Source organism: Uloborus diversus, chromosome 8, assembly GCF_026930045.1.
Source record: "Uloborus diversus isolate 005 chromosome 8, Udiv.v.3.1, whole genome shotgun sequence".
NCBI lineage: Eukaryota > Metazoa > Arthropoda > Arachnida > Araneae > Uloboridae > Uloborus > Uloborus diversus.
The window spans coordinates 146,298,751-146,435,219 of record NC_072738.1 but is presented as its reverse complement, the minus strand read 5'-3'; the positions used below and the strand labels follow the sequence as shown (position 1 = coordinate 146,435,219).

Here is a 136,469-nt window from a genome sequence, read left to right as displayed (position 1 = left end):
CATAAACCAAACCATGTGACTGGTGGATATCCTAGCAACAGCGGGCGTTAATCGTAGCAGACGATCAACGCCAGCGCGAAATAAAATAAATAGAATTGATGGAACACGGAAGAATGATCTTTTATGGAGTCCGATTTGTAAATTTGTTATTCTAAGTTGTAAATATTTTGTTAATATAGTGAGTTTTTCGTTTAGATAGCATTGTGCATTTTCTTTAGTCAATTTCAATAACTCTCCAAGCAATAAAAGATGCAAGCGACCAAGAAGAATCAGCAAACGGTAAGATTTTTACCTACAGTTTCAATTTAAGATACCGATTAGTACATTTTTGCGTTAACGCAAAACGTTTACGCCATTTCGTTCACGCCAACGCTGACAGCTCCAAATGAAATAAAAGTTACCGAAAACTGATCAAAAACTATTACTAATGTCAAAATAATGCATAACTAAAAGAAAAACAGTTCAATCTCTGCACCTGGAAGTTTTTTTTAATGAAAATACATTGTCTTAAAATACATCTCGAGTTCCAAACTATAGATAATGCTGCCATCTAGCAACCATGCTGCCAAAGTCTTCGCCAAGCCCTTCCACTAGTCACATGATACATCTATGAACCAATTTTCTTTATCAGCAAGAATGAGAAAGCTCGGTCTACTCTTATTATTAGTCTATGGTTGGATGTTTTTCGGAATTATCGAGTTTGAGAAAGAGATTTACGTTTGATGATTAAGTGATGTAACGTTTTTGATGTTTACGTTGTTATTGAATAAAAGCTCTTAAGTTTTACATATATATATATATATATATATATATATATATATATATATATATATATATATATATATATATTCACATTGACTCCCATGCCATCTCCACCACAATAGCATTAATGATGACAAACTTTAATTTATTACTGATCAATTCCAGTTATGAGTTAAGACCACTGCTATATTTATTTGGTTATTCAACAGATGGCGCTACTAGAGTTTTGCCGTAGAATGGTTTTAGCTCTCTCTAATGCCGCCAGCGGAATCAACACGGCTAGTTATATATTTTTCGTTGGTGAAATCTGTTTAGATTGAAGTAACAGATTTATATAATGGAAAAGAATAAATAACAAAATAGAGGCAAATGCAATATGTACGAAAAATAATACTGAAGCCCTATTTATTTTATTTTTTTTACTACCAGTTTATGTTTCGATTTTCATTTAATATAAATGTAAACTCAAAATTACCCAGCACTTGACAGTAAGAATGCTTGTTCTTTAAAGAAAAATCCCTCTTGAACTGTACGAGAGGGATGAGAAAAAAAAAAAAAAAATTGAATTTTTACACTGGGGAGATTCAAAATGTGTTTTTCGCAGTCACGAGTGCTTCCGTGTAGGTAGGCGTGTGTGTTTGCGTGCAGGCATGAGTGCGTGGTTATGTGGTAGATGTGTGTGCCTGTAGGTGTGTGAATGTTGTGTGTGTGGGTTTGTGTGTGTATGTATGTGTGTGTATGTGTGTAGGAGTGTATGTATGCGTGTGTGTATAGGATATGAACTCAACCTGGAGACGTTTTTTCTCTAAAGGAGCAGCATCGTGAGGCCGGTCGACGCACAGTGGAGTATTTGACTGAAAATCCTGGCCAAAAGTCCAAAATTAAAAATTTACCCGATTTTTATGAAAATTTATTCCATGATAGTTGACTAACTGGCGCATCGATCGGCACCTGTTTTGGAAACTTGAGTCACATACAATTGCTCATAGCCTCAGTGAAAGATGAGATTTCTATAAGAATTTTCGCTTTTTTGTTACGTTTCAGCTTAATTATTACGTTTCAATGTAGATTTTTTTGTGGCTTTCTAAATGAATGGAATTGAACCAAACCAATTTTACGGTATAAAGAAATGTCAGGGCTTAGTGCTAATTATAAATCAAAGTAAATATTTTTATTTTCTTTTAGTGAAAAAAATAAAGAAAACTTGGTACGTGAGATTTTTAAAGGCTTTTCGCCTTAATTTATAACTAGAGAAAACTTTTTAAACGGGTGTCGGGCTTGGTCGGGCTGTTTTGAAAGTTGCATCGTATTTGGCAAAGTCTCTAGTGCTAATTTCAGCAAAAATATCTTCCGCCTACAACTGCCCTTTTTTTAAATGATTTTTTTAAAAAAGTGCATAATCCGATCTTTTTGTGACAAGTCATGATTTTAAACTGAATTTAATTACAAAGATTTAATAAATTTGCAAAAAAGTTATCATAAGTACTACTGAATGAAAAGATCGACATATTTGAGCGCACAAACAACAATAAAATTTCAGACACGAGTTTCATGGTTATGAGAAACCGCTTCATCAATGTGTAAAGATATAAGTTATGGAATGAGAATCATCCAATTAATTTCGAAAACGCTTACCTTTATGCATCGCTAAAGAAATTCACTGCACCCCTAAAACATGTGTTTGCGTTCAGTTATGTTAATTTTCTCATGTACGTTAATGAGTTAATAAATTAAATTATTTTGTGATCTCGCTAAGAAAATTTGCTCTTCCTTAAAATTGAGATAGATTTTAGATAAAATAAATAAATATTTATATTTTTTCAGATCATTGCTGCAAATAATGTGCCGGGGGAGGGGGTCTTTCCCCTTTATACGTAGCAAAAGGGGGGAAATACCCCCCCCCACACACACACACTTGCTAGCGTTAGGAGACAATTGTAATTGTCTCCTAACGTTCCTACGCTAGCGAGCTATCCATATTTAAGACATTTTACCTACTCATTGTGAAATTAAAGTTATATAAAATTTTAGTTCCAAATTTGTTTGTACAATTTTTAGCAGGACACATCACACGATGTAAAACTAAGGATCGACCCAAGGTACGAGTACAATATATACAATTCAAAAACAAAGAGCTTTTGAATATCCATTTTCGAGTGTTTTACAGTTATAATATCCTAGTTCATTTATTTATTTATTTATTTTTTCAATAGAAAAAAGGTTCTTTGTAACCCCGAAACCCTTGTCTTTAATTCTTTTTGTGCATGATTAACTCAGTGTTTTAACAATTGAAACCAAACGAAAAGAATAAAATTGATTATTTTTTTTTGGTTTCAAATTAATGTTTTGTACAGAATACTAGGATTTTTTTAACCGCTTTTTGCTCTTTCCCCCCCTCGAACAGTGCACTTAATTACATATCTTCAAAGGAAAACAGCAATTCGCATCGAACATGTTTACTTATCACTTGTCTAAGCTTTATTGGCAAAGAGCCAACCGTGGCATTCATTTCGGATCGAGTGAAAATTATTGAAAATTTTTATTTCAACTCATTGAAAAAAAATTCACTATAAATCAGTGAAAGAACATAACTTCACCGTTTTCGCTGTAAATGAAGGTAAGGTGTTTATATTATTTCCTTAAAAAGTTTCAGAGCCATAACATTATTAGAATATTGGATGCAAGAATTTTAGTTTACATGGATTGAATAATTGAAAAAAGTCGAAAAAGTGACCTCCCTTTGTAAATTCTTAGAAATTCGGTTAATTACGTTAGATCTTCAAACAAACCATAATCTTGAAGAAAATTATTTTTCCTGTCTAGTGATGCATTGGGTTTTTTCTACGTTTACTAGGATCGTTTTTACGGTCGTAAACATGCAAAAGTCTAAACCGTGGATAAAATATTAAATATTTCATTTTCTAATTCAAATTTTAAAAATCGAGTTTCAAATTGTAACATTAGGCATTTCAGACAACTTGTATACCAAGTTTCATGTCTATAAGTGGGATAGCTTCGCCGTACAGCGCACAAACGCACACAAGGATGTCGCCTTCAGAAGGGTGAAAATTTCTAACTAGTTTTGGCCAGGATTTTCAGTCAAATACTCCACTGTGCGACGGTGGTGCTGCAGAGGGAGGCGCGGGGGGGGGGGGGGGGGAATAAAATCATAGGAATTCAAAACAGTCAAATGAAAACAATAAGCAATGTGATTGCTCAAAAATAAATAAATAAATTGTTTTCTGATGATTTTTAGCAATGGTAGGATTGCCGTGAGGCAGTGTTGGGCATTAATCAACTATTGTTTCAATTGCCTTGTTTATTGATTAAAAAAGTAATTTCAATTAGGTTAATCACAATGAAACTAAAAATTGCACTTTACAATTAATTTATTTGGAGTAATGTACGCAAATGGTTTCTCACAATTAAAGTAATTGCGATTAATTTTTTTAATTGTTTCATTAAACAATTAAAACTAACAATTAACTTTAGGTATCAATAGGTGCAGCGCAGGGTACCGAGTCCAAAGTATTATTCGATTCGCTCACCGAGTGAACTAGTCTCGTCTTGGCAAACTTTTTCCGCACGTAAATGTTTGTTTTTTAATTAAGTGTTTTAAGTTTGTGTAAATCATTGTTTTAGTTTAACCCATAACAGGGGAGGTGAGAAAGAAGGAAATAACAGGGGACGTGAGGTCTCAGTGATCGCTCTATTTTAAAAAAATTGAAAAATCGTGTATTTAAGATACATTTCTGTAATTTATCTCACAAGGAGAGGTTACGGTCTCGGAAATTCAGATCGGGATGAGATTTGGCATATTAGTAGTATCCCTTAAGGGTACTCTCAGGGTAAAGTAATAAAGCGCACTAGCCATAAAATTCCGAGAAAACAGCCTTTAAAAGATTTACGCGCAACTTATTAACTAGTAGAGATTGTTCGTAAACAAGCGCCTGGTGGTCATGTGGGCAGCGCGCTGGGGTTCCATACGGTCAATCCGGGTTCAAATCCACTGCGAGTTTTTTCATTTTTGTTCATTTATAAAGTGACTATTACCGCTTTTTGCAGTTTGCAAAACTCTATTTACTATTCTCACAAACAAGTGATTACACATTTTTAGATATTATAAACTTTGACGAAGTAAATGATTTTTGCAATAAAAACATAATCAGTTTCTTTGTGGATGAGTAAGAATGTTGTTTTATTGCATATAAGCAGGTAGTCAAATTTAAAAAAAAACCTAACCGTACTTATCGAGCAATGGTTTTGCTCCTTGATTCTGTTATTTGTAAATTTATCGTCTGCTGTATTTTTCATTGAATATTCAACTCTTTATTTTCCATCTATTATTGTTTGCAATGTTCATATTTGTTTTCATCATTAAATTTATTTATCGTCTGTGCTGTATATTAGACTGGAACATTCTATACCGTGAAAAAGGATTTCAGTTTTTAAAATATTGTGAATCGAAATGGTCGGTTATTGAAGTAATCCTGAAACAAATAAAATCTGTTGGCAAAATGGATCAAAATTCATTGCACAAGGAATTGTTGAAGCAGAGATTAAAAGATGCGGTCGTTTATTACGAGAGCTTGCTTACTGAAAACCATTTGATTGCAGCAGAATCATCAAGTTCAATTTCTCATGAAGCAGTGTTAATGGGCGAAGAAATTTATGAACGTACTATGGATATGTTGGTTGAAAAAATATTTGTAACTGATGACGAACTTGCTCATGAAAATGAAAACTGTGAGGAGGAACCTTTTGAGCAAGTCGAAATTCAAAGCTCATCAGCTGAATACGAACCAAAAGAGAAAAAAAGAAAAGAGGTAGAGCATCTTCCTTTGGATTACAAAATTAAAGTTGTGAACATAGCAACGGCTCACCCCTCATGGAATCTACAAACTTTGCAAAAAAAAGGTTAAAAAAAATGAATATTTATCGCAATGGGAGAAAGAAATAAAAAATGGAGGAAATCTATTAGATCAATACGATGTAATCAATTCTTGGACATATGATCGTTTTCTAGAAGCTCGAGAGAATTATCAACAAGTTACTACTCGGAACTTGCAACAGTGGGCTTTAGCAGCAGCACGACAGTTTACAGATTTTGAATTTAAAACAACTGACAGTTGGGTAAAAAAATTTCAAAAGGAAGCATGCCATTCGTCAGCGAAAAGTCACAAAATTTGTTTCAAAAAGAGAAACTGCGACGATCGAAGAAACTTTGGCTTCTGCAGACACTTTTGTAATCCAGACGTTAAAGTTGATACCGAATTTCAAAAACGATTATGTTATCAATGCTGACCAAACTGGTAAGTAATTAAAAACTTATTTTACGATCTTCAGACCAAGGGCGGATCCAGCTTCTGGTTTAGGAGGAGGTCATTTTCGGAAAGGGAGGGGTAAAAGGGTAATTTTTGTGCGAAATGGGCATTTTTTTTTTTCAAAATATGTCCCAAAAATGCAATTTTATTCTATATTTGGTCATTTAAAAGATGGGTCATGACCCCGCCCCCCCCCACAACCCTCTCTCTGGATCCGCGCCTGCTTTTGACAAAATATTTTAATTCCCATTTCCTTTTTCCAGGATGTCAGTATCAGTCGGCGTACAACAGGACTTTGGCTCGAAAGGGAAGTAAAACTATTTTCGTCAAAAGGCACGACATGAATAGAGTAATGCATTCATATACCGCTCAATATTCTTTTACCCTGTCTGGAAAAGTTCTGCCCTTTGTATTTGTTTTTTTACAAAAAGCAACTGGTATTTTTGGCCCCCGAATTCAAAAAACAATTGATAAATACTAACAAAAATATAAAAATGTCATAATAACATCTTCGAAATCAGGAAAGGTAACGACAAGACTATACATCGAATTTTTAAACCGTTTGCTTGAAGTTTTATGTGGGAAAGGAAGAATTTCTATTGATTATCGACTCTTCGGGAGGACAAACAAAACCTGAACTATACGACCAAATTTTCCAGGATGATGAAAAATCTCCAACTTTTCAGTTAAAGGGATTCCACCAAAATGTACTCCACTTGTTCAACCTTGCGACGTCTATTTTTATAGACAGGTAAAGAATTTAATAAAAAATATACATAATTGCGCGTTTCTCGTTGAAAATAAAGAAATAAATGCCCGTGAAGACTGCATAAAAATACAATCAATTGTCCATCAACTGTCATCGCCAATTTTTGATAAAATGATTCGATATACCTGGTATACTTCTAAACATTCTGACAAAAGAGAAATTTTCCTGAATGTAAATGAAGTATGTTTTCCAACGACTCTTTCACAAAAAAGTTGATCCTGTAAGCAATCTTCCTTTATAAATTGTGCGAGATATCAAAACAGTTTTTGTTTTCCATGTTTTTATGATAAATATCATTCTGGTGTATGTATATAAATAACAACTATATTGTTAAAAATCATCTATAAATTAAGCTCCACAGTAATTTTGTAGCCGTTGTAATTCAAATTTTAACTTGTATCGATTTAATTTATCTCCATTTTCTCTATTAAAGTGCTTTACGTGTTTAAAAATTTCGCATTATCTTCAATTCAAATTGTACAAAGCTGTAACAGTTACTTTATAAATGAACAAAAAAAAAAAAAACACTCGCAGTGGATTTGAACCCGGATCGACAGCATGGAAGCCCAGCGCGCTGCCCACATGACCGCCGGGCGCTTGTTTACGCACAATCTCTAGTAGTTAATAAGTTGCGCGTAAATCTTTAAAGGCTGTTTTCTCGGAATTTTATGGCTAGTGCGCTTTATTACTTTACCCTGAGAGTACCCTTAAGGGATACTACTAATCTGCCAAATCTCATCCCGATCTGAATTTCCGAGACCGTAACCTCTCCTTGTCAGATGTTTTTTGAGCTTTTATTAAAAGGGGAAAGAAATATTTTTGAATTTTTAACTGAAATAAAGCTTTACTGAGGAAATTCTCCAGGATCCATAACATTTTTTGAGAAAAGGCGTACGTTGCAGTAAATAATTTATTACTCGTAATAAAGCCGAACTTATTGCATATTAATTATTTTATTTCAGGTATTTAATGTATACAGAACATTTTAATCTAACAAAATTGATTATATCACTTTACGGGAAAATTTTCACAGCACCTTAACTAGTAGTTTCAATAAGTTTCATTAAAGTTGCTGGTGATTTATTTACATCGATCTTTTATTTGTTGTTAACATACGTATTTAAATAATTAGATAGTAATATGGTACCCGTCAAGCGTCCACGTACCAGGTAGACCTGTCGCCTGTACAGTATGTTTAACAGGGTGTTCCAAAAATTACTGATACATTCGAAATATCAATAAAAACTAAACTATCTGCGATAGAATATACCGTTTGTTGCATTATGCTTGGGACAGACGGACAAACTTTCAAAAGTAGTTGCAATGTTCCTTAACAGATGGCGCTGCAGGTATTTAGAGGAGGCTGCAGGTGTGTTTGTCTGAAAATTTACTGTTTTTCCAAGAATATTGCAAATAAACAGTAAATTCTCACCTCTGTCCATTCAGTGTTTATTGATTTTTCATATACACCGGTCATTTTGGCGATCTTACAGACTGCGTTTTCTTTGATACCTTTTAAATTACTTGCAGCGCCATCTGTCGAGGAACATTGTAACTAATTTTGAAAGTTTGTTTGTATGACAATTTACTGTTATCCCGAGCATATTGCAACAAACGGTGTATTTCTATCGCTGCACGTTTGGTTTTATAGATTTTTTGAATGTATCAGTCATTTTTAGAACACTTTGTAAAAAACCAGTATTTTTTAAGAGTTAGTTTTAATTAAAATTTACAAAATAATTGACAATTATTATTTGTAGAACATTGCAATAACCAATTAATTTTTGTTAACTGTAGCAAACTACAATTAACATTTAATTAATTTTAACTGTTACTACTACAGTTAACAATTGAGAAATTGTACATTTCAACTTTACACAGCTACAATTGATTTACTGCTAGTTGTTATGATTACGTTAACCAGTTAATCAATTATTAATATTTAATTGTCCATGCAATTAAAAGTTGCCCATCACTGCCGTCGGGTGAGTAGGCCATGGTTCTAAGTGATGTAGTTCAGCATGAAATTCAGTTCACCTACTTCGTTATTTTATTCGTGCAAAACTAGCACAAATGGACCGCAATATTTTTTAACTTCAATTTTAATTTATAAAGGCAATCATAAAAAAAAAAACCTTGCAGTAAGAAAGGTCCGGCATTGTAATCTTAGAAAGAGTTACCGATAGCGGCAAATTTTAAAAATTCTAATCCGCTTCGCGTCTTGGAACAGCTGATCCATAACAGTAATTTAGGAGTAAGTGTTAATAACAATAATTAAAAAAAAAAAAAATAAATAATTTGAATTTTGACATCTTGAATTCAAATTATGTTTTTCGCAATCACAAGTGTGTGTATGTAGGCGTGTGTGTTTGTGTGTGGGGGTATGTGTGTTTGTGTGTAGGGGTATGTGTATGTGTGTGTATTCATGCGTTTGTGTGCTGGCATAAGTGTGTGGGTAGTTGTGTATATGAATGTGTGTATGTGTGTGTGGGGGGGGGTATGTGTGTGTAGGCATATGTGTTTGTGTCAGTGTGCAGGCATGAATGTGTGTGCATCTGCGTATGTATGCGCGTGTGTGTAGGACATGGATGCAACCTGGACGGGGCTTTCGCTATAGGAGCATCATCGTGAGGAGCCGGTCGACGGTGACAGGGTGCGGAGGGTGGCGGTGGGAAAATAAAAAGATAGGTCATCAAAACAGTCAAATGAGAACAATAAGCAATCGTGATTGCTCAATAATATTGATAATAATGCTTTTTACTATAGTAATGATAATAATTTTTATAATAATATTATTATTACTAGAAAGTATTCCGCCAAAGTTTGACGTGTGAAAATTGCTTCTACTCATCTACATTTGAATGAAGCAATTGCCTGTTGATATTCATGCCGAGGCGCGAGTTTCATTGTTGAAACACGCGGGTTACTCGATCATGGGCTATTATTTATGTAAGGATTATTGAAGTTTTCTCACTCAAAAAGTGATCCCCATCCCCCCCCCCCCAAAAAAAAAACTCAGACAGATTTTATATGAGGCAGGGGGAAGCAACGGGATGTAAGTGGACATTTTCAAGTTTTGAGCAAAACGCGTATTAAGATTTCGTCTTAGCTAGGCTTTCATTGATTTTTTTTCTAAATCATGCTGTACAGCAGCACCTACCAGGGCTACTAGTAACCATCTCATGCCCTAAGACAGAGGAGAGATTCACCTACCAAGTATACTGGTTATCTCCAAGTTTTTAATTTTGCCACTTGCATCTCTTTGCTTCTCACTACCTCATATGGTGTAATTTATTGAGCAATCACATAGCTTATTGTTCTCATTTGACTGTTTTGAATTCCTATGATTTTATTTTTCCCCCGCCTCCCTCTGCAGCACTACCGTCGACCGGCCTCACGATGCTGCCCCTCTAGCGAGCAAAGTGTCCAGGTTGCGTCCATACACACACACATACACATATCTACACACATACGCATACATACACACACCTGCACACACCTACGCTCACACATAAACACACACATACCCACACACTCATGCCTACACGCCCACACAAACACAAACGCCTACATACACACGCACACACACACACACACACACACACACTCGCGATTGCGAAAAACATAATTTGAATTCCAGATGTAAAAATTCAAATTAATTTTTTATACTTCCTTTGACTTTAGCCATCATGTTTTCTGCAAGAAATATACATTCCAAAACCGCATCATACATCGCTCGTTTAAAAGAGTGCCAAAACACGAAATTTTTAATTTTTTTTTTTCGCTTAAAAGGCTTCAAGTGACGTTATTTTCTTTGGAAAATAATGACAGATATTTTGTTCTAATATTAACTACTGCAGAGCTCAGCAAACTTACTTTTCCTAATGCAACTTGCCCGAACAGTTAAATTTTAAACGCTTCTCTTGTAAATTTTCATTTCTTTCTATTGTGACATTCTTATTCGAAATGAGCGACATTAGGGCGGCCTTATAAATACTGTCTTTTAAAAACTCAATTTGACAAATCAAAGGGTTTTGGCATAGTGTTATTACATAAGAATTTTTTACTTTCGAAAAAAAAAGAAAGAAATTTAGGAAGCTTACTGCATGAAAAAATGCTCCAGCTGTTTAATATTTGCTGGAAAAATTGCGAGATTCCCACGGACTGGAAAACTAGTAAAATTATATCTATCTTCAAAAAAGGAGATAGAAATTGCTGTGGGAACTACAGAGGTATTAGCGTACTTAATAGCACCTATAAATTATTCAGTAAGATAATTAACAATAGGCTACGGACGATTATGGATCCATTACTTCTAGAGGAACAATCTGGATTCAGGAAAGGCGGATCATGTATGAATGATGTGTTTGTAGTAAAACAAATAATTGAGACGCGTCGAGAATTCAATCTAGAAACACATATGATTTTTATTGACTATGAAAAGGCTTTTGATCGTGTAGACAGAGAGAAACTGTGGTCTAGAATGGAAAAAAGAGGCATTCCTAGACATCTAATCCAGTCCTGTCAGTCTCTTTATCAAAATACAGACATACTGATTGATACAGAGAAAATCAAAACCAATCAAGGAGTACGTCAAGGTTGTGGTTTATCCCCAACCCTTTTCAATATTTATATTGATGATATCTTGCGTACTTGGAAAGCATTAGTTAATGCTGGTATTAACCTAAATATGTCAACCTACGTTAATACATTACTCTTTGTTGACGACCAGATTATTATCCAATTAAATGAAGACGATCTTCAAAGATCCACCTACATACTCCACAAGATATGCCAAGAATATAATATGAAGATCTCAATCCCGAAAACTAAATGGCATTTAGGGCTAAAGAGCCAATTAGAAGTAAAATAGTTATTGATAATAGAATTATTGAACAGGTGAAGCACTTCAACTACTTAGGATGTGTCATCATATTTGACCACGACAATGATGTCCAAAACAAACTACATAGGTTTCAACACTTATGCGGAACCCTTACAAGAATCCTAAAGGGAAAAACGAGAAAGGACACACAACTGAAGTTCTATAAGGTTATGGCGGTGCCAACCTTACTATACGGCTCTGAAACATGGACTTTGAACAGTCAAGAAACTAGTAGAATTCAAGCAGCAGAGATGAAGTACTTGCGATCACTGAAGAACTGCACTATCCTAGACAAAATAAGGAACGAATCCATTCGAAGGGAATTGAGATATTCAGCTTAAATGAAAAAATCACGGAATATCGCAACGATTCAAAAAACCATGTTCGACGTATGGCACGAGGGAGACTTCCAAGAGCTGCCTTTTATTACAGACTAAGGGGCAAACGAGACCGTGGTAGGCCCAGGAAACGGTGGGGCGACCAAGAAGCCGGAACAGGCTATATGCCTTATCCTTGAAGAAGAAGAAGAAAACTACGAGTGTGAATAAGCATCTTTGTACAGGGTGTCCCAAAAGTGACCGGTTACTTTTAAAATCAAGTAAATCAAAGGGATAGAGATAGAAAGACGCGGTTTGTTGCAATATGCTTAGGACAACAGTAAATTTATATACATACAAAACATGAACATTTAGTTACAATGTTCGACAGTAGATGGCGCTGCAGGTATTTAGTGGAGACTTCAGGTGTGTCTGTCTAAAAATCTACTGTTTTTTCAAGCATATTGCAAATAAACGGTGTATTTCTGTCGCTGCCCGTTTAATCTTTATTGGTTTTTCAAACATACCAGTTATTTTGGGAATCTTACAGACTGCGTTTTCTTTTATACTTTTTAAACTACCTGTAGCGCCATCTGTTGAGGTACATTGTAACTAACTTTTTGTGTTTGTCTGTATGAAAATTTACTGTTGTCCTAAGCCTATTGAAAAAAAAAACCGCGTGCTTCTATCTCTACCCGTTTAGTTTTTATTGATTTTTAGAAGTGACCGGTCACTTTTGGGACACCCTGTATTAATTATATTTTCTCATTGCAACGTGCTTAAGAATGAAGTTTAAATTTACATATTTTATCCAGGGGGAGTCGGGTGAGTTTGTTAACATTTCAGTACTTGAGAGCCAGAGAAGTAAGAAGTAATTGAATTATATATCGTAACCACTTTTATATGAAAAGATAATTTATTTTTGAGGAAAAGCCGTAACGGAATTCCCCTGGCCATAGTGTAGTACGTTCGAGTACATCCGTAAAAATCATGAAAAGCAACGCAAAACATTGCACGAATAAAAGTGAGAATTGAAATGCAAACTAAGTTTTTATTTTACGATTTTTACTTATCGTATAAATGCACACATTTTAATTGTATATGAAGGGCTACGGGGAAGAACGATCAAAGTCCATTTTTCTAAAAAATCTCTGGTTAACCTGTGGGAACACGTAGATTATTACAGACAGTATTCAAGAGAAATAGTATTCAGGCAACAATCATCATAGTGAGTGAGTTTTAACAGAGAAGAATGAGACTAATTTGGAAACGATTCGAGATTTCAAGTTCAAAAACGTAATGAGAGAAATTTGAGCATGGTGGACTATGATTATTCTTCCCCGTGGCCCTTCATATATTTCTCTAATTTTATGACGTGTTTTTACATTATTTCCCATAACAACGATTTCAAATTTAATGGACTGGTCATTAACATTTGTTACTATTCTCTAAACGTTAGTTTCTTTTTCTTTTCTTTCTTTAAACCTAGAAATGTGTTCCAAAGAAATACCTTGCGAAAATGGCGGAATATGCGAAAATGCTGTCTGCCAGTGTAGAGAAGGCACCAGTAGTGATTTATGCTCAACCATAGATGGCTGCAAAGATTTGGACAAGTTTTGCAAGGCTGGACAAGGTGTTTGTATCTATGATTCGAATAAGCCCGGGAAAGCTGCCTGTGGTTGCAAAGATGATGGCTTCGTGTTCAGCGAAAGAGACAAAAACTGTCGTTGTAAGTATACTGTACTGATGACAACGGTGCTCATTCCTCCAAGTGCATAGGTGCACCATGCACCATGGACGGATACAAGGGAGGTGACGATCGCCCCTCCCGTGAGGGACCTTACAAGCAATTTTTCGACATTAAAGTTCCGAAAATATTTTTTAGTCAATCTGCAAAGAATTGGAAGCAACTCTCAGCCGGAAAATTTTCGGAATACAGTTGGCTCTCTGTGTTTAACGACTTTCAAGGGACCACAAAAAATCGTCCTTAAATAGAATGCTTTTAACACTACAGTGTACCATCTGGGACCGTGAAAAGCCGTTGTTAAATAGAGAAAATCGTTAAATAAAACGTCGTTAAACAGAGAGACAACTGTATTTCAAACGGGAGACCTTAAAATTTCGATTTTAAACCAACTTTGGTAACGTTAGAGGAGGGAATAACGTTCAAGCTCTTTCCTCTATTAACTTTTCATAACTACAGTTCCAAAAATACAATGTTAAACGATATTGGATCATGTTAGGGGAAAAGTTTCGAAAACCTTGTAATTTTTCTGAAATTGAAGTTCTAAAAACAGTTTAGCCCCTCCCTTGAAGGATTCCCGGATCCGTCCTTGAGGTGCACCCCTCACGAAAACCCCACTCGAAAGACAAGCCCCCAATAAAAATTCTTCTTAAAACGCCCCCCAAAAAATTTAATGAGAAAAAGGATGAAGGCCAAGATCACTGGACACTCCGTTTCTTCCCATAATATCAGCTCTTTATTGTGTGGTTTTCCTAGAAAATGTAGATCGCATTTTTGAAATCAGGTTCGAGGTCAACAACGAACTACTAAAAGCTGTAGTGGGAGAATTTTTCCGGTTGGAACTTGAGACGGTGAGAAATATTCCACCAGAGCTTTAGCTACTTCAGCTCCCCCGCTTCCTTCGCCTATGAATTTCAACGACGCAGTCTGCGCCATGATCCCTCCTAGCTGGGAACCCCTACTTGCAAGATGTGGAAGATACTGACCAGGTTTACAGCATTAATTTAGATAAAATGATATTTATTCATTAAGATTGATATTACTGAAAAAAAATAAAAATAATATATTTTTTAATCTATTTTTTTCGTATTATTTGATAAATGAAATAGAATTTTATGTAACGTCTCGTTTAGATCATGAACTCTCAACCTCCTCTATACTAACCGAGCACTCTATATCGTTAGTTATGCGCCCTCCAACAAATCCATTAAGTTTTATTAAGGTTTACTACTTTGGGTAAAGTTTAACCTTCAAGTTTCAAAATTTACTATTAAGTTGTTATTCACTATTAAGTTATTTAGTATTTACTATTAAATTAACTATTAAGTTATTTGCGTTAAAAGCAAGATTTTTATTTTTGTGAGCATTGTATTAAGTGTTTATCAATCAGACATAAAAGGGGAAAAAAAGGAAGTTATTACAGGAATCAGTGGGTTTGGTCTCCCTATATATAAAAAATAGCATCAAATAAATTGTGAAAGGATGTCTGTGGCGGACCTGCGTCAAGGAGACGTTAGTCCCTACAGCCTTGAAATTTGGCGCAAAATTACTTCGGCCCTGGGGGGGGGGTGCACCTGGGGTTTTTTTGTTTTAAATTTCGAATTAGAGGGGTTTTTTTTTGGAATTTCTTCTAAAATTTCACGTTATTTACCTACTAATAGAATGAAAAAGTTCCCATACCACTTAATATTATGTGTCGTTTGAAAAATATTTTTTTCCTTCACAAAAAAAAAAGATTATTCCAATTTACTCAATTAATTAGAGCAGTAGATACATAAAAGGGCGTTTGTTTTATCGAATGGTCTTAGGCTCAACTCGATTCAAGGCAGGAGCTAAAGAGCAAAATAAATATACTACTTGTGATCAAGAATTTAAACGCGACTTTTCAAGCGTACATAACTTCCGTTTTGCAATGCTCTGGACCCCTAGAACCTATAGTTGTGAATGTTAGTTTGGAACGCTGGAAAGAGATGCTCTTCAAAGTGCTTCGCTTTTATTTAAGGTGAGTCAGTAATCTTAATACTTTCAAAATTTCAATTTTTTGATTTTTTATAATTTGAAACTCTATTTCAATACCTTTTTAATGATACAAACGTCTTGATCGTGCTCATATCAGAAGTAAGTTAAAATAAACTTTAAAAAATGTAAACCTATTTTGATGAGATATGATTTTCCCCTTTAAATTGCAATCTCACGAAATGGTATTTTTGAAACTAAATGTTCCTTTTTCTCAGAAACTAAATTATGTTAGGCTTTGATATTTTTACCACCTATTCCATACATTTAATTGCATATACTGAAGTAAAATATTTCTCATATTCGATTTTTTTTTTTTTATAGAGCTGATTTCGTGTTGCAAAATGGCATTTCTTGAAAAAAGAAAAACAGTGATTTACACATTAGGATTTAAAAAAAAAAAAGCTTTCTTTCTGTAAAATTTTACTTCAGTATAGAGAAAAGAGTCTACTTAAGGTACAGAAAAAATTTCAGATTTGTATCTTTAATAGATTTTCAGAAAAAGGTACATGAACCTGTGCAAATAACATTGACAGTGTAGGGGGTACTGACTCCACGTAATGTTTCGGTTATACACCTTTCTATCAAGTTTTTTTTTGTCTTCGAGTGGGAGCAGTATTGTGTTCTAATTATAAGCTCTTAACTTAAACTATATTTCTACGGGAGGGAGAGGGAAATTTTCATTTTGTTCGGAATGAAACCCGTAATGCGTTTTTTAATATGCTTCTTTCTAAGACGATTTAAATCTTTGCAAATCAAACAAGATTGCGAGGCAATCTTTGGGGGTTGGTTAACAGCTTCGAGCAGGGAGTGGAACCCCTAGTTGTTTAAAAAAACGTATATACGTTTGGTTTGTGAAATACAGCAGTGATCCGTGAAATACAAATCCTTAACATTTGTTTCATTTTCTAACTGTGTTGGATCCAAAGATAACTAAATTCTAGCATTCTAAACCCAATTTTGCATGTTTTGGCAGTTAATCATGTGCACCTTAGCATATTTTCGTGTACTTAAAGGGGGACGCGTGGCGTGCCTCTAGCTTAAAACCGTTGTTGTTAAGCATTTCTTCAAATTCTACGAAATTTACACTTTTCCCTCTGCACACGTGAAATCACTGCGGAAGTCAGTACGTTTCTCACAACGATTTCAAGTCGATTTAAAACGTCAATCAAACAGTGTTGCATATCCTCTCCGTTTGTCCAATTTTCAATCATATCCACTTTAAATTTTTCAATCGGTTCTATTTATCTCTGTAGGAACTTCTATAAAAATTACTTTTTTGGCTCTTTTTTCCACTACTCAACAATCGTTTGGCGCAGTAGAGCCTACTAATGCTCTTACGCCAAAAAATTCAATCAAACCAACCAATCAACTCATAATTTGTGTGGTAAGTCCGGTACACATGTAGATCAAACAGATGGATATTTGCAAGCTAAGATATGAGAAGAATTGATATTAATTATAAGTTTATTAAATATATTATAGTTGGTAAAATAATTTTTGTTTTGATGTTTGCATATATTTTTAGCCATTTGGTGTTTAGAGAACACATGCGCAGCATCTGCGAGGTGTGAGTTTGACGGGTCGTTGAAAGTTGCCCACTGTAGCTGCAATGATAAAACTGCATATTACAATCATACAGGGAAATCATGCCATGGTAAGACAGTCATGTTTTACGAAAGAGTACTTCCCCATTTCTTGTATACTTTTTTTTGTCGATTCCAAGGAGCGTCAGTTTCCTTATTTAGCAGAGCAACAACTGAAAGATAATCAATTTTACTTGTAAACAGCTAGTATCTTTACTACTGGCGTCATAAAAATGGCTAAAGTTGGTTCTTAAATATTATGGGAGAGTGAATCAACACTAAAAAAATCCGAAATGTTACTGGTTATTTCCGTGGAACGCTGCTGGATTTCACGATTTTTCTGAAAAATATTTTTAACTACCAGTTCAAAGATTAATTGAGTGTATCTATTAAGTGTATCGCCTCCAATTTAATTATGGCCCGTCCAGGTTAACTTAGCTCTCAGTGAGAGTGAGTGAAAAAGTTTGGATAGCTGCAGGTTTGAAGGACAAGAATTGCAGGTAAGGGAGATGCATGGTTCTTACTTGCAATTCTGCCACGGATGCGTTGAAGCTTCTGGGGTTCGCTTAGTATCTCTGGAAGGTTTTAATCAATTCTATTAAATCTGCCGAATTTCCCTTGAATGCTCTAGACTGACTTGAACCGGTCCTCCATATTCTTTAGAAAGATTTAAGAATAATTTCAGTAAGGTTACTGGTATCTGGCTTTTGCAAGGTATGTTAATTGCAGAAATTAGGCACATCAGCTGCCCATTATTTTCCAGGAACGTTTCTGAATTGTTTCGACAGTGAAATAAGCTGAGTTTATACATTTTTGTTAGAACACGTCGATTCTTTAGTAACCTAAAATTGTGAACTAAACGTTTTTTATGCACATTGGAAACCCAACGCCTGTCAGAAAACTAAAACCAACTATAGGCATACATTTTAATGTTTCTATTTTATTTGTCATTAATTTTCAAAACTTAAAGACGAGTTTTTGATGAGCAATCGAGAATATTGCATATTGCTTTCACTCTAATTTCATACGTCGTATAAGGGTAAACTATTTTCATTTTAGTAGAATAAGAAATAACAACGTCAAAAAGCACAAATTGCACATTACTGCAAACACGTGTTTCCGCGTTACAAGGAATACCCTTTAATTGCAAATAATAATAATAAATAAATAAATAAACTTAAGGAGGAAAAGACATCCATATTTGTCGGATATCTTTCCATCCAAAAGCTCATTTCTTTTGCTTTGTGACGCCGAAACACTCTCTGCAGAATACTGCAATTTGCTTTTTGACGTTGCTATTTCGTATTCTACTTTTTAGCACAACATAAAGGTATTTATTTATCTTATTTTTGTTTTGTTCGGCACTGCGAATCGCATGACCCTATTCCCGGATATCTAGTAGGAAAACAATCATACAAACTCTTTTTCTCTATTTTTTTCGACTAAAAAATTAAAATTCAGTCAAGAGCGTCTATGCTTTTTTAAAAATTAACCATTTGACTCTAACACAAGAAATATTTCTTCATCTGCGGCGCCAAAAAAGCAATGATGTTGATTTTTCGTCAAATACTTTTTCACCATAAAAGCATTCAGGGATATATGATAATTCAAAACATTTTTTTAAATGTCAATCTATAGATACATTCAAGAGTTTAATGAAAATATCTCAAATTGTTATATCTAGGGACATAGGAATTTGAGTAGGGGAATTTGGATAATTCAATTGAGCCGTTTTTTCAAGCTGTCAATAATACATTTCATCTCGCACTTTGGTTGAAAGAATTTGCCGACTAGTTCAAAAGATAGATCCTTTAAAATCGTTTTCAATGCTGTTTGGCGGAAAGTTTACTAAGTGAGTTAGTGGCTAGCCGAGCAAAAAGCTACCCATTGACCAGGATTGAAAACACACAATTTAAAGGATTTATCCTCTCCACTGATCTTCACTGCTGAAGAGCTGGTAATGGGGGGGGGGGGGAGGTTCTAGCGAAAGGTAGCTGTGATGAAAAAGGATGGTATAGTTTGGTAGATACTTGGCGGGGAAGACTAGATAGCATAACTTTTTAAGACTGAGAGTTTTGCGGTTAGGATGAAGGCCTTCTTTTTTGCGAGGAAGAGTATTTATTTATTTTATTTATTTATTTATTTTTTTTGGCGATGACATTTTTACAACAGGGCTGTTTTTCATAAGATTAATATTGTCTGTTTTTAACGTTGCTAAAATAAGAGAAATATTGTATGTTTTTTTTAAAGATTTTTGATTAATAAAATTGAAGTTAAAGATAAGTAATTGTTGCCAAAAAGCTATTTTTTCCACACATGAAAAGAACTATTTAAAATTGTAATTAATGCTTATAAAAGGTTTGTAACAGCAGCTGCCTGGAATGACTAATATATCTATTTTCAGCTGTTGATTCTTGCATATTTTCTCCTGAATGCAAGAAGTTCGAAGTGTGTCAGAATGGAAAATGCGAATGCCCGGAATATCATAAACAAACAAAGGATGGATGCAAGCGTAAGTAATATTTCACTGTAAATTGTTTTCAAAACATTTTACTTTTATGCCATATTTTTTAACACTTTTAACGATGTGGATAAAATAACACGTATTTTATACTGCTCAAAAATATTTTGACTGTGCTTAAGTTCACACCTTTTATGTATGTACTAGCTGCGTCGCCCGGCTTTGCACGGTCCACCTCGAAAATAAAAGTTATGTCAAGTGACGCGTGTTCAACAATCAGGCTTCAACAAAAACAAAAAAAAACGGAAAATTTTGTGACAGATTGCGGAAAAATAACCAAAAAGGAAACATTTAAAATACCTCCGATTACAGGAAAAGCCTCAAATTAAATCCCAGAATTTTATTTGTTCATATTTGAGAAAAAAAAATTCGTTACACATCTTTCGTCTCAGTAACTTTCTTCTCCGCTACAAATTTTAAATAAAAGCGTTGTTGCGGAAAGTTGAGATGAAGCACTGAATAATAATTTGAATGAAGGAAAGCCTTCGAAAAATAGGGATTTTATGTCGAAATCTAAGTATCATAATAAATCTTATATCTTTAAACGAGCAATTCTTGTGGGTATATATTCGGAACTCCAGCGCTCGAATACGCTACCTTGCGGTGATTTATAAAACTGCGAATGCACCTAAAACTTTGCCACGTTGCGTTCCATGTGTGTCTGTTGACGTAAACACAGGCAGTTTGTTCTGAGTATTTATTAACGCAATCGATGTGTCTTAGTTTGCTTTCAGCTACAGAAATTAATTCGTCCCTTAGTAGTATTCTCGAGCTCCTCAAAATAATGTTAGTTTTCATTATTTCCTTAATAATAGGTGAAAGCGAAAATTCTGGATTAACAAACTTGGATAACGTTATACAAGGTAAAAAATTTTATTGTTTTGTATGAATTTGTAAGAATATGGGAGTTTTTTTAATCTTAAATTAATTAAACTTACCATATTTTACAGCAGCATTTAGTTGGAATGGACAGTATGCAAAATATTTTCTTGAATATATTATCGTAGAACAAAATGAATAACCGAGAAAGAATTTACTTTATTCCTTTTATTCTCAGCTGAAAGGTATCGCCAAATTTGTTTAGGGTTATATAGTTTTGGTATTGTGCGAGCAAAGTAGCCTTGGCGAGATTTCGCGTTTTTAGTTAAACCATTTTTAATTTTTATCATGAGTGGAATAAAATGGTAGTAAGATTACAGAATTCGATAAGTGAAAGGAAATAATTGTCAATCAACTGAAAAGAAAACTACCACCATATATCCGTGAGAATTTTGTTGATGATTTGCATAACATGACACAATTAAATCGTAACTCAGAAATTAGAAAAATCGAAACAGAAAATTTTTAAATTAACCGATTCGGGAATTCAAGAGAAATAACTCAGCTACAAATGGAAAACAAGTGCTAGCCAAAGCAAAGCAAAGAAGTATCATCTTCTTTTGGTAATAATTAACCGACTTTAAAAAGGAGGCGGTTATCAGTTCATACCGTATGTATGTTTTTTTTTTTTTGTTTGTCCACTCACAGCGTCTCACCTAGTGGACCGATTTTGATGATTCTTCTTTTAATGGATAGGGGATGGCTCAACTTAGGTCCCATTACTTTGTTTGACCATATTTGTTCGTTAGAAAAAAAGTTATGGTCAAAAAACAGTAAATTTCATGCAATTTCCCTATTAAATGATTAAACATAAAACCCATTGTTTCAACAATTTGGTGCCCTACAACAATAATATTAATAGTAATTGTGGTGATAATTTTGAATGGAGGCTTCTCTGAAGCAAGCATCAAGTTTCTTCAGTGTCATTGCTCTATAGTGGGGGTAAACCTAACGTGGAAGCGAGGTTTATGCAGTGATTTGGATCTGCTTAGCCTTCACAATGCTACTAGGTTAGGTTTACTTCAACTATAGTTGTATTTTTATCGTTATCAAGTATGCCAATAACAGATGATTCGGGCTGAGTAAGGAGATACAGGATTGCACAAAAAGCAACTATGCTGTGAAATGTAAATTAGTTAGGGAAAACGTAATATTTAAATGGTTATAATTAAATTAACACACAAATGAATTCCAGCGAGGAACAAAGATACATTTTTATTGTCAATCGCTTAAAGTTTAAGGCGTGTTTTTATTTTTTTAATATGGAACATTTTTATGAAAAAAATAAGGTAAAGTTTCGTTATAGTAACTTTTTAATATTTCTGAAATACATTTACACTAAAAAGAATAAAATAAAAAAATTTTGAAAAAAAAATAGAACCGACTTCAAAATTGCTCTAAAAAGTGAAAAATAATTTTATTCTTTAAACACCATCGATAATACTTTTAAACATAATTTTTGAAGTTGGCGCAAAAACGATCGATAAAATCATTCACAGCCATAACTCAGTTACAACTATAAATTAAATCAGGCCCAGTTTCTTCATTACCACATGCATTACGCATTGATGACTGCATATTTGAGTAACGATATAAATGTTTAGTTCCTAACTTGGGATGATTTTTCGATAACAATATGAACGAAGCATGGTTACAATGGATTTTACTTTTTGTTTTTGCGCCATCTTCAAAAATTATGTTTAAAAGTATTATCGATGGTGTTTAAAGAATAAAATTATTTTTCACTTTTTAGAGCAATTTTGAAGTCGGTTCTATTTTTTTTTCAAAATTTTTTTATTTGTAATGTCATATTGAATTTTCTAGCATTAATTGTTGTTCTTGTCAGGCCACAATTATTATTTAGTTTTATCAAGAATTGATAAATATCGAATTCAACATCGTGAAAATGGCTGCTTAGAACTACGAACTACGTACTTTGCATTAATGTTTGACGTTTAGTAATGCTTCTTGAATGCTCATTTCTTTCTACGTGGGTCAGAATATCAACAAGACTTTGAAAATTAATTTAAAAAGAATAAAGCGAAACAATCATACGTACGAACAAAAATCACAACACTTTTAGCATTTTCTTCGTTACCATGTGCGTTTGTTTTAGTTTTCAATTCCGCCATTAGACAGTGACTTCAGTGCCCCCTATAGTTCGTTGGAGTTGCGAATATATTTCTTATCTCGGAAACGGCTCTAACGATTTGGATGAAATTTTGGATTTAATTGTAGTTTTGCATTCTAAGTTCATCTCCATCAGTGTTTTTTCTGTAAAAACGCGATTTTTTTTTACAAAAAACAGTTTTTTAATATAAAGTCAAATTGAGTTAAGCCTTGAAGTAAACTGTGAGTTCACGCATCAGGCAGACGATTTGCAACCATAACAATGAAAATTTGTCTCTTCTTGCTTTAAAATTTTATACTTGTTTAGGGTTGCCAGGCTTGGCTGATATTGGCCGCTTTTATTTATTTTCTTTTTACACTTCAAATAGTTTAACATGTTTTTAAAATCACGCATCTAAATTTTATTTCGAAGAAGTGTATGTCTTGAGATTCTTTATGTTTTGTTAAGACAGTTATTATCATTTGTTGGAATGGTTTGTGGATCATCAGTTTTGATGGATATCATGCTGTATGTAGCATTTTCTGGCGTAAAAACTAAAAGTACTTATTTAAAAAGAAAATCTCGATTGGGATAAAATCGAGAAACGCATCATAGTATGAAAGGAAGTATTCGGTTAAAAACCTATTTCACCATAGCAAAACTAAGGTCAAAATATTTTAATTACTGACAAGAAAATTGTATAGTGGAAACAAACGTAACAGATAGTTTAAAGCAAAATGTTGATTTAATTACATTCAGAATCTTCTTTGTTTGGTACTTTAGTGTTATAAGAAGGTCGAGTGCTTAATATTTCGTCAACGTGAAGCCTTTCAAATATATTTGGAAAAGTATTGAACCTTAAAAAAACACAATTTGACGAAAAATAATTTTTTTAAAGCCGAGCAAGGCTCGGTCGTCCAGGTATCTAGTTTTTAATTGATATCTCCGCTAATTATTATCGGAGGATTAAATAGCCAAACATGAAGACGGGAAAAATACGCATCTGTCGAAAATTGGTTCGATGGTCTGTTCACTGGCGTTTGGGAGAAGTAACTCTGACATACATACATAGGTACATACGCTCAGTTTTTAATTATATAAGATTTATTTGTATTCATTTATTTCTCTTTATATTATTTGTAGACTCGTGCACCATTGTCTTTCATTTATATATACACAACATTGAATCTCTGTGTATTTCTTCTTATTGAAGTCATGACCGACAGACAAGAAATGCATCTTGCAATTTAAATCAGTTACTTTAGCAATTGATATTTTTTTGACCTAATTGTAGCACATATTACAGCGAAACTTATGGGTTTATTCTGATTCCCCTGTACGATTTTGCCCCACTTTCCTTTACTTTGATGTTTCTAATGCTCCACTATTAATTTTTCGTTCAAGCATTTCTCATTGAGCAAAGAAAGGCAAAACCTAATTATATTATATAAACTGCCAAAAATTTAAGAAAATGTTATCTGCGTGAACTTAATGTCACTTGTTCTCCAATTACTGACTATTGTAAGGTACTTTCTTTTTGAAAATTACCAGATTATCTTTTGACTCTACAGCCTTCTACCTTTTTTGTTCAAAATACATAGTGTCCATTATTAAACAACCCTACTTTAAAGCAGTCTAGTAACAAAACTATTGCTCAGAAAATAACGACATAATGTGTACAACATAACTCAGGGATAGGAATTTGTTGGAGCGAATAATAGTAATAAAAAACAGTTCACAATTTTGCCACCAGGGTGCGCTCTTTTATGGGTTGCACATTTACTATACATTTAAGGTGGCTTTAAAAACAACAACATGTTGAGTATTACTGCCATCATTTTTGGCACTTTCTTGTATAGCGAGATTAGCATGTTCTAATACAATTGACCACAGTTCGCTCTGAGAAGTGCTATGGTCATGTAATAATAACCTGTATGTAACATGATGTAAAATTCTAGGATTATCAGGATTTACAAGTTGTTTCAAATACCTCCAAAGCCGCCAGTTAGACAGATCGAGATTTGTTGATCGGGAAATGCTGCTTATGGTGTAAGGTTACACAACATTTTGTTTGCTGTGTAGGGATACCCTGTACATGTCATAAATTTGCTGGTTTGACCGCATAGATATTTCTTTTGCTATATTTTTAACCTGTTAACCGCGAGACACACTTTTGTTCAGCTATTTTCACAATTGGGTCAACTACTGCTTTTGTAATCATAGTTTGCCTAAATATTTTCTACACAAAAAAATTTTTTAGACATATTCTGAAAAAAATAACATACTCAAGGCAGCAACTACTGTTTTTTACTACTGCGTAAAATACTGAAATGCAGACTAATATAAAACCACGTTTTGATGACTTATTACAAATTTATGAGCACAAGAGTGCTTGCAGTGGCGAATGTTCATGAATAGCGGCCAAGTCACAATGGTAGAAATAAATAGGTAAGGACTAAATAAAACATAATACTTTCAAAGGTACTTTTCCGTTAGCAGGGCGCAATCGAAAACCGACAAATGATTACGCCCAACGCTACGCGATTATTTGCCAAATTGATGTAGAAATCCGCCAATTTTCTTACAACCCTTATTGGGCGTATTTGCTGGCGAATCATCGTGTGGCGATGGACGTAATCATTTGGCAATCTTCACTTTCGGTGGTCCATTCTTGAAGAATTCAGAACATCACAGTGTTATGTAGTAAAGTGGAATAGAAACAATACAAAAATGGGTTCTAATAAGGAATGTGTCCCCTCCCTAACTTAAATGCATTGGCGGCATCGATTTTCCATGCTGTTTATTAAGTTTTCGGACACTGGAAAAGGAAGCGCAGATCAGACACAGAGAAAGCCTTGTTCCAGCTCATGTAACGATCTTGGAGGAGGATTTAAAGCAGCAACATATCTGTCAAGATAGCCCCAAAAATGTTTTATCGGATTCAGGTCCGGAGATCGATCTGGCTATTCCATTCGTTCCAAACCGTAGTCCTCAAAATACTCCACAACAATCTGAGCTCGGTGAAGTCGTGCATTACCATCCATGAAAATGAAATAATTACCAATTGCACCAGCATATGGGCGGACACATCGATCAAGGATCTCATCCCAATATCTCAGACCAGTCAGAGTTCCTCCATGGAACACATGCAGGTCATTGTGACCAACGAGCGAGATCTCTGCCCAAACCATGATTCTACCACCTCTGTAACAGTGTCTTTCAACAGTGTTGGATTGATGGTATCTAGTGCGCTGTTCCCTCCAGATCAGTAGATGCCCTGAATCACCCTCCAATGTAAATCTGGACTCGCCTTGTGAACAGCACAGAAGCCCGTTGCTGTTCTCTTGCCCAGCATAAGCGGATCGTTCGCTGCGGTGCGTTGAGGGGAACACACACAACTGGTCGTCTAGCATAGAGACCAGGATTCCCAGACTTCCCGGATTTCAAGAGACAGTCCCGTATTTTGAAAAATTGTCCCGCGTCCAGGGGAACTTCCATACGGGACGGCTGAATTCCCGTATTCTGGCTGATAACAATATTTTACAGTACGAGACATTATTTTAAGGGGAAAAAACTAAGTAAAACAAAAAATGTGAAATAAAGTGCAGTATGAAAATCATGTGGCAGCAAACGCAAAAAATATTTTCCTTTTGATTTGGTTGGTATGTTTTTGTTTCGGCGGCAGACTATGAGGTGGTTGCTTCTTAGCTCATTGACTCATGTTGGGAATATATCTGCGCATGCGTCGTCTATCGCAATGAAAACGGTTTTTATATTTTGATAGGCGGCATTTTGTGAGGTTTAACGCTTCGTTGCGATTGAATTTTTCGTTCTTCTTGATTGAATTCTATCGTTCCTTTACAAATGGTTTTAAAGTTCGTTATTATCATTCATGCAAACTATGCATTTTATTGTTACTGTCATTTTTCTATGGTGAGATTCGAAAACTATGTTGTACCTTAACTTTTTGAGGCCAGTGTATAATGGCAAATTTAAATACAGAAATAAATGTAGTTATACCTACCAGTTAATAGACACTACCAGTTAATAGGACTATTATACAGTTAATAGTCCTTGTATGACGAAATATTTCATCGTACTCAGTTAATAGGCTAAAGTTCTTTGCTATAACAGTTCATCATCCTTTCAAAATTCTATAGTGTGCTATATTGCAGTATGGTTCAATGTTACTCAAAATGTATGCATTAATTAAGCAAAAGATATAAGCTTTATCGTAGATGGTATTTCAAAAATACATTGCTGTTATTTGTACTTGATTTTAGCTTTGTCTTTTCAGCGGATCTGTGCAGTCTTCACAAATGCGCTTTCTTCAAAGACGCTAATTGTAAAGAAACTGATCTTCTAGACACAGTAGACTGCGTTTGCGGAAAAGGGTTGTTTTACGACGGATCTCAATGCTCGAGTGAGTTTTTTTTCCTCATTGTTATTGTAGTTGAGCTGAAGGTTCTAAACACTACATAATAGACACAATAGGTATAGGGCGATTCTCGGAAAAATATCCCGTGCGTAACGCTATTTTTTTATTTTATTCAAGTAACTATTAATTATATATGGGATTAACTGTTATGCTTTGTTCGTATATTAAAGCATGTATTATACATACAGCATTATTTTTTGAAGGCATTGGTTTGCTGGAAAAAATAGAAAACTTAGCGTTACAAACGGAACATTTTTTCGAGAATCGCCATGTAACACAACTGGTTGAATTGGGCCGCAAGCAAGGCTAGTAATGATTATCGTGTGAGTTAACGAAGACTTGATGCAACACTTAGAGTGTTAAAGCCGCAGAGAAACAGAATCAATCTGCAGTTTTTCAAAGGCATCAAAGTTGATGCATTCTTTTATTTTGGAAAATGTTCCAAATCATTGTACATAACATGTAAACTATTGTTGGAAATTTAAAATCTTTTTACAATACGTGATGATTAACCGTAAGAAAGGGCGTGCAGTCTCACAAACCGATCAAATGTATACCCCGCTACCCGTAAGACATCTTTAGTTCGATGGAATTGTTTTTCCCAATAGCGTCTTGTTTTAAGACCTGGAAAAACACCCTCCCATCCACATCTTTTGGCATGTGCATCTGGTTGAAATCTCATCGCACTCTTCAATAGCGGTCTATGAGATCTTACCTCTCATTTGGGATTAAACATTTTGGCAGTAGTACACATGCTGTTGTGATAAGCACACAAAAGTTGTATCTACACTTTTTTTTTAAACTCAAAATTGAGCTACGGTCACCGGGTGGTACTTTGTCACATGTTTAACCTTAACACAATGTTTTACGGCCATATGTCAATGGAAAGTATTTTTTAAAAAAGTCTGAAAAAGTTATATCTGAATCGAATACATGGAGACGCGAAACTTTAAGCGGCAATATTTCATTTTTAACTCGGCTGCAGATACGACTTAGTAGCTTAGCACGGCAGCATGGCTCTAAGTTAGGTACGTGTGAAAATTGGTTTCTTTATCTCTTCCGCGTGTTTGAAATGATTGCGAAAAATAATTTAGGAGCAATGAGTGCTGAATTATTCCTGGAAGTACTAAGCGATATACTAATAATTCAGATGCTGTCAAAAAATGTTTCCTAATGAGCTGTATTCAATTTTCTGTTCTTTCAAACTATCAAAATTATGCAACAAACTATCAAAATTTTCTGAGCATAATAAATACATAAAATGAAATCATTATTAAATAATACATTCTTTCCTATTATTAGTCGCGACATATTTACTACAACAGATCATTTTTCTCGAAAAATATTATAAGGCTCTAGAAAAATTTTCTCGGAATAAGTTTATTTCACTTAAAAAAAAAAAAAAAAAAAAAAAAAAAAATCCGCTAAATAAAAGTTCAAATAACATTTAATGTAACTAACAGGATTGTATCTACTAGATTGTATCTATTTTTCGTAAAATATTAACTCGTGTGGTCTCTGACAACTCACGTCAACTGATATGTACTTTTTCACATCTCATGTTTTGTATGAAAAACATCACCTCTGGAAATCAAATGCTAAAGAGCTTGCAGCAGAATCTACATTCTACAATTGCACAGTATTTTATTTCAGTATTTATTTCTCCCTTAATGAACGTGCGAGGAAATTTTTACGGGAAAGTGAGTTTACTTATCACCCTTACGTGTTTGAAGTTTCATAACAATTTATTGGTCAGGTATTTATTTACTTTGAAGAAAAAATCAAGAAGTTGGAAAAACATAAATATTTGCAGGTTCACCCTTAGTTTCGCCAACATTTAAATTTTCCTCCTCTTTTAAATACATCAAAAGATATGATTGAAACTGAAGAACAGGGGGGTGGAAATTTCTTGTCAGCAAAACTGTGGGGACACCTAATTGAAAATGTATGTTGATGATTCTTTTTGAGGGAGAACTCTTCTGAAATAGTTCATGCAAATTAGTACAAAATCCATTTAAACTGAGTCATTCATTTGTAATGCGTATCCATCACCAACATCCAATATATCCAATCAATTAGAGACTGCTTTTCTTTTTCGAAATCTATAAATGGATGCGATGAAACAAGTATTTATTTACCTTAAGTGGAAAATTTGCTTTTCAGATGGCAACTGCTTCATTCCAGGCCGATGGTCCGACTGTAGCAATGGCTGTCCATACGGAATGGATCAAACAGACACAGGATGTCGTAAGGAAACGCCTTTTCTCATCTAAAATCCAAAGCTAATTTCAGAAAAAAGTTAATGTTAGATATCGAACTATTGAATTTAACGTATAAAAATTACTAAAACAAAATTACCTTATTAATTCATTTGTCGAGGGCATTAGAAATCCTAAAAACATCCAGACCAATTATGCCATTTAAAAAGTATGTGATGTCATCATTTAAAAAAAAATTTCATGTTTCTGTTGTAAATTCTTTGTACACTAACATAAGTTTTAAACAGGATGTCTTGAAATAGACTGACTGTTATCAAAAACTTATAACAAGAAAATGGTTAATGATTAAAAAAAAAAAAACGAATTCTTGAAGAAAATTCATGCGATGGACCGTAAATCCCCCCCCTCCAAATATGTTTAAAATTTTAGTTCGAAATTTTTTCAACAGATGGCGCTTCAGATAGTAAGTCCGTAAATCAAAAAGGAAGAATTGCCTTTCGTCGATTTTTCTTTTCTCCGTTTGTGACATGTGAATGTACCCAACGTTAGAAAGTTCATTAAAAACATTTTTTGAAAAAAAAAATGACGTATTTTTTTACCTTTCTTTGATTTACAATCTGACTATCTGCAGCGCCATCTATTGGAAAATTTTTGAGCTAAAATTTTTTTCTCTGGAAAGAAAAAAATTATAATGAATTTTCCGCAGGTTTTTTTTTAAATCATTAACCGTTTTCTTGTTATACTTTTTTGTGAAAACAGTCAATTTCAGGACACCCTGCATATGAACTAAAATTATTTCCATTAAATAACCCAGGACCCTTTCCACGCAAAAGTAAAAATTTTCTCCCGCACAAAACAGCAGTATATTTCATTTCAAAATGTGTAATAAAGAAAAAATGATTTGCTTAAGAAATTACAAATTTATATATTGAGGTATTACGCAAAAATGTTTTGTTTATAACACTTTTTAAAGATTGCTTTGGAAATAAAATATAGATAGCTCTTACGACAGAAAAAATGTCGGATTTTCGGTGCAACAGCCAGCTATTTGTTTCTGTTTGAAACGAACTATAAATATAATGAGTAGTAAAGCAAAGTATGAATTTAGTTTTTAACAAATTGCAGCAGCAGATTCAGAGAACATTTTTTCTGGAATTGAGAAGTATGAAAATATGTAAACTTTGTTTAAAAAATAGCAATTAAAAGAGAAATTGAAAGCAAACTTGGTTAGAAAGTCAAACGCATAAAACATTGGTCAACAATTTTTTTTCACTTTAAGCTCTTAATTATTTCTATATCATAAAAATGTAAGGAAACCTTTATTCCACTCGTCACAGTGAAATCACCCAAGGCAGAGGTTGGTTAACCGAACAAATGAAAACAGATGGAATTAATTTTTTTTCATCGAGAGTTAACAGGATTTCATAAAGTCGCGTTAGAAAGTTAATATTTATTCAAAACAAAAACATTCAGTGATAACCGATTTACTATGACAATAGGGCATCAGTTGTCTAAGAGCAAAATAGATTTTAGCTGGAGTGCTATAAGTAAAAGCATTGTGTTCACAGATTCCCTTATTTACGGTCCTATTATATATTTTCCTTTTCAGTAAGAATATGTCCAGATCTGCTTCTATAATACACTGAAAGCTAAGAAACTAGTATGTAAGAAACTACATATATTTCAGTTGACCAGTTGGATGGGAATTTAAAGACAGGCCTAATTTTTTGATTCAGACCAGAGACTGAACAATGTTTGGTTCAACACCCCCAGAGGTATTGTTGCACTTGGAGGACTTTGTGACCACAAACATATTTAACGACTAGCTAGGTTCCAACCCGGGACCCTCAACTCACAAGTCCGATACCTTACCGATCAGACCACCACGGCCTGTTTGCAATTGCGGTAACCCTTGCTGCTTGATAAAACTGCAATTTTGTACTTAGTAATATGCTTAGTTTGGTTCAGTTTTCGTGCAACGGCGATGCTCCCGATGTAAAACTAAGTAAGGCACATGTTATTTAGTAATCAAAAGCCTGTCCAGTCAATGGCTTTTTGGCCATTCGACATCTAGCCTCCCAATAGAGCCGAGTCAAGTTTTTGTCAGTCAGTAAGTTACCGCCCCTAAGTTACCTGCGATTCAACTCGTGAATTGAAGGCAAAGCTTGGGTATTTTTAGCTGTAAGTTACCTCCCCTAAGCGAGGGCTAAGGCACAACTACATGCAATATACCAGATAACCCAGTTATCACAGCTAGAGACTTTGCCTTCAATTCACGAGTCAAATCGGCACCATGCTACGGACGCTCACTAATGAGATGGATTCACTCTATCTACCAGTTTGTTGGCACTCTCAGCTTACATAAGATGACATCTGCCTCAGGCTAGGTTATTCACTATGCAAATCTACAGAGTTCTAATAAGAACGAAACTGCAGTCTTTAGCTGTGATAACCTTGCTGTCTGGTATACTGCAGTCAAGTTGTTTGACAGCGGATGAAGATATTCACTGTCCATCTTGGACGTCCGGCAAAGAGGGCAGTCGTGATTAGCAGCAAGCTTGATGAGGTGGAGGTGTGCTTGCAGGTAGGTTCGGTTTTCATACGAAACATGGCGACTGACTGCAAAGGATCTCTAGAGATGTCTTCTCGGCGATTGCTGTAGCAGATTTAGCGTTACCCGGGGTGCACCACGTGGAGGCTTGCTACTCTACACCCGCACCAGTTGTGGATATCAGTTGGACTTTTTTTTCATTAAAAAATGAACCATGCATTTTTTAGATGCATACCATTCCAACAAAATATAACAATTTGTGACAAAACACAAAGAAAAAATAGCCCCTAATTGTGGTAGGAAAATTTCATACTACAGCATGTCAAACTTCTGAGAGTTTGACTGCAGTATAATTAAGAGTAAATATGAATAAAAACTAGGCAAACGTGCTATTTTTTTTCAGATAAAAAATTAACTATGTGCATTTATGTTTTAGAGGCGACTGACAAAAACAAGATATGTTCTAAAAACTGTGGAAAATATGGCTTTTGCATAAAAGAAGGAGGAACAGAGCAGTGCAGGTGTTTACCGAAGTTTTCGGAGATGGTGAATGGTATGCTTATGGTTTACTTTGCTTCTTTGAAATTAAACAAAAGTCGAAGTATAACAGATTAAGTAAAGGGAAATTCTTACGAAATCCGTGATCTGCAATCGATGCTATCACAGAAATCTCAATTTGCTTAAAGAAAATAAATGTACTAAAAAATTTTTAAATTAAAAATTAATTTCTTATTTTTTGTTTAAAAAATAATAAAATAAAACGGCAATTTTATGCTAGAAAATTTTGTGGGAAAAAAAACGATTTTGACATATTTTTTTTTTTTCAGCATTTTTTTGTCTATTCTGGAATTAATTTCATACACCAGTACAACGGCATGATTCAGTATGCTTGAATGTGAATGGTGAATGGGGTCGTTTCCAAAAGTTTAAAAGGTTTTTTTTTTTTTTTTTGAAAGAGCATGCTTAAAAACATAGGATCTAACCATTTTTTAAATAATTTGCTCAAGTTTAATATTAAAAAAAAAAACTTAAATCGTTGCGCTTCCCTTGTGTACGCTTCTGTCCGATAACATCACGAATGATGAAATGCCACTCAGTGTTGCCATTCACAGAGAAAAATATTTTATTCACGTCTTTACTCAAGTGTAATGACAACGATATGGTTGATTGCAAGCGTAGAGCGCAATTTTAATTCGCTTCTTGATTATCATAACGTGGAAATGTGGTAGAAAGACGCGCCAAAGAGCATCATTTGTGAGGTCATCAAGACCACGCCTTGTTTGAAAAATCGGACATTTAAGAAAATTAATTAAAAAATAGCTGTTGGGAAAATGAAAGTATTTTCGGGATCCATGTTACTTTTTTTTTTTTTTGCTTATTCTATCAATTTCAGTGACAAAAAGAACTATTGACTGAAGGAAACAACTCCATTGCGAATTTACTTGAGATAAAAGCAGATGTTCCAGAGCAGCGGTTCGTAGTTTATCTCATTTGTGGAACCCTTACTAATGTTCACTCTTTTTCATGGTTCCCTGGTTATTTTCAATACCATAGTTAGAATGGAGTTGCTTCCATGAGTCAATAGTACTACTTTTAGTCAATGAAATTGACAGAATGAGTCACAAAAAAAATATAATAGAATAAATAAAGAAATAAATAATAATTATAATAACATGGAGCAAGAAAACTTTTTTTATTTTCAAAACTTTTAATTTTTAATTAATTTTTTTAGATGTCCAATTTTTCAAACAAGGCGTTGACTTTATGACGTCACAAGTGATGAACTTTGGCACGTACTCCACTGGTGCACTGAATGCTTACGCTTGCTGTCTACCGCGCTTCCAGCTTATGATAATTCAGAAGCGAATTAAATATTGCGCTTTACGCTTGCTATCAACCTATGCCATGTCATTGCCAGTATATGTGAATAAAGATGCGAATTAAATATTGCGCTCTGCACTAATGGCATCAGTAAATGGCATTGCATCACTTTTGATATCATGTGCAAAAGCGTAAAAAATGAAATTGAAGCAGCGCACCGATTAAAATAATTTAAAATATACTAAACTTCGTCAAACTATTTAAAAAGGGGTCAAATCCTATGTTTCCAAGCACGCTCTTTGAGGAAAAAAAAAAAAAAACTTTTTAAAATTTCGGAAACGACCCCAGTCAACATTTCAAAATGGATTGCAAGTAATGAAGCGAAAAGGATTTCCTTTGATATGTTTAACCTTTGCTGTTCATTTGAAAGATGCCGATTGAAAGCTTCACTCAAACTTTATTTAGACCTTAAAACTAACTAAATTGAATTAAAAGAAAGAGCGTAAGTTTTATTAAACTGTTCAGTAATTTCCATGAAATCTTGGGGTTCCGCAGAGCACAATTTAAGAAACGCTGCCGTAGAAAAACGAAAACTAGTTTTTCTCGATTCAGGCCTAAGAAAATCCATAGATGGATATTGGATATTTTGGATCTAAAATATTTCACGAAGAGAGGGATGAAGAAAAGGGGAAAGTAGTAAACACAAACACAGACAAAAAAAAAAAAAAAAAAAAAAAAAAAATGCAGAAGCCATGAGCTTTCATACTTGCAAAAAATGTTCATCAATGTGGTCGTTTCCAAAATTTTAAAAATATTTTTTTCTGAAAAAGCATGCTTAAAAACATAGAATCTGACCATTTTTTAAATAATTTCTTTAAGTTTAATATTTAAAAAAAATTACTTAAATCGGTGCTCTTTCATCGTTTAACGCTTCTGCCGAAGACATCACAAATGATGAAATGCCATTCAGTGTTGCCATTCACGATCCAAAATATTTAATTTGTATCTTTACTCACGTGTATTGGCAACGATAGGGTTGATAGCAAGCGTAGAGGTAATTTTTAATGCGCTGCTTGATTATGATAACGTGGAAACGCAATTAAAAATGCTCCAAAGGACATCATTTGTGACGACATAAAGACCACGCCTTGTTTGAAAAATTGAACACTTTAAAAAATTAATTAAAAAAACAACTGTTGGGAGAATGAAAGTAATTTCTGGGTCCATGCTATTTCTTGTTCTTATTCTATCAATTTCTGTGACAAAAAGTAGTACTTTTGACGGAAGGAAACAACCCCATTAAACCACACAGGGTGTTTCAGAAAGAACCAACCTACTTTGAAGCGTCATTGCAGACAGTAAAATAATCAAAGATAGTGGAAATATGAAAAAGTAGTACTGTGTGACAGACAGATCTAAATTTTTTCATGCACCTGTTTCTAAAAATAGTTGCAAGTTTGGTCATATAAGGGCGCTGTGTCACATATGCTGCATGTTGTCATCATAATGCTGCTGTTGAAAGGTGTAACGAACCCCTTGCTATGAGGTTTGACCTTTGTTCACTAAAAACACTTTTATACACTGTTTAAAAGGCATTTGCGAGCAGAGCGCCATCTTCTGTCCGATTTTGGAACTATTTCTCAAAACTTGAGTGTAAAAGAATTCAACCCTATCTGTTCAACATGCTCCTTTGTTACACCTTATCTCTGTAATATTCTTTTCTCTCTAATATCATCTGTTTTGCTGTAATATTATTTCAAAGTAGGGAAGTCATTTATCTAAAGCACCCTGTATAAACATTTTTTGCAATTCTATGCTTACACTGCCGAAGTTCATCTACAGACATTTACGAACAGGGGTGCCCATCTGGGGGGCGGAGGGGATCATGGCGCAGACTGCGCCATTGAAATTTTTAGAGGGAGGGTGTTTTAAGGGGTATTTTTCGCTTTTTTGGGGGGAGTGTCTTCGCGATATTTACGGGGGAGGGCTGCGTATTTGCTCTTAGGGGGTGGACACCCCTGTTTACGAGGTCATTCTGTGGAACTGTAGGCTATTGGTCTTATCAACAGAACTGATAATAGAACAAGACGAATAACAAAACTTTTTGTTGAACCCTAGGATCCTGTATATTGAATGCAACAGCTGTGTGCGCATCAAAACGTCTAGCCAGCGACTCTTCGAAGTGCGATTGCTCTGGAATCTTGAAGTATGCTGATGATGGAATAACTTGCAAAAGTAAGTAATCTTTTACCATGTAACTAGAGGCGTAGCTAGACTCGACTTTCGGGGGGGGGGGGTTACTTCTTTTATATATATATACAAAAACTTTTTTTAGTATTAAAAAAAAGGGAGGTGAATCTTACATACTTTGGAATGACTTTGAAACGGAGTGCCTCAAGTCCGACACTTGTGTCAAACAAAACAAAAGCAAAGAAATTTTTTAATATTTTTTTTATGTTATGGAAAATTCAACTTTTTTTTTTATTTTCCCTCCATTTAATTTAAAGTGAAATTTTCTAGCAACGGTCTTGTCAAAGCCAGTCAATCCAAACCAATGATCGTGTTCCGTTCATTTCAGTGTGACTGCTTAATTTAGAGGCTAACGCACATCTACAAAAGCTGGCACCCCTGAAAGTTAATAGATGCATCCATTTCCGCCTGTAAACTGGATGTTTGACTTTCAATCTCATCGGTGGTCAGACTATAAAGACTATTTTTATTAACTTGGTTTGCACTAAAAGTATGAAATAAAATAAAAAAAAAGACTCCTTGAAATATAACCCATAAAAAATGAAATTACTTTTCCTATCGTTATATTTGTATGTTGCTTTTTATGTATTTACATTTATGCTGATTTTAAAGCAGTTAATAAAATTTGAATTAAAAAAAAGGGAAGAAATGTAGGCGGTAGAAAGTTATTCGCTCAAAGCTGCATATGTGTTCTCCTCTCAAGTTTTTATTTTTAATTTTATTAGCTGCTTTAGAATTACATAAATATCTATTTGAGAGAGCAGCAGCAATTTTTGAGTGTTATAAACAGAAGTCTTTTTTATTTTCTACATTTTAATACGAACCAGCTAACAGAAATAGTCTAGATTTATTTCGTTTTTTAACATTTTATTCATGTAATGCTATGCAGTTTTTCTGTTGAATTAAAATAAAATTACCTTCAGAAGGGTCCGATGGGACTAATGCTGCTTTGCAGACTGTGCTTCGTTTTCTTCAGCCGACGTTAACTTTCTCTTTTTAGAGCAATCCTTTTCGTCATTTTCATTTTTTTTTTCTTTGGGTTTAAAAAAGCTTGTTATCGGTTTTGCTCGCTTCATTATGCAACAACTTTCACTTAGAATGTACTATTTTAAACAGACTGTACGTTTCCAAAAGAATACGCAGTAAATACTGGCTGAAAAATCAATGTGATTGCAATGGATACTCTATGGTTAGCAAAGGTCGTTTTGATTATGACCTATGATGACACACACGAGACCAGCCCAACAAAAACCTCTATCGATCAATCTCATTTCTAAAGCGAAGTGTCAAATTTCAGTCAATTATCAAAAAATTGTCGCAGCAGAGGATCTTTACGCTTGAGGGTCACTCATGGAGCAGATTTTCAATGGCATTGGGGGGGGGGGGAGCAAAGTGCATTTTTGACCTTTGTTACTCAGAAAAAAGTCATTTAATTTTTTTCTTTTTCTTTTTTTTCTTTCTCTTCTCTTTTCTTTTTCTCTTTTTTTTGAGACAAACGTTTCAGGGGGGGGGGTGTCCCCGACCCCCCCTTAGCTACGCCCCTGCATGTAACACTTCAAGTAAACCACCAACGCACGTTGTAAAGCGGCATGAAAACATTGCTATCGTAAGAAATACAAGGGTGCTCTAAAAAAGTTTTTTTTCTCCATGAAAACAGTAAAAAATTGAGTGAGAAGAGGGGGGAGAGGTGACCCAACCTGTAAATAGGGGTAGGTGATAGGTGAAAACGGTGGTCAAATTTGCATTCAAGTGTTCATTTAACGTAAGACTCGATAAGAATGGTGACAGACCCATTTTGAGAGTTTTTTTTTTTTTTTTTTTGTCGCGCCGTGTAATCGAGGCTTTCATTACAATATAAAAAAAAATCCGAGACGTTACTGGTTATTTCCGTGGAACGTGTTGTGAGTTCACAGGCTTTCATCTATTTTCTCGTAAATGTTTCCTGAATTTCTACTAGTGGGCAAACTTTTCACTGTTGTGAAAATTAATTTAAGCTACCAGTTTAATGATTGATTGAGCGTATTTATTTAGTATGTATCGTCTTTTATGTGATTACGTCTCGTCCAGATTGCCTAAGCTCCCAACGAGAGTGAATAAGTAACTGCATAGCTGCAGCTTTGCTAGGCAAGCGATATGCCTGGTTCGTACTTGCAATTCTATCATAATTTATCCATGGTTGTTTGGTAAATCAGGATTGTTCTAATCAATTATATTAAACTTATCTAGTTTTTCTTGAAGGTCCCGTGACGTAACTGGCTTTAACAGGGGAGATTTTCCGATTTTTCAGAAAGTTTCAAGGATAATTTCAGAAAGGTTACTGACTTTTAGTGGAAAACGGTCCTGGTTTTTGGAAGAAATGTTACCGGCAGAAATTGGGCACATCAGCTGCCTATTATTTTCCAGGAATGTTTCTGAATTGTTTTTATGGTGTAACCCTAAAAGAGTGGATACTTGCACGTTATAAATAAAACATCTTAAATGCATAATTTTTATGACGAGTTCCCACGCCAGTCCTAATTATGAACATGGAGATTTGTACTTTTAAATGCACAGAAAGGTGATGTTTTTGTTAGCATCTGAGATCTGATATTGCTTAAAGAAAAACTATATGGAACGAGTGTAAGGAACCAAAATACAAAATAATAGTGTCTTAGAGTTAGTAAAAAAGATTTTAAGTAAGTACACCTTTAGTTTATAGTTCTTTTATATACTTTTTATACTGTCCGCGTTTAATCACCAGGTCCTCTATCTTCACAACCCTGAGTCTTTGATACGTATACTTCCGTATTTGATAAAAATAAGATGCAGAGTCAAGGTGTTAAAAATTTATATTGGAAATTAAAATAAATGAAAAAGATATGAAGCCTGAATCTTTATATGATCCCCAATTCCTTGAAAGATTTTGGACATTAAAACGGGATTTTAACTAGATTTACAAGAATTAAAAAAAAAAACTATTTAAAAACACAAAATATTGACATTAGTTTGCTTTATTTGGGAATATATTTACTCAGTTATGAAACGCAACGTTTAGTGACTTATGCCACTTTATGTTGGAGTAAATACATCAATGCCACTCGCACTTTTATTCCCCCTTATGAGTATGGATAATCCTCCAATGTGAGGCAACGTCACCTATAGACGACATACTGCATCTGCGCAGACGATGGGACAACTTCTTTGTAGCAATATACACTTTAAAAACGATTCAGAAACGTTCCTGGAAAATAATGGGCAGCTGACGTGCTCAATTTCCGCCAGTAACATATCATGCAAAAAACCAGGAACGTTTTCTGCTAAAATTCAGTAACGTTCCTGAAATTATACCGGAAGCCTCCTGAAAAATTCAAAAATCTTCCCGTTTAAAGTCAGTCGTGTTTCTGGAACTTCGGAGAAAACTTAGGTAGGTATATTATATTAGCTTTGCACCTTCCTGATTTATCAAGGAAGTTTCATAAGCAGTATTGCAAGCATGGCAAAAGTCAAGTCAGAACTGCAAGCAAGTATCGAGAATTGTAACCGCAAGCAATTCTAGCAAAGCAACGTCGTTCATACCTATTTGCTCCCTTTGGGCGCTTTATCATCATGGACGGGCCTGAAGCCGATGATACACTTTATAAATACTTGCAGTTAATCTTTGAACTGGGAACTAAAAATATTTTTCACAACTGTGAGAAATCTGCATTCATCTGCAACGTGTAGCAATTCAGGAAACGTTTTGCCAACGATGCTTGATATTTCCAAGAAGTGGATAAAAACCATTTAAATCCTAAAACGTTACACGGAAATACTCAGTAATGTTTCGAATTTTTTTACAGTATATGGAAATTTAGTCTGAGTTGTTTGTATTGTGATTTCGTCATTTGTGAATAAAAGTTTCTATAAAACACTTAATTATGCTTGCACTGAGCATTAATACTCTGGAAACCACAATGGACAATATAGCTAACACTTTACACCCTTGATCATTTGTATATTTTTGGGGGCTATATAGCGGCATAGTAAAACTCTTTTTTTTTTTTGACGCCCCCCAGTTTTATGACACTATAATAAAAAGTAACGTGTGCAAAATTTGAACTCGATCGGTCAATAATAACACGTGCCCCTAGACCTTTGAACTTTAACACTTTTGATAATTTTCCCACAAATCTTCGAGTTTTTACTTCAGACCCAGTACATCGTTTCTCCTAGGTTTAAAAAATATTTTTACATTGAGGTAGCATTAAAATTAATCTTTTTAATTACTTTATATCATCTAAAGATTTTCCGTTGGATAAAAATGAAATAATGCTTTAGAAACTTTCCTTAATCGTTCGCTTTTCTAAATGTATCTCGATAGTGTGTATTTATTTCCGATAGTCTTGAACGGTCTGTAAAATCAGTTGCTTTGTGACTCATATTTGGTAAATTAGTTGTGAAATTCTTCGATTAATATTGTGCTCCTCTTTCAGTTGTATCATTCACTATTTTCAGTATTTTAACAATCTCTCTCCCCTTTAAATAGCTTCCTTCATTTTGCCATGAATCAGGATCAAATAGGAAAAAATCTTTTAGTATTTGTAACTTATCAAACAGTTTTATTGACTCGTAATTGATTCTATAAAGAGGAAGATCTTTACTAAGAAAGTATTCCAAATCATCTACTGTTGTCTGAAATTTGTTAAACAGTCATCAGACACGTCTTCCTTATCACAAGCATTTTTGGACTAGTCTTTTCCTATCTTCAAAGTTAATTCCTTCATTTAATACGGACAAAGCTACTAGTTTGTCCTTGAAATACCACAAGTGATTTATAAATTTTCCAATCACTGCTTCTGCTGCATGTTTGTCGTCATTTTCTACGCTGCTAGTTTTTCAGACTTATTATATTATTCAAAGGAGCCTCGATTGGGTTGCTGCGAAAAACCATATCTTCATACAGCATTTAATTGTAAAACAGCATTGAAGGGCTTTCTTTCCATGTAAGGTCAGTTTAAATTGTTTCCTAAATATAAAAATTTTCAACCAAAAATTCCTTTTGCCACCCATGCGGCTCAGGGCTAAGCTCCAAGTTGCCGAAAACATATCCCTGTAGGAGGAAATTCACCGGAAATATTATACAAGTTATGAGAATTCTCTGTAATCTTTTTCTATTCCGCTTTTTAAGAACAATAATATGTCATCAACTTCGTTTTTTAGAATTTAAGTAGTGTGTGTTCTTGATTGAAATGTTAAGTTCTGAATGATGGAGATCTTTCCACAAAATTTTGAAGCGCTTAAATAATTGAATATTTGATCTAGAACTAAGAAAGGCAAGAACTTCTTTAAGGATACACTATGCAGTACGATTTTAAGTGCGTGATGATGGCAAACCAAATGTAATATATCACCGTTCAGTTTTTCCTCTAAAAAATTGCATGCACAATTTATACGGTTGGTATTGCAAGTCGTTGTATCAAACACTACATCTAGATCAAATAGCAATCAAGAGCTATTATCTAAAATATCATATACAACTGTAGAGATATCTAAGGAATTTCGAGTAGATGTTCAACAATAGGATCTGAAGCCATCACGATAATCCTGTCGGCGTTCTTTTTCCAGTTACATCTGGATGTAGCTTTGTATCCCAGTGAATAACTACAAAATCTAAATTAAAATTCATGAAATTTAATTTTACCTCTCGAAGATTTTCTTTTGCTCTCTTAAGGAATGTACGATTGATCACTAGGTCTTTTGGATTTAAATTTACTGCATCTACATAGGCTGTAAATAAATGAACAACATCTTTATCCCTAATATGGCATTTGTCTAACAGTGATGAAAGGCGAGCAGGTATCAATAGTTGGCAAGCTTTTTTGCATTGTGGTAGACCAGCTGTAAAAAACAAAAGTTCAGCAGGTTAGGATAGATACCCATTTCGGTTTCTAAATCTTATGAATCGCAAGAATTTGATGATAATAAAGGACTATGTACTGAAATAGACTACCTTTCTACATAAGTTTCGATCTGGATATATTTTTTTAAATTTATATTTTAGCTATGTAAAATACAATACATTTTTATGTTAGGAGTAAACGAGGATTTTTCGAAATTTATACTTTAAAAATTAAAAATTGCATAAGCATTTAAATATGTTTATAACTAAAGAACAGCGAATTAAAATATAATTGCAATTACTTATATTTATAGCACTGAAACCTTGCGACTCTATTTGATACACCTATTACATACACAGGGAATTTTGTAAATCAATACCCCCAAAGCCTGGAGGAGGCAATTTGTTGTTTTCAAAGATCGTTCATTAATGGCCTAGGCCATTCATTAATGGCCTATAGAATCCCTTGTGTCCATCTTGATGGGAAGAAACGTTCCCCTGCCACTTGGTTGGAACAAGCGTAGAAGAGCGGTACGCTTGACCCAAGGCCATTAGTGTACTTTTTAATCTCTGTAACATGTTAAATTTTACAGAATTAAAGTAAAAGAATGGTCGGTCTGGAAGTAGTAGCACCTATTGAGGTTCAAAATTACTTTAACACTAGAAAGACGGCGTTTTGCGTATACCTAGAAAGACTAGCAGCGGTCACTTTGACCGCCATACTAAAAAGATTGGAAATTTCCTCCTTTCGGGATTTTTAACCATAGAAAAAATTTGTTTTAACCTGTCAGAATTTGATTTAACAATTTAATCGTAATATAGTCTGCAAATAAGTCTCAAATAGGTTCTTTTTTAATTTTATGTTCGATCAAGTCAAATACATGCTTTACACAATTGGCATTGAGATTGAGAAAGAGCAAATCTGCACAAAAAAGAGGACATTTTCTTAGCATGTAATAACTAACAAGTACTATAATCAACCATGCATGTGTTTGCTTTAAAAAATATCTAAATATCGCAAGATACCGTACATTACTATCTTTTACAGTATTTCGAAATACTTATGTCATCACGTCACCTGTATATTAACCATTAACCTTTTTTTTTTTTGGCAATCAGAACAAATGCTCATAGATTTATTTCCGCATACTTTATCACTATTTTAATCTTTTTCCTGAGGTAGATACTTATTTACATGCAGCAAAATTGATCAGAGGAGGTGACTTGGAGGAAATTAGAGAAATATTTAGTTTTTATGTTTTTGAAATTTTCCCCTTTTTTTTGGCGTCGGGCCCATTTCCCTTTTCTTTCACTGCTTTTTATACATTGATCATCAGTTTTTATTAGTTAGGTTTCTTCTGATTCTAACTCAGAAGAACAATCCGTTTCTGCAAATCTATGCTCTGAAAAATATTTGCAATAATCTCATGAAAGCTAACTATTCTCATCGCTAGGAATATATTTCTCTTCAGATAAGTAAGACTGTTCATTCGAACTATAATCTATTTTAGATAAATCTGCAACAGTTTCAGGAATTAATGTTCCTATAAGTTTTGCTTGTCAACGGTTTTTCTCGACATCATAAAGATAATTATGTGACTGAGCACTTGATTATCATCTAAGAAAACAAACGTCAATGCTTCAAGCAAAGCACATGGTTTGGTGCACAAAAGTTTTCCACCAAACATTTTTGGTATTTACCTGTTTATATTTACTTTTTTTTTTAGACCCAAAGTAATTTCACATGTCCAGTCACATGCTTTTCAAATTTACCTTTCTCAACTTTTCCCCCTGTGCAGATAGCAGAAAACTGAAACCATGCAACCAGCAAGTGTTTTGCATTTTCCCAACAATTCAAAGAACTAAACCTGACCAGCAGATACTACTCAAACTCAAAAGAACATTACTTACCCTGATAACTAACAATAGTCCATAGTACACACAACCGATAAGAGAAAAAAGAAAACGGATGCATAAAGAAAGGTACACTTAGCGGTCAAAATGACCGTAGTCAGTCTTTCTAGGTATAAACATTTATAGCGACTATAATAATAACCCTAAAGAAAAAAAAAATACTGTTGTAAGATCTTAATAAATAGTTAGGAAAGGTCGATGAAGGAAAAAGAGTTTGAAAATTAAACGCAGCAAATATGAGCATTTGAAAATCGTTTGCGATCAAAATGACCGCTTCCGTCTTTCTAGTGCTAAATATAAAACGTTAGAATATTTTTACATAAAAATGAGGAAATCCGCAATTTTTTCTTCGAAACTCAAAGAAGGGGGGCCTATTGGCACGTGTTAATATTCATGGATTGACTTAAAATTTTGCAAGGATCATTTATTTGTACAATGGAACAAATTGAGGGGGCGTCGCGTAAAATATCTGCAACTTCAAAAAAAAAGGACCACCCTAATATATATATATATATATATATATATATATATATATATATATATATATATATATATATATATATATATATATATATATACTCATTTTTTGCTTCAAAAGTTGTCTTTATCGGTTCTATTCTAATAGTGTGACTTGTCCATTTTCAGTACCGTTCTTTATAATTTTGAACTAGAATATCTGCTCGAATTTTGGTAATTAATGTTCTGAATCTCGGCTTACTCGTTTTTTTTTTTTTTTTTGAATGGGAGAACCTTGAGACCATACTAAAAATTAATTTAATTTTATTATTATTATTATTTTTTTTTGCGTTTCAAACTTTTATCGCCTGAACTCTGCATAACATTTTGGACACTTTTTCAATTGAACGTATGTATGTAGGACTAATAAATGCAAAAATAGTGGTTATGTATAGGTTAAAGCATTCAGAAGAGATAAAATGGAGGGAGTGCATGCTTTCATTGATGAAAGTAAGACTCCAAGTCCCGTGATAGATTTTAAAGGAAAGCATTGTGTTCAAGAAATCAGGTTTCTTTCACTAGTTTCACGTAAAACGGGTCGACCATTCGTTGTTGTTGAGTCACGTTACTTGAGGTCATTCCTCACGCCTTTGCGTAACCGATAAAGGACTAGCTCTTTCCATGTATGAAAATGGTATTTGTATACAAAACCTCTTTTTTTCAAAAACTAGTAAACAAGTGGCTAAAAACCATTTAATAGATACCACATCTTCTTGAGAATTATATTATGCCTTTGTTTTGTTTGTTAAGCAGATGATACTTATACCAGTGGCGTCACTACCGGGGGTGGAGGGGGAGGTCTGCTTGGAGTGTCACTTAAATTCAGAATACTTAATACCTAAATTCAGAAATTTCCTCCCTTTTTTAAATTATATTTACTCTATCAAATTTAGTTGCGTAACTACGGGGAGAGAGAAGCGCTTGTGTTGAAATACACCCTTTGGAGGGTGCTAAAACCAAACTGGATTTGAAAACTTCATTTTTTCATGTACAAATTTTTTTTTTTTGCTCTTGTAAGGAGGGGATTGATGACACCAGGGTTGTGCCAGACGTTTCGCATTTCGAGGGACAGTCCCGTATTTTGAAAAACTGTCCCTCGTCCCGGGGAACTGCCATACGGGACGGCTAAATTCCCGTATTCTAGCTGATAACGATGTTTTACAAGAACGAGACATCATTTTAAGGGGAAAAAAATAAAGTTAAACAAAAAATGAAATAATGAGCAATGAGAAAATCATGTGGCAACAAACGCAAAAACTGTTTTTGTTTTGATTTGGTTTGTATGTTCTTGTTTTGGCGGCAGACCACGAGGAACCGATGGTTGCTTCTTCTTTGCCTATTGACTAATGTCTGAAATATATCTCTGCGCATGCGTCGTCAATCGTAATGAAAACAATTTTTATACTTTGATAGACGACATTTTGTGAGGTTTAATGCTTTCTTCCGATTGAATTTTTAAGATTTATCATGAATAGACGTCTCAAGAATCCCCCCTCCCCTTTTCACTCCTCACTCCCCCCTCACTGCCTGTCCCGTACTTACTGTTCTTAAATCTGACAACCCTGGATGACACCACAAGTTACCACTCCGGGTGTCACCCATGCTATTTACGCCACTCCTTATATAAATAAACTACATTTATCCATGAAAGATGAAATGTGAACTAATAAATATCCTTCACTAAATTTGCTTTTCAAGAGAGAACATGCATTGACTTAGACGTTCAAGAGGAATGCAAGAAGGTTGGGGCTATGCGGTGCGAAAACAAATGGGACAAGCCAGGAATGGACTCAGGCGCTGGTTACGAATGTGTGTGTAGGCCAGGGTATTCTAAAAATGAAGATGATATATGTACAGGTACGTTTCGATTTTTTCCAGTAAATTTTATAACTTTTGAGCTGAGAAACCATTTGTTTGCCTTTTCCTGTGTAGTCCCTAATACAACTAGGTAATTTCAAATTTCGAGAAATAGAATGTTTCACTTTTACTGAACATGCTCGGTCAAAAAGAGACAAAAACTGTTACAAATCCTGTAAATAGTAATTATTTTTGTGATTAATTTGTTGTCTAATCTAAATCTAGCTAAATTTGGCGTTTATTCCACTATCTTTCATCTAAAATTATCTTAGTAACGTAACCTGTAAATAGTTTCTTATAATGTACATACAATCCCCTAACATTCGACTGAAGTATATGGTTCCTGGATAACATTTGTGAATGGAATAAAAAGAAAATACGAGAAGCATTTCGAATTTTGTGGAAACTTCTCTAGGACTTATAAATAGCCTCCGCGCGTGATAAAGTTTTAGTTATGCTTTTAGCTGTCTGAGATTCGTCTGAGCGTCGCTCTGTTTATTGTGAGGCATTTCGCTATGCTTTTTTCTGCGTATTTGGATGTAAATACGTGCGCCATCGTTGAATATACGGTGTTAATTGATGTTTGCCTAATTGCTATGGTGAATTTAGCAGTTGTTAACGATATTTCTTGTATATTGTTGTAAATAAATCTCCAGTGTTTTTCTCAAGAACTGTGTCGTCATTCAAAGAAAGTGCGAAGTTGCATCACGAACTCTTAACAATACAGTCGAACTTGTTTATAACGAACCCTGATTTAAAGAGAACCCAGGTTTTTAGCGAGTAAATCTGAAATACATTGAAACCTGCGCAAGTTGATCACTCTCGGTGCACTACTTTAGTGGTCAACTTCAGAGGTTGATTTATATGATAAGGGCTGATTCCGTACCTGAAAAAGGCGATCAACTTAGACGGGTGGTCAACTTACAAGAGTGGTCAACTTCACTGGTTTTACTGTACTTGGTTGGTCTAATGTTAAGTCTATAGGACAGGAGCATAACTCGCTTTTAACCAGCAAACCCCGTTTAAAGCGAGCAATATGTTTGTGATTCGTAACATTTCTATTAACTTCCAGCTCAGCGTATTCTTTTTTGGTAAATTTTCTTTAACATTCCAAAGTCAACAAAAGTTAGTAAAAAAACATAAATCCTGTGAGCAAGCGATGACAGCACTTTTTTTTCATTAGTAGAGTAAAGAAACATTTAAAAATTATATCGTCACCTTAGAGCAACAGTAAGATATCTTAGTGTTATTTCTCGGATTACATATCTTACTGTTGCTTTGAGGCGACGATATGTGTGAGTATATGTGTATTCCTCAGAAACAATGATATAAGATAGACATTTAAACAGTTCAAAGCAAAGTAATCAACTTGTTTGGAAATGTACAGTGATCGAAATTAAGAAGAAAAAAAATACAACTATGAGGAATTTTTTATTTTTTTTATGCACTCGCTTAGTACGAGCACTCGGTTATAACGAGCAAGTATTGTCGTCCCTTGAAGTTCGTTATAAGGGAGTTCGACTGTACTTGCAAAAAAATAAATGTTTGTTTTTGACATTTTTAGAGAAGTGCAAATTGAAAAATTATATCAGTAAATGTGCAGCTCGAGGTCAGATCTGTGTTATGGATCATTTGTACAACGCCATCTGCAAATGTCCACCGACGACTGCATGGAATGAAACAACACAAAGATGTGATATTTTAAGTAAGTAAGAAGAATTAATTTCGGTTTGATATTTTCTTATTTGTGTTTGTTTTCTTTTGAGAAATGGAAGGATTTACGAACACAAAATGAAGTTTTCTAAAAGATGTCCCCTTTACGTTCTATGGTATAATTTATAGATTCGGCTTCTCTTAACTACGTCCAACTTTTCCCCCTTGTTTATTATGTGTGCAGGAAAACGAATCTTAATACAAAAGTAACTAAAATTGGACCATTATGCGAAAGTTGCGTGAAGTCACAAAAGGTTCCAAATGGCATGACAATAACGTAGCGTCATCGTAAAGTCGTAAAAAGGTTTTCGCAACAGTACAAATGACAAACCGCGGCTAGATTACAATGTGACGTAACAGTGACGTCTTCATAATGCTACAAATTATCTGCATTCATTATGCCAATGCATGAGCCTGGTCGATGCATCGGTTGAGCCCTAATACTTTATTTTAAACTAGTGGTACCCGCACGGCTTTGCCCGTAATAGAAAAATGAAAAGGTCTTTTGGTTCGCCTGTATATTTACAAATAATGTATGGTGAATTTTCTCGCCAATCGCCTTGTACCCATTTTACGGTTCCACGTTATGATAATTTCGTATCTCGCCAATTGGCTTGTGCCCATGTTACGGTTCCGCGTTATGATAATTTCGTAATTTACTTGTCCATCTTACGATAGTTTTGTTCCTAAAATTGGAATAGAAAAAGAACCACATCGAATTTTAGAAAAATCGCTTCGAGGTGCCCACCCTCATGCTACAAACTAGCTTTGTGCGAAATTTCATGAAAATAGGCCCTATGCGCGTCACAGAGATACAGACGTCCAGACATCCTCCGGACATCCAGGCAGAGAGACTTGCAGCTGCTTTATTATTAGTAAAGATAAAGACTCTCCAAAAAAAAAAACTTTTCAGCTCTAAATGCAGAGATTAATATCATACAAATCAGAGGTTCCGAAATTGGGTGCCGCGACACTCTCGGGTGCCGTAGGAGGAGGCGAGGTATCAATATATAAATATGTAACAGTAGCATGCCGTAAGAAAATTCTAATTTATCATCATTTTACCTACTTTACATCATTAATTCGAACACACTTGAAACAAACTACTGCTAAGACTAACTACATTTGCATCCTGGTCCTATTCTATTTACACATAATGCCATTTGAGGCAGCGAGAAGCAAAGGGATGTAAGTAGATATTTTCAAGTTTCGAGTAAAACGCGTTTAAAGTTCAGGTCCTAAGTAGGCTGTCATTGAATTTCTTTTTCTAAATCATGATGTATAGCAGCACCAACCAGAGCTACTAGTACCATCTCTTGCCCCAAGAGAGAGGAGAGGTTCCCCTACCACCCTTACTGTTCATCTCCAAATTTTTAATTTTGTCACTTACATCCTTTTCTTTCACACTGCTCCACATGGTGCCTCAAATCGGAAAAGTTTAAAAATCCCTGCTATAAACTAAAGTTTCAGTTTTGAGTATTTCTGCACTTGTGCTGATTTTAATCATAAATCAAATCTATAGTAATAATATAAAGCTGAAGAGTTTGTTTGTTTGAACGCGCTAGTCTCAGGTACTACTGGTTAGAATTTAAAAATACTTTTTGTGTTGAATAGTCCATTTATTGAGGAAGGCTATAGGCTATATAATATCACGCCATATGACTAACAGGAGTGTAGCAGCAGTAAATCTCTCCAAAGGATAAAATGAAGTCCCCAAAAAGCGTCTGTGTGTTTGAACTCGCAAAACTCGAGAACTACCCTACCGCTTTTGATGAAATTTTCACAGTTTGCTCCTTTAAGTCCTGAAAAGGTTTGCAGACCAGTTCGAATAAAATTCGATGAATAGTTCTTTTTTTATTCCAATTTACGTCCAATTTTCACATAAATTCTCAAATATGGGGGTGAAAAATGACTTGCACATATTAATATTACATGTTGTTAGAAAGGGTAGAATTTTCCGCGTTCTACGCAATTCGTTTCAATGCTCTAATTTTATTACGGCGGGAGTTATTTGCGTTTTTAGCTCGAATTTTTTTAGGCTTAGCTGAAAATTTAGGCACTACTTTCTTCATTAAATAAATCAATAAAAAATGAAGGAATTGTCCCACAGCTTTCTTTTTGACGCCATTGAAAGAAACGACCTTTTTTACTGCAGATCTAACTCGACCTATGGTCGAAGAAATAAGCTTTTATCTCGAAAGGAAAAAAAGTTACAAGCCTTTTTAAATAAAGTTTAAGAAATCTCGATTTCATTCAAATTGTGAACCATTTTCTTTCGCATTTTAATTCCTTAAATTTATTTTATTTTGCGTTTCCATGGTGACGCATTTTAAATCCATCTTTCTGGATTTAATTTTTTAAAAGTATTTTAATATCTGTCGTCATTATTTGGAAGGAAATCATGATGTTTTTTTCTATTTATTTTTTACGCCGGATTGTTGAATATACGTCACTTGACACAATTTTTCTTTTCAAGGTAAACCGGGCAATGCCGGGCAACGCAGCTAGTTGAAATTAAATCAATGATAATCATGATGCATTTTTCATTGCATCGATAGCTAAATACGTTTTTGCCAGTACAGCTTTGTCGGTAAAATGCTTTACCAGCAAACGGTAGGGTCTCGGGTTCAAAACCGGTTGCGGGTGGGAAGATTTGCCAAATTTTATGAACTCATTTAAAAAGTAATTAATTTAAAACTGAAGGGTTTTCAATTATTTTTGTTATTGATTTTTTTTTTTTTAGATTTCCTAGTTTAACGGAAAACATTTATGTGGAAAAGAGTGTACTTTTTACAACGTATATATCATGTATATACCATGTACTTAAAATGGTTTTTTTAATATATTGTTGTTTTATTAACGCGGGGCAGAGCTAAAAATAAATAAGGGAAAGTATAAATTGTTTCTAAATATTATTACTGACCCAGGCAACGCTGGGTATGTTTGCTAGTCCATAATACGAATTTTAATTTGATGCTCTCATTCACGTCCCAGTAAACATTTTCGAAAGCATTCTTTATAGATAACTTCAGAACACTGTAGGAATTATTTTTTGTTGCAATCCATTTCAGACGAAAACATACTCATGATGCAGAATTTACCAGTTATTAAGAAAAAATACATTCAAGAAGATGGTTCCTTGGATAAAGTGATGCTGAATGTTGACATCGTAAATGCGGTATGCATTCTTTAATTATTACTTCCAGAGTTTATGCGCACTGCAAAATATAATTAATTACTAATGAAACTTCATCATAATTTTACAATTTAGGAGAATTTCCACCTTCAGCTCAGTCACTCCTATGCCAGGCTGATGAGTGCTAATAAGAACGAAACTGCAGTCCTCGGCTGGAATTGACTGGGCTGGCGGTGTATTTCATGTATTTCCGCTTTAGCCCTGGCTATAGAGGGCAACTTACTGAATATACCTGCCATTCCTTCAATTCTCGAGTTGAACCGAACCATTGTTTCGGTCACTCGTCTGGTCAGTGCTAATTCTGTATTAGCTACCAGTTTATTTGGCATTCTAAGCTTCGTTAAGTGGTTTTCCACCTCCAGCTCAGTCACTAATATGCCCGGCTGATGAATGCTAATAAGCACGAAACTGCAGTCCTCGGCTGGAAATGACTGAGCTGGCGGTGTATTTCATGAATTTTGCTCTAGCCCTGGCTATAGGGCGGTAACTTACTGAATATGATTTGCCTTCAATTCTCGAGTTGAACCGAACCATTGTTTCGGTCACTCGTCTGGTCAGTGCTAATTCTGTATTAGCTACCAGTTTGTTTAGCACTCTAGGCTTCCTAAGAGGTTTTCCACCTCCAGCTCAGTCACTCCTATGCCGGGCTGATTACTGCTAATAAGCACGAAATTGCAGTCATCGGCTGGAAATGACTGAGCTGGCGGTGTATTTCATGTATTAGAAGAATTTGTTTTTAAATTTGTGTTAACGCTAATTAATCAGGCTACGAATGTTTTAATAGTTAACTTAGGATAACATTTATTTTGCAACGTTTTAAAAACCTGTCGCCTTTGCACTTCTGGGATTAATTCCGTCTATTTTTCGCGAAAGAAGTAAACCTGCTGTTGATGTAAGAAGACGAAAAATGCCCAACATGTGAAACATTTACCGAAGGAAAACTATGAGCTCTTTACGAGCACATTTATAAAGTAAATGTAATAAACCGACTCAAAGGTGGGAGTTCGGGATATTTTTTTAGATTCTTGTCAGTTTTAACAAACCAAGAAAAAGATTTTCCTGAATGGAGATTTTTTCTTACCAAGCCTATAGTGATTTGGTTTTTACTTCCTTTTACAAAAAAGGAAGTATTGTATTCGCGAAAAAATTTTCGGCCTTAATTTCCATTTTCCTCACCCTTGAATGAGTGTTGAGTCTTTTTTCGAAACGACCACACGTGGATATATGCCTAGGAACTTATACACACCCGAAATATCCATTTTAACGACCTCCGAGTTAATTGCAACAAATTTTCTCGTGACGTCCGTATGTACGTATGGATGTGCGTTTTGTGTGTAGGTATATCGCGTAACTCAAAAACGGTTTGTCCTAGAAAGTTGAAATTTGGTACGTAGACTCCTAGTGGGACCTAGTTGTGCACCTTTAATTTTGGTTGCATTTGAATGTTCCTAAGGGTTTTTTTTGCCCCTTTTTAGGGGGAAATCATTGTTAATTTCGATGTAAACTCAAGTGGTGTTATAATTTGTCGGACACTTGGCAATATATCGCCAGTCTTTTGGTCGCCAAGTTTTGTCGCCAACTTGGCGACACATTTGGCTATTTTTTTTTTTTTTCAATTTCAAATTTGATTTCAATTTTGCCACTGTTGGTGATGTTTAGAGAGTAAACAGTTGAATCACATTAAAATTGGCAATAATGGGGAAATGACATTAAATTGGAGTAAAAGAAAGTCATGTGATGCACACATCAGCTTGTTTGGTCGGCGCATAAACGTCGTCTTTGTTTTTATTTGAAAGATTGCTTCCGGGCCAGCTTAAAAACTCGTTCGAAACGTACATTTTTCTTAGGATGACTTTGGGTAAATGTTGTGAGAGAATTTTTAAATTCTCGTAAGCAGGCACTTTACAAAAGTCTTTAACTGTCGTGCTGAACCTACACCAAAGACGGTTACAAACTACCAGTGGCGCACACAGAAATTTTGCAAGGGGAGGGTCCAAGATCGAAAGCCTCATTCTCATATCATAACCCCAATACGCCGTCAAACATATTGACTCGATTTTTTTTTATTCTCAAGAACTAAATACAGTAAAAAATAACTTTTGAACAAATAATTAGCATTATTGAATGAAATATACTTAAATAAATTACCAGAAGGCAAAATAATATACGCATTAACTTTTCTCATAATTAAAAAATGGATTCAAGAAATCAAATTCATCTTTGCGGAAGCACCATATGATTATAGAAGTTCATAGAATCTCATTTGATGTAATCTGTAGTTACAAAATTAAAAACATGTTTTTTTGGGGTCTTCAATTTATAATCACCATTCTGCTTGTTATAGGCAATTCGTTATAGGAAAAGTGCGCAATATTTTAAAAAATCTTTTATCATGAGGATTTTTTTTCACTTATTAGAACTGAGACTTTGACTATGACCTTTGGGAGGGGTCCGGACCCCCTGGACCCCTCCCTTGTGTGCGCCACTGCAAACTACCATTTTATGGGGAAGTCATGGTGAAAATTGACCACTCCCCAATGAAAGAATCTGCGGTTTTGGTTACGAAAACTTCTAAAACTGCTTGAATGTCAACTAAAAACACCAAATCGGTGAGGAATAAGATACATAATAAAGCATAAACGTTGTTAAATGATTTCAAAAGCAGGAAGTAGTATTTCAAATATTTCATTTTTAAAAAATAATCAATTAATTGAAAAGATTACGATATCTAAGAAGAAAGAAATGGTTGACATTTTGTTCACAAAGTGTTAAGACAAAATGGGAATGGATAATATTGTCGACCGTTTAGTAGCGGTCATGACCTCCATGACCCTTCCCCTGTATCCGCCCCTGCCCTACATTTGATTTTTAATTTTTATAATCGGTATTTTTGATTTAAAAATGTATTTGTCCTTCGAACGTAAGCGTTTTAACAGGATCTGTGTTCCCGAGTTCATGCGAGAACTATAAGTATTAGGTTTAATAGAATTTTATTTTCTGAAAAACATTTCTTTTGATTTTAGATGAACACAGTGTATCCAAAGAAAATCCTGGATTACGCTTACTTGTTGAACTACACGTAAGTAAACACTGTTTCTCATTTCAGTTTGATTTTTGTATTTTAAGGAAACAGAACACAATAATCACAAAATACAAAAATAATTATTCTCAAGTATTTGAGTTTTAAGGAAACTTTTATAGAATATTTTTAAAGTTATCCGACTTAGCCCTACAAAAAAAGCATTCGTCAATTAATCAAACTACGATACATCTGAAACACACTTCCAGCTCAGTCAACTCCAGCCGAGGACTGCAGTTTTGTGCTTATTAGCACTCATCAGCCCGGCATAGGAGTGACTGGGCTGGAGGTGGAAAACCTCTTAAGGAAGCCAGCCCAGAGTGCCAAACTGGTAGTTAATACAGAATGTTGCACCATTGTATTAGCTACCAGTTTGTTTGGCACTCTAGGCTTCTTTGAGATGTTTTCCACCTCCAGCTCAGTCACTCCTATGCTGGGCTGATGAGTGCTAATAAACACGAAACTGCAGTCCTCGGCTGGAATTGACTGAGCTGGAAGTGTGTTTCATGTATTTCTGCTTTAGCCCTGGCTGTACGGTGGTAACTTACTGAATACGATACACTTGTTCCAGATTAGTTTCCATAATTAAACCTTTATTTTAAAAAATAACTTTCTGTTTAAAATATTTTAAATTTTGGTCAAAAGGTGGTAAAAAAAAGGGAGTCATGGAGAGGATCTACCAGCAGGGCTCTAAATCCGTAATATTTTAGAATTCGTGTTTTGATCAGACCAACCGATGCCAAGGCATGCCCTTGGAATGTCAGTCTTTCAACTGAGATATCCCTTGTTCATTTGAAAAATTTTTGATTGCATTTCTTTCTTGAAGGAACAAAAGATTGTTTATATATTGCTCTCTTCGTAAAAACTTGACATTTATATTTCGTGTCCTCTCGGTTTCTATTGTCTTTGTGATTGGTCGACCTGTTGCATTTACCCATTTTAATATCGTTGAATAACAGATTAAAACAAAATCACACAACTTTGATTTTCATGTTTAAACTCATCCGAAGCTAACCCCTAAGGTTTTACACAAAGAACTTAATGTTCTGTCAAGAAATTCAAGGATTTTAGAAACTTAAACATTTTTAAGCTTTGATACAAGAAGATAAGCTGATCTACAACGCCATAGAAGCAAAAAGGTAAATTTACCATGTACATACTTCGTTTCAGAAACGTTTAAAAAGGGTTATGAACAACATTTTAAAACGTTTGTGGAACGTCACGTGTGCTACCTCAGTTGCACTTGCAATATCGTTTTACCTTAACACCGTCCAAAAATGTGCAATAATTCAAAATCTTTTGCTCTTTCGACTCATCCATGTTTTTAAAAAATCTGTCGTCTGTTCTGCAGTTATTTGAAGAACTTTAATTTTTCAATTGTGCAATATCTACTGGTGTTGATAATAACACATTTTTTAGCGCGTTGAATGAAAAATATTTTCACATTTAAAACTTGCTTCACTACTTGAACTCGCGATATTGTTATTGCTGCATTCTGCTTCATTTCTTGCACTATGGCTATCGGTTCTGTAGAAGTTTCACTGTAATGTACTTTTCATAACTCCACACTGTAAGGATGTGCATTCTTTTCAAACTTTATGTAGCCTAAAACCTTAAGTTTAAATTTCAACATCACATTGATACAATCGATTGCTTAAAAAAAGCATAAACTTTGTTTATGCTTCCTTTTTGCTTCTTTTTACAAAAAAGGAAGCATTGTATTCGCGAAATACTTTTCACTCAAAAATCGACCTTAATTTCCATTTTACTCACCCCCGAATGAATATTGAATTCGGGGTTCAAGTTTTCTTTCGACTCGACCACACGTGGATAAGTAAGCGCCTAGGAACGTATAGACACGCGAAATATCCATAATGATGATTCCCGAGTTAATTACAACGAATTTTTTCGTGACGTCTGTATGTACGTATGTATGTATGTCGCATAACTCAAGAACGGTAAGTTCTAGAAAGTTGAAATTTGGTACGTAGACTCCTAGTGGGATCTAGTTTTGCAACTCCCCTTTTTGTTGCATTCGGTGTTTCTGAAGGGGTTTTGCACCTTTTTTGGGGGAAATCATTGTTAATTTCAATGTAAACTCTAGTAGTGTTATAATTTGTTGGACACTTGACGATATATCGCCAGTCTTTTAGTCGCCAAGTTTTCTCGCCAACTTGGTGACAAATTTGGCGATTTTTAAAATTTGTTTTAATTTAGCCACTGTTGGTGATATTTAGAAAGTAAATTATTGACTCACTATAAAATATGCAAGTAATGAGGAAATGACATTAGCTCGTTCTTTTTTAGGGAATCCTCGCATGTTGTAAAGTGCAATGTGATTGCTCAATTTAGCGGCCCGACGAAGTATGATGCTAAACGTTACACTTTCTATGCAGATCTTCAACTAAATTGCAGTGACTGCTCAATGTATCTGCTACCCCCAATACTTCTGGATAAGCAGTCTTTCAAGGACAGTAAGTATTTCTTTTTCTGCGTCAATCCAGCCAGATTCAAGTGACGACTATACTCGACACTTTTCATTTGTTTTGATACTCCTATCTAAGGCTCCTGTATATACGATAGGGTATGTCATATTTTTTTTTTTTTAATATTTACTTGCGCAACTAGGATGCACCGTGTTTTCCCCCTAGAAATTCATTTCTAATATTATTTTTGAAAAATATTAAGGTTTAGCTACCGTGAAACGAGCAACAAAGTTTGAAAGAAAGGTAAAAAATGGCCAATTTGCAAAATTTTTATGAAAATAAAATGTTTGAAATTTTTGTTCTAATACCATTCAAATGCTTTCTTTTAACACTCTTTACACATGTTTTTATGATTAACTAAATTTCTTTAAAGTTTTTAGTTCGCGAATAAGCTGTAAATTTTCGTGAAATCAACCAAAATTCGATTTTTTCATCTTATCTTGAACATTGCAGCATTTCGTCTGAAAAAGTGCAACAATATTAACCCTAGAGAAGTCGCGCTTCGGTCGATTCCCCGTCCGTTGTCAGATATTTCACTCTATCCCACCACCCCTTATTCTAATAATGGGGCCCATCTGTGTAGCTGAAGGTCAGACTCTCTCCAGCCCACACACTTAGTTCTGAGAATTTTCTTCGGTATTTCAAGGTTGCATAGCTTTTGGAAATGTATGTTGGTCAACTAGACCAATAGCGCGCCATCCTAGTCAGGTGTCAATTTCTCCCTTTCTTCTGCTTTCGTCTCACGGATCGCTACGGCGGGGAAAAGACCGAAGCGCGAGCACTAGCGTAACAAAAGGAAACGCGACTTCTCTAGGGTTAATTTCCCAATAAATGTGCACTACGTGTTAGTTAGATCCACGTATACATAACCTTTTTTTTTTGTTATAATTTCTATCAATCGTTTAATAATTTCAATATTACGAGCGAAACAGCGCGGAACTTTACACACATTCGAATCAAACGCGCCAATAGCAGCTCATAGACAGGTGGCGATCTTCTCTTATTTCGCGAAGCAGGTAGGTTCATGGAGGTAGTATTACTACTTCCATGGGTAGGGTATTTATCTAGTAAGTGTGACGTTTTATCTTTTAACTCGGCTTTCCTTCCGCGCTTCGTGACGTCACTGTCAGCTTAAGTTGCAAGCAAGTATAGAAGAATATTTCGATTTCGATTCCGAGTCACAACTGACTACAACTGTATTTATGTCGAGGACTGCATACTAAGTGCCTTGCCTCCGTTATTTTTTATACCGAGAGATGGCAGCACCATCACCGGATTGAACAGTTAATGAGAATTTAGAACTAGACCAGGAGCTAATACCTACCTGGTGCTAGCACCCCCAGAGGTATCGTTTCACTTGGAGAACATTGAGACCACGAGCATATTTAACGTCGCCCAGTCCCCTTTAATGACGACGGTGGATCTTTGACTATCGAGGTTCGAACTCGGGACCCTCCGGCCCCGAATCCGACACTCTACCGATCGGGCTGCCACGGCTCTATAGAAGAATATAAAAACCGAAACTCGTTCCGATAACGTTCTATCTCTCTTATTAGGGTTGAAACAAAAGTTATTTCATCTTAGATATTAATTATCTCATAATATTTGATAAAAGCTACAAAAAATGAATTTGTTGTTAACTCAAGGACTGAATTGTTTTTTTTTTTTTAAATTACTTTCAGTTACTTTTCAAAACCTGGATTTTTGCTCTGAGCCTCTGAAAAACTACCTGTGTGGTCCAGGAAGTGGATGTAAAGACAGGACATGCTCTTGTAACAAAGGATACAGGATAACGGAAAGCAGTGTACAAGTAGCCGAAGATTTTTCACTTTTCAGATGTGAAGGTAGGCATAAAAATAAACATAAGTATTTTATAACTAAAATTTTTAACTCAACATCAGAAAAGAAAAAAAAATGCGTGGCATTGTGTAATATAGATGTGAAAAATCTTCTGTCATGACTTTTTAACCCCCGGAACAAAAAGGAAGGGAATGGGGAAGTAGAAGTTTGACGTGTCTGTCCGGAACTGCAGCTTTTAAACAGATGAATCGATTTTGATAATCAGGGTCAACGAAGGGCTATGTCAGCCTCGTCGGAATCTAACGGCTGGCCCTTGGAAGGGCCCGTTCGGAATCCAGGTAGAATTAAATTTTACATGTTTTTTAAGGACAGAGACAAAAACTTACCCGGCAACCAAACTATGGGCCCGCCTTTGCTCTCGGCGGCCCTGTTGATAATTCCTGTTTTATTTAAAAGGTGGATTGATTGAGAGTGTAGAGCATTAAAGAACACTCTCGATCACATCAACACTCTACACTGTTAAAAATTTTTCGTAAAATTTACGGTAGTTGTTACTGGCATCCATGTTGCCAGTAACTATTACCGTAAAAATCAAATGTTACTGTAAAATTTTACGGTTTCCTCGGTAGGCCACAGCAACCAATTGGAGCTGGGATCGCTTATTTTTTCGGTATAAATAACCGTAAAAATCAGCGATGCGTTAAGTCCGCCATTTTACAGTAACAACTGCCAGAAAATATTCCTGAATTTTTAACAGTATGTCTCACCTTTGTAAAACTTTAATTACCGAAGGTACAATTAAAAACAGAGTCTGAAGTGGCTTAATTGGCTAATGCGTCTGTTTCTGCAAAAATGGCTTAAATAGGTGTAGGGTAACGATAGGCCCGTGAGACCAATTTTAAGTTTTATGGTCAAAAGCAAAATTTTTCTGCGTTTTCAGGGCGGTTATTCCAAGCTGGTCAGCTTGCGAGATCGAGATTCTCACTCACGTGATCGGTTGTGACGTAGAAATGTATCAAAGTAGCATTTTAATCTACTCGAACTTAGCTTGCGGCTATTCTCAACTACTTTGCGACATTTCTACGTCACAGCCGATCAAGTGAGCGAGAATCTCGATCTCTCAAGCTGACCAGCTTGGAATGACCGCCCAGGAAGAATAAATCGCAAAATTTACTCCCCCCCCCCATTACGTCACTGGTGATGTTCACACTTTAAATCGTAATATCTTATTTCAAAAGCGTCTTATAGTTCTACCTAAAAACATAGGAAAACGGCACCAGCCCCAGAACATTCTTAAGACAGCTCTTAGGTTAACTCAATTTTCTGAGCCTTCCAATGAATTTAGACTTTCTAAATTATTATTTTTCTCTAATGCAACAACGTATCATCTAAAGTTTGGCTGCTTCTGGATCCTCTGAATTAGTCAATTCTATTGTTATTTGCTCAATTTCGAAAAAAGGTCAGACACCCCAGTAACAGACATCGAAAAACCAGATGGGGATCATACACGGATCTGATAATATGCAACAACAGATAGGATGAAGAAAGGATGAGTAATGGACAGAATTCCCCTTTTCTCTTCAAAATGTGCAAAAGTTCTTTATTTTTAGATCTAAAACCTTATTCCATTCAAATGAGCATGAAACACCGACAAAACTCGCGGTGTCTGTTCATAACCTTCCACCACTGCCTTGTAAATTCCAACTGGCTCATAAAATTCACTCTGATAAACATTAGATGGTTGTACCGCATTCATGGGCCACAGCAACGTCAGTTTTACCCTCCTGAAAGGGTTACTATTTAAATCCAAACTTATAACTGACTGTTACTGGACCCTTGTCTGTTACTGCTGACCTTACCCTAGAGCTATTTAATAATGTGAGTGGTATTAATACCAGCAATTATAGTTTATGAATTACTTTTGCTTTTAGGTAATACTTTATAATATATAATTTATGACTCATAAATTCCTTTATCCTATACAATTTCTATATATTTTTATTAGACATTGACGAATGTCTAGAAAAAACTGATGAATGCACTAAAAACACTACCTGCGTCAACATTCCTGGGGGTTATTTTTGCAACTGCAAGCAAGGTTACAAGAAATTATCCGACACCTTACCTTATAAGAACACTCCCGATAAAGAAGGTTGTGTTGGTGAGTAAATGTATTATAACATTTATATTAGTCATAGTCTCATATATGGACGTGACCCAATGTTGCTCTGAAAGCCTCATATATTTCATCTGCAATATTTTTCTCAAAAGAAAACTTGATTACACTTTCAGATTTTTGTTACCCAAGCCCGTGCAAGAAAGGAGCCTGCCACTTGAAAGAGAAGGGATTCGATTGTAGGTGAGAAGCCAATGTTGTCAATTCATTCCTTTAAAAAGTACTCCTACTTCTATAGCTCCTACTTCTATTTCTTATTGCTTTGTATTCTAACAAGGGCGCCCATATAGGGGGGCAAGGGAGGGCTCGAGCCCCCCCCCCTTTGAAATTAAAACTTCTTTGCTTTTAGTACTTTTTTCTTTGCAAGAATGTAAAAACATTTCTTCTCCAGTCATTAATGAATAAGTTATTAAAAATGTCAAATTTTAATGACTCTAATCTGTCCTGAAATTAGTTTCCACGGGTAAAATATTTGAGCCCCCCCCCCCCCTTGCAACTTTGCATATGGGCGCCCATGTATTCTACCGATGTTTTTTACTCTTCAGACTTTGAGGTAACTGTGTGTGACAAACTATCAACCATACCTAACATAATGTTGTTGAAAAAAAAAGCGACGGTATTTAAGACTACCCTGTATATTTCACTCGCACCAAGAGCAATTCTAAGGAAATAATCTAAAATTATGTTTTTGTTTTCATGTAACTTTTTAGTATCTTCACATTATACAGTGAAACCTCCGAATAGCGGACAGTCAAGGGACTAGAAGTTTTGTCCGTTATTGGGAGGTGTCCGCTATTAGGAGGAACTACTTAATTTACCTTTTTCAAAATGGGCTGTTAGAATTCAAATGGCCTTTGTAGAACACAATCGAAACAATTGCGAAAGGTTTACTACATTTTACGTCAAGTGTAATTAATCTGTTTTTTCTTAATAAAGATATACTGACAGCACACACTTGTCTTAAAAAGCATTTAATCAATTAAAGTATTCAGTTAAAACAGTTTGACATCTCTTTTTTGCATTACCAACGGCGGCGATTCGGCGGAGCAACCCCCCTCCCCCCACACACTTTTTATGGTTAATTTATTTTATCTCGAGTATCACTATTGCATGATTGACAGTTGGCAATATGACCTTGAATATGGGCAAATCTTTTTCATATCTAAAAATTAAACAACCCAACGAAACCACGGCGCCATAAAGCCGACTACTACCGGCGCAGGTCTGCTCAATTGCATCTCCCGAGACCCCCACTTAGAAAAAGCGCTCAGTTTCTTCTTTTTTATCTTAACTTTTGAATAGTTATTGTGTACAAAATTCATTAAAATCTTAAAAACGTACGTTAATTGTTAGGCTGACATCAGTTTTCACTTATCTGCTTCAATACTCTCAAAACTAGCCGTTACAAAATTGTGACTTTTTTTTCTTTTTCATTTTTTGCTACCCACAAAAAGTTCCATGCCTTTTAGTTCTTTTTTTTCTGCCCCCAATTTTTAAGCCCCAATCGCTGCCTCTGCCCCTTACCACCTTTTTAATTCCAAGAAACAGTGATAAGGAAATGACGGGGGTGGGGGTGGAATATCAGTTGTGGAGGATGAAAAGCTTTGTAAGGCAAGCAGTTACCAAAATATTCCGTGAAAAGAAAAAAAAACCGGAAGCGCTACGATCGCAAGGAAATTTTTTGTGAAATAACTGTCCGTTATTCGGAGTGTCCGTTATTCAGAGTGAATTACATGGAATGGCCTATATTGAGGGACTGGGACTTGAAAAAATGTCCGTTAATTAGAGGTGTCCGTTATTCGGGAGTGTCCGTTAAGGGAGGTTTCACTGTAGTACAGTTTGCCTAACCCGCCATAGATGGGCCCGCATGTAACTCGATCATGAAATGAGGCTTCTCTGCTCTTTTTTTTTTTGGAGATTCTAAACATGTGGTCAGCATTCTTATGAGAAGAGACTCCAGATTTAGAAATACCATTATTTTTTTAGTATTAGTTTGTCGCTTTATCACATCGCTATACGAACATTATTTTTTAACTTTCATCTCATGACAGTTGGAGTTCAAAAATTTGAAATAAGAACAATTAGTATGCAGAATGTTTTGGATGCAACAGCTTTGTGTGTGTGTGTTTACAATGCAAAAAGTAAAGCTAAGGTGCTAAGTAATTTTGTTTCTTTTTTCTTTTCAACTTTCTATTTATCTTACGTATACAACCAATCTTAAATGTTTTTATTTTCCCATTTGTAGCTGTGATGTAGGATACAGTGGATCTTTATGTGACGCAACTGACGAAAACCTCCATAGTAAGTTTATTAATTTGTATATATTATAAGGTCAATTTCATTTGCTGAAAATGTTTTACATTTAACAAAGTAAGAATTACTTAGCATGGGTATTTTCGGAAGCTTACCTCCAAGACTTAAAATTTTAAATTTGACTGAATTTAAACTTAGACAGATTTTCAAAAATTTATAAATTTCATTTCTATGTTTTACTAAAGCCCAGTAAACCTGTCCACAAAAAGCCCAGCTAACCTGGAAATAAGGAAAAACTATTACTTTAGTAGGGTTGTGGGCACTTTGAACAGCTTACCGGAGGAGGTGATAATGAGCAAGGGGGTGGATAGCTTTAAGAGGGCCATTGATCTTCATTGGGGACTAATAAATTGACTAGGACCAGCCTAGTTGGGCCAAGAGCTTTTTGCTGGTCATCACATTTGTATTTGTAATCTGAACGATAAAATCGGCTGTAAAAGAGCAGAGAAAAGCAGCTCATGCACTGTATTCCAAATGATGGTGAGGTGACGGTCTTTCGGTGTCACGAAATGGATAGTTTTTCTCCACTACGAAAATGCTCAACGCGCCTAAAGACGTTTTCGCTTCAAAAATTTCAGTTACTGTCCTTTACCTGCACTCGACAAAATAATATATACATGACTAAAAAGTTGAGTGAGAGAGAGAATCGTTAAAATTACCACCACTTCAATCCTTCTTAAAACTCTCAAACCGCTGATTGAAACCTCAAGACTTTAAGGAGCGAAATAGAATTTGGTGTTGGTATTTTGCTTGCAAGGAAGCTCACGTAGAACTTTATAATGTTCAAAACTGTTTTGTATGAAACTGTTATGCTTTCTTTCTAAGAAAAATGTGACGTACCTATTTTTTTTTATTTTTTTTTCCAAGCATGAAATAGGCTAAATACTTTTAGCCCTCACTGTGTACCAAACAGTTATCTTTCTTGTTCCTTAACTATATCTTGGAAATTCGAAACTTAATCATTAACTTAATCAAAAATGTATTTTACAGAGGCCAACACTAACTCAAAAGTCATTGGAGGAGTTTTAGGAACTCTTCTTGCAGTTATAGTTATTGCCTGCCTCGTCTTTTATTACCTCCAATTTTACAGGTAAGTAAACCTGAATATAACTTCATTTCAGAAAATGACAAAATTAAACGATGAGTGATGTATACCTACATTATGTCAGTAATTTTTGGGTACATCAGAGCTTTTCAGACCATCGTTTTAATTTTTTGGTGTTTTTAAGCTTATGAATTTTAATCCTTTGAGGAAACTTGAATGTCTGTATTGGTTTTCATTTTGCTTGCATTTTTACTCTTTTGGAAAAAAGTCATTTGTAACGAGGGCATATACAACATGAATTTAAAAATAAAAGGCAGTCGCGGTCCTGACAGACAGAAACTTAGCTTTTATTGACTAATGTATATACTACTGCCCAAAATCACAAGAAATTTGAGAAATATAACCTTTTTTACAATGATACTTCTTTTTTATCTTTTCAACTGTTATTTAATTGTATAACTTAAAGAGAAGATGTTACTAATTTATTGAAAAAAAAAAAAAAAATAGTGACGAAACTCCTCCACAGAAGAGATAATAAATGAATGAAACTAAGCCAAAAAGCATTTTATGTGCCTCTAGCTTTTACAATCAAGGTCACTTTTAGACAAGCTATACGCAGGTTTACTCAATATTTATTCTGATACTTCATGTTGTGAATCTTATTGCGTTTTTAAACTTCACTACCACAATATAATATATTTTTTCTTTGTATGTGTGTGTTCCAATTCTCAAACTTGCAATATTTTGGAGTGAAGTGCTTTTTAATATTAAGAGCTGCACTGATGACGTAACGCCGTTTACGGTGCTGCCTTCTTTGCAAAAATGTTTTGATTTTAACACTAATCCTTATTTTTTACCTTACTTTTTCGTATTACTTCTCCGACAATGTATAGCAAACGCTAAGTGAAATTAGCATGTTTGTTAACGCATCAAAGTTAATGTATTTTTAATCAAAAATCATTTTTATCAAAATAAATGCATATTATTGTCAAAAATAATAATGGGAGAATCAAAAAAATTATACTCCACAAAGGAATACAAGGAGTTAATAGCGCGCATACGGATTATTAAGACAGTAATAGTCCTCTAGGATGTGTAGTGTAGTATGCATACTGATCACCTATTTTGAACGATGCAGGGAATGTGGAGCTATGGGGGAGGGTGGCCCAAAGCTGGTAGGCCTTCCTATGGTACCGCCGCTAACACACTATGGGGGAGGGTCCCCCCTCCCCATAGTGTGTTAGCGGCGGTAGACATATGTCGTGTTTACCCGAACACCCCGAGTTATTATCAGTCCCAGCAAAGCAGCAGTGGAGCGGCATGGCGCAACCAGGCTTAAAATATAAAAAAAATGGTACATTAAAAAAATGACATTTTGTAACTCGTGATTAGTCGAAGACCAGCTTATTTTTTTGATTGTCAATAATATTAACTAATTCCGACACTATCCACCTAAAAACTACAATGGTCATTCCGTTTTTTTTTAAATTTTTAATTTAAGGTTAAAAATATTGAAATAAAAAATGTACCTTTAGGCAAAGCGGATATAGGATTTAATCATATATTTATTTAAAATTTCTTGACTCGTGCGCTGACTTAGATTTTCTCTTTCAATAGGATAAGTGTAACTTTAAAAATTTATTTTTTAGGATGGCACAATTAGTTAGTCTATTAATTAACTCAGTTATTTTTTTATGTTTTATAAACAAATGAATTGACTATAAATTAAATAAATAAAACTGTTTTATATTTTTTTTTGCATAAAGGCAGGTAGCCAGTCAACTATTTTTATCATTTATAACTTCATATTTGATTGGCAAATGTACCAAACCGCAATTAGTTAAGCTTACCCGCTTTGGGCTACCTGGTATGGCAAAGCGGGTTGTTAACATGTTTGGTAAATTTGATAATAAATAATTATTAGGTTTGAAATAATAGAAAAATCACTTTTTATTTTGAATTTCGAAGAACCCTGCTCGGAAATAAAACCGAAATTGTTGCAATTAAAATACAAAAACTACAATTTTCGAGCGTTCTTCGTAAACCTACCCACTTTGGGTCACCCTCCCGTATGCCTTTAGCGTAATTCGCTTAACATTTTTAAAAATCAAAACTTTTTTTTCTGCAATGTATTGATACTTATTTGGAACTTTTCTTTTATTCTTCTTGAATATGAAATTTTTTCGTGCGTTGATAAATACATACATAAATAAATTTGTTCAGTTACTTGACTTTACTCAAATTAAAATTGACAAAAGTATGCTCGAGTTCACATGATGTATATATGTAATAAAGGTTATCGTGGTGTTATCATTATAGCGATACATCATTATACATATACCTAAAGGTACCACGGTATCGAAAGGGACAATATGGCTAAATTTTCCTTACATTTATGTAATAAAATTATTAAGGGCTGAGAGTTTAACGTTTGTTTACCTAGTGAATGTTATTGGCTCGTGTGATTTTCTTTTTTTTTTAAATGAAGTTTACCTGTCACATGTGAGGTGCATTTTTGGACATCAGCTGTAGAGTTCCAGAAATATATCTTTCAATTCCGCTGTTGCAAATTATTTATACACATTCTCTTCTTTTCCTACTCATTTTTATTTGTTGTTAGTTTCAGAAAGAAAAAAAAAAGCGTGCAATTCCACGAAAATCAGCCATTTTTGTCTGACCTGTATTAGTTCTATATATCGCGTCAAAAGTAATCTTAAAAAAAAATGTAATAAACAAAGGTTTTATTCTGAAAAACAACATATTCACGTGCGATGTTTTGGGCATTTTTTTTAATTAAACAGTTTGCAAGTTAATATAGATCTGACAAATGCAGGACAAAGTTTCTGCTTTCTCGTAAAATGGCCTATGAATATAAGTGTTTAGGATTGGAAGTTTTACAGAAAATTAAAAGAGGAAATACAGAAAATTAAAAAAAAATATTCATCATTAAAATCTATTCAAAACCTTTTCCCTTTCTTTTAATAGAAAGCGTAACAGGAATGACTCAGACAGAAGTTTAATTCCTACTCGTATGCAAGCTGATGACACAGAATTGGTAAAAAAAAAAACTATCATTTTAATTTGATTTAAAAAAATAACTTTCAAAGCAGTGCCTTAATTGTCGACTCTTTACTTCTTTTCAGGCCGAAAGATCAACTGGAATATCAAATCCTATATGTGAATAGAAAAAAGGTATCCTTTATGAAAGACAGAGGAATAGTTATAACACTATATATTGTACATTCCGGATGATTCAACGCGTCTACAACTTCAAAGTTTGGAATTGCCTTACATTTGACTTTGACTGCAATGAATGAATATTAAGACAGTCTATTGAACATGATGGACATCACATGTGTTTCTTTTCTTCAACTTCATCATTTTTTATTTCTCACTAACAATTAAACATACTTCTTTTTTCAACTGATACTTTTTACCTGATAGTGTTTCCTTCAGTAATATTATTGGGGCCTGTGTAACCTTTGGTTAAAGCTTCATTTCCCGGAGGAAATAGGCTTGATTTCCATCGATTTCCTGGGTAATAATTCCTTCTCTTAATGTTACCAATCTTTTCTGTGCTTACTCGGAGGTAAATGCGTTGTTTGGGGTCAGCCATATAGGTGAAGCTAATTAGCTTCCGGTTTAAAAAAAAAACTGATATTTATTATAACATTTTCTATTAATTTGATAAAATCATATTAGGCATAAAAACAAGCAATAGTTAGAAGTTTTAAAATCTCTTTGTATAAAAGTTTCAAGAAATTTTTTTTTCTCGACAGATTATTCTTTGTCGAATGTTTTTACGCCTACCGCTCACACCTTTTTGCATTAAAAAGGATACTTTTAACATCTAAACACATGTCTGCAGCTTTATACAAGTTCTCCGTCTTATCGTTGTTTTTTTTTTTTCCAATTCACATTAAAGACATTATTTACAGTTTTTGTACAAAATAATATCTTTAATAGGAACCAGTATTTGCAGTCAAACTGCTTACAAAATACAGAATATATATACAAGTATGAACAACTGCTTGGAAAATGAAGACTTCGATAGAAAATAACATACGATTCAACTTCTAATAAAGTGGAGAATCCATTGGAAATTCTTATACATTCCAATCAATTGTTAACTGGATAACTCAACAAAATCTACCCAACTGCTCAAAAATGCATAAATTTTAGTAGATCTTCCAAAACGTGCTTGGGAGCGCGTTTTGGACTCTTGAAAATTAAGTTAAATGTTTTACAAAAATAATAGTTAAGTCTAGAAAAATTTAGCTGCAGTCATCTTGTTGACCATTAGTTTCCTCAATGTAATTGTGCTTTTTAAAAACCTCAGGTTGTACAAGCACCATTACATTGGTGATACGTATTCCCAATAGGATATTTGCAGATAAATTTTGCTAGATTTTAACCAACTTCTTGGTAAAACATTGAACTTTATTCTTAACAGTATAATACAGTTATTGATGTACAGTTCAAATGAGCTGCTATGGGTTGAGATAAAAGTCGCCACCAAATCTGTCTTGCCTTCGTTCTTCATCTTTAACAATGTATTACAGTTATTGATGTGTCATTCAAATGAGCTGCTATGGGTCGAGATGCAAGTCTCTATGAATCTATCTCGTCTTCGTTCTTTATATTTAACAATGTATTACAGTTATTGATGTGTCATTCAAATGAGCTGCTATGGGCTGACATACAAGACGTTACCAACTCTTTCTTGTCTTCGTTCTTCATCTTTAACAATGTATTACAGTCAGTGATGCATAGTTTAAATGAGCTGCTATGGGTTAAGATACAAAACGTCGCCAACTTTTTCTTGTCTTCGTTCTTCAGGAAACCTTTGGATCATAGACATTGATGGATCAGGAGCTGAAATTGAAAATTGTACATTACTGAAAAGTTCAGTGCAAATGCGTAACTTGAAATCTTACAAAGATTTATTATAGTGGTTAAACGACTAACAAAATGACCAGGTAACCTTTATATTAAAAATTAAGATAGTGTTCAGATACTGGTTTTAAATAACCATGCAGTGAAATCCTGTTACAACGAACTTCAAGGGACCGCTAAGTTTGTTCGTTGTAACCGGAATTTCGTTGAAATGGAATTCAATCAATCCAATGAAAATTAAATCGGGATTGCAAATGTTTTTCGTTGAAACGGATATTCCGTTGCATTGGTATTCGTTGTAACAGGATTTCACTTTGCAATAAAAATATTGATTTATGGATACAATGTAAAATCTAAATTTTTTGCCGGTTTTTTTCTTTTTATATTCGTTTATTTAAGTAGCTAATAAGCAATACTGGAGTAAAGTAAAACCGAAATTGGTTTGCCAATGATAGTAACACGATCAAAGTTACATGAAAACTATTTATTCTGAGATATTAAACATTATCTAATCCATTAAAGTTATTTTTAAATAGAACAGGGCATTTTAGATAAAAAGCTTCATCAAATGCCGTTCTGGCTTTGAAAAATTATTGTATTTACAAAGTGAGCGAAGCTTTTTTATTTTTTGGTATAATTCGCACTAAGTATAAACCCTGGGATCCTCCGCACCTACAGTATGCGTGCTGAATGGGGTATTAAGGATTAGAGTGTGCCGAAAGGTAGAAATTTTCGATTGAAAACATCTTATAAAAAACGTTAGCATCAAAAAAAAAAGTTATATATTGTCATACTTAATGAGGGAAAAATAACTTAAAAAAATAATATTTATGATTTCAGATCGCGCATTGGCTACAAAGTTTGAAAAAAAGGCAAAAAATCATTAATTTAAAAATATTTTTAAGAAAATCTAAATGTTCAAAACTTTTGCTAAAATACAATTTTAATATTTTTTTAACACTCTTTGAAAATATTTACATTCATATGCAGTTTTTAGTTTGAGTATAAGCTGTTAAATTTCGTGAAATTAATTAAAAAACGACGGTTTTAGGTTTTGTGGATTAGAGTATTTCTTCTTCTGAATTCTAGTTAATTTTTTACCACAAGTGTGCACTATACAGCTCCTTGTTGAAAATGCAATTATATTTTACAGCATTAATAGCCCGGAATATATCACAAAGAAGGTGACTGCACTTCGTGTTCCCCCTTCCTCTTCCACCCAACTAAGGAGTATAGTTCTTTACAGGACTTTTATATTTGTAAAATAACTTTCATTTACAGTTACTATATGAAGTTTCCACGTTTTTATCACGGTAAAAAGTTTGACCTGTGACTCAATTTTTGCACTGATGATCGCGAGCAAATAATTTTTTACATAAATCCATATTTTGTGCCTTCTATAAATACCCACCTACCGACTCACTACCAGTTTTGTAACCCTTTCAACGACAGGAGTTTTAAAGAGGAACGTTTACCGAATTATGAAGAAAGCTTTAACTATTTTTGTAAAGTTAAATGTTATTCACTGAAAAAGAGCTAAATCAAAAAAAAAATCGAAGTTTCAAAAATTGTCTTGAAAAGCGAGCAAAAATATTTGATGAACATTGTCAATTTAAAACCGAAAGGAAATTGAAGGGTTTGCAGCAACAAAGAGTTAACTTTATTTTGATTGTTGGGAAATCTCCTGGAGTCAACTCCATGTTTCCTCAAGCGAATGAAGCAGCTAACTCATTCCAGCGAATCGACTTGAACTTGAGAACTATCAACCGGAGATAACTCCTTGTTGGACCAAACGACCAAAAAATGGAGTTAACTATTTGTTGCTACAGGGTGTCCAGCAAAGGACTCTCTGTTTTAAAAATTAAATATCTCGAAAACAAAGGAAGATAGTGAAATAAAATAAACGGTACGTTTATTGGTGAAACCCATGAAATCATATACAGGAACTTTTAAATTAGTTTTAAAAATTTCCAACAGGTGGCGCTTAGCACTGTAATTGCAATAAAAATCTCTATAAATAGTGCTGCAAAAAGATTAGTTGTTTCAGCAGCAGTTTAGCCTCTCAGATATGCTTACATCAGGGAGGTAGAAGGGAGGAGATAAATCTTTCCTATTTAGAAGTGGCAACGATAGTTCACTTTTTTAGAGGGCGCTGTCGGCGAACCGCTCCCGACAATCGCAGCAGATCAATGTAAATGATGCTAAGTTTCTCATTTTTTTAAAGGCAGCTATTAAAGCAAAAAAAGAAAAAACTACTGGAAATTGGTTGTAATAAGGGGCTAATATAGTGGACGATGTACGGCTTTCGTCCACAGGAAGTTTGCACAGTATTTTGATGGAAAAATTAATTTTATTTTTCATCACCAACTTGCCGAATTCGTCTGCTATTAATATTGCGCTGAGCGATGTTTTATTTTTTACGAGTTAGAATGTTTCTATTCCTGTAAATAATTGACGAAATGAGAATAATAGTAGAATTAATTACGTAAATACTTTTTTAATTAGTTGTAAATTTCGTGACATGTTTAGAGAACTAATTAAAGCGAAATAATTTTTGCTTTCACGACCTTTAACAGATAAAAATAAATGTTAATGTTCTATTTATTTAACTTCAAGCTGATATTGATTATAATATTTTTATTCATGTATTTACTCACAGCTTAAACAGAATTGTTAACATTATTTTTTTATTGCATTTTTTTCGACAACCAAATGGAAAAAAAATCGAAAAACCTTATTCATTCAAAATATTATACCTTCGAACGCTTTTTTTGAGATAGTTCTGGGGTTTTCTTTTGAAATTAATCAAGTTTTCGAAACTTACAATTTACTCTTATTGTACATGTATTTTTAAATGAAAAAGGTTTCCCAATATTTTTCGATTTGGTTGTAAAAAAAAAATGCAATAATAATAATAAAAAAAAACAATAACACTTATGTCTAGGCAGTGAGTAAATACATGAATAAAATTATTATAATCAATATCAGCTTGAAGTTAAGTAAATATAGAACGTTAACATTTATTTTTATCTGTTAAAGGTCGCGAAAGCAAAAATTATTTCACTTTAATCAGTCCTCGAAACATGTCACGAAATTTACAACTAATAAAAAAAAAAAGTATTTACGTAAATAATTCTACTACATTCTCAATTATTTACAGGAATAGAAACATTCCAACTCGTATAAAATAAAACATCGCACAGCGCAATATTAATAGCAGACGAATTCGGCAAGTTGGTGATGAAAAATAAAACAAATTTTTCCATCAAAATACTGCGCTAACTTCCTGTGGAAGAAAGCCGTACATCGTCCACTATATTGGCCCCTTATTACAACCGATTTCCAGTACTTTTTTTCTTTTTTTGCTTTAATAGCTGCCTCTAAAAAAATGAGAAACTTAGCATCATTTACATTGATCTGCTGCGATTGTCGGGAGCGGCTTGCCGACAGCGCTCTCTGGAAAAAGTGAACAATCGTTGCCACTTTTACACTAGCAAACCCGTAGGACATTTCTCCCCTTCTTCCTACTCCGTGGCTTACATATACACTAGAAATTATCGTCCAACCTCTTCGCAGCACTATTTATGGAGACCTATATTGCAATAATAGAGATCCTATATACGGAGAGATTGGACAACGGCGCGCCGCTTCCCGCCATGTTTAGTCCAAGTGTTGTCAGCTCGAAATGCTGCGCTGTGTGATTTTTTAGCTTTCCCGCGGAATATAGGACATTAAATCTTTTAAGTAGAGACATTTTTTTTTCTCCTCGTAAAATTTTTATTTAACTAAGTGAGTTCAAAGTCTGGAAATCCGTCGCCAATCGTTTCGTATCGTCATAGCGCTTAAAAAGAAAACAATTTTTCTAAAAAATTTGTTTATAAAGATAGAAAACAAAGATATATTTGTAATCTGCACATTTCATAATATCAAAACTAGCCTCTAATTTTTTCGATACAATGTACAGTGATATTTGGGGCAGAAGATGCATTACGGTCTACGGACAGTGAGCATCTCTGGACATAAGATGGCCGCCCTTCTGAAGTTGTCCAATCTCTCCGTATTTAGGATCTCTACGCAATAACAGCGTGCAGCGCCACCTGTTGGCAATTTTTTAACTAATTTCCAAGTTCCTGTATATGATTTTTATGGGTTTCACAAAAATCATACCGTTTATTTTATTCCACTATCGTCCTTTGTTTTCGAGATATTTAATTTTTAAACCAGGGAGTCCTTTGCTGGACACCCTGTACAAACCCTTCAGTTGTGACATTGATCTCGCTTTCACAAACCGAGACCTTTCAGTCAAGTGTTCGTTAACACGTGCTAACGGAGTGCTGGGGAAAAATGTATTTTTCAAACTAAACTACTAGTGACATGAAGACACTCGTAAATTATATCTTCAAAAATTATGGAGCGATAAAATGAAAATTTGAAAACAATAGAGCAAACTTCCGTGAAACAAGGACTTGCACACTTATTTAAAGTTACAAAATCTACAAGTCAATTTTCTGATGATTTTCTTAACATAGTGGATTCGGCGATTCAAAAAATACTTAGTTTGACATTTTTGAGAACTTATTAATTTTAATAACAGTAGACTTGACTTGATTCTCTTAACGCCTAGTGGCGCAAGAGGCAGCTAGCGGGGCATTCCATCCCAACCGGTTTAATGCCGCCTCCCTGGGCACTCCCAGCTTGGCCAACCAAAGGCATTTCTTTCTTGTATGGCCATCTGATGCCAGGTTAGTTTAGGATGCCCGCGCTTCCTCTTGCCATCCGGGGTCCACGTGAGAGCAGTTCATGTAGGGTCTATTGCCTGCATTCTGAGAACATGTCCTATCCATGACCATCTGTGCGTTTGTATCCGTGTGGTTATCGGCTTGCAATTTGTACGTTTGTACAGGTCTGAATTCGATATTTTATTTGGCCAGTATATGTTTAATATTTTTCTCAGGCTTTTAGTTTGAAAGGTATCTAGCTCTTTTTCTTGCTGTCTAGTTAGCTTCCATGTATTGCTGCCATAGAGTAGGACTGCTCTAACTGTTGAATTGAAAATTTGTAATGGCAGTAGACTACAGGCAAAATATAAAGGGATTTTGTTATTGTAGGGTATACAAAGTAAAATATTACTTATCAAGAAGCATTTTTTAGCTATAAGAGAATATCTTCCACCAATATTAAAATTTGAAATTTCGAACTATGACACTTAATTGACTTGTCAACGTGTTTACTTTCCTCCACTTCAGTCACGATGTGAAAAACAGGGATATTTTACATTTTCTAGAAAGTATACATTCGCTTAAGTATGCCCTTAAAAAAATTTTATTTCATATTTGGACTGCTGAAAATATAGTAAAACTTGTCTGTGAGATGAATTTAAATGAAAAAAATTCTATTCGCAAACATCAGTGCAAAAATAGTCATAATTCCAACTTTAAACCTTGATCTAAACGTAGAAACTTATTTAAAGTCTTATAGTTACCGTAAACGCGGGCTACTTTGGCCTAGGGTCCTTCTGTGGCCCAAGTTGGAAAAAAAAAGATACAACTTTCTCTGTAAACCATCAGGAAGCAATTTTGAAACTTATTTTGACAGAATCGTTAGAGAGCAGCCTCAAAGACTTAGTAATATATACCAAGCAGTTCGATAGTTCTCCACATAGAGCAACACCACTAGTTTTGCGTTCGTTGTGCTAACATGTGTCTTTATAACCTCTCAGACTTTTATCTGTAGAAACAGTTCTATATCAGCTAAGAGTTTGTGAAGTACCTATCACTGAACACTATTCGATACTTTATGTAGTAGCATAGTTGCACTTCTCATTTTTGTTCAGGTTTTTATTTAAAAATTTACGATAACAACACATCTCCTAGCCTAAAAATTACGACCAATTTTGGTCTAGTATAAAATCTTGAAAAAATCCATCGGAGATTTGAAAACAAGAAGAACAGCTAAAAGTAAAACTTCAAACAGGAAAATGACAAGAAAAACCAGGAATTTTCAGCAAGACTTTTAACAGAATCAAATCCTTAGGGCTCAGTTTCATGGCTTTTATTATGGAAGACGAAGATGAACTAAAAGTTGCTGGGGGGTTTAGAAAACGTTGACCCACATGCATCTACTTCTTACAAATTTTGTTAAATGTTAAATTTATTGGAATGTTTAGGGGAATTTCGTTATTTTGGAATGAAATGAGCTCGGGTTTCCAGGAACAACTGTTCATGCAAAAGACGAAAGAACATGAAACGCACCAAAAAGTCTTGAAAAGTGACTGAAAATTTAGGATCTTTTGTTTTGTGAATGGTGGTATCTTAGCATAATTATTCAACCTCCAAAACTGTTGATAAGATACTCCGTCGGTGATGTCTGAGACAGTAACTAAGTACATTAAAAAATAATAATGATTTTTCTTAAAACAAAAATGTGTGACTCAAACTTGTCAACTAAAAAAAAAAAATCTTTAAAATAAACAGTTTTGCCTGTAAACACACGTCTTTCTTTGGCTCTAGTTAGTTCTACAGTGATTTTACTTAGGAAACACCACTTTGGGCCAAAGTAACTCAAACGTAAGGTTAACATTGGCCCAAATTAAAAACAATAACGGTAACAATATTTTGAAACAAAGTGATCAGATTTAAAATTCAAATCAAGATAACTCTAGCTGGGGGAAACTGGTTTCCACAGCTTGGAAATATGAATGTTTACAAACTTATAGAGATCAAGATGAACAAAAGTTACAAAATGTGGGACAAAATAGCCCGCGTTTACGGTACTCTAAGTTATTTTACAAATACATGAGTGTAAATAACTCTTCTTCTTGGTAATTGCAGGGCGGAACTCGGAATGCAACCATATACTTGTGGTGGGTTCTGGGATTTAAATATAATAAAATATATTTGAATTTTCAAAAAGAAGCTGTATTGTGCACATTTATTGAAAAAAATATGCATATAACTGTGGAAGTTCTCTAAAAGAAAAAATACCGCAATGGGCAAAATAAACTAAAAACGTCAATTTTTGGTTAATTTTTCGAAGCTTTACGACTTAGGTGCGTACCAAAAATTGTAAAGAAATGAAATATTTTCAAAGAAACAAGAAAAGAATTAAAGAAGGAGATTTGGGTTTTTATAAAAATAGTTGAAAATTGACCATTATTTACCTTTCTTTCAATTTTCCATATTTATGATGGATATACACAACTTTTTTTTGCCATTAGAAGTTGCTTGTCGAAATGTCCTTTTTTTGGCCTACCTTATTGAGCCCTTTGACCGCTGCTCTCTCTCTCCCCCCCCCTCAGAAAAAAAATTCGAATTGACATATCTGCCCTCCCCTGCATTGACAGATGAATGACAGCAATACTTTTGTTATAAAAAAAAAAGCATAAAAAATCTATTTTGCGTTGCCGGTAAGAAAAAACAAATTTATCCCTACACCACTGCTTAAAAGATGGCGCTACTTAAACTATTTACAAAAAAAAAAAAAAAAAAAAAACAATATATAGTTGCGTCATCTATTGGTTAGCTTCAGAACTAGAGGGCTAAGTTTATAACTGGTAATGAAAAAGCAGTGGCCTTGCTTTTATGATTTGCAACGGTTAACATTCAAAGTTTAAGAATATAATATTAAATTTATAATTTACTATTAATTCATTCAAACAGGATTGGTTATGGCTGCTCGAATTCTTACAAATCAAGGATTCAAACCACCAGTAGGATTTTTAGTTTGCGTTTCATAAATATAAAAAACCAGTAGATGAGAAATTGGAGTTAGAAATTGTCTTATTATGTGCTAATCCAGTACGTTCACTTCCAAAAATGAGAGTGGGCGATACAGTTCTGAAAATATTCAGCACTTCTATTGTTTCTTTTAGTTGCGTTCATTACCGATTCGTGAATCGAAAAAATAAATCACGAACTGAAATTCAAGTAGTTTTTCAATATAGGTAGTGGTTAAAATAAATAAGTCATGCATTACAAATCAGGAATAGGCGAAGTTTAAAACTCATTTGATAATACAAAACGATTCCAGATTTTAAAATGTGCACAGCGCCATTAATGGAACCTGTGAGGAAAAAATGCCGTCTTTATATAGGGTGTTCCGAAAACGACTGACTGTTTTCAAAAATTTCTAACAAGAAAACGATTAATGATTGAAAAAAAATCCTACAAAAAATTCATGTTGCGGGCTGTAAACTTTTCTTAACAAAGTCACAAATTTTAGTTCAAAAATTTTACAATAGATGTTACTGCAGATTGTAAGCCCGTAAATCAAAGAAAGTTACTACAATGAAACTTCTGTAAGCCGAACTTCGATAAGCCGAAGTGAATATTTATTCCCGTCTACCTGAATGGAGAACTAATGTTATTTATTTTCAATAAGACGAATTTCGTTGGATCGAAACATTCGAAGAGTCGAATTTTATTTCATGACTATCGTCAAAGCTTCCTTGTTAACGTAACCCTATTATAAGTCGTAATCTTTTTTTTTCTTCTCCCCAAAAAGAGTGAACAAAAAGAAAGAAATCGGCGCCATTGCTTTGCATCAAAATACGTCTAGACAAAGTGGATCAAACAAATCTCTGAAGCCGATTTTTTAGCACATAAATTGTCAAGGTTCTTTATTCCTTTTCGTTTTCAATTATTGTTTACTTCATTTCCTCTCATAGAAAAGAAAAACCTGCTCATAAGGGAAACAGGACTTTGATTAAGGATAGCCCGAAAATGGGACTAAAAAAATGATCAAGAGGTGCGCATATTTGGAATTGTGGAATAATTCCAGTTTTAGTGGAAACGGGGGAGGGAGGGTTATGAACTGATTTTGGAGATTTTGCGGTATTCTACGAAGCTGCTGGGTTTTCCAAAACTGGCTTTTTTTCTACCGTTGTTCAAGTTAATGTTTGTTGCGCCGTTTCATTGATTCCTGAACGTTTAGAATTGACCTTTCAAAAAGACTAAGAGAACATTTAAAATTTTAAGCTACCAAGAAAAAGTTGAATTTATTCGACTGTAGCGTAGCAAAGAAGAGCAAAATTTCATTGAAGTTTCATATGCATCTAAATTTTTAACAATTTTAAAAAATCGAAAAAAAAAAAAAAACCCTTTCGATTAGCGGTGCTCCATCTTAGATGCTTTTCTTCCCTATCTGATGATTTAAAAGTACCAAGGACTATTTAACGAAAGCCCAGATTTCTGCTTAAAGCAATGTTAGATAGCCGTTTTTGTTTTTAAATACGTTTTTTACCTGGTAAGTAAAAACTGTTATATCCAATATAAAGTTATAAATTTGTTTTCGAACCTATTCAAACTCTCGAATTCATATTCTTCATTATATATGTCAAGTTGTAGCCGCAGAACAACAGCATGACATCTAATCCGTGGAATAACAGTAAGATAGCCTATACGGTTGCTTTGAGGTAATGATTTTTTATCTTTGATGCATTATTCTATAACTATTTTGCTCATGCTTTAAAGTTAATGAGTGTCAGTGATGGTATTTTATATTATTCTATAGATTTGTTTTCGCATTCGATAAAACGAAATTTCGATAACTCGAATTTTTTTTTTTTGCATTCCCTGCAACTTCGACTTATTGAAGTTTCACTATAACTGTATCATACTTTTTCGAAAAATGTTTTAAATAAACAAAATTACATAAAAATATTTTAAAAATTTTTATGGACGACTGCAATTATATGTCGCAATCGGAGAAAAGATCAGTGAATTTCAATTCTTCCTTTTTGACTTATGAGCTTACTATCTGAAGCGCCATCTGTCGAAAAAATTTTGAACTAAAATTTGGAACTCATGGGCGGGGGGGGGGGGAGGATTTACGACCCATCGCATGAATTTTCTGCAAGAATTGGTTTTTTATCATTTATCGTTTTTCCGTTATAAATTTTCGAAAACAGTCACTCTGTTTCAGGACATCCTGTAACTTTTAATATCATAGAGATGCAGGTAAATATAGTACTACTCGGAAAACAGTACTTTTTTTCTGAATGAAAGGTACACAAATTTTCATGATGCTCAATGTTCAATTTGCCTTCACGTATTATCTTACCGTATGGATTAGAATCAAAAAAGATCAGGAATCCTGGTGCAGTGTTAGTGTTATCAGTCACAAGTTTTATCAAAACTTGATTTCCTTCAGAATTGTGTATCCCCGGATAGTCCTGTGAATAAGTAGAAAGAAGCAAATTAGATCTACTTGATATGGATTTTATTTAGTAAATTAGTTAGTAATTTAGTAGTATAGTAAGTGCGCCCTCTTTAAGAGGCTAAAATTTGAGTGTTTTCGGTGTTTTTTTTTCTTTTTTTCAATGAGTTCAATTTTGTTAACGGGCTCTAGATCTTGAACCTTTTTCTTTAGATTTGGCGATGCCACAAATTTTCGATGGTATTGAGATCGATAGAGTTGCTTGGACAGTTTAACACCAAAACCCCTCTTTCTGCATAAAACCTACGAGTCAATTTAGAGAGTGACACGAAGCGAAATCTTGCTTAAAGATAAATGTGTCCCTGCTATGCCTCAGAAAAGAGTATTATGCAATAATCCAGTATATCTTGATAAACAGCGAAAATTCACATTGTTTTAAGATACATACAATTACCCTGTTTCAGCAACTCTCATGCATCCCCACACCATAAATGATGTCTGAATTAGAGAGAACTTCTTACACAAGATTTCTCATGCTCTTCGCTTTTCTAATACCAAACCCGAACGCATTTAAATAACGCTTACCCTGTCAGGGGACCGTGTAAAAGTTTTGAGGCTCCAGATTGGCTAAAGCGAAATGACTAGCGCGAAAATACGGCGGCCATGTTTTTTCTTTCATCCAACGCGTTTGTAATATATAATTCATATTTGAAATGTAACTAAAATAAAAGTTGCTTTGATGCCATTCTTTCATTTATTTGTTCATTTCAAAAGACAAAAAAAAAAAAAAAAAAAAAAAAAAACTTTTCTTAAACTGATTAAAAAACTTTAACAACGAAACGTAATCATTTGAAATAATACATTTAAAGATAAATTTTTTAAACTGAGCAAGAATTTTTTTTTTCTGAAAAAACTTTTGCAATTTAATTTACGCCGTATGCTGCTTTCAAGACAAAAATTTTCACTAAATTTGAAAATTGATGTTATTTCTTATTTTTATATCTCGTGCGTTTATTTTCCTTATAAGAAAAAAGGCAATGGTTAAAACTCCTAAAATGCATTGGAATATTTGTTTTAATATGAATTTCTTAATTGATTAAAAAAACAATTTAAACAATGTAAAAACATGAAACTAAATTTAGAGCTACTCTTTTTAAAATTTTAGCTTGAGAAACACATACATATTATACAGTGTTTTTTCTAAATTTGTTAAAATCACTAAACATTATTACCAAACAATGTAGAAACTAGTTCAAAATTATTTTGTGGAAGAAAAACTTTAATAGAAGAAACAGATTAAAATTTAAAACAGCCTAAAGATTAAAATTTTCCAAGTGTTTTAAATTTATACCAATATGAGTTTATGCGCGTATAAACTTCTACAATGTACATATAGAAAGCAGCACATGAAATTCCTTCTCTTTTTTTTTTTTCAAATCAAAAAATCAGCAAAGTGCAATTGCTAGAAACTTTTTTTATGAATAGTATTCAAGGTATGCAGAAAATTATGCAGATTTGAAAGAATAATCAGGTAACTATTGTTCGAAATGGAAAACAAAATAATAGCATTCAAGCGTGAATTGAATTAGAACGAAATTTGTTCATATGCGTTGGACAAAAAAAAAACATGGCCGCCGTATGTGCGCGCTAGCCATTCACTTTGGCCAATCAGGAGCCTCAAAGCTTTTACATGGTCCTTGACTGAGTAAGGGTTGTTTAAATGCAACCCGCATACCTCTTTCTTCTCAACAGATATTTATAATTAGGATTCATCACTGAAAAAAAATACTTCCTGCTTCTTGTTGCACCCAGATGAGCTTTTCTTTGCCCAGAGAGAGTTGCGCACGTATCTGCTTCATGTTCATCTTTTGGTTTTGCTTCAAAGAACCGCAATTGCAACTGCAGGTTATGCAATTGTCCAAGTGTAGTCTGCACGGACACGATAACTACAGATTCTTTCCACCACTTATGTATGTTAGAGGCATTTTTCAAACGACTAGTTTAGACGATTCATTTTAATTTGCGTTCATCTTTACCAGTCGTTGCAAGCTTTCTACCTCATTTACTTCGGTTATTTTTTAGTTGGTCCGTCCTTCTATATTATTTTAGAATTTCCGGGAACGTGGATAAAAAAAGTTGTTCTTTTAATCCAAGATTAACTGTTTCTTTCTAACTTTAAACAATGATACAATAAGCAACCCATTTTCAGCAAAAGAATAACGCAAAATTGTCCGGGAGCTAATTTTTATGCTTGTCGCAACTTACGCAGTTAACAGGTATGCAATTTTTTTCGCTACTTTTCAAACTAAAAATAAATGAATTGATTATTCTAATTTTTTGACCCATGTAAAAAATTAACGTAATTTTCAATGTGTTAACGACTCTTCAATTGTTAAAATAATACCTTTAAGGTTGTTGAAATTGTTTTACACATTTATTAATAACATGTTTTGATTTATTTAATTAGCATGCATTCGTTTTACCCGACACATTGAAAAGTTTCGTTTAGACAGTTCTGATATTCTATTTCTCTGATTTTGGGTTGTATATCTCTCAGGTATGCACGCTCGATGGAAGGCTAAATAACTCAACCTTGCTACATATTTTTTAAAAACGACATAAATAAATTTCAAAACATTGAGAAATAACCCTTATCGTGGAGAGCACTGACTTTGCAATTCATTAGGAGCATTTTAAGTAGAATTTAATAAACGTACCGATCCGCAGTATCGCACTATTCTTTTTGCAATGTCATCGATAGTTCCTTCGTATAATTCTACGAAATTTGTTTCACATCCAGATGAGGAGTTAAGTTGAAAATGTTGGAATTTTAGCCTAATAGTGTGATATCCGGGAACAGCCAGCTGCCAAGAACATTCTCCTGTCCACGGCGATGGGTAAAAGGGGCTCGACAGAGCACCGGACTCGCCTTCTATGCGACCTCCACAACCACGACCTAAAGTAAGAAAAGAATTTTCAATCAAGGAGTTATAAGAAGCAAAAGAAAAGGAATAACAAACAAATTCTTATTAATTACAAATTAAAACAAACTAAAATCAAAAAGAAAAAATAATAATTTGAATTTTGCCATCTTGAATTCAAATTATGTTTTTCGCAATCACGAGTGTGTGTGTATATGTAGGCGTGTGTGTTTGTGTGTGGGGGGGATGTTTGTGTGTAGGGGGTATGTGTGTTTGTGTATAGGGGGTAATGTGTATGTGTGTAGGCATGTGTGTTTGCGTCTGTGTGCAGGCATGAGTGTGTGGGTAGTTGTGTGTATGTGTGTGGGGGGGTATATGTATGTGTGTGTATTTATATGTGTTTGTGTCTGTGTGCAGGCATGAGTGTGTGTGTAGGCATGTGTGTTTGCGTCTGTGTGCAGGCATGAGTGTGTGGGTAGTTGTGTGTATGTGTGGGGGGGGGGTATATGTATGTGTGTGTATTTATATGTGTTTGTGTCTGTGTGCAGGCATGAGTGTGTGGGTAGTTGTGTGTAAGTGAGTGTGTAGGTGTGTGTATGTATGTGTTTGTGTATGTGTGTAGGTGTATATATGAATATGTGTGTAGGTGCGTGTATGTATGCGTGTAAGTGTAGGATATTGACGAAACCTGGAGATGGTTTTCGCTAGAGATGCAGCATCGTGAGGAGCCGGTCGACGGTGATGCTGCGGAGGGTGCTGGTGGGAAAATAAAATCATAGGAACGCCAAATACAGTCAAGTGAGAACAATAAGCAATCGTGATTGCTCAAAAAAAGAATCCGATTGCCTACTTTACTTTAAGTTAACGTGGGTCAAAACACTCTTTTAAATTTTTAATCCATTTGAATTAAACCCAGATGATATGGGAAACACCTACAGTATGACTACGGATTACATAGAATTGGCAAATGTCCAGTTAAGACGAGTCTTTCTGGCTAAGGGGGATAAGTAAAAATTTAATATGCTTATTCCGCTCATTCGAATGTGATTCTGCATAGTTCAGAGAGTAACATACATTTGCAAAAGCTGACACCCAGAAAACTAATAGATGTGTAAATTTTCGCCTGTAAACCGGGTGTTTGCCTTTCCATCTGTTCGGTGGTCAAACTAAAAGAAAAAATTATCACAACTATTAAAATTTGCTAGTCTCAAAAGTAAAATCAAGGTGGAAAATTAATTTATTTTTTCATTAATCTACTTTTAGCTGCTAGGCAATATTGAAGAATGAATTTACAGAACTGTATCAACGATATCAGATGAACGAAATCTGCTTATATTTCTCTCTCTCTTTTTACGCTGAAATATTGGAAGACCTCCGATGAGATAGAAAGGAATATACAGTGAAACATGTTTAACCCTTTCAGACGGAATTATGAAATATTTGACTAAAAATGTTGATATTTGGTACACAGTGTAGTATGGTAAAGGGTATCTTATAGACAAAATTTTGAGTTTGTAGGACAAAAATTAAAAGAGTTATGGCACGTCCGATATGCCAAACTTATATTTTTGAAATACATATTTCATATACAAAAACGATAAAATACCAAAAAAACTTCATTATAAAATGTTCTACAAACAATTATAAAACATAATATAAGCGTTTGAAACGATTAAGTAAAAATTATATATATGTATATTTTAAAAAATCAGGAAAAAAAAAACCTCGCTTTTCAGATGAAAATCCATGGTTGGAAAAATGAGCCACTCTCTATCTCTCAATCCTTATATGTCAGTGTTGTCAGTCCCAAAACGAAAACTTATTTCACAGATTATAATAAGCAGAATGTAAAGAGTCAACTACAAAAAAAAAAAAAAAATAAATAAAAAAAAAAATAAATAAAAAATAAATAAATAAATAAAAATAAATTTAAAAAAAATCAATTATTAAATGATTAGCAACTGTTTAAAGTGGTTGTCTTACCTGGTGTCCGGTATACCGGACACCAGGTCTGAAGGGGATAAGTTGACCACTGGCAATGCACTACTTTAGTGGTAAACTTAAATAGGTGGTCAACTTATAAAGGTTGAATTATATGATATAAATCTGATTCTGTGCTTAAAAATAGCGGTCAACTTAGACAGGTGGTCAACTTAACAGGTTTTATTGTATCCGGTTTATTGGTGGAAATGGACCCATGGATCAGTTTGTAGGGATTCCATTTTGCATAATCCCAAGCAGAGACGCATTGAAATGAAGAAGCCCGTCCATCAAACTTCATTATTATCCCCCGAATTCGGGTAGAATCACCTTAACTGGTCGCTTGCCAATTCCTTCGCATACGTGGTCGGATAGTAAGAGCCTTTGTTGATTGAATCTGCCGGCGTGTCTCTCCCAAGTTTCCAAAGTCATTCATTTTTTTTTATTTCAAAAATGTGTATTTTTTATTTTCTTTTTATCAAAAAAGTTTTTAAGCGGACAGTAAATGGAATGCTAGTAAAGCCGTGCAATAAGGAGCAGTCACTGAGGACAAGCTTCCAATGAGGCAACGCTCTGAGCAACAGTACCTAAACACATGGGCAAATTCTAATCTTACTTTCACTACAAATACTGCAGAAGCTGGAAGTTTAGTTTTTGTTATTCATATAAAAGTTCAAATCACTCGTTACCTTGATCTGTAAACGTATAGGATATGTAATACAGTCCAATCTTGTCTTTAATGTTGAAGTCTAGATAAAGAGAAGTTCCGTTGGAGAAGATCGGGTGCGGTAATGTATAGCCACAGAAGGAACCAATCAAGGGGCTCGAGGTATTTGCTCCACCATACACCTACGAAAAAAGTTAGAACTTTCACTGTAAATACACATTTTATTGAGAACAAACATGACGCTAGATCAGCAATTAGAAATATGATCCGCAACATGCAGAGAGGTGAGATTTGACCCAGAGTCCACGACAGTGCTGATCAGTTACCTTGACCGCACGACCAAAATTATCTCACATGGCAGTAGCAAAAAGGCGGATCACTTTCTCCGTATGCCACAACTGAAACTTTCACTTCGGTTCAAAAAATTAAGAGCACGTGAAGAATCAGTTAGTTACTATTGTATATAGTTCAATATACATCATACAATAGTAACTGTATGTTCTATTTACTACTTATTATTCTATTTACTACTTATTATTCTATTTACTACTTACTACTATTCTATTTATCTACAGTAACTGTATGTACCTTGGTATGTAGTTCAATACCAAGGATAAGGTAGAACTACATACAAAATGTCTCTCATGGCAAGTAAGAGAAAGGCGGATCACTTTCTCCGTATGCCACAACTGAAACTTTCACTTCAGTTGAAAAAATTAAGAGCACGTGAAGAATCAGTTAGTTACTATTGTATATAGTTCAATATACATCATACAATAGTAAGTGTATGTTCTATTTACTACTTATAACTCCATTTACTACTTACTACTATTCTATTTATCTATAGTAACTGTATGTACCTTGGTATGTAGTGCAATACCAAGGATAAGGTAGAACTACATACAAAATGTCTCTCATGGCAAGTAAGAGAAAGGCGGATCACTTTCTCCGTATGCCACAACTGAAACTTTCACTTCAGTTCAAAAAATTAAGAGCACGTGAAGAATCAGTTAGTTACTATTGTATATAGTTCAATATACATCATACAATAGTAACTGTATGTTCTATTTACTACTTATTATTCCATTTACTACTTACTACTATTCTATTTATCTATAGTAACTGTATGTACCTTGGTATGTAGTTCAATACCAAGGATAAGGTAGAACTACATACAAAATGTCTCTCATGGCAAGTAAGAGAAAGGCGGATCACTTTCTCCGCATGACACAAACTGAAACTTTCACTTCTATTCGAAAATTAAGAGCACGTGAAGTAAGAGTTTCAACAATGACACTCGTGCCACGGCATGATAATTTGATAATATTGTTACAAATCCTGTAAATAGTAATTATTGTAGTAACGTAACCTGTAAATAGTTTCCCGTAATGAATATACAACCCCTTAACATATGGCTAAAGTATACGACCCCCTATTTCTTTTTTTTTTTGTTCATTGATAAAATTTGATAACGGTCTACTATTTTCCAGAAGCGTTTGGAATATTTGAGAGATTTCTTTCGGTGTGTATATAAACCGTTACGCGGGATAAAGAGTTAGTTTCGATGGAGAATTCGAACTGAGAGCGTATTTGCTCTGTTTATAGCGAGGAATTTCGCTGTGTTGTTTTCGTATTTGGAAGTAAATACGTGTGTAACCGTTACGTTTACGGTGTTGAGTGATATTTGCTTAATTGCTGATGATTAATTTAGCAGTTGTTAACGATTTCTCCTGTACATAGTGTAAATAAAGCTCCTGTGTTTTCATCAAGAACTGTGTCTTCATGTCAAGAAAGTGGAAGTCGCACCGAATCCGTTACAATTTGTATTGGAAAATCATGACAATAAAGCTATCAAGGAGTGAAACATAGGGGTGAGGGGCGTTCCCGGAAAGGCTGGATTGGGGAGGTAAGCCGGGCGCATATTCAGGAGACCTTTCAGGAGGTCATTTTATCTTATGAAAAGAAATCGACAACAAAGGTGTTGAGGACGAGTCTCTTACCGCGCACTGCACTTAACCATTTATTCATTTACATCTCAGCTCACATATGGCGCTGAAAAATGAGAACCTTTTTTCAGGTTGAGAATTATTTGTTGTGCCATCTATGAACCTAGTAACTAACTAAATTCTTTATCGTGGCCTGCATTAATTACGTTAATATGATATTTTTTTGTTTAAAATTACTGTTTACATTAGAAACACTTGACTCTGGTTAAAAACATAAATGTTTATTATGAAAAGTTGGATGGCTAAAGATAAATCTGTTTAAATTAATAATAATCAATTTAATCCTTCTGTCTACCAGTTATATTTACAATTTATGGTTGTATAAATCAAGTATATGTTTTATTACACGGTATCACGTCAATTAATTCATTTTGAAAATTTAAAATGTCCCATTCGCTCTTCGCTTGAAAGGGACGGAATGAATCAAGTGAAGAGGACGAATTTTCAGATATGAACATATGACTGTGTTTGGAACGCCTGGAGCTTAGAGCTCCTAAATTCCCTGTATAATAAGTCTAGTAGAAAGTTTAAAAATTAAAAACGGCTAAAAAATTTAAAAATAAAAAATAAAAGGAAATGAGTGGATACACCCTGGTGGCGAAATTCCGCGTAAGAATGGGGGTCAGTCGAAGATGGGAAGCCGAGGCGACAACAGAGAGCAATTTTCTCCGCGATCGCCTCAGTCCTGTAGAAATGCATCAATAAAGGTCGGGTCAGGTGGCGTTAGGGAAAAACATCGTAATACATGACTCGCCCGTGTTTCCCGAATGGCAGAGCACCCCTACTCATCTATCGGTTCATTAATAAAATATTAATTTGCCAATTTCCGGGCAGGGGGAGGAGACTGCCAGTCCTAAGATGTTAATTGGACTGCTTCAAATTTCTACGATCTTTCTTCTCCACGATTCCTTCCATTACTATCTATATATATAAAAATGGATGTATGTTTGTGTGTGTGTGGGTATGTGTGTATGTTCCTTATACAAATCCACAGTTTTCGTCGGATTTCTTCCAAATTTGGCACAAAGGTAAATTGTTGCTCAGGAATTCATATAGGCGGGTTTTTGGAATTTTAAAAAGACCCAAAAAGGTCTAATTTCATATTTTGAGTTATAAAATTACTCTTTTCTGCACGAACGAATTTTTGTATCGTTATGAATTTAATCTAAATAAAAAGCCCATAAAAAAACTGACCTAGATGAAGTTTCTTCAAAGATTAACTTTAATCGCTAAATTTGTGAACCTTGGTTCAAAGCAAATGAAAACGGTTATCAACATATAACCACCAGGAGCTATTTTGAATGCAATCAATACAAAACGTATCCTGAAACGATGGCCGTCAATGCTGTTTAGCGATAAGCGTTAAAGGGTTGTAGGAAAAAACGTCCCCAGCAATAACGTCCCCGGAAGGAAAGTCCCTGGAAGTAACGTCCCCCATGAAAAAACTTCCCCTGGAAAAAACGTCCCCCATGAAAAAACGTCCCGTATAAACAAAATTGAGATGCTATAAGTTTTTTATCATTTTATGCAATTTATTAAAACTTTAGCATCATTTTGGTTGAATACATTGAATTAAGAAAGGGTTTTAGTGGCGCCATCTATTAAGAAACTAGTTAACAAGAGGCATGCATCATTGCATTTATGAACTGCTCCAACTCCCTACAATAGTACGGCTCTAGTTAACTAGCTAGCTAATAGATGGCGTCAGTAAAATATTTTTAATTTCATTTGTAGTTTTCTTGGCGATTTAAGTTAAAAACTAAATTTTGAATTTTTTTCGGGATATTTTTTCTCTGTTTTCTCTTATCGCTAAAAATGAATTTCAGGTTTTAATATTTTAATGCTTTGGTGCGTCCCTGCTATGGAAACTGTGCAGAGGAAAATAAGAAGCTGACGTTAAGTGCTCATGCGCTTTTTTAAAAACTACATTTTTGCCGCCAAAAGAAGACTAGTGAGAGTGCTCTTCGTTGCATTTAACGACAGACGTTCATTGCTGTATTCTACCTCGTCTTGCAGTGGAAAATATTTTTGGAAATGCGAAATACCTTTGACGTTTGCAAAATCAAATAAAAGTAGGAATATTTTGCACGATACGAGATATTCCTATCCACAAGAAATTTCTGCATTTAAAAGTGCCTAAGAGCCTACGAAAACTGCACGGTGTAATCTACTTTAGATAACCTATTTAGCAATATGCCACTGTTGTAAACTAACAATTCATTTTTTTCTCACTTTACTTTATTTTTTCAATGTGATAGAGTTAAATTAGATTTTCAAAACGAGTTTGGTGTTTGAAATTTGCTAAATAGCGCCAAAGCAAAATAATTGTGTTGTCATCGTGAACGGGGTATTTGAAATATTCGGAAAATCATGTATTTTTGACAGTTTCAGAAATTTTACAATTTCAATATTGTTTTTAGTTTAAAAAGACAAAGAATGATCTTTTAAATCGCAGGAAATAGTCGCCAAAACTAAAACTAACTTGCTAACACTTAAATAAACGTTTTCAAAATGCATTTAACTTCTCAGAGGTTAAAATTACTGCTAGAAAATAAGAAAATAGTGAATAAAAATGTATTCCTCTTTATTAAACTGATTGAACTTATTATTTAACAAAAATATGTATAAACCTCATAGCGAAACAATCGGCTCGAATAAGAAAAACTACTAGGCATTTAAGTAAAATGTAATATTAATAAAATGCTTACGTGTGAAATGTGACAGTTCCTCCCTTGACACGTACAGCAGTAGTGTGCCATCACGCACTTGTTATTTTGAATTAGAAACTCAACTGAACCAAAGTTTGGCAAACATGATTCCGCAGAAATCAATGACATGGAAGACGTCGTCTGCTACGACAGCCGTAAGTAATATGATTTGTTTGTGAGCAATGAAAAGGTTGGTAAACACGAGTCATACAAAATCAAATTTATTGAGTTCCAAAAAAGTGTCATTAGTACAATTAGCTATTGATAAAACATAAACTTAAATACAACTTTTTAGGAAAAAAATTAAATAATGCTCTTTTATAAAAGATTAACCGCAAATAGCATCACTACAGAGACAAGCCATATAAAATTAAAAATTAAAATAAAACTCCGATTCAGTCGGAACTGTAGAATCAAGAGGGAAAATTGAAAATCCATTTAAAAGCCTTATACTATTAAAAATCAATTTCAATTATTTTATTTGCTAATAAATAGAAACTGGCAACAGATAAAAATTTTAAATCATTGCGTTTAATTTTAATGTTGGCCAACAATGAATTCGATGATCAATCGCGTGAATAAAGGCTTAGCCGTTATTAAAATCTGCTTTAAAAAATGTTGTAGGTCGAATTCTACGTAACATGGAAGTTCCAAACACATTCCATCAGACGCGGAAAAAAATTCTCTTTATTTTGGAATGAAATTTAAAAGTTTTTAAATATGTTTTCTCTGCAAAAATCACGAAAAACCTTTTAGAGGTTTTTAATTAAAATCTTCGTTAATTAATGTCATCCAAAGACGCAACCTAGCTAAGAACACTCTCCATTACTCTCCTTTCGAACAATCTTTTTATTTATTTATTTATTTTTTTTTTTTTTTTCAAAATCGGTCCATTCGTTAAGGCGCTAGAGTGCCTCAGACAGATACACAAACACACAGATACACAGACACGTCAAAATTATAACACCCTTCCTTTGTGTGTCTGGGGTTAAAAATGAAATCGATGCTTTTTTTTCTCTTGTAAAAGTTTTCAAACTGTGTAATACAGTAATACGCCGACTTAGGACTACCCGAATTACACGAACTTGGAGTTTCGTGGTTTCTTACTTTTTATCGCATGGCCAATACAGAATTTGTTCCACCAATGTTTTAGCGGCTTTATTTAGCTTTAATAAGCAAAAAAAAATTTTTTTAACATAGTCTCAAATAGCCAGCAGTAAAATTTCTTTACCAGATATTAAAAGTACATATATTACAAGGTTGAGTCCTTTACATCAAAAACTACCAGTTTTTTAAATGTAATTAATATATATTTATTCTATTTGCTTGAACATTCGTGGTATAAATTTCTTCCTGTAATCCATGTCGGAAACATTCGTTTTGATAACGAATAACAATGGAATGACTGTTTATATGCTAGTATTCACGCACATTGATGCTATTTAATGACTAAAAAGCAGTAAAGTCAGAACAAACAACGTAAGTAGAAGCACAAATTTGTAAATTACCGCAGACACGTGTTTCGGCGTTACAGGGAACGCCTTTTTCAATGCAAAAATAATGAGCTTATGGATGAAAAGACATCCGACAAAAGCCAAGAGCAGATAAGCATGCAGCTTAAAAGATAAAAACAGCGGATTAACCAAACACCAATGACAAAGTTATAAACCGATAAGGAACCAATAGGAATGCAAGCAAAGGCCAGGAGCTTTCCCTTAGGTACGAACAAAGAAAGAAAGAATTCAATTGGACAAGGATCAAGCCGAAGCTTAAACAAAAAGAAAAGAAATTGTCAGTAACCGTGAACCGCAAGAAAGGAAAAGCAGAAAGGAAAACCATGAAATAAAATAAACAGAAACAAAAAATATTCGAAAAAAGGAAAAATAAAGATAAATAGAAGAAAATTGGGGGGGGGGGGGGGTGTCAATCAAGACAAAAAGGTAAAAATAAACAAAGGAAGATAGATAAAAATGAGTGGGAAAAAAAGGGGGGGGGGTATTAAAGATATGGGAGCCAAATGTTAGAAAAATATGGAACTGAACTAAGATCGTTAACTAAGTTAGAACTGTTCCTCAAAATATGAAAGGATTCCCAAAAGTCAAGATCTGATGAATTGGGGCATTTTTGGATAATCTGATAAGAGTTAAAATCAAAAGAGTGATTCGAATCCCAACAATGTTGAGCAATACTAGACTTGTTTAATTGTTGTTTTTTCACATAATTTTGATGCTCTTTCAAGCGAAGTTTTAAAGCACGCCGAGTCTGTCCAATATAGGCAAGTTTACAACTACAATTAATTCTATAAATTCCACAACAATTAAGAGGGTGAATAGGATCTTTAAGAGAAGAGAATGAAAGTTTATTAATAGGAGAGAACACCACCTGGAATTGGAAAACGTTTTAGAATCTTAGCAACCTGATAGCTTACAGATGGAAAGAATGGCAAAACAACCAAATTCTTTCTGATGAAGGTTCGGTTAAGAACCTTGGTTTGGGATTTATTTGAAAGTTTTTTATAAATGGAATCAATCAAAGTTGGCGGATAGTCTCTATCAATTGCCACAGCTTTAAGATAATTAAGTTCCACTTTAAGAAGTTCCGACGAAGAACAAATATTAATTGCGCGATAAACAAAAGAATTGAAAGCAGAATATTTTTGATTTGGAGGATGAGACGATAGTCTATGAGGAGGTAAAGAGACAGCAAAAGGTTTGCGATAAACAGTAGTTTCAAAACCAATTTCAGTACGAGAAACAAGTACATCAAGAAATGAAATGCAATTATTCCGTTCTTTCTCACAAGAAAACTGAATATGAGGATCAATGGAGTTTACAATAGATAAAACCTCATCACTCTCAAACTGATTCTGGTTCATTAGAACAAAACAATCATCAACATACCGAACATAAAATTGGAACTGCAGTTTTTGGAACAGCTTAACCTCAAAATAATGCATGTAAATATCACTAAGAATGGGGCTAAGTGGGTTACCCATAGCCAGACCATCTAACATAATATAAAAATTCCCATTAAAAACAAAAGAACATTGCTTAAGACAAGTACGGGTAAGGAAAATTAAATCCTCAATTTCCGTATTGGTGAAATGAAATTCAGAAAGTCTTCTACGAAGGCATAACAATGAACCCTCAACGGGAACGTTCGTAAATAAAGAGTTAACATCAAAAGAAGCCATAAAAGAATTATTTGGAACGAAACTATGAATTTTTTTAACAAACTCAACAGAATTTTTAATAGTAAATAAATTGTGACTCCTAAGGGGAGAAAACACAGAGACTAAATATTTTGCAAGTTTGTACGAAGCCGTACCAATATTGGAAACAATCGGCCTGAAAGGAATACCAACTTTATGCACCTTAGGTAAAGCATAAAATCTAGCACAATTAGCAATAGATGGAACAACAGAGCGTTTAACATTTGAAGGAATAGACTTAACAGACTTGACAGCAGATGCAATAGTTTTTAACTCTTTATCACTAGGATCTTTAGAAATTTCAGCATATGGCCCAGAAGAAATCAAATCATTAGTTTTATCAACATAAGATGTTGTCAAGTCTGTTAAGTCTATTCCTTCAAATGTTAAACGCTCTGTTGTTCCATCTATTGCTAATTGTGCTAGATTTTATGCTTTACCTAAGGTGCATAAAGTTGGTATTCCTTTCAGGCCGATTGTTTCCAATATTGGTACGGCTTCGTACAAACTTGCAAAATATTTAGTCTCTGTGTTTTCTCCCCTTAGGAGTCACAATTTATTTACTATTAAAAATTCTGTTGAGTTTGTTAAAAAAATTCATAGTTTCGTTCCAAATAATTCTTTTATGGCTTCTTTTGATGTTAACTCTTTATTTACGAACGTTCCCGTTGAGGGTTCATTGTTATGCCTTCGTAGAAGACTTTCTGAATTTCATTTCACCAATACGGAAATTGAGGATTTAATTTTCCTTACCCGTACTTGTCTTAAGCAATGTTCTTTTGTTTTTAATGGGAATTTTTATATTATGTTAGATGGTCTGGCTATGGGTAACCCACTTAGCCCCATTCTTAGTGATATTTACATGCATTATTTTGAGGTTAAGCTGTTCCAAAAACTGCAGTTCCAATTTTATGTTCGGTATGTTGATGATTGTTTTGTTCTAATGAACCAGAATCAGTTTGAGAGTGATGAGGTTTTTATCTATTGTAAACTCCATTGATCCTCATATTCAGTTTTCTTGTGAGAAAGAACGGAATAATTGCATTTCATTTCTTGATGTACTTGTTTCTCGTACTGAAATTGGTTTTGAAACTACTGTTTATCGCAAACCTTTTGCTGTCTCTTTACCTCCTCATAGACTATCGTCTCATCCTCCAAATCAAAAATATTCTGCTTTCAATTCTTTTGTTTATCGCGCAATTAATATTTGTTCTTCGTCGGAACTTCTTAAAGTGGAACTTAATTATCTTAAAGCTGTGGCAATTGATAGAGACTATCCGCCAACTTTGATTGATTCCATTTATAAAAAACTTTCAAATAAATCCCAAACCAAGGTTCTTAACCGAACCTTCATCAGAAAGAATTTGGTTGTTTTGCCATTCTTTCCATCTGTAAGCTATCAGGTTGCTAAGATTCTAAAACGTTTCCAATTCCAGGTGGTGTTCTCTCCTATTAATAAACTTTCATTCTCTTCTCTTAAAGATCCTATTCACCCTCTTAATTGTTGTGGAATTTATAGAATTAATTGTAGTTGTAAACTTGCCTATATTGGACAGACTCGGCGTGCTTTAAAACTTCGCTTGAAAGAGCATCAAAATTATGTGAAAAAACAACAATTAAACAAGTCTAGTATTGCTCAACATTGTTGGGATTCGAATCACTCTTTTGATTTTAACTCTTATCAGATTATCCAAAAATGCCCCAATTCATCAGATCTTGACTTTTGGGAATCCTTTCATATTTTGAGGAACAGTTCTAACTTAGTTAACGATCTTAGTTCAGTTCCATATTTTTCTAACATTTGGCTCCCATATCTTTAATACCCCCCCCCCCCCCTTTTTTCCCACTCATTTTTATCTATCTTCCTTTGTTTATTTTTACCTTTTTGTCTTGATTGACACCCCCCCCCCAATTTTCTTCTATTTATCTTTATTTTTCCTTTTTTCGAATATTTTTTGTTTCTGTTTATTTTATTTCATGGTTTTCCTTTCTGCTTTTCCTTTCTTGCGGTTCACGGTTACTGACAATTTCTTTTCTTTTTGTTTAAGCTTCGGCTTAATCCTTGTCCAATTGAATTCTTTCTTTCTTTGTTCGAACCTAAGGGAAAGCTCCTGGCCTTTGCTTGCATTCCTATTGGTTCCTTATCGGTTTATAACTTTGTCATTGGTGTTTGGTTAATCCGCTGTTTTTATCTTTTAAGCTGCATGCTTATCTGCTCTTGGCTTTTGTCGGATGTCTTTTCATCCATAAGCTCATTATTTTTGCATTGAAAAAGGCGTTCCCTGTAACGCCGAAACACGTGTCTGCGGTAATTTACAAATTTGTGCTTCTACTTACGTTGTTTGTTCTGACTTTACTATTCAGCACAAAGGTATTTATTTATCTTATTAAAAAGCAGTGTTTAAACAAATACCGAACAAAATGCAATTCGTTAGTGGAAATGGTAAAAACACTTTGCATCTCAATTTTGTTTATACGGTACGCATTTTCATCAGGGACGTTTTTTCCTAAGGGACGATTTTTTCTAGGGGACGTTTTTTCCGGGGATGTTTCATCCGGGGACGTTATGTCCGGGGACGTTTTGCTGGGGACGTTTTTTCCTGTCACCCGCGTTAAAGCATTGTTGCGAGAAAGCCGTAGATATAAGAAATGATGCTGTACATCGTTTCTTAAACTGCGACCTAAGAAGCCCCGGGGGTCCATTGGTGCTACTTAATTTGAGTGCTACCGTTGGATTACAATTTTTAAATATTGAAGGGTTGCGTGCAATTTTTGATCAGTGTTTTTCCCGTTAACAGCAGAGAAAATACAAACATGAGTAAGGAAATAATATTGACGTACAATCTTCGACTGTTTCAACATTAGACTGATTTTATTTAAACCAAATCTATTTCATCCTTACAACAGAAATTTAATTTAATGTTCTATGATCCTCATGAAACCAATTTGCAATACATAAATTGTCTTTATACTATTCTTTGATTTATGTCGAATCTTTAAGTAATTCGGTTCAACTATAACCGATAGCCTAATTCGGTTTATTTGAAGTCTCTCCAGGCTGTCAAAGAGCAGGGGTAAAGTTACTAATAAAGAAACTAAATTGCAAAATAATCATAGAAATGCATAATAGCGCATTCGGAATTTATCTTTCAAATGGGAGGGATGTGGTCAAGACATTCCTTACATGTATCTATATATATATAAATGTATGTATGTTTGTGAGTAGTGTGGGTATGTGTGTATGTTCCTTATAAAAAATCCAGTTTTAGTCGAATTTCTTCCAAATTTGGCACAGAGGTAAATTATTGCTCAAGAATTCATATAGGCTGGTTTTTAGAATTTAAAAATGATCCAAAGAGGTTTAAAGTTTATATTTTTAAGCATAAAAGGGCTGTTTTCGACATAACGAATTTTCATATTGTTATGAGTTTGGTCTGAATGAAAAGCCTGTAAAAGATACCCTAAATGAAGTCTCTTCAAAGCTTAACTGTAATCGTTAAGTTTGTGAAAATTGGTTCAAAGCAAATGAAAATGCTCAGCAGCATATAACCACCAGTAGATATTTTAAATGCAATCAACTCAAAAAGTATACTTAACAGGGGCTGTTAAGGCGAATAGCGACAAGCGTAAAGCATGTGTGGCAAGAAAGCCGAACGGGAAAGAAATGCTGCGGGAAAGCGTTGTTGGAATAGCATCCTGCAAAGCAGGAATGCATTGTGGCCTTCGACGGTTTCACTTGCTTTGGTAATTCCATAGCAATAATGGTAAAACGAAATTATAGATCAGTATTTTCCACATGAACAGCCCAGAAAACACCAAAATTATTTCGGTATCAATAATTTATTCATTATCAATGTACAAGCTTCAACAATTTAATGTTGGATGGTCCTTAAAACCAATATGCATATGTTCTTTATATTATTCCATGGTTTACGTCGGATCTTTACATAATTCGGTGAGCTGGCGGAATATTTCATGTATTTCTGCTTTAGCCCTGGCTAATGGGCGGTAATTTACTGAATGTAAGTTTAATCGCTGAAGGCTAACAAAGAACAGGGGTAAAAAGTACTAATTTCTCAAATAAGTTGCAAAATAATCAGATTTGTGCGCAGTAGCGTATCTAGAATTTGTTTTTCAAGGGGGAGGATGGATGGTCATGACGTTTCTTACATGCACATAACTCCCATACTAGGATTGCCATTGTATGCTAAAATTGAAGGTTGTGCACCTTCTTTATCCGCAAAATCACACGGAAATATAATTTGGCGGAATTCATAGAGTTTGATAGAGTTGGAGTTTTAAGTTTGGAAAAAATGCAAGTAAATATTGATTTAAATTTAAACTGTTTTAAACTGCAAAAAATTGCTACGTGTTTTACATAAACAAATTTCTTCGTTTGAAATTTTATATTACCTAAACGCTCGAGTAATAATACACCTGATGAAGCATCTTCTCCAACTAGCAATAATTTTAAATCTGTTAGCGGATATGATGCAACTTTTGACACAGATTACTATTGAAAAAGGGCATGATGAAATATTGCGCCACAATATGAAGTTTTTTTTTCTGCAGCGTGAAATAAGCTGAGCAAAGCTACATTCACAATTACAAAGCTCAGTTCGATAACTGCTATTGTAAACAATCGAAAAATTTTGGGGAGTTTGTAGCTACCACTAAGCATTTCAACCGTCATTGAAGAAGTGCTGTGAGATATGAATGGAAAGTTATCGCGGTAATAGCTTAAATTCCCTTTAACAGTATAGGGATAAGGTGAAACGCTTTGTTATCTCACGTGTTTCAGTGAGACTTCCGTTTTCTATCACGAACAACAACTTATAAGAGCAGTCGATTAAATGCTGTAAATGCTTTTCAGATTTTGGATATAGATAGCTTTATTTTACTTGCTCGGTTGGTTTCACTCACAAATGCAATACTTCTTGCTGCTGGGAAGGGAACTAAGTACTATACTTAGGAGAAAGTTTTGAGTTAAATTTTTGGATCAGAAAAACTTGAATCATTTAAGTTTTAAATTTTTAGACTACGTTTCAAAACGGGAAATACATTTCGTTTGCTTTTAAGCTGTGGATAAGGGAAACAAAATATGCAACAAGCATCTATAAAATATAAGCAAAAGATTCGTCCATGTTTAAAACAAACAAGAGTTTTTTTTTTAATTTCATGGCCTGCAAATAATTATAAAAAAAATCTGACACGGATAGTGACCAAAATGCGTACTCCTACTTCTTTCTCTATCACGCAGTTTAATTAACGGTTTTAAAATAGTTTGTCCAATAAGTTCACGTCCCCCCTACTTCCATTTCAAAATTAGTCCTCTTTTAGTGTTTCTTTGTTGACGTTAAGGGATCGGTGGGCAACGAAAGGAAATTTTACGACATTTTAAAATGCAGCTTAGGCTACATAGAAGAAGTCAAGGAAATCGGGAATGATCGGATACTCAATGCGAAAATTTTAAGCTCTGAAATGTGCAATTTTAGGCTATCTTCGGCAACGCAATTTCATGCGTATACTTACGCAGTTGTAAGCGTTAGGGGAGCGAGAAGCGCTGAGGTTTCTTACTGAAATGTTTTTTAAATTGGAAACAATTTTAAGGGGTATCTTTGGTGGTTTGGTTGAAAGGGGAACGTTCGGGTTCTTTCTTTGGAAATTTTTCGTCACCTAAGTCTCAAAAACAGAATTCTAGGCTGCCTTTGGTGACGTTGAGAAGTTCCCTAACGACTTAAAAAATGTTGCGAAGTCAAGCAGTTCTCTCCTGAAAAATATCCGTAATTGACGTCCGACTTTGTGCTTTGTTTTATAATGTTAGGAGGAAGAGGGAACAGAGAGAGGTTTCCCTCTAAAAATCATTCTTAAAGCTGAATACTATTTTCGACTACACTGGGGAACAATTTGTAAAACAATTTCTGTTGAGTTAGGTTTTTGAGCTGTTTTATAGTTAATTAGGCATGCTGGTTTCAAAACTGTAGTTAGTTTTATTCTACTACGTCAAGTTTTTTCTCTACACCTTATGAGAATGTGACTACTCCCCGCGGAATCGAGCATGAATCATTGGCTGGCAGGCACTAATCTTCTCCGATTGGCGCCGGGTAAATGACGCATGGGAGCTCAGCGACAGGTTTATACTGGTCTGGGGTTGTTCAATTACGCCTGAGATACTGTAGTGAGAGGTTGTATGTTACTCTGAAATAGTGAATCACATTCCAACGTGGAGTTTGAGTTCTTGTTTATATACTGTTCTTGTTCTTGTTTTTGAGCGTTTAGTTTTCATTTATACATCAACTGAAACTTTTCCTTATGGCTAGTTCACGTCGTAAGTGCTTAAACAGCCCCGATTCGTTTTGTTATATATGTGGCAGTTTTACCATTCCCAGTCAAAGGACAAACATCAGTACATTTGTCAGGCAAGTCTATTATGCCTATTTTAAAGTGAAAATTGGAGATCAAGACAAATCATGGGCTCCACACAAAGTGTGTAAGCAGTGTGTTGACAGTTTACGGATGTGGACAAAGGGAACACGTGGTAAATTTCCATTTGGTATCCCTATGATTTGGCGAGAGCCCAGAGATCATTCAAGCGATTGTTACTTTTGTATAGTGAAAACGTCGGGATATAATAAGAAAAACAAATGTAAAATAGAGTATCCTAGTTTACCATCAGCTATACGCCCAGTGCCTCATTCAGCTGAAATCCCAGTGCCAGTTTTCAATGAATTACCCTGTTTGGAAATACAGGAATACGAGTCTGATGAAGATCGAAGTGACCCCAACGATAAAGATTTTGAAATTGAATGTGATTCCGTTCGTAAGGGATTTGAGCAACATGAGTTGAATGATTTGGTACGAGATTTGGGATTATCCAAAAAAGCTTCAGAGCTCTTAGCATCAAGACTGCATGAGATAAACTTGCTTGAAAAGGGAGCTAAGGTATCATATTTTCGATCAAGAGAAAGCGCGTTTCTGCAGTACTTTCGAAATGATGATGGATTTGTGTATTGCGATAACGTACATGGTTTAATGGAAGAGTTGGGAATTTCAGCCTATAACGCAACTGAATGGCGACTGTTTATCGATAGCTCAAAGCGGAGCTTGAAGTGTGTTCTTCTTCACAATGGAAATTTATTTGGTTCAGTCCCGATAGGCCATTCAGTTCATTTGAGGGAAGAATACGAAGACATAAAGAGAGTCATTGATTTGTTGCAATATCAAATGCACCAATGGATCATTTGCGTTGACCTTAAAATGGTTTGCTTTCTTTTTGGCCAGCAACGGGGATATACTAAGTATCCCTGCTTTTTGTGTATGTGGGACAGCAGAGCTCGTGAGAAACATTGGATGCAGACGAACTGGCCGCCAAGATCTGACCTGAAACCTGGTGATCCAAACATTCTACATCATCCACTCGTCGACAGAAAGAAAATTATATTTCCACCTCTGCATATAAAATTGGGTCTCATGAAGCAATTCGTAAAAGCTTTACCAATTGAAGGAGACTGTTTCAAATATCTCATTTCAGCATTTCCTAGCCTGTCATTTGAAAAGATAAAGGCCGGTGTTTTTGATGGTCCACAGATTCGGCAGCTTGTGAAAGATGAAACGTTCATAGGAACAATGTCAGAAATTCAAAAGAATGCTTGGTTGGCATTCAAAAACATTGTTAAAGACTTTCTTGGAAATACACGAGCCCAGAATTACGCTGAAATTGTCCAGCAACTCTTGGAGAGCTTCAAAATGCTTGGTTGCCACATGAGCATCAAATTGCATTTTTTACATAGCCATCTTGCTAACTTCCCGAAAAATCTTGGTGCAGTCAGTAATGAACAGGGCGAGCGATTCCACCAAGATTTGAAGGTCATGGAGACACGATATCAAGGTAGATGGGATGTACATATGATGGCTGACTATTGTTGGAGCATCAAGCGAGAATGTTCACAGATTAAACACTCCAGAAAAAGCTATAAGCGAAAATTTTTACCTTAATATGTATAAATACACAATTTTACTTGCGGTAACTATTATAGCCTTTGTATGAATAAAATTGTTGATTGTAAACAGTGCATTTGACAAGTTTTTACTTTTATTTTCCTTTATATGCACAATTTGTATGACTTTTGAAGGTATCCTGTAGGTTGAAAACATGACGTGATAGACAAAAACTGCGAATATTTTTGGACCCAGAGGCCAAAAGTTAGTTGAAATCAAGTCACAGATTTAAGACAACGAAATTGCTGTTCCCCAGTGCTATCTGTCAGAAGGAAGGGTTAGCGAGCTCTCCTATTCACGTAAATTTCTAAGAAAAAATTTTGGGGCTATCTTTGGGACATAAGGAAAAGGGGTGAAGTGTTCTTTCCTCGGAAAATTTTCAAAATTGAAGTTTTAAAAACGCAGTTTTCATCTTTGGAGACGTTAGGTGAGAGGGGAGGGCGACTAAGATATCTGTCTTGGAAAAATTCCAAAATTGAAGTTCTAAAAACGTATTATAGGCTATATTTGATCACTTTAGAAGATCAAGGACAGTCAGGGTTCAAATGCTGTTTTCACAAATTGATATTGAAGTATCCAAGCTTTAAAAAAGTAATTTTAAGCTAGATGTTGAGACTTTAGAAGAGAAGGTGGGAGTTTTCTCCTGGAAAGTTTTCAGAATTAAATGCCTAAATATATACTTTTTGGCTGTGTTTGCTACGTTAGAGAAAACGGTAGGGTTAGGCGCTCTGCCTAGAAATTTTTGATCATTGAGGTCTAAAAGCGTATTTCTAAACTACCTTTGATGATATCAAGAAAAGGGATAAGATATTAAAGCGTTGCCCTACTTAAAAACATTTTCGCACTGTTCGACTACAGATTGGGGGTGGGAGATGTTCCCAACCGGAATTATTTGAAACTGAATATTTCAAAACGCATTTTAGACTACGTTTGGATAAGTTGAGGGTCAAATCCAACCCAAATGTTGAAAAATGAAATTCGCTTACCTTCCATAAGGAACAGATTAACATGTGATCTAAAATTCAGGGTTCATACTCTATTTGGATGAAAAAATTCCATGACTTCTCCAAGACTTTTTCATGACTTCAATGAAAATTTTCATGACCTCGTTATACGAAGAGAATAGCACTATTTAATCTCAAACTTGGTAATATTTGGAAATGAGCATTAGCAAAACGTCTATATGAATGCCACAGTCTCATTGAAGCACTTACTCGTTATGAAAAAATATAAGTGCACATTTAAAAAACTAAACTATTCTTATTTGTCTTCATCATATAAATTTAAGTAAAGTAAAAATGCAGTGAAGCAAATATGATGATGCTTCTCGCATGAAATTGAATTGCTTTTTTTGAGTGAGCGTGGCAAAACTAAGAACGTGAAATTTTGCTACTACAGAATATGAAACATAAAAAGTGTTGAAAATATAAGAAAATTCAAAATAAGTAATGTCCAGGCAGTAAAATCACATCGCAAAAAATGGAAAGCGGCTGCGACAGAAGTGGATGCAATGAGATTTCAAAATTCAGATTTGATTTTTGGATCGTTCAATTTTCCACTCTTAATAGCTTTTATGTGCTATACTGTTTAATCACTCAAGATTTCTAATGCTCCTTTAGTTACTGTTCCTTTCTCTTTGTCCAGGACATTTTTCCATGACTTGAAATAAATTTCCATGACTTTCAATGAAAATTTCAATTTTCCATGACTTTTCCAGGTTTGAAATTCTGTTATTTTTTTCCATGACTTTCCAGGATTTCCATGACCCGTACGAACCCTGAAAATTGTCGGATAGATTATCTACTCTCAAAATCGAGGAAACGGAAATCCTTTAAACTTCGTTTAAAGAATAGAACTCTTGTAAAGAGTGGGAAATCAAAGCAAACGCTGAAACATATGAAGTGTGATGAGCAATAAATTGTTTCGTGTAACATTTTACTCCTCCCCCTCTTTTTCTTACTCTTGTCACCAGTTTCCTGAAGTAAAAAAAAAGGAAATTTTTGTTTCACGAGCAGGCTTTCAGGAAACTCTAAACTAAAATTCTGTACTAGCTTTTTCTTTAAAGAAAAAATTGGAAAAGTTCACTGTTTTCGTCTTCCGGAAGTTAACCTCCACAGTCTAAATAACAGATTTTAAAAAAATACTATGCACTTTTCATAATGCATTGAAAAAGAGAAAAAACTTTTCTGGATAAGAATGAAATATTTAAGTATTACTTTAGTTTTCAATTATTCCAATAAAATGACACCGCAAACAAAGAAAAGAGCGGCTGAAGTTAGGTATAGAATTTCTTATTATTATCGAGCTTCCAATCATAAATTTGAGTGTTGAAACACGCATAATTTTCTGGGAAAGTTTGGTTTAAAATGTTTTGAGTCGCTCTTTTCATCGTTTGTGGTGTCACTTTCTTGGAATAATTGAAAACTACAGGAATGCATAAACTGTCCATTATGCCCCAGAAAAGTTATTTTGTCCTTTTGAGTGCTTTAAGAAGAGATTTTCTTGCCTGCAGTAATAGATTAAAACCATAATTTCCATATTTGGAAAATACATTTAATTTCTCTACATCAAGAGGGCCAATTTGCCGCCCCTAGAAAAGTGCCGCCCGGGGCGGGCCGCCCCCTCCACCCTCCTCAGCTACGCCACTGGTCGGACCCAACCCCCCCCCCCCCCCCCCCCATCCAAAAAAAGCTAAACCTGGTGCAAATTGTTTATTACCCTCCCAATAAGAACAGCTAAAAAGTCCCACCCCATTGTGCGTCGGGTTTCGGAATGGGGGGCATCTAAAAATTGCTGTTTTGGGTATTTTTCCATAATTTTTAGAGTAAATTTAAAGTGAGAATATTATGTTATACTAAATTTAAAAGCATGAAATTAAGTGTTTGCCTCCCAGGAGGGATGACATAACCCACCAATGCTACATAGCCCCCCCCCCATCCCCGTAAAACGAAGTAGTACCCCCGAACCCCCCTCCATACATTATATATAAAAAAATTATTTTATGCAAAGTTAAAGTTAGAAATCAAGTGTGTCCATCCTCCAAGTGCGATGGTGCACCTCCTCTCAAAGCCCCAGAAAATTACACTGAACTGTTTTTTTGCTTTCAAATGATTTCTAATAAGCTTGTAACAAAAAGTCTTCGTTATCAAGATCTTTTTTTGGAGTCTCGGTCCTCAGCAAAATCGTTATTGTGGCAGCTATGTCTAACACAGTTTGTGCGTATAGTTGAGCATTTCAGTCCACTTGCAGACTTATCAAACATTCACTTTATCCAATGAACCTCTCAGAGCAAGCACAAGATTTGAGGCGTAGAAAGCCTTCTAGAGCAGAAGGCTTGACTGTGGTAATAGGACGCAGATGATATTTTTGTGGTGCTTTCTCCTTCTTTATACCCATCAAAAATGACACTAACTTTCCCATATTTACAAGTGACATAGGCACTGTGAATCTGGCACATTTCCTTGAATCTTGCAAATCATTACCGAAAAAACCTGATGGAGAAGGTATCTTCTATCCAAGGGCGCCCATATAGGGGGGCAAGGGGGTGGGCTCGAGCCCCCCTCCCTTGAAATTAGAACTTCCTTGCTTTTAGTACTTTTTTTTTTGCAAAAATATAAAAACATTTCTTCTCCAGCCATTAATGAATAAGTTATTAAAAATGTCAAATTTTAATGACTCTAATCTGTCCTGAAATCAGGTTTTGTCTCCACACTGGGAGACAAAAAGATGTAAATATTTAGAATTCTACTGTTGTATTGCTTATTGCTCTCATCAATATTCTTTCCATCGCTAGATCACTACTGGTTCTGGACCACCAAAATTTGTCACTGCATTGGCTCGTTGGATAGCTGATGTTTGATGTGATCAATTTTTTTTTGAGCAATCACGATTGCTTATTGTTCTCATTTGAGAGTCCTTGACGTTCCTTTGATTTTTCCCACCGCCACCTTCCGCACCATCACCGTGGACCGGCTGGCTCCTCACGATGCTGCTCCTATAGCGAAAGCCGTCTCCGGGTTGCATCTATGTCCTACACACACGGGCATACATACACAACTACACACACACATACACATACACGCACACACACATACACACACACATACCCCTCCCCACAGACACAAACATACATTCCTACACACATACACATAACCCGTACACACAAACACATACGCCGATCACACAAACACACACGCCTACATACACACACTCGTGATTGCGAAAAACATAATTTGAATTCAAGATGTCAAGATGTCAAGATTCAAATTATTATTTTTTTTTTATCGCATAATGTACTTAAAAGTTTCAGATAGTGCTGCCAGTATATGTACGCATATTTAGCATAGTTTACATAACCAGCTGCGTAAAAGAGAGGCAGCTTGGTGTTTGCAAATGAGAACCCCCACCAACTTAGAGAGTGCAGAATTGTAGCATTGGCCAGGTCACTATAGGCAATTTCGGTTTATCCCCCCTTACGGTGATGGCAAAAGATTGTAGATAAGTTGAAGTAAATTAATTAAGAAGAAGGAGGGAAACTTCAGTCAATTTGGACTTTTTTTTTTTGCTGCACAGGGATTTTGTTTTCGATATAACTCCAGCGCTCTAAAGTTTAATTACTCCAGTCACAAATAAAGTGGTTACTGAGCTCGCTTAGATCTTTTAGAATTATCCTTCTCACATTACTATATTATTGTGTGACTTTTTTGTACTTCGGAAAAGTTTAAAATCAGTAAATCTTTTTCGTGAACTTCACTGCAATCGTTGATTTTAGAATGCCAGTTTAGGGTCCCCCCCCCTCAAGCGATGGCGCACCCCTTAAGTTTGACGGAGTACCCATCCAGAACAAAAGCTTCCCAAAGAGAAAGAAATACGCCTTGAAAAAAATTGCATTAAAAATGCCAATAACGCAATTTGCGGCATGGACTCCCCCCCCCCCCCCACTCCGTCTGTGCTCTCCAGTTAATTAGAATTTTTTCTGTGAGTGTTTAGTATTTTACAATCATAGAGTGGTTTCTGCGAGTTTTGAGTATTTTTTTTTAGTAATAGAAATAATTTTTATTTAAGACTAGTGATACCCGCACGGCTTTGCCCGTAATAGAAAAATCAAAAGGTCTTTTGGTTCGCCTGTATATTTACAAATAATGTATGGTGAATTTTCTCGCTAGTTGGCTTGTACCCATCTTACGGTTCCACGTTATGACAATTTCGCATATCGCCAATTGGCTTGTGCCTATGTTACGGTTCCACGTTATGATAATTTCGTAATTTACTCGTCCATCTTATGATATTTTTTTTAATTAAAATTGGAATAGAAAAAAAACCGCATCGAATTTTCGAAAAATCGTTTCGAGGTGCACACCCCCATGCTAAATACTAACTTTGTGCCAAATTTCATGAAAATCGGCCGAACGGTTTAGGCGCTATGCGCGTCACAGACATCCAGGGGCGGCAAATAGGGGGGTCAAGAGGGGGCGGTTGCACCCCCAAATTTTTTGAGCAGAATGATTGAAAATGGGTGAATTGAATTTATGTAAGTCGGAAATCAATGTTCATTAAAGGAAATCTCGCTGGTTCTCTGCGACTATTTGATGAAACTCGACACATTCTCAGACTAGAAAAAGTGTTTTTCGTTATTTGGATGATGACTTAGAAATTCATGAAGTATTTTCGGCTTTTTCAGAACATAGAAAACTGATAGAGAACCATGGTTAATTTTAACTAAAGAAGACATTACCTCATATAGGCTAAATATTTCACACTTGTGTGCCCAGTGTAACTATGGTATGTCCAATATGAGAGGCTCGTGAAAAGTAGTGTGACTGCATGATTTTCACAAGAAAATTCCTTGATATTTTATGTTCACTTTTACGCTTATTTTTTAAGTGTATATTTATTTAATGAGTGTTCTTCGCTTTCTTCTGCTAGAAACACGTTCCAGCTGCTCAATACATTATAATGCTTTCATAGAAACTTCTTAAAAATGCATGTGATTATTGGATAAAAAAAGACATATCAACCAAATAGGGCTCTATAATTATGCAATTGCGGAGTGACACAAGATGGTCTTCAAGAGTTATAATGATAAAAACATTTCTAACTTCAAGCAGTGATTTGACCACTGGAATAATTATTGCAAAACGATTCTTTCAATGGTGAAAAAGCTCATTTCCTTTAGCATGTATGACTTTGTTTGAATTTTTATAAAAAATTTTTGCTTCGGGAAAAGGTTTTTGAAAAATGCTTTACTCTATCAAAATCTATATCTTCAATCCGCTACTCGACTATTCAAACCACAGTTCAATCTACTATTTTTCTGTGCACCAGACCACCACAGTTCAAGCTACAATTGAAACTGAAAATAGATTTTTTTTTATAGATGTATATTTCAATCAATCGTGAAATTTTTCAAAAAAATTCTTCCATCGAGCCAATTTTAAAGATGCGAAAAAAAAAAAAAGAGTGATAAAAATCCACATGATGATGTGAAGTCAAACATTGATTTTTGAATATTTTGTATGAAATGATAGATTCAGTTTCGAATGAAATTAACACAAGATTTGATGATAATTATTTTTCTGTATTGTTGACTGGGATTATGGTTATTTGAATTAGATTTCGAAAACGAAAAATAAAATGTTTCAACTGTGAGTAAAATTTTTACCATGAGGCAAGAAAAATTAAAAGCAGTACACCAACAGAATGGTTTTCACATCCACAGACTGCAGTTTCGTCCTTGTTATGGACTCATCAGTCTAGAATAGTGAATAACAGAGCTGGAGGCAGATGACATCTCATTGAAGCTGAGAGCGCCAACATAACTAGATTATTCAATGATGGAAAGTTTAAGCCTCTCACAGTTTTTGAAATAGCCTGGGTGATTTTGAAGAGCAAGATATAAAAAGTGTTTTCCCACCTAACTTTGTGTTACTTTAATTATTTTTTAACTATTACAATCAGCTCAGCTAGTAGAGAAATATTTTTTTATGTCTCAGGAGATTAGAGAAATAGTTTCGAAGCACAAAGGGGAAAAAAATACCTTTTCCATTTAGCTGAACTGGCAAAACAGCACGACATTGGGCACTGACAGATTAGTAACACGATTCCCTGCTCTTCCGAATTCCAAAAATCATGCATTATAACTTTTCCAAAAGGTATAAGAACTTTAGTAGCAAGATGTTTTGTATGATAACTTTTTAGTCAATGAATCAGTTTTAATTGTTTCTAAACACTAATTTTATTCATACTAAACCGATTTTATTACAACTTCTCTTTAGCTAATGTGTGTTTGGCTTCGCTTTGGGTTATACATATTTAAGAAACTCGACCCCTCAAATGAAATGGTGAAATGCCGCCCCTGCAGACATCCTACAGACATCCAGGCATCCTCCGGACAGAGAGACTTTCAGCTTTATTATTAGTAAAGAAGATAAAGATAAAGAAGAGAAATACTTCGCCCCCGCCCCCTTTCCCCAAAACCACGACGCGCAAAGTACTGGGACTTTTTTCCCCTTATTGCTGGAAGGTTAAAAAGTAATTTGCAACAGGTTTCAACTTTTTTTTTTTTTTTTTGATGTTTGGGTTTGGCCATTTTTTGTCCTAATTTTACTGTACTATAGGGAAACATATGGGTGAGTGATGGTCAAAGGTGGGTTATGGGGGAAATCAGGGAGCATGTTCTTTAGACCATTCAGAAGGTTATTTTATTTTTAAAATCAACAATGAAGGTGTCGTTGCCGATCTTCACACCGCGCAGTGTAATTAATCAGTCATTTATTTACATCATGGCGCTAAAAAGAGAGAATATTTTTTTTCCAGATTGAGAGTAATTTCTGCCATCTATGCCCCAAGTAACTAACTAAATACTTTATCGTGGACTCTACTAAATATGTTATTGTAATATTTTCTGTTTTTAACGACCATCAATGTTGAAAATAATTGATTCTGCTTAAATAATAAATGTTACTTACGAAAAATATTTCAAGGAAATGATAAAGTCTGTTTAAATAAATAATAATCAAGTTAATTAACTTTATCGCATTAACTACCAGTTTTATTTATAAGGTGTGGCTTATTTCAGCAATGTTTCACAACTGTTAGTTCAAATCCAAGAGACGGGCAGCATATTTTAACAGTCTCCTTCGCTCTGTGCTGGAAGGGGATGGAATGACCACAAATAGGAATAGAGTGGTGTTGGCAACTATCAGGCTTAACTAAACATGCGCGCAAACCACTAGCACGAGATCAGCCGATTGAGAAGCCAATCCATGTCAAATCACCCAGGGTGCGATACTTGCCATCCCCTAGTTTAAGCAAATTTGCTCTACTTCTAGAGTCTTGGATGCTGGTCATGAAAGTATAAACTATATTGAGATTGGCGAAGGGGTTGAAGGGCCCCTAAATATATACCAAGATGATTTAACTGCCGCCATTTGGAATGAGACATACAGACAGGCCCGACAAGCGGCCATGTCAGTCTAGTCGGAAACTAGGGGCCCAGGACTTGTGAGGGCCCGGCGACACTGACGCAAAAGAAAGAAAAGAAGGAAAGAAAAAAAGGAAGAAAGAAAGAGAAGGGAAATATCCGAATAAGAGGAAAAACGTAAAGATTAAGTAAAATTTACTGAATAAATATTTATTGCTGTGGCACTTAAAATAGAGTTAAATTTTTTCTAATAAACAGTTTTGATTTTTTCTCTTCCCTCCCCCGCTTCTACTTATTTCTTTCTTTTTCCCCTATTCTTTTCTTTTTTTCTCCTTTTCTTTTACTTTTACCCCTTTAATTTTCTTCTTTTTTCCCTTTTTTGTGGAGGGGGAAGGGGCCTGTCGACATTTCTGGCAAGGGTCTTATTGGCTCTCCGCGGCTCTGCATAACGAAGGGTACAAATGACTAACTCCCTAAAAAAGTCATAAAGCTTTCACCTTTTTTTGATCTATTATGATTGCTTATTATCCTTACTTGACTGAAGTTAAAGTTGCTCGGATTTTTCAGATTACCATGACAAACAGAGTAATTTTAGCACGTTGTTTTAAAACTTATAAAGATAATAAATTTTGTTCGCCATGGTTACAAATCGTTTGCGTTGATCTAGGCTTAACTTAAGCAAAAAAAAAAATTCTGAGAATTCCACTGTCATCCAACCTCCAGGAGTGCGACCACTCCTGGGCGGTAGCGCCTTTGCCCTACATACACACGCACACAAACACAAACACACGTCGCCACACACACTCGCCTACACATCATAAACATGGCAAGGTAACTTAAAAGGAAACAAATTATCTCCAAGTTGTTAAATAGGTACTTACCCAGGTACTAGCTGAAACAATTGACATGAGATTTCACAACATTTGTGAAAGCGAGACTTGCATATTTGTACATTGTATTTTTGTGCATAATGTGTTGGTCGGATTTTGAAGTTTACAGTTTCAAGTAGTCGAGGTTCATTTCTTGAATTTATTATTCGCTGGCAAGGAAGGCTTCAAAATTTGAAGGTTAAATTATTTCAACTGTTTAATCCTTTATTGCAATGCATTGAATATTCGTAAAAATTTTAAAAAATGGTTTAGAATGACAAATTGTCTGAAAAAAGGAAATATATATATATATACTAGCTGTACCCGATGCGCATTGCTACGCCAACAAAAAAATACATCATTATACTGATTTTCATGACAATCGGTTGAACGGGGCAAAAAATGCTACTCTGCAGTGCCACCTGGTGGCGAGTGGCTTCAATGAGCATATTATGCACCTTCTCCGTGGAAAAATACATATATATAGCAATTTTCATAATAATCGATCCAGGTATCAAGTGAAGCCGTGACTATACTCAAATTTTGTACTCACGCAGTTTGCAAGATCAATCAATCGCTAAAAATATCAAATAGAAAAAGTTTTAAATCTCCTCGTTGCATGAAAAGATATAAAACAATAAAGAAAAAATTTATTTGTTCAAACTCAAGAAAAATGGCAACAGCTAACTTCTTATCAATGAGATCTTTCACGCGAATTAATTTCTGCAGCCGATAATTTTATTCGTATTTATCCAATGGATTGTGACTTAAATTGGAATAAAAAAGGAACTATCGATCGGATTTTTTTCGAACTGGTCTATAAACATTCCCAGTACCAAAAATAACAAACGGTGGAAGTTTCAGCCAAATATGCCGGGTAGTTTTTGAGTTCATGGATGACATACAGACAAACATTCATTTTTATATATATAGATTCTTTTTTAGTAATGTTTCATGTTCAAATTAGCTAATTTATTAATCAAAAATACTTTTGGAATGTATTCGTTTAATTCTCAAATGGTGTGTGTGTGATTTTTATTTATTCATTTTTTAAAGTAAAGAAGTAGCGATTGCATTTCAAAAGTAGTTTGCAGTCGCTATATTTAAAAAAAAAAAAAAAAAAAAAAATTGTAGTTGTAATTTGCTTCTCAAAAAATGTAGTTTTTCCGACCTTTGAGGGGTCAATAACAAACACAAAACTGCAATCTCTGGATGTCAGAAGTACTGCCAAAGTTTGCATTTAGTTCTACCTTAACCCTATTTCAAGCGTGGCGCCTTACTGCTAATTACCTAAGCTTTCAGCCTTCTAGTTTGAGTTGAATTGCACACACACACACACAGTTGCCTGCGAACTCTCGCGGGTGTGCTAAATTAATTTCAGTTACCAGTTTATTGTTAAACTTGGCTTCAGTGAGATTATATCTTCCTCCAGCTCGTTTATCGTCTGTTCCAGACTGATGAGTCAACATTTCACCTAGTATTTGTTGTGTCAAAAAGGCAGTTTTTGTACAACGTTTTATTGCTCAGGGTTTACACCTGCTATATTGCATTCATGGAAACGGTTTAGTAAAAAAAAAAGTCATTTTGCGGCATTAACCACGTGTTTGGCGTGGACGACAACAAATCATCGCCAAGCGGACGTTAAGTATTGGTTTACTTTTTTTAATGCAGAGAAAATCCGCAGAAGTGGCGAAATTTCTGTCAACTAATATCTTTCTTTCGGTCATCGCTTAACACAGTATAGCATCTTGTATTTAAAGCGTCGAATAATTCTTGGACGAAGAACGAAAATACAAATTATAAATTAGTTATGTTTCTACTTTAAAAGAATCTCATATTGTCCTTGAACAATGAACATGAATACAAAATTACAGAAAGTTAAGTGTGGTACCATCAAGAAGTCACATTGTTCTTCAGGCAAAGAACATCTCAAGTTTTCGGAAGTACAAGGAAATTGTACTTCCTACGGGGGCTCGAATGAGGGCTTGGCGTCAAACATCGCTGTTGATGCACCCCGGACAATGACCGTGTAGATTCCTATACTTCCGTATGCAGGTAAAGGGCAGTATCTGCAGAAATGAGTTTTCGAGATATTTGAAGAAACGGGTTTTGGATTCAATACTAACAATAGGGAAATGTTGGAATTAGACGCCATTTTCGAGCTTTTTTTTCAGCGGAAACCGAATGAGCGAGCTTGCACAGTGAAGATAACGTACACTAGATGACAAAAATGCAAAAAAATGAAAAATGAAAAATTTGCAGTTACTGCCCTTTACCTGCACACGGCAGTATAAGTCTTTACACTTAAGTAGAGAACAATGCTTTCGTGTTTTCCCCCCAAAAGAGTGAAACCTAGTTATCATAGAAAACAACTTCAAAGGCGAGTTGGCGATTCAATTTTGGCGGGGAAAAAAGTTTTATTACTGCGTGCAGCGTTTATTCGCCAAGTTCTACTACTGTGCGTCGTATGAGGTGTTTGAATCAGGTCCCTCTCCTTTCCCTCTGGCGAAGGGTGGTAATTACCAGAGAGGGACATCAGGAAAAAATGAAATGAAATTTAAAAAAAAAGAAAAAGTAATTTAAATTTTGACATCTTGCATTCAAATTATGTTCTTCGCAATCACGAGTGTGTGTATGTAGGCGTGTGTGTTTGTGTGTGGGGGGTTGTGTGTTTGTGGGTAGGGGCATGTGTATGGGTGTGTAGGCATGTGTGTTTGTGTCTGTGTGCTGGCATAAGTGTGTGGGTAGTTGTGTATATGAATGTGTGTGGGGGGGGAGGTATGTGGAATGTGTGTGTAGGCATATGTGTTTGTGCCTGTGTGCAGGCATGAATGTGTAGGTAGTTGTGTGTATGTGTGTGTGTGTTTGTGTGTGTGTGCATGCGTGTGTGTGTAGTTGTGCATGTATGCGCGTGTGTGTAGGACATGGATGCAACCTGGAGACTACTTTTTCTATAGGAGCAGCATCGTGAGGAGCCCGTCGACGGTGATGCTGCGGAGGGTGGTGGTGGGAAAATAAAAAGATTGGACATCAAAACAGTCAAATGAGAACAATAAGCAATCGTGATTGCTCAAAAAAAAAAAGAAAACCTCCTTGAACAAAGCATTGTCCTTGAACAAAGAACATGACTACAAAAATACAGAAAGTTAAGTATATTACCTTCAAGGAGTTACATTGTTCGTCAGCAAAGAACATCTCAAATTTTCGGAAGTACACGGAAATTGTATATCCTACGGGGGCTTGAATGAGGGCTTGGCATCGGACATCGCTGTTCATGTACCCCGGATAAGCTGGATTCGTGATGACGCCACGATCACGTGTGTACACACGTGCACAAGCTGAAACACATGGAATGGTTAACCAGCTGAACATTTCTAAAAACTATTTTCAATGCTAATCAAAATGAAGTTCGCACCAGCATTTGAATAGGCAATCTTGAAGCCACGCCCACCGCTGCGTATTGCGTCACTGTGCAGTGTCAGTGTCAGGCCGCTGTAGCCAGAGATTTCGTGGGGATGAGCAGCGCCACATATTCGAACAGGTGGATTGTTATTCTTTGTGTTCTAGAGTGATAGAAAAGAAAAGAGTTTTTTTTTCTAACAAATTAGGAGTGTTCGCAATCAAGGATTCGAAAACTTCTCGCAATCAGGGAATGACCCCACAACATATTTCTACAGGTGGACTGTTATTCTTTGTATACTGTACAGTGTTAGATGTTAGAAAATTAAAATAAAAAAAAATATTGGATCTCATGGTGGTAACAAAATCATGGAAAAAAAGTTCCCTGAGAATTTCTTGATTTAGCTAAAAAATTTCCCTGATTTTACAAATGTGGCAAGTCGTAGTATTTTTTTTTTTTTTTTTGAAAAATATAAGGAAAAACAGTAGAATTTTATATCAGAAAACAAGAAAGAAAACAGTAAAATAAACATTCAAAATACCTGAAGACTAAGCTTTTTTTACTTACATTTTGTCCGGCTCAACATTTAACTTGGTGACATTTGAAAACTCGCAATCAAAATGATTGGAGAATTTTAATTAAATATTTCCAAATTAAGGTTTTAATGAAAATGAACAAATTTTATTTACAAGCCTTCTAACAAGCCTTAATAATAATCGAAAAACAAAATACAATTCCCAACACAGATTCAAAAATATAGCGATCATAACTGTGTCATAGCTGTATGAAACAAAATATTAAAATGGTGTTAATAATTACCAGCACGATCATCGGAACTTTAGGTTGAAATTTACTTTCCCTTATACTTTGAGAATTTTTTTAAATGCCCTGATATTTCCCTGATTTTTTCCAGAAGTTAAAATTTCCCGGTTTTTCAGGTTGTGTTACCACGTATACAGATGTGACAGAAAATAATGAAAGATTGGACCGTTATTCTTAAAATACTGAAAAGATAGAAAAGAAAAAAATGGTGGATCGTTTTTTTTTAGTATACTGAAGTGATAAAAAATAAGAAAAAAAAATGAGATTGTTACTCTTAAAGTAATGAGTGATAGAAGGAAAGAAATAGTGAAATGTTATCCTTAGTATACTAAAATGATAGAATAGAAGAAAAATAAAAATTCCAACAAATTAAACTTTTTGCAATCAAGTTTTGAAAACAGTTGATGACTTCTTGTTTCTGAAAATTTTTGCATAAATTTTTGTCTACCTTTTTATATTTTATATTTGCAACTCCAATAAACTATAGGGGCGCTGCAGCCACTGTCTAATGGCGGATGAAAAGGTAAAACAAACGCACGCCGTAACGTATAAATTGCTTCTAAGCTTAGTGAATGACAGTAATTTTTCATCGTGTTTGTGGGAAGGTTTCTTTCCATTCTTCTGAAATTACATTACATCATAAACTGTCTGAAGCCTGTAATTTCCCCCAAAGAAAACACGTGGGATAGAATGTTTCACCTTTTTCTTTAGTATTGTTAATCACCGCAAGGTAGCGTATTCGAGCTCTGGAGTTGCGAATTGAAACCAAGAAACACACTAAAAGAATACTCATGACACATATCATTTTCAAAGTCATTCCAATGCATGTAGATGCAGACAAACAGAATTTTTCGCATCTTACGAGGAAACTGTATTAACCTGTTCTTCGGGGGAAAAAATTGAAGCATAGTTCTTTTAGACAGACCGTCCCCATTTAAAGGGCAAGACATCTATTTTCGTATCGATAATTAAAATGCGTACTTCTAGTTTCTAATTACAAAAATTGGTCAAAATAAGATGCCGAGTTAAGATATTAAAGCTTATGTCCATTCAATTTTTTAAAATGTAGTATATCATAGATCACATCACACAACAGTTTTAAAAAAAATCCATGTAAATCTAATTATTCAATCCAACATATTCAAAACACGGTTGTTTTTTTTTTCAAAACTCTTTAAGAGGGGGCAGCAGGCTATCCTTAAACAGTGAGAAATAAAAGAAAGAAAGAAAAATTAAATTTGACCCATTTAGTTGATTCTAATGGCAAAGGTCAATTGAGTTCAGTACCGCCATCTATGAAATAACAACCTAATTAAGGGTTATTGTCACATCCATATATGTCACAGCTATAGCGATCAGAATGCTTTGATTTAAAACATGCTAAACAATACTAATATGCGTTTAAACAATTTTGTCAGTGTCAGAATATTGTAAAAAGTTAGTAAAAAAATTCTTACTACTAGTTTTTATTGTAAACTGAAAAATTATATAAAAATCACTCTCATTTTCACAACCCTATTACAAGTTCGTTTTGTTACTCTAGTGTTGAATCATTCTTTCCATTTCAAGAAAACAAACGCACGGAAATGTCAAGCATTTTTTTGTACATATGTTTGTACTATGCTTCGCTCAAGTTCTGAAAGAAAACTATATATTTACTTACACTTTCCCATCCAGGCATACGATAGGAGCTCTGAAATATAAAAAAATTCATTAGAATATATCAAAGAAGCCATTATATTTTTCTTGTAAGTAACTTTATGACGCACACAAACACACAAAACAGATTACATTATATTCAAAACACGGATTCAATATATTTTTTAAATATTTTCTGCGCAAGACGAATTGGTAAAAAAACCTTCCTCCTGGTACAGATAATCCAATGCAATAAATTCATTAATAAAATTTTAAAAAGAAAAAAAACAAGAATTGAAAATTTTTTCTGATAGTTGAATCGTTTCGCAATCAAAGATTATTAAAAAAAAAAAAAATATTTTCTCTATTGACCACATAAATACGTACGTGTAGAACGTGTTTTTTTTTTTTTTTTTTTTTTTTTGAGCAATCACGATTGCTTGACCGTCTTTGGCGTCCGGTCCCTTTTTCAGCTTGGACCAGGAGCCTCTGCAGCACCACCGCCCACCGTCCTCTGCAGGCGCGGCTGCTCCAGTCCCGAGCTATCTGCTTCTCCTGGTCGGAGGCATCCATGTCCTACACATACGCACGCTCACACACATACACACACAACACTTCACACACATACACTCACACACGCCTACGTGCCATATACACAAGCCTACACACACACAACTATGCACATGTAACCGCCCAGGAGGAGGGACAGGCTTGGGGGGACAGGAGCCGTTTCTTGAAACAATAATTCCAATTAGTACGGTCCTGTCGTAGTTCGTGATTGCGAAAAACATAATTTGAATTCAAGATTTCAGAATTCAAATTAATTTTCTTTTCTTTTTTTTTTTTTGTCGAGCTAATTTGGGTCCAAAAGAACTTTTAATGCTGTTTAAGTACAGGGTGTTTCAAAATGAATAGCGGGGTTTTAATATGTTATAATGTTTATTACACCAAACTTACAGCCACAAGTGATATATCAAATGAAAGAGAAACTCAAACAGTTTTTTTGTTTGTTGGCATCAGTGCGCATGCGCGTGGAATGTTTCTGCTGCTATCCGCTTTCTTATCTGGATACTTTTCAGCTATGGCTCTTCCCTCAACTGACACAAGATGAACCAGAAAACTTCATCTTTCAGCAAGATGGGTGTGCCACCTCACTGGCATGATGAGGTACGCGATTGGCTTAGCCTAACTGTACCAGACCGCTGGATTGGCCGTAAGGGGCCTAATGACAGGACTTGTTTCCCATGGCCTAAATTGTCACCCGACCTAACGCCGTGTGATTTCTATTTTTGGGGGTTTATTAAGGACCGTGTGTATGTGCCTCCACTGCCAGCCGACCTTCCCGAATTAAGGAACATGATTGAAACAGCTGTTGCAACAATTACTAATAAGACACTCATCAAAGTTTGGCAAGAACTCGCATATCGTCTTGACGTGTGCCGAGTGACGAATGGTGCTCACATTGAACACTTGTAGGCTATTATGTAAAAAACTGTTTGAGTTTCTCTTTCATTTGATATATCCTTTGTGGCTGTAAGTTTGGTGCAATAAATATTATAACATGTTAAAGCCCCGCTATTCATTTTGAAACACCCTGTATTTAATTTAATCATCTTCGACGCGTTTTACATTTTGTTGGAAACGTTTAATCTTGATTATTGCTTTATTTAATTTTAAAGTAAGTTAAATGACTTAGTAATGTTTCACATCACCAAATAAGTACTTACCATCGAACTTTGACAAACATGCCATGGCGACAAATGTTGGGGTTACTGTACAGATGCAAAGTGTCGCCAACTAGGAAATCCGTATTCTTTACTCTAATAATAAAGCTGAAAGTTTGTGTCTCTTGATGTCTGTTGCGCGCATAGCGCCTAAACCGTTCGACCGATTTTCATGAAATTTGGTACACAATTGGTTCGTAGCATAGGGGTGAGCACCTTGAAGCGATTTTTCGAAAATTCGATTTCGTTCTTTTTCTATTCCGATTTTAAGAACATTTTACCGGGCAAATTATTTTAACGTGTGAGAGTAAATTACCAAATTATCATAACGTGGAACCGTAACATGGGTGAGCCATTTAACATAGCAAATTGGCGAGAAATTCATCATCCATTATTTGAAAAAACATACGGACGAACCAAATGACCTTTTAATTTTCTAATACAGGCAAAGCCGTGCGGGTACCGCTAGTTTTCAATAAAATTGTTTACTAAGTACAGGCTGCAGCCGAAATAACTCTCACACTTCAAATGCGATAAAAAGACTAATGATTTTTTTAATACTCGTAAACCATAATGTTTATCATTTATGTCACTTACACTGAACCACTTCGTTTTGATTATCAAATCTACTGAAAGGCCCACCTTCGGATTCTACGGATTTATGAAGCTTCTCCCTGGAGATCTGCATTACTTTCCTAGTCAATTCAGATGATACTGCGTCCTGATGCTGCTTTACTTGGGGCAAAAAGTATAGGAGGTCAAACGGTTTTGGACAGGCTACGAAGTGGCCACCAAGCCACAATGACGTTGTGGCTGGTCTTAAAGTTGATCCTCTGTGCTCCAAATGCAATATGAGCCTCTCCTGCCCATTGTTTCATGCATCGGTTATAATAAGAACTAGCTGTACTCCAACTCTTCTGCTGTTCGCACTTGTTCATGGGCTTGGTCCAGATGTTTCTGTCTGACAAGTGAGATAAAAAAAAAACTTTCGAATTTTCAAAATTAATTTGAATTCTGAAATTTGGAATTCAAATTATGTTTTTCGCAATCACGAGTTGCGACAGGACCCTACTCATTGGTTACTACCCCATTCGCTTGTTTCTAGAAACGGTTCCTGTCCCTGCTCTTGGGCGGTTACGTGTGTATAGTTGTGTATGTGTAGGCTTGTGTGTGTGCGTAGATCTGTGTGTATGCACGCTGTCGTGTGTGTGTATGAGCGTGCGTGTGCGCAGGATATGGACGCCACCGACCAGGAGCGGCGGCTACCGGGATGAGTCGTGCCTGCAGAGGACGATGGGGTTGAAAAAGGAACTGGACATCAAGGACGGTCAAATGAAAACAATTAGCAATCGTGATTGAAAAAAAAAAAAAGGTAGTGCTGAAATTTCTAGACGGATGGTAGCTTTTGGTTCTTTGTTTCCGCCTAATGCTTGACCTTTCTTGCCTTCAAATATCCCGAGAGAATGAAATCGTAGGGAAGAGCGAGATCAATGAATTGTGCTGGCCACATGAAATACCCCCTGGAAATAAGATCAGGTACCCCGAAAATAATTAAGACAGCCTAGCAGCAAAATAAGCTACAGCTCACCATGCAGTAACAAGTTGGGCGTGGTTAAGCAATACATGTACGTATCTAATAAGGACCAGGGGGTGCCTCGAACTTAAATTTGTGGAAAGGCAGAAATTCTCCCTTTTCCAAATGGAACTAAATCCAAATATTGGCCAATGAGGATAAGTTTGCAGATTGGAACTGCAAATTTCGCAGAATAAAACTCCAAATTGTTACAAATGATGATAATTTGCAGAATAAGGAAATTTTTGAAAGGTTACAATGACCTCAAATCAAGATGCCTCTGTAGAGGACAGTTTTTGGTCCAGAATCGGAAATTTTGTTTGTTGAAGCAGCCCGACAAATGTGTTTTTCATCACTCGACAGTAATGTGACTGATGCAGTGCAGACATACAGCAATTTAAATTCCATTCAATGCCAGCAATTAAAATGGTACACATCTGCTCAAATCCATTACAATGATTAGTACCACATCATTAGTGTCAGACAAACTGAGGTGGCAAATGCATGGGCTGTTTCTACAGCACCCCGTTCTTTAAAGTCCTGTTGAATATTTTTACTTCAGATAAAGTACAAATGTCATTCTCGAAAAAAATAGTGCAATTCATGTGTCCGATTCTTTTTTTTTTTTTCAAATCAGTTATAATAACTACCATCAATTACTCATATTTAAAAAAATCCTTCTCTGTTAAAATGCGTATAATTATGTAACAATGGTCAGTATATGTAAGTAATTTGTGAATAGTTTAAGGGGCCTTTAACCTTCAAATTTTTTGACTTTTTGGAAAAAATATATGTTATGCATTATTTAATTCTGAACAATTTGATACCTTATTTATTATCATACGCAAAAAAACTTTTCAAGGTGTAAAAATGCGTATCCATTTCCCATAGAGATTTATAAAGCCTCTTTTTCTCAGGTGCCGGTTTCTCGTTTTGCGTGCATGATATTTCAGAAAGTTTTATATATTTCCGTAAAACATTTCATGTATGTTTGTCTGGTTTATTTTTATGACCCGAAACTCAATTTTAACTAAAAATGAAAGTTAATGCTAAAGAAAAAAATATACATTCGCCCAAAATTTTGAAAAATTTTGATATTAACTTGTAATATTTCAGAAAAATAAATAAATAAATAATTTAAAAAATAAATAACTTGAGATTCAGATCATAAAAATAAACCAGAAAAAAAATGTATGAAATGCTTTACGGAAATGTATAAGAAACTTTCTGAACTATCATGCACGCAAAACGAAAAACCGGCACCTGGGAAAAAGAGGCTTAAACAGCTGCTAACATAAATCTCTATGAAAAAAGCTTACACATTTTTACGATAAATTGAAAAGTTTTATGCGTATGGTAATAAAAAAAGTATCAAATTGCTCAGAATTAAATTATGCATAACATATATTTTTTTCCAGAAAGTCAAACATTTTGAAGGTTAAAGGTCCTTAGACCTTCTAAAAGTACTTCGTTTTGTAACCAAAACAGAACGTTAGGCGCCTTTTCATCAAATCACAGGGAGTTCAAATTGAGATCGTGTTGCAACAGCAATGCACAATATCAGTTGGGTTATAGCTTTTAATAATAATAATTTTAAGTATACAGTTTGAAAATAGAAAACCCAAAAAAGGCTGTTTGAAAAAATTATATCGAAACATTTTTTACACCTTTCATACTACAGATTAAAAAATATATTCTACCTGTCTCTGAAATTCAATGTAATCTCCTTTGCAGTCCAAGTCCAAATCTATTAAAAACAAGCTGACCATTTCTCTAAACCATGTGACACTACTTGTCATGTTTCTCACAAAAGTCCATCGACAGCGAAGATTTGGAGGAAGACCGTTGGGATAGTTTGGAGATACAATTTCGTTTGTGTAAGGTGCAGTTATTATCAAAGAAGGTCCACATGGTGCTGCAAAGTAAAAAGAATCAATTCAAAATTACTACCGGGAAAATTTTTTCCCCTATAGTCTCTAAGAGTCACAAAATACTAAAAATAATGATTTTGTAGCGTATATCCCCCAAAATTTAGTCTTTAGTTTTACGTTTGTAAACAAAAACTTACAAAACAAACTAAAAATTTAGCTTTCAGTCATAGTCTGTCTCTGATGAAAAAACGCTTGTTCTTGAACATTTAGGTGTGGATTCAAACAGGAGAATTCGTACTTTACTATTCTAAATGGGAATGCAGATAGTACTAGTCATTTACGCCTCTGCAAGCGGAAGTCATATCATGAGGGCCGCACTTTACCGCCTAATTTCGGGATTAAGGAAGCACATACACATACCAAACAGCTCGTCTACGGCATATAAAGGCTGCATTTTCCCTCCTATTGGAATGCATCATAACAGAATAACCATATAACTCTTAAACATAGGTTCTCAAACATTTAGACATTGCGACCCCCTTTTTAGACTAAGTATTTTTTTCTAGTATTTAGAATGCGTTGTCAACCCAAAACTTTCGGAAACGGCAACCCAAAATTTTCGTAATTTTCGGAAATTTCCGATCACAAGTACCCTTGTGACTCCAGTTCGCTTACAGTTATTCCTGACTGGTGATTTCTAAGAAGAATTTAGTCCGTCTCTGGATACCATTGGCTAATTGTTTGTTATATACTTTCTAATAGTTTTTAAAAGAAATGTAGTTAAACTACGAATAAACCAAGAGTTTTATGCAAATAAGTTATCCGTGGATGAGACACTTAACGGAAATCAGTTCGTTACATCCATCAACCTCGTTATACAGGAGACTTCGTCTTACCGAGGGTCGTAATAAAAAGGTTAAACTCTTCGTATCTACTTACAAATTACAGATGTGAAACGTATCTTAAAACCAGCTTTGTTGATCTCGTCATTGGTGTGAAATGAGATAAACACTTTATTTGTTGAGGATGAGATGGGGCTGGGTGTGGTGGAGCCACAGTAGCGTCCAATAAACGGGCTGTCGGGAGAAAGGCCATCTCTCACCTGTTAAAGAGGAAATTAATGCATTTCAAAAATTTGTACCTTTTGAATTAAAGCCAGTGTACCGTCAATAGTAAATGATTTGAGGCTTTAAGTATCAAAACTATTTCAATCCATGAATCTTCAAAGTATATTCGTTTCGTAATTTGATACTTTCTGGTCGATACTATCACGTTACAAATCGATTTAGAGCGAACCTTGCTCAATCAAGACGAAAACCGGGGACAAAACAGGGCATTATTTCGGAACCAGTCATACCATGCTTTTACTGGACGGTCTCCTATAAAATAGAGCGGATAACATCAACCGCATTTATTAATAATTTGATCATCCAAATCGCATTTCTTCAGGCTGATACATTGTTTAAAATTCAGATAAAATATGAAGTTTGTTGGAATTTAAAAGAAAAATGAAAAGCACAAAGGGACCCATTTATTTCAAAACCAGTTTACCCCAAATCATTTTAATCTGTAAGTAGTTATAATACATTGCTAATTAAAAAGCGAAAGAAAAAAAGCGAAGCCGTAAAGTGTAGTGTTAGTACGTGAAATACACCGCCAGCCTAGTCGTTTCCAGCCGAGGACTGCAGTTTCGTGCTTATTAGCACTCATCAGCTTGGCATAGGAAAGTGACTGAGCTGGAGATGGAAGATCTTAAGGAAGCCAAGAGTGCAAAACAAACTGGTAGCTAATATAGAATTAGCAGACCAGACGAGTGACCGAAGCAATGGTTCGGTTCAGCTCGAAGATTGAACGCGAGGCAAGGTATATAGCCCTGGCTAATGGGCGGTAATTTACTGAATGTAGTGTTAGTGTTGAAAGAAAAGCTCATTTTTAGTTTAATCTTTGTTTCGTTTACCACTGGTTTCTCTTTCCATTCTATTAATGAATAAACACGCTACAAAGTTTCTATTCTTGCGTTTATTTTTATATTTGTTTTCAAAAAGTGGGGCTGTGTATTGGTTTCTCATCATTTGCAGAACCTGTATTATTCCCCAGAGCTAGAATCCGTTTTGGCTTGTGGCGCCATTATCGGCGAATGCTAATACTACAGGAATTTTGAAGCTCACTTTTCCCTCCAGATGGAAGCACTAGGGCTCTCTTCGAAGCGAAACAGCACTAGGAATACAATTTCGTCAAGAGTGCTTAAGATCACACGGATACTCAAGGGGTCTTTTACATGCTGCGTAATTTTTGCGAAAACAGAGCTGGCATTTTAATGCATCTCGAAAATCCACCAACTGAACACTTCTACCAGGTTTTTGTAGTATTAGAAGTTAGACAGAATGCACGAGCTTGCAAACAATGAATTGCGAATCAGCTAGAACAGACCTCAAACCTCAAAGACAACGCCAAAGCGCTTCGTTTTCAAAGCTTACCTCTACGTAATCGGAAATGCAAGTTTCATTTTCTCTACCATCCTCCAAGTCAAACCTCAGGAATTCAATTCGGAAGACCTTGTTGGAGTCATTACCAATTAGGGTCCAGCTGCAGTCCAAATTTGGTTCATACAAAGTGTCGGAATTTATATCGAGGGACGAAATTTCTCCGAAGGACTGGTTCAGAATTCCACCACAACCTTGTAATGGACCTAAAAATGAAGATAACATTGGGTTTGGTGCAGTTATGATTGCACGTTTTAAATAGAATTTCACTAAATAGAAGTTAACTGCTCAAATAAAAAATTTGCTAACATTTTAATTTAATAATTTTTTTTTCGTTCCATAAACTTTCAAAATTTTAATTAAGAACAACATATTAATACGTACGATATATGATTCGACATTTGAATATCCGTATCTTTACTAATAACATAGCTGAAAGTCTCTGTCTGAATCTCTGGTCCGGATCTCTGTCTGTCAGGATCTCTGTGACGCGCATAGCGCCTAGACCGTTCTGTCGATTTTCATGAAATTTAGCACAGAATTAGTTTGTAGCAGGGGGAGTGTGCACCCCAAAGCTATTTTTTGAAAATTCGATTTTGTTCTTCTTTTAAAACATTTTCCCGAGCAAAATTATCATAAGATGGATGAGTAAATTACCAAGTTATCATATCGTGGAACCGTAACATGGGCAAGCTAATTGGAGAGAAATTCACCGTACATTATTTGTAAATATACAGGCGAACCAAAAGACCTTTCAATTTTCTACTACGAGCAAAGCCGTGCGGGTGCCACTAGTAGAATATAAATAAGCACTTTTTTTCAATGTGAAGTCTTTCGACAAATTGAAACTCAAAACAAATTCTAACGATTTATTCATTTTCACTATTACTAGAGTGGCGGAAAAAGCTCAGTCATTCACTTAAAGCAATAAGGCTGACATAAGATCATACACTGGCCTCAAAAAGTTAAAGGTACAACATGTTTTTCGAAGCTCACCATTAAAAAAATGGCAGTAACAATAAAATGCATAGTTTGCATGAATGATAATAACAAAATTTAAAATTATTTATGAAAAAACGATAGCTGCCACTTTTATTCTGTAGAAAAGAACATATCTTTATGGGTGAGAAAAAAATATGCAAATATCAAGCTTTCGTATTTTTGTGTGTAAGTTGTGTTGATTCTCAACTGTTGTTCGCAGTTTTGGTGACAATAGTCAATAGAGTTTAGAAAATGTCTCATAGACGTCGTTTACCCGGTTCGTAAGGCCTGTTCTTATATCGGCCGTCCGTTCCGTCCATCACGTTTCTTTCCTCCCGAAACAGGTTTTCTTTGCTGGTTGCCATGACAACAAGCCGTCTTGGACGGGACCGGTTTCGATCAGAATAACCTCGATATCTGACGGCCGTCAAAAGTAGGACAGCATTTCGTTGGTTCCCGCCAAGCAGCGCGCTCTTTTCTCTGGGGGGTGAGTTCAGTCATGTGATTGATGTGCGGTGACCGTATGTGAATGCTACTCTGTTTTTGTCGGCAGTCCTTCACGTCAAAAAACGGGATGGACGGAACGGATGGCCAATAAGTGAACTGCGGCAGGTAATTGGATTGATGGAAATGGGATTGCCTCAGGCTGATGCTGCTAGACGTCTCAATTTGTCTCGTTCAGCGATTTTGGGATTAACATCAATCAGATGATTCTGTGTCTAGAAGACCTGTTCCAGGCCGACTACTAACTACAACACCTGTAGAAGACCGTTTTTAAGATCTTTCGGCCCCGAAGGAGAATAACCACTACTGTGCCGCAGCTCGTTGCAGACCACTTTGTAGCAGCAGGAAGAAGAATCTCTGCTACTACGCACAATGGTTCGAAACGGCAAAAAAAAGGAAAAAATTCAATAACTTTGAATATTCTCAAAAAATGCTTTGGAAAATTGTTAAAATTGTTGCATGGTAATATTTATCTTCATGCTTGCTGATCTTATTCACTGCGAAACCCCGATTTTACGTCCCTCGAATCTACGTTTTCCCCTCATTTTACGTTTTTTATCATCAGGTCCCAGTTTTTTCATACACTATTAATATTAATTTAACCCGGATAGAAAGTTTGTTATTTATGAATTTCCCGCATTTTACGTTTTCCTTCGGCAGTTAAAAAAAAAGAGAAAAAATGTTTTAAAATTAAGAAAAGTGTTTCCATCTGTGCATTTTTAAACATTATCCATTCTGTTGAAAGTTAATCCATGAAAACAGAAACGCTTCTACTCCATCCGTAGCTGACCTTATGAACTTTTCGGTTGCCAATAAAGATGAACAAGAAGAAGAGGAAACACAACTCGTCCCTTCTTTCAATACTGCATTTAAGAGCTTAATAATAGTGAAAGACTATTTTCTTTATCATAAAGAGCAGGAAAAAACTTTGCAGAGTGTTCCAATCCTGGAAGATGCTGTATTTACTTTGGATTCCATAACTCATTATTACTGACTATTTTCAACCTAAACGCCCGAATTCGTTACTTATTGTGTTAGAATGATCTAAACTGGTGTGTACAATAATGTTCTTTTCGTAAAATATCGCATTTTTACATTTTATAAGCGTCATCGTAGCAACCTTTATTTCTTTTTTTGTTTCCTTATCTGATTTTGCTTTTTATACATTTCTCGTATTTTACGTTTTCCCATATTTTATCTTTCTGGATTTGAATTGACGTTTTCCCAAATTTTATGTATTTTATGTTTGATTCAGGTCACTGAGAAACGGGAAATCGGGGTTTCTCTAGTTCAAATTCATTTCTGTTTTTAGTGAAAAATATAAATAAAATCAGTCGTATGCCACACGCAAGGCTTATTTATTGCAATTGATACCCTCGAACAATATTTTCTGGCAATGTTGACAAACTGAGAATAGCTTTATACTAGAATGATTTCGAAAAGGAAATCAGAAATTTCAAACGTTTAATGATTTTCTAATTTCATTGTTTTGTGAACAGAATGGTTATTTAACTTTTTATATAGAATTCTGTATGAGTTTTAAAAATTTCTTTCTCATATGTACCTTCTTTAAAGCCAAACGGGTCCGAAAATTGTTATTTTCAGGTTACTACTGCATTGCTTGTAGAATAATGCTCCGCATTAAGCCGTAAGAACGTAAATCTGTTGTTAAAAAATCCTCTATATTTATTGATGAATGTTTCAAAAGCACCAACTTCCGGAAACAGTAAACAAACTTTTTTAGGCTATCCTGAAAAGTAGTGAAACTGTGACATACGTTAGTCTGGAGCATGTCAAATTGGATGACCAATTTCTTTGATAAAAAAGCAATTTACCCCCGTCATATCGCTACAAGTTATTTTCTAACTTATTATATTGGTATTCGTAAATAGCGAAGATCAAACAAAAACGTCTGCCACGACTGCAGTCGCAGGTGGTCGCAGCTAAAATGTTGTTGTTTATTTACAGGAAGGATTAAACTATTGATATATGTAAATTTTAGCCCACCAGAAGCCGCCGATAAAAGTATATTCCACAATACTTTTCGTTATATTTTTAAGAAAATAATGTTTTTTTATTTCATGTAGTCTTCAATTTTTATGATTTTTTAATTTTTAACTACAATGTAATATGCATCCTATAAGTGTGAAAAACCAATCAGAAATGACTTTTATTAAATTTTAGTCCTCCTTATTGAACGAATGAATTAAAACGGAAGTATAAGGCGTACGTCCGACAAAAGTAAAAACATAATTGTTCAACTATCTCGGCTTATTTTTTGTAAAAACGATTTTTTTTTTCAAAAAACTCTTATGGAGTAAGTTACTACAACTCAAGGGCTAAGTAATTATGGCATGAAATATTTTTTATCTTAAAACTCAAAAATGGCTATTTTTTCCGCCCTTGAACCACTGTGCTACGGTGCGAAATCGTCTTCACAATGCAGATCTCTATGCAAGACGACCAGTTGTGTGTGTTCCGCTCAACGGTCCACAGCGAGGGATCCGCTTATGCTGGTCAAGAGAACATGTTTCCTGAACCCAGCAGCAATGGGCTTCCGTACTGTTCACAGACGAGTTCAGATTTACATTTCAGTGTGATTCAGGGCGTCTACTGTTCTGGAGGGAACAGCACACTCACCATCAATCCAACACTGTTGAAAGGCACAGTTATAGAGATGGTGGAATCACATGGTTTGTGTGGACAGGGATCTGGTTCCTAGGTTACATTGACCTGCATGTGTTCCATGGAGGAACTCTGACTGGTCTGAGATATCGGGATAAGATCCTTCATCCATATGTCCTTCCATATGCTGGTGCTATTGGTAATGACTTCATTCTGATGGATGGTAATTTACGAACTCACCGAGCTCGAATTGTTGAGAAGTATCTTGAGAACCACGGTTTGGAACGAATGGAATGGCCAGCTCGATCTCAGATTATCCGATAGAACATCTTTGGGACTATCTTGGCAGACAGGTTGATGCTTTAATTCCTCCTCCAAGGGCGTTACATAAGCTGAAACAAGGCTTAATCTGTGTCTGGTCTTCACTTCCTATTCCGGTGTCCGACAAATTAATAAACAGCATGAAAAATCGTTGCCCCGAATGCATTTAAGTTACGGGGAAACACATTCCTTATTAGAACCCATTTTTGTATTGTTTCTATGATGTTTTACTACGTAACACTAAGATTTTCTGTTTTATTCAAGAATGGACTTTTCCGCAAAGATTGCTTTTTTTTGTTATAAATGTTTTTGCAATACACTCATACAAATTTCTATGACACATTAAATTAAAAAACAATTTAATGCACACATCCTCCAAATTTTTGGTTTCCACATTCATTTATTTGCAAATTATACGCAAAAAACCAGTTGCACCTTATAACTTTTTGAAGCCAGTGTAAATAAAAAAATCGGGACGGAGAAGGAAATTCTTTTTTGAGATCTTTTGTTTTGTTAATACCATCAGCGTTAGAATTTCCGTTCACTTACCGATTGCATCAAATTGTCTTTACTAATAACTAGCTGTACCCGACGCGCGCGCGTTGCTACGCCAATAAAAAAATACATCATTATACTGATTTTCATGACAATCGGTTGAACGGGGCAGAAGTTGCTACTCTACAGTGCCACCTGGTGGCGAATGGCTTCAATGAGCATATTATGCACCTTCTCCGTGGAAAAATACATATACATTGTTAAAACTACAGGATGCATTCGGCACCTTTCAGGGGAGAAACGCTTGTTCACCAGCGGCACCCAATACGGAGCCGAAATCGCACCTCTAAATAGGGTGAAAAACAGGCACCTTTTAAAAACTAGACAGCCGGAGTGAAAAAAAGGAACCTTCGGAGAGAGAAATGGCACCTTACTATAGATCCTCCTCCCCCCTCCCCCCGTTTTGTGTGCGTTTTTGAATACAGTTGTGTATTTTTTTTTCTTTTTTTAAGTTTTGTTTTGATTTATGATATTCTACGTTTTGGACATTTTCACATTGAACTCGGTATTGGGAATGATTAAAACATGTAATTACAGCATTTGATCATATTTCAGAGCTTTCAACATAGTTAAGAAGTGCTCATAGCTTTAATTCACCTGATCGTGCTCTAACTCAGTATTTCTCAACCTCTTTTGACCCACGGGAGCGGTAAAAGCAAATGAAAAACTTTGCGGACCGGTGAAATCTTTATCGTTTTCTTAAAAATTCATAAAATAAATAATATGAATAATAACTCTGGGGCCGTTAAAAAACATGTGAAAAAATTCAGGGTTCTGATGTTTTTTTTTAACAAAAAGTAATGTCAAAAATTAATAAAACAATAAATATCTACCCCTCCACTTGGTATCAAAGATCTGTCACAAATACGTTATAATTTAAAAACGAGTAATTATTTAAAACATGTGAGAAATTATACATTTACTAAAACATGACGTATTCCGAAAATGAAGCATAGCTGTACTTATGGATTATTTACATGATGAGCCAAAAATATTCAGGGATATTACAATTACGGAAGAACAAAATCGTTTCATAAACGTTAATCAAGAGTAACAAAATAAAATGCACATAAAGTTTTTCAACCAGTTAAATAAAAAACCAAAAGGAATTTCTAACGCTATCGAGCATCAACCGCTAACAGGAAATAATTCTAACACTGGAATGAGAAAGCAAAAAAAAAAAAAAGAGTTAGACTGAGAGAGATTTTTTTTCTCTCGCTAGCTTTCTGTTATAATTACGAAGCACAAGAAACATTTTCATTAAGGTTCTTTTGGTGATTAATAAAAGCTGCTTATCGAGTATTCAAGAAAGTAATGACAGATATTTTTAGTAGCGTTTTGAATGATGGAAATTTCACGATAGTAACGGTAAACGGGAACTAGAAGACTAACGGTTACTGAAAAGCAATAAATGCACTTTTAAACACTTAACTATGTTTGAAAGCCCTAAAAGCTACAAAGTGATCAAAAGCTGTACTTACTTGTAATTTCGGATAATTAATCCTAGAAAAGTTGTGTTTTAACCCAATAGTGTACTTCATTCAATGTGAGAGACACACAAACGCAATCATTATTTGTTCGCCATATTGAGGTGGTTGAATGTTTGTCTAAGGCAAAAAGTGCATGCGCAATGAGTCTTTCTGCGATTGCATGCTGTTTTGGCTCCTCTGCTCTATTTTCTGGCCTGCATTGCTCCTTCAGGCACTATGCTTTCACCTTAGAGGGAATATTTTCACTCGTCTGGAACCCCTGGTTATAACAGTGTATATAGCAATTTTCAGAATAATCGGTCCATGTATCAAGTGAAGCCGTGACTATACTCAAATTTTGTACTCACACAGTTTGCAAGATCAATCATTTGCTAAAAATATCAAATAGAAAAAGTTTTAAATCCCCCCGTTGCATGAAAAGCCATAAAACAATAAAGAAAGAATTTATTTGTTCAAACTGAAGAAAAATGGCAACAGCTAACTTCTTATCAATGAGATCTTTCACGCGAATTAATTTCTGCAGCCGATAATTTTATTCGTATTTATCCAATGGATTGTGACTTAAATTGGAATAAAAAAGGAACTATCGATCGGATTTTTTTCGAACTAGTCTATAAACATTCCCAGTACCAAAAATAACAAATGGTGAAAGTTTCAGCCAAATCTGCCAGGTAGTTTTTGAGTTCGTGGATGACATACATACAAACATTCATTTATATATATATATATATATATATATATATATATATATATATATATATATATATATATATATATATATATATATATATAGATAAAGCTGAAAGTTTCTCTGTCCGGATCTCTGTCTGTCAGGATCTCTGTGACGCGCATAGAGCCTAGACCGCTCGGCCCATTTTCTTAAAATTTGGCACAGAATTAGTTTGTAGCATGGGGGTGTGCACCTCGAAGCGATTTTTCGTAAATTCAATTTTGCTCTTTTTCTATTCCAATTTTAAGAACATTTTCCCGAGCAAAATTATCATAAGATGGGTGAGTAAATTACCAAGTTATCATAACGTAGAACCGTAACATATATAAGTCAAGCGAAAAATTCATCACACATTATTTGTAAATATACAGGCGAACCAAAAGACCTTTTAATTTTCTACTACGGGAAAAGTAGTGCGGGTGCCACTAGTTAACAATAAATCTCTTAGTTAAAAATCCACAAGTTCCCTGACAATATACAAGCAAGTAAAACCACATATTCAAAATTAGTAGTTGAATTAGCTTTTCAAATATCATCTAATTTAAGCATTTTGATTATTAAATGTTACTCATCCAGTACTGATAGCTATTTTTAGTTAAAATTTATGCATGATAGGAATAGCAAATGTACGTGACGGCAAACTGAAGAATCAAAGTACTTTGTAACACTTTTAAACATGTTCGGAAGCTTTCAAAGTTACACTATGATCAAATACCTTTACTTACATGAAATTTTGATGAGTAATGTGCAGAAATCTCACGTGCTCACGTCGATGTGTTTTTATTCCGGAATTAGCTATTCATTTAACAGCTTTATTTAAACGTTTTTATTTTTAATGTTGTTGTTGTTCAAGATAGCACTAATAGATAGTTTTAGGTAATGGTTTTGAAGGATATAAATATTAAGATGTTAAATGTTTAATAAGGTAAACAGAACAATAAGCAATTTGTCGTCATACTTTAAACACTTTTAATCGAAAGCCCTAAGAGCTACAATATGATCAAATGCCTTTATTTACGCAAGATTTCGAAGATTAATCCACGAAATTTTTAGTTTTCTACTTTCAATGCGAAAGTAAATTTCGTTGCAACTTCCTTCGTCCGATATTGAAATTGAAGTTGTCGTTGGACGATATGTAAGAGCGCATGCGCAAACTAGTCTCCCTCTTATTGAATGGTCTTTTAGCACTTTTTTTTAACGTCGTTCACCCACTGAGGAACCAAAAGCACCTTAACACACTTCCTAGCCTCCGTTGCACCCTGAGGCACCGTTTTTTCACTCTAGGGTGAAAATCTCTTCCTCTGAGACACTCCTGGTTTTAACAGTGTACATATATATTGTCCGTTTTCCACGAGAAGGTACTTGACTCCACCTTTGTCACGTGGTCTCCGATAATTCTCTTTCCCTACTTTCGGCAGAAGGTATGTTCGGATCATAGCATTTTGTAGTGAAAGCAGCAGTTTTTAAAGTGTAAGAATAACAAAAATAGCAACAGACAAGTGAAACAAGTGATGTATAGGAAACTAACTCTTTTTGCACATTAAATGCACTCCCAAGTTAAGGTTGTCTGGTTGTATCATTGAGAAGCTCGTGGATATGTTTACTGATCCCTCCCGCGTTTAATAGAACTCTGCGTTCGAGAAGGCGGGACGGAATGCGTTCTCGTGAAAAATGGACAATACCTAAATTTCGGATTTCCATCTAATCTGTGGCCAAAGAGTAAACGGGCAAAACGAAATCTAAAAACAAAAATAAATGAAACGTGTTACTTACCGTAAGTAGTGTAGTAAAATGCCGACATTTCAAGCGCTGCGAATTTTGAGCCATTCTCTATTCCTGGTTGGAGCAGTCTTTTTTCTCGAGAGAAAAGTGCCAAAGTCAAATTAGGTCCACTGGATTTTATTACGGGAGGGAGTTTGCTTCCGCATATTTTTCCAATAGACGGTCCTGTTGTGTTGCCATCGATAATCTCTAAATACGCATGCCAGCAGTGATAAGAGAGTGAGATATTGAGGGAGGAGAACCTGTAGGAAAATTTGTAGAAAAAGGTCTGGTAAAATTAACTGAATTATTAGAACTGCCCTAATAGTTTTATAAATGACTCATTTTTACTGTAGAATTCATTCAAAACATCACTAAAAAATTATTCTATTTTTTTCACAATGCTTTTTTGACATCTATTGAAGAAATCAATTCGGGTTGTGATTTAGTCGCACTGTAAAATCAATTCAGAAACGTTCTTGGAAAATAATGGGGAACTAATGTGCCGAATTTCTGCCAGTAACATATCTTGCAAAAACCAGGAACGTTTGTAAGAAAGATTCCTAACTCAACCTAACTTAACTGTTATTGACTTAGGAAGTCAGTAACATTCCTAAAATTAACCTTGAATTTTTCTGAAGAATTTGGAAATCTCCTGAGTTAAAGCCAGTCTGGAACCTTTACGGGGAACTCAGTATGTTTAATGAAATTGATTACAACTTTCCTGATTTACTAAAAAAGCTCCAGAAGCAGCAATGCAACCATTGCCAATGCTAATGCAAAATTGCCGCTAAGAACCAAGCATATCCCTTGCCTGTCAATTCTTTCCTTGCAAAGCTGCAGCTATCCAGAGACTTATTCGCTCTCATAGGAAGCTTAGTCAATCTGGATGGGTTGTGCACGAACTTGAGCCGATATACTGATTAAACACGCTCAGTCAATCTTTAAACAAGTAGCAAAAAATATTTTTCACAACAGTGAAGTCTGCAATCGTACAACTTGTAGAAAATTCAGGAACCTTTTTTGCAAAAATACTTGATTTTACCGGATTATAGATGAAAACACGAGAAATCTCGAAACGTTCCACTGAAATAATTATTGAGTTTTTAGAATTTTTTTACGGTGTAATATTATTACCAATACGGTTACAGTACATAAATAATATGATCAGTTTTCGATTTTCGAAACTTTTTACGTCAGTTTATTTTCAGTTGGTTTTTGTTTTTAGCTGTTTCTTCAGATTCAATGATTTGATTGTGCAGTTTAGTGCACCTTTTCGAAAAAGGTAGCAGGGATGCTATTACTTGCAAAAAAGCAGAAAAGATCGGCCAACTCATTCTGTTTATTTTTAAGCTCCTCTTTTAGTTTCGACGAATTCTACGTGTAGTATTAGAAAGTACTTGACCTCTTGACTTGTGCTGTGCTTGACCTTACTTAAAGTACTTGACTTGTCTATAACCTTATTTTCATGAAAACAGACTTTGACGTTCTTAGTCACTGTAAGATATTATCCGAATAACTTCTTCCTTTGAATGTTCAAACATTAAACAATCAATGAAGTGATAATAGGACGATCAAATTTTGAGAAACGTGGTCTTCAGATTCAAATTTCTCACAGAAATCAAAGTAGGGTTTTTTCCCCTTTAGAGCAGCGTAATGAACGACACATAAAATGAAATTATAAACTTACTGTTTGCAGAGCATAAAATATTCTCAAAGATGCAACAAAAAAAAAAAAAAAAAAGAGGTTAATACTATGAAATTGAGCTCTTGCAGTATAGAAAAAATCCATAGTAAATTGTGCCAGAAAAAGTAAGTGATTGCCAATCGGAGAATTGCGTTACTTATGATACGGAGCATATAATTTATCCGCTCTTCAATAGTATTCTGCTCTTCAATAGCTCTCCTACGTATTCTGTATAAGAGACAGCGCACCGTTCTACAAAGAATGAGAAGGCAGGCTCCAGCCCCACTGCTTGTGACTCGTTCTTTTCAATTAGTACACCATCACGAGTTTCTTTTTCTTTCATAAAGTTTTACAATAAAATAGGATTTTACGATAAAAGTACTGACACTTTAGATGATTGTAATTTTTTTAGTAAAATTTCAGGAAATTAGAAAACAATATAGAGAATCTTCTTTATGTCATCTTCCATAAAAGCACAAGAACGCAATCGCTTTAATTTTCTCCGTTTTCAACGTTCCAGAATAAGTCTTTTTAGCAACTAAAGTATTTGTATTACAACTTTTTGTGCGATTTGAAAAGTTATGGGAGAGTTTTTTAAGTAAAATTTCGGGAAATTATAGCACAACATAGAGTGTCTTCTTTATGTCATCTTCCATAAAAGCACAAGATCGCAATCTCTTTAATTTTCTCCGTTTTTTACGTTCCAGAATAAGCCTTTTAGCAACTAAAGTATTTGTATTTAACTTTTTGTGCGAGTCCAAAAGTTATGGGAGAATTTTTTTTTTTTTTTGAATAGGTATCTTAAATATAGCTCGAAAAGGGTTTTCGAACCCCATAGTATACTTTCTGTTGTTTATGTTTATATAGATCTAGTATATTGTGCGGCTCTGAGAAGTTGAGCTCCGACTCTACCAATATTTACCTCTGTTTCGGAAAATAGGGCGGGGTAATTGGCGCTAATTTGAGTTTAGAAACTATCTCAGTAGTTTTTCAAAAATATTCCAATTAAAATCCGAGTCAATAACACGTCTATTTTTCCCTACACTCCCCTAAAACAGGTAAACATAGTCAAGGTCACAGCTCAACTAACCAGAGCTGCACTATACTTACCTTACTGAGATTACTTTGTTCGGGGGCGCTCTGATTTCCCATATGCACTTCATTTCATCAAAATATTCATTTTCTGTCGGGAACTTCTTAATTGTGCCTTGTGGCGCAGTCAAGATACCTCCGCAATCTAAAATTTATAATTTTTTTTTAAAAACAATTTCTAAAAAAAAAATAGTACAGGCAATTTTAGCGTATTATTTTTGTCTCGAATGGTCATAAAAGAATATTAAAACAGCTGGATATGTCTTCATGTCGGGATATGTGCTCTATTTTTAAGCCTAATTTAAAGTCCACCGGGAAAAATGAATGAAGACTGAATGAATCATTAAAATATTGCTCAATGGTCATTATACAGTATTTTGAGTATGAAATGTCCCGCACTTAGCGCTTAATCTTGAAATATTTATTTCTTTTTTTCAACGTAAAATTACAGAAAACAAAGTTTTATATTATTTTAAACTACATTTGAGGCAATGAAAAGCAAAAGGATTTAAGTAACAAAATTAAAAATTTGGATATAATCAGTACACATGATAGGTAACCCTCTCCTCTTGGGACAAGAGATGGTACTATTAACCCTGGTAATTGCTGCTATACAGCACGATTTAGAAAAAAATTTCAAAGAAAGCCTACCTAGGATGTTATCTTCAAACGCGTTTTACTCAAAATTTGAAAATATTCACTTATATCCCTTTACTTCACAGTGCCTCATTTGTATTTTTGCAGTGAAAAAAAAAAGGAATACTTCGAGCTATGAGGTATTCGCAACTCCAGAGCTCGAATACGCTACCTTACGGTGATTAACAACACTAAAGAAAAAGGTAAAACATTCCATTCCACGTGCTTTCTTTGCGGTAAATTATTGGCTTCAGACAGTTTATGATGTAATGTAATTTCAGAAGAATAGAAAAGAAAGCTTCCCACAAACACGATGAAAAATTACTGTCATTCACTAAGCGTCAAAGCAAGTTATAAGTTACGGTGTGTGTTTGTTTTACCTTTTTCATCCGCCATTAGACAGTGGCTGCAGCTCCCCCTATAGTTTTTTGGAGTTGCGAATTTTTCAGCCAAGTACTGTGTACTGACCCAAAAACCAAAAAAAAAAAAAAGAAAGAAAGAAAGAAACAATAATTATAAGTAATAATGCAATGCTAAGAAAAAAATTTGAAGTAAGGGTTTTAAGATTTTCTAATCTTAATGCTTCTGTTGGTCTCTCT

General features: G+C 34.8%; 1 protein-coding gene and 2 long non-coding RNA genes across 3 annotated transcripts; all 3 read left to right on the top strand.

The window, feature by feature from the left end:
* The first annotated feature begins 32,566 nt into the window (after positions 1–32,566).
* LOC129227590 (uncharacterized) lies at positions 32,567–46,294 on the top strand. Its single transcript, XR_008580854.1, has 3 exons — positions 32,567–32,674; positions 36,061–36,177; positions 46,178–46,294. It is a non-coding gene; the product is annotated as an uncharacterized LOC129227590 (long non-coding RNA).
* A 1,657-nt stretch (positions 46,295–47,951) lies between these two features.
* Positions 47,952–60,555, top strand: LOC129228664 (uncharacterized). Its single transcript, XM_054863348.1, has 5 exons — positions 47,952–48,041; positions 51,121–51,227; positions 54,269–54,324; positions 56,632–56,798; positions 60,542–60,555. The coding sequence occupies exons 1-5, from the start codon at positions 47,960–47,962 to the stop codon at positions 60,553–60,555; spliced, it is 426 nt and encodes a 141-aa protein (XP_054719323.1). The 5' UTR covers positions 47,952–47,959.
* Positions 60,556–60,635: 80 nt separating this feature from the next.
* Positions 60,636–67,200, top strand: LOC129227589 (uncharacterized). Its single transcript, XR_008580853.1, has 5 exons — positions 60,636–60,771; positions 60,903–60,969; positions 63,032–63,087; positions 64,090–64,189; positions 67,130–67,200. It is a non-coding gene; the product is annotated as an uncharacterized LOC129227589 (long non-coding RNA).
* The last annotated feature ends 69,269 nt before the right edge of the window (positions 67,201–136,469 follow it).

Coding starts and splice junctions, on each gene's coding strand:
- LOC129228664 (XM_054863348.1), top strand. CDS start 47,960: ATGGATCATTTGTACAACGCCATCTGCAAATGTCCACCGACGACTGCA. Junction 51,228..54,268: donor ATGTTGACATCGTAAATGCG/GTATGCATTCTT, acceptor TTTTGATTTTAG/ATGAACACAGTGTATCCAAA. Junction 54,325..56,631: donor GCTTACTTGTTGAACTACAC/GTAAGTAAACAC, acceptor GTTCTTTTTTAG/GGAATCCTCGCATGTTGTAA.